The sequence below is a fragment of the Styela clava genome, chromosome 7 (assembly GCF_964204865.1).
Source record: "Styela clava chromosome 7, kaStyClav1.hap1.2, whole genome shotgun sequence".
Classification (NCBI taxonomy): domain Eukaryota; kingdom Metazoa; phylum Chordata; class Ascidiacea; order Stolidobranchia; family Styelidae; genus Styela; species Styela clava.
The window spans coordinates 18,533,039-18,677,217 of NC_135256.1; the positions used below are offsets into that span (position 1 = coordinate 18,533,039).

General features: G+C 34.5%; 6 protein-coding genes and 2 long non-coding RNA genes across 9 annotated transcripts; 5 read left to right on the plus strand and 3 right to left on the minus strand.

The window, feature by feature from the left end:
- Window positions 1-1,973: 1,973 nt before the first annotated feature.
- LOC120328361 (arylalkylamine N-acetyltransferase-like 2) lies at window positions 1,974-5,187 on the minus strand. The gene is made up of 3 exons (XM_039394824.2): window positions 4,806-5,187; window positions 4,203-4,343; window positions 1,974-3,042 (listed from the first exon to the last, which is right to left on the minus strand). The coding sequence occupies exons 1-3, from the start codon at window positions 5,151-5,153 to the stop codon at window positions 2,662-2,664; spliced, it is 870 nt and encodes a 289-aa protein (XP_039250758.2). The 5' UTR covers window positions 5,154-5,187; the 3' UTR covers window positions 1,974-2,661.
- Window positions 5,188-13,815: 8,628 nt separating this feature from the next.
- Window positions 13,816-15,440, plus strand: LOC120328213 (uncharacterized). Its single transcript, XR_005567621.2, has 4 exons — window positions 13,816-13,973; window positions 14,217-14,314; window positions 14,851-14,927; window positions 15,017-15,440. It is a non-coding gene; the product is annotated as an uncharacterized LOC120328213 (long non-coding RNA).
- A 2,782-nt stretch (window positions 15,441-18,222) lies between these two features.
- LOC120331210 (uncharacterized) lies at window positions 18,223-21,128 on the plus strand. Its single transcript, XM_039398293.2, has 5 exons — window positions 18,223-18,738; window positions 19,267-19,369; window positions 19,478-19,562; window positions 20,131-20,353; window positions 20,861-21,128. Exons 1-4 carry the CDS (start codon window positions 18,632-18,634, stop codon window positions 20,316-20,318), a joined length of 483 nt encoding a protein of 160 aa, XP_039254227.1. The 5' UTR covers window positions 18,223-18,631; the 3' UTR covers window positions 20,319-20,353; window positions 20,861-21,128.
- Window positions 21,129-29,525: 8,397 nt separating this feature from the next.
- LOC120328271 (migration and invasion enhancer 1-like) lies at window positions 29,526-31,018 on the plus strand. The gene is made up of 4 exons (XM_078114685.1): window positions 29,526-29,550; window positions 29,969-30,055; window positions 30,537-30,613; window positions 30,717-31,018. The coding sequence occupies exons 1-4, from the start codon at window positions 29,526-29,528 to the stop codon at window positions 30,798-30,800; spliced, it is 273 nt and encodes a 90-aa protein (XP_077970811.1). The 3' UTR covers window positions 30,801-31,018.
- A 944-nt stretch (window positions 31,019-31,962) lies between these two features.
- On the minus strand, window positions 31,963-77,457 carry LOC120328902 (uncharacterized). 2 transcript variants are annotated; one of them, XM_039395468.2, is made up of 28 exons: window positions 77,219-77,457; window positions 75,915-76,086; window positions 74,992-75,062; window positions 74,398-74,503; window positions 70,887-70,992; window positions 70,067-70,171; window positions 69,884-69,965; window positions 67,081-67,205; window positions 66,737-66,836; window positions 66,339-66,437; window positions 50,838-50,918; window positions 46,923-47,058; window positions 46,420-46,512; window positions 45,562-45,689; window positions 44,990-45,133; window positions 44,186-44,284; window positions 42,379-42,440; window positions 41,689-42,127; window positions 40,493-41,079; window positions 40,028-40,163; window positions 39,532-39,641; window positions 38,826-39,084; window positions 37,693-37,850; window positions 37,096-37,264; window positions 36,371-36,575; window positions 35,674-35,812; window positions 34,969-35,231; window positions 31,963-33,017 (listed from the first exon to the last, which is right to left on the minus strand). In XM_039395468.2, exons 1-28 carry the CDS (start codon window positions 77,303-77,305, stop codon window positions 32,719-32,721), a joined length of 4,560 nt encoding a protein of 1,519 aa, XP_039251402.2. In that variant the 5' UTR covers window positions 77,306-77,457; the 3' UTR covers window positions 31,963-32,718. The 2 variants fall into 2 exon arrangements, with proteins under 2 accessions (XP_039251402.2, XP_039251401.2); XM_039395467.2 differs by having other exon boundaries at window positions 39,532-39,644.
- Window positions 77,458-80,257: 2,800 nt separating this feature from the next.
- LOC120328811 (uronyl 2-sulfotransferase-like) lies at window positions 80,258-84,982 on the plus strand. The gene is made up of 2 exons (XM_039395352.2): window positions 80,258-82,717; window positions 82,795-84,982. The coding sequence occupies exon 2, from the start codon at window positions 82,817-82,819 to the stop codon at window positions 83,807-83,809; it is 993 nt and encodes a 330-aa protein (XP_039251286.2). The 5' UTR covers window positions 80,258-82,717; window positions 82,795-82,816; the 3' UTR covers window positions 83,810-84,982.
- A 4,701-nt stretch (window positions 84,983-89,683) lies between these two features.
- LOC120328292 (uncharacterized) lies at window positions 89,684-96,126 on the minus strand. Its single transcript, XM_039394736.2, has 4 exons — window positions 95,652-96,126; window positions 92,980-93,211; window positions 91,377-91,528; window positions 89,684-90,698 (listed from the first exon to the last, which is right to left on the minus strand). The coding sequence occupies exons 1-4, from the start codon at window positions 95,750-95,752 to the stop codon at window positions 90,152-90,154; spliced, it is 1,032 nt and encodes a 343-aa protein (XP_039250670.2). The 5' UTR covers window positions 95,753-96,126; the 3' UTR covers window positions 89,684-90,151.
- Window positions 96,127-129,924: 33,798 nt separating this feature from the next.
- On the plus strand, window positions 129,925-131,919 carry LOC120342358 (uncharacterized). Its single transcript, XR_013477200.1, has 3 exons — window positions 129,925-129,984; window positions 130,605-130,666; window positions 131,839-131,919. It is a non-coding gene; the product is annotated as an uncharacterized LOC120342358 (long non-coding RNA).
- The last annotated feature ends 12,260 nt before the right edge of the window (window positions 131,920-144,179 follow it).

The following is a 144,179-nucleotide window of genomic DNA, read 5'->3' on the forward strand; positions in this document are numbered from 1 at the left end:
TATTGCGACTTATTTAATCATAATTTGAACTCAAAATAGCATTCAGGATTCACGCAATAACTTTGCATGGTTTTTATTCACTATTCAATACGAAAATAAAACAGCCACAATAAAAAGTAAAATCAAGAAGGTCAGCTATCGTCTTCCTAAATATCCACATTCCGGCGTCAGAATTGATAATATTTTTAGCTTAAAATTGGGACAGTTAATTTACAAACGGTGACAAGAAAGATCAAAGCCGACCCAAAAGTTAAAAATCGGAATAGTTTATGAGTAGAAAATGTTCGTGTTTTATGATAGTTGTGCCGCGAATATTTAAAGATCTAAATTGTGTGCCGCAATATAAAAAAGGTTGGGAACCACAGTCCTAGATGCTCTAATATTTATGCGTCTATATTACATGAAATAAATACGTGATTTTATTGTCATTCCATTTGTTTCAATCTTTTATTTAATCCCGAAAAATCCCGGGATTATACGGCTCAATCCCGGGATATCCCTATACCGGGATTTCAAAAACTTGCTCCGAAATCCCAACCCCAATTCTACATCACTCCGGAGTCTCTCTAGCATTAGATGAGCTGAGGTCTACTAAATTTTAAAATTCGAAAAAAAACGCAGTCTCATACTATTTGATTTTTTTTAATGTATTCTATTGAACCAATAACAGTGGTTGAACAAACTAAAATCGGCCACCCTAAAAAGATAACAAGCTCATTTTTCAAATTTCCCCTGCTATAGGACCCGGTATTTTACCAAAAAATAGTGCACGGACCTTGTCAAAAAATTTGGTTCTCTCAGGCCTTTCTGTGCCGGAAGTAGGAGGGTAGACGATAAACTTATTAGACCACAACAAATCGTTGGGTTTGGGTGTATTGTTGTTACTATTTCATTGCCTGAGTGCCTTATTTCAAACAATTAATTGTGTGTTTCAAACTAGTTATGCAATTGCCAGTTTCGTGTATGATTGTGGACTGTAGAATATTTGAAAAAAAAGATTTTTTATGTAACTATCTATTAACATTTTATAATATATATATATATATATATATATATTTAAGGTGACCGAACATTTTAACCCACGCACATTTGAACCCATGTGTATATCCGCGGGTTCAATCTATATGTGGGTGCTAAAACCCATGGGTTAGGGTTAGTATGGGTTCAAATATTCGTGAAACAAACAAAAAATGTCCATAGATGCAATAGTATGCAGGTGCAATTCTCGTGGGTTCAAATGTACGTGGGTTCAAATGTAATGGAACCATATTTAATGGCAGGAAGGCAGGGCAAGTGCATTTATATTTTTCAATTATCACTATTTCCTGCGGGATAGATTGTTGATTTCATATCGGAGTTAATTTTTGTGTACTTTTCTACTTAATTTATCAATTGTCTAAGGACAATTTCGATGATCCCGATAGACCTCAGTCATAGCAATTTTACGTGGAAAAATGAAATTGGCATAAACGAAACTACATCAAAATTAGATTTTGTAGGGGTTGTAGCCTAATCGCCAGAACACAAATTATTGTTTTTTTTACACTTTTTTATGTTATTATTCATTGGGAATTTTCATTTGTTGGCACTTTTTCATATTTTTAACATGACAAGCGTGGTCAAGTTTTTCGATAAACGAATATTGAAACTTCAATGTGCGTTGTGTTTAAGAGTGAGTCTGACTCCCTAAGGACTAGAACACATTGACATTATGCCAACTAGAGTGGTCTGTGAAAGCAGTGCCACATACTCTCACTGTCATATTTATATATAATACATGTACTGTAGGTTTAAGATTCGAAAGAGATTCGAAAGTAACATACAACCAGTAGTCAATCTTTGTGGATTATCACATTTTTTGGTATACAATGATTTCATCAAACATAACTTCATGATATTCTGATATTTATCATCTCTTGAATAGGAGCCGAGACCTTGCGCTCACTTCGCATACTATGCATCTAAAGAACATGTCTTTAAGTTATATTTTATTTTGCATAAAAGTTTAAATAAATATAAAAATGATAAATACTATAAATATTCATAACCAAATAGTAAGAAAATCACCAACAAATAAACGAATACTGTTGCACGCAAAGGCATTGTTTTGGCGGAAACAATTATTTCAAGAATAAAATGTCCACCAACAACTATTCCAGGTCAAGAGTCTTCCGGTGACTCGTAATCTGAAATGTTTTCGGTTAGCGTGACGTGGACTTGCTTTCGAAAACGCAAATTGACATTTTATAAACCACGATTTAGGATGATAAAATCGGGTTTGAAAACAAATCAAAACAAAATTATTCACGTAGTAAAACAAGAAATATTGAATCCACTGTTCAGGTTTTGCTGAAAACAAAATTGGCATTTTCAATTTTTATCGTATAAGATGCAAATGAAAATAAAAATCGACATTTTAAATGAACGATTTCATAAAAGTGAGTGTTAAAATAAATATATGACTGAGCAATCTGAACAATGAGGTATATATATTGAAACTACAGCAACAATTTATTATATATATATATAAATAAAAATATGTATAATAAATTAGACAAAACAATAAAACGAGCTTCACATATAATCAAATTGCAAGATTTTGCATACTAACATATATATATATATGTATAATATACAATGTGCGTGAAAGATAAAAATAAATTATAAAACGTTTTTTATAAGTAGTTTTGCAGAATAATGTTGCGGAGCTACTGAAACGAAAGGCTTGAAACTTGCTGGTTTCACTAAGCAGTCATCCGGAAAGCAGGAGAAATACATATCAGAGTCTGAATATTTTTCATACAGCACTTGTCGAACAACTCTGAATCCCATTTTCAATGCAAGTTTTGTGGCAACCTGACCGGAACATGTTGCTACCATATAGCGTAAGCCGTGGTCCCGTGCATAGTCAACAGATTTCTGCATCATCATAGTTCCGACGCCACTTCGAACGATGTCAGGATTCACGCAAATAGCGATGTGTCTCATGAATCGTGGCGTTTGCAAACGCTCAGTGATGTTGCCCTCCACATGCTCCAGAAACTAAAATAAAATGACAGAAGTTAAATAAAGGATATATATATAAATTAAAAATATCCATTGCATTTGCAATATCATCTCCGTACCTCTCCGACATTTTTATGATTGTTTCGTTTTGAACCGAAACCGAAATCATGTTTTATGAAACCACCGGCGTGCGTGCATTTTTGACATATTATATATTTTAGCCGTTGGCATATTGAGCGTCTCATAAATGAATAATCTCAGACATGCTACACGACATCGGTTTAAATATTTATTTACTCACTTATATATACAAGATGTAGACGTGCAGATTCACATTTATAAAGTTCGAAACCTCAATTACGTGGACTTAAGCTACTTTTTGTACGGTTATAGAGTGTGTCGCATAAGAGAATAGACTTCCATGCGTCACCAAATAAAAGTGAAACTTGAGTATATAATTTTATATTTTGAGGTTATTATAAATAGTGTTTAACACAGTACATCAGTTGAATTTTATATTCGTTCATGCATACTTATCCAAGATTATGCGATTTCGACACACATGCACGTAGCGTGTGTAACTACCGTGATCAGGGATGACGAATTGAATGATGAAATCTAATTACAACATAACTATTCATAGGTAACAAATTTGAAATATGTTCGAGTTATTATTATTAAATTTCATAATTGTATTACAAGCACTACTCGTTGCTATTGATAGTAACATGCACTCCAACCACTCGAGTGGGTACGGAGTGTTTCTGACCATATTTGACAACCAGTATATGTTTCGAATGCGCTCAAAACATACGAAACGGCAATGTTACGCAACTAGTATATATAGCAATAAACAAGCACGGAGTTCCATGCAATTGCTTGTTCTAGCGTTTCTAAATGCAAGATATACTATAGGTTGCCAATGGCGATACCGATGACTACAAACAGAAATATTGTGATGCAACACACAGAGAGTACTGAAGTGTCAATATCGCCATTCATTGAGATTTATACTACATGAATCATTGCTACTTTGGGCCACTGCAGTACATAGAGTTTAGAGTATTCACGACGATCCTCTTCACAAACAAAAAAGATCAATTTTAACGATTTTCATGTCATAACTCCACCTTTTTGTCTGTGAATCATTGAAGAATTTTCGGGAATAATTATTCATATTAGAATTATAAAATTACCTTCTCTAAAATATTCATTTTGACTCCGAAGTCTTTTGGTTTGTCTTCCTCAGTCGCTGGCCCAACAGCATTGAGACGAATTCCACAAATTGATCCCATTTCATCCACGGCAACAAATGAAGCATTATTCTTTAGTGCATCCTGGTTTAAAAAAAATCTAGAGATTTATTGTTCATTCTATAGCTTATGCAGATTCACATATTCGTTCTTAAATTTTCGTTTTATATTAGTTTAGAACTTGAGTTTGATGGGCTAAAAAAATATTTATATTGAAAAAACTTGCGATGGGAGGTCAAACGCAATTCAATGTATAAATTCACTCTTTTGTGGTTATTGTACAAACACGGTATATACGCGTTCATTTATGACGCAATATGAGAAAGTATGGTCTGATTGAGTGAAAATTCCCTCCAGTTAACTGTAGATTTTGAATCCGCTTTGAGAAGTTTGCAACTTCGGCTTAACTGCACGGTGGTTCTAGTTTCTATGCTGACTTTTAGTATTATACGTCAAAATACAATCCAAAATATAAATAAATAGATCATAATGTTAAAAGACTCAGAATGATGTGACATTTCGCTAAGTATTAAAATTAACATTTACCTTTACATGATATTCCACAAATGGCCGAGCATCTGCTTCCGTCGCCCTTAAAGCACTCATGAGAGGTTCCCGAGACAAAAACATTTTGCACAAAAAGTCGATTATTTCCTTCTTGTCACTGATAGTTGCAGTCCTGCAACCAATTTTCGGCGATGATGAAGTGAACATAAAACTTGGAAATGTAATTTCCGTTGTTGTTATTTGCGCCGATTGGTGCATTTGATGACAGAATGTTGTAAGTTTCGTTTTCTGACATTTGTTCGTCAATGCTGAGCATATCGGAGTATTGGCACCACGCCATGCGGCCAAAATTGAACGTCCGATGGGTATGCTTTTCGTAACAGACATCTGTATTTTCAATTTGATTCGAGCTGTCAAGCAAGCGATATTCAAACTAGAATGAGAAGAAGTAGATGGGACGAACGTTTATATAGGCGAGAATGGTCTGAGGGAAAAAGGCATTTACGCCTGTCAATAGGGATAGAATATTTTATCTGATTCATTTTATAAGGGGGAAATTGCCAAGCGATGTGAAAAAAGAAGAACAGTTGGGTCAATCTTGTCAAAACGATTATTACTGTACAATATTATTCAATTTCTGAATGTTTCTACATTTTGTATTAAATTTGAGCGGATACACATGAAAATTACAACCACGTAGATTTAGTATAATTATCATAATTTTGCACATTCCACTATTCTGTTACAAGATTATCATTTTGGCGTAAACTTATCGGGATCGCTTTGATAGATAATTGAACAATATTAAAAATACACATATAGAATACAAACTGCCAATACAATATATTATATATCCAAACTGGTGACCGTACATTTGAACCCACGTACATTTGAACCCATGTCTATATCCGCGGGTTCAAACAATATGCGGGTGCTGAAACCCATGGGTTAGGGTTAGTATGGGTTCAACTATCCGTACGACAAAAAAATTTCCATAGGTGCAATAGTATGCAGGTGCAATTGTCATGGGTTCAAATGTACGTGGGTTCAAATGTAATGAAACCATTCAAACTATATTGTAACAATATATTATACAGTATTGCTTTTGTTGTTAAACTTTGCTAAAATATACAGCAGGATGTCCATACAGGTTCCAATTTGAAAAGTTATCATTTGTGTATGTAATGATTTTTTTAAATCTTTGTAGAGACCCTATGAACAGCGTGTATTATAATTAGTTTTACGGACGGCACATTAAAGGGGGAATAACAAAAGTAATGTAACTACGACATAAAAGGTGTTATAATAACAAAATAGTTCTACTTACACCGATTGCTCTTTTTAATGAAATTTTTATGTATTTACTGGGATTTCTGGTAAAATTGCGTCTCTGCAGTAATATAGCTGGTTATTCGTTTTTTTTTGAACTGCATGGGATAAATAGCGCCAAACGACTCTGCGAAACCTAGAGACTATATCTATCACAGCTTCAATTTTATAATTTCATTTAAGCTGGGTACTATGAACATTTTATTGATATTGAAAAATTCTATAAATAAAAGTAAATGCACTAAATTGTTACGATATTCTTCAACAAAAATATAATTGTAAAATAGAAATTTCCGAATGCATTCCAAAACTATTTCAGTAAAACCAAACATTTATTTCCGGATGTAATTTGATACTATATAAATAAATGTGATTTATGATGCATTTGTTCATTATCGATCAATCAAATCTTGGAAAGGGTATATTGGGAGTTCAAAATGAACATGCCACAATGTGGTAAATAGACTTATTCTAAGGCACAAGTAATTGGTTTGACTTGCTTGTGGCAGTTTTAAGGAGGGACTTTATGGGCAACTCGAACTCCTATAAGAGTAAATATTATTACTTAAACATGTTCAAGGTACTAATATCCGAATTCTTAGAGAGATTATTAAATTTTAGTTATTAAAATACGAGCACTATATAACCTGTACGTGTTGAAACGCACGTGTCTTCAATCGTAGACATACCGGTATATCGATTTTCTCATCTGCTCCTTCAAATTTGGGAAGATAATTCCACCGGTTCAAAAGATGAAAAAAATAGAGGTATGTCCGGGTTCAACAAATGCAATGCCGTGTTATTAAATATTTAATTACACGAGGTACAATGCTACAATCGTTTCTCGTTTATGTCTGCAGATACCAAGAATTTTATGTTTTTAAATTGTTTATGTTTTGGAGTTAGATAAGTACAATAGATTTTACTCATGTAATATGAGCGTTGCGCTATATTTGACATTGTACAAAAATAACTGGAAAATTCTGGTTATTTTATTACTGCTATCTTATTACCCGCGAAAACCCAACAACTCATGTTCCTGATCCGCGGTCCAGGTATCATACTTTCCGTTATGCCTTGATGTATTAAATAACAGCAATAAATGCTAAGCATTATATTTGTTTGTTTGTATTACTATAAAGAAAAGTAAAATGAAATCGTCCTCTAATTTTCTGACGGGGAGGAGGTTCCGAAACTAAAATTATTCTAAATTATCATTACTCAACATGGTGAGTCTCGAGATTTAGACTTGAAGATATAGTTTCGATTTTGTTTAATTCTCTGTACACTCCACAGGTAGGGGAGGCTTTCATGATTGTGCATGAATATATACCTGAGAATACAACCAGACAATGCCAGTTATTTTATTGCGAAAATAATAGCAAATATATAGAAAACGCTCAGGTCACTTTGACGGTGAAAAACACTGAATTTATTCGTGTTGAAGTAGGTAGGGCTGGGTCATTTTGAATACCTCATGATTTCTGAATAGAATCGAACATATTTATGCTTGAACAAGGTCGAAAACATAAAAAATTAAAATTCAATTTTCACAGTTGGGCAAAGCAAATACCACACGAGCAGCTTTAAGCGATATGCATACAACATTGTAACACACATCCTATTTATATATATAAACCGTTGGATATTTTCAAGGTAGTTCATCTGACATATTTATAACGTAAAAGATTTTGAAATAGAGTAGGATTTTCAATACGTGAATAGTAAAAACACCCGAAGTTGATGATATAATTTATCTATGTGTTTTCAACGAAAATTAATGCGTGTTAGGCTAATAAACCAATTTAGTTCCTATGTTCCATCCAATGTATGTTGGGCTTCAATGTAATTTTGTTACGTATTGTATTGGTGAAATGAACTAACTTGACTTGATTGTACACAGTCAAATGGGACTTAAATGGAAAGGAGGTGAATTAAACTTAATCCTTCGCTATCTGTTTTACATAAAATTATAACAGGGGTCTTCATACAGAGAATCTTATAGGAAAATGTTGCAATATTTTTCTTGGCCCATATATCTGTGCGTATGAGTGACTTCCTGGTCATATTTTTTTGTAGAAAAAGTACAACGGATAAAACAATATTGCAAACTACACAGTATGCACGTTTCGCATTGATAGCCCCACCTCAAGTACGGCGCCAGAATTAAATCGAAAATGCCATAATTGCGTTCATATCCAATACACCATGCGTTGAGTCATTAACCTGTTCGCTGGGTTTTCGTAAAATCCATGAATAAGAGAGACCGAACGTGCGAAATGAAGCGATTGTCTGTGGTCTAAAATACCTGTCGTTTTGCTGGTTTTATTGATTGGGCAAACATCCGATTTCATAATATAAATGAGTGCGTGTGAGTGGTTTAACAGTGGTATATATAAATGATAGTATTCAGTTGACATTTTGATGATGTCATAAGTGTCGCCCCTTACAAATCCGGTTGCCTACGTGCGACTTTCGGGGACGTCACATTATACGTCATCAATCATGGCCTTGAAAAAATATGATAAAGATTATTCTCGTGTGGGCGAGTCGCTTTAAGCAAACTCCATGTCAAACTTTGTGCTATTCACCGAATGTGTTTTGTTGCTTCCGCATTGAGGTCAAATTAGGTTGATTCTTTCAAGTTGCCAAGTTATGTAGAAACAGGAAAACATGCAACCGATTACCTGTGTATATCAGCACGTTGTCCATGTCTGTGACTAAAATGAATTGATATTCTTGCAAAATTTTATATGTTTTCTATTTAAATTTGACGCATATAAGTGCGTCTACCTCAAACTCAGTCATTCGATTCACTTTAAATAAAACATGAAGTGAGTAACAGTCTGATTATTTAAATTCATTCAATAAGTATAGGCTAGCGGCTTAGCCAACTATCATCAAACATTTTTCTGTTTCAGGTAATATATATTACGTTATTTGGAAGCGTGATCTAGGACACAGTGGCGCGCGATACTAAAATTTTCTAAGAAATAAAAAGTCAACTGCTGTAATTTTGTACGTGACGTAACTGGCGGACGTACCTCAAATTCGTATAATTGTAGACGAAGAGGGGGAAACTGTCGGTGAAACGGTTCCCGCACTGTAAAGTACCTTCTATGTATCAAAGGTTGGCACGTAGAGAGATCAGTAAATAATTTTGAAGGCTAATACCTCGAGTGGATAAATCACTCTGGTAAAAATTAAATAAACGCATTTTAAAGTACTATCATTTATACGCGGATCTCTGGAATATGGCAACCATTATTCCCACAACAATGAAACTGAATTTGAAACCAAATCTATTTCACACTATTGCGGTGATAAAGCCAGGATAAAGATACGTGACAATTCTCACAGAAATCACGACTGCCTTTTACACATATGGATGATGTTATAATATAGTAATAAATAAAATACATTAAATATTTCATTTTATGTAATTAAGGAGGGGGTATCTATTTGGCAATAAAGAAAGAATGACATTTTATCCAATATTCAGCATTTCACTTGTATTCAACTGTAATTCAAACAATCATATTCATGATGAGAAAAATCTAATCTCTTGTTATACCATGTTTAGCAACAGATTTAAAGATATAGTCTTTCTATTTATATTTCCAATATTTACAGTGTTACAAAAGCGAAAGTGGAGAACAATAAGTCTTGTGCCAAAACTAAATTTAATCGCAATGTCAACAAATTCTTTGAGCTATTTTTTAGATAACACATCAAAAATTTGGTTTCAGTTTGGTTGCGGCAGCATCAGGCGAGCCAGATTGAATTACCAAACGAGCCGGATTTGACCCGCAGGCAGTAATTTGCCCATGTCAGGTATAGCGTCTTTCGGCAATCGACGATTCCGTCAAATGTATATTCCATGCAAGAAGATGTAAATGTTCATCGCATCGAAAATACGTGGAATGAGAAAGTTTTGATGGCAGTTACTTGCAACGAAATATAATTTAACATCATCGGAAGTAAGTATGAATCACTGGTTTTGAAAATTTGTCTTTTGTATGAATTAGTATTTTCCGATCAGCTGCTATTTTGCGACAAATCAGGAACTTATGATATTATACGTAACCACAGATTGACTGAAAACGATAAATTTTATTTTCATGTCTTATGAAACAATATGAATCATAGCCAAAAAGGAGAAATTGACATAAAAGAATAATAAAGTAGCAATAAAGAAAAATATGACTATGCTCATAAAGATAATATTGGGACAAAAAGAAAGAAACATAAATTGTTAAAGACGAAGACAAATTTAAAATTTTGACGATTCCAAATTTTAATTCGAGGGTCGAACCATTTTATAGGTGTGGTAACTTTTGCCCTGTTTGTATAATTTACAGGGAGGTTATAATCAAGGCTAAAATGGAATAAACACAGTTTTGCAATCAATACGAATGCGTTTGAAAGCCCCATGTAGTTAAAAAGCCCCAAAATTTAAAACTAAAGAATAAAGAATGCAAAAGTATGTATCCGTCTTCAAATCCGTTCAGATTTGCAAAAAAAATCAAAATGTTTTGTTTTGCTTTAGTTTAGATCTGCACGAGAACGATCGGAAATAATTTGAAGCAATGATACTTTCTATACGAGCAATTTACAACTCATAAACACTTGTTTGAGAGACCACGGTTATTTATAGGTTCGGAACAGGACACTGATCTTTTAAGTCGTTTCAAATATTGCCAAACTTACTTGTTCAATGTTAGAAGAGAAAAGAAACGCGGAAAACGTAAACGGAACTGTTTTGAAGCACCGGTGTAAAATTAGGCGATGATTCATCCCCCCCACCCCTCGTTTACTAATTAGTTTGAATTGTATTGAATTCTCATTTACATGTTCCCAGCTCGTATGTTTAAATAGGTATATAGAATCATGTAAGTTTAAATCTTCAGAATTTTTACGATGTACAGAATCTATGAAGATAGAGATAAAGAAAATTTCTTGAACTGCCACTTCAATAATTGAATGACAGATACCTTTCGTGAGGCTGATTTTCACGCGAAGTGTTTGTATTCCCTTCTTCTAACAGAGATACAACCGTCATTGTTTACGAAAGTACTGTGGCCCTCTGAACCGAACAATAATCGACGTCGGTACTCAAGACATTCAGTATGTGGTACCAATTTAAAATGAAAATCTTGTCGATAACGATTCGCCCGGCAGTACTTTCATATTTCACGTGTTATAAATTCAGTTGTCTGAAACATGTTTTTTTTACAATATCTTAGATTTGAGGTAAAATTTGTAAGATCTATTCAAATAAATCAAATATTTGCAACCTGTAGTCTCTAACGACATGGTTATTTATGAAAGGGGTGTGAAACAAGCGACCCGCGGCCATAACCCGGCCCGTTAAGCCGTTCAGTGTGGCCCTTGCAACAATCCGATTTACCCCCATCAAGCATAAAATCCTAATCCGACAGTTTATGTTTAAAAGGCGCTCACATGGCTAAAAATCATCATAATGTTTTTTTCTCTTGTCTGCATCAAATCTTTCGCCGTTTTACCCACTGCCTGTATTACTGTAAGGCCAACTGATAGCCACACTGCGCATTTTTGTGTGGCCCAGCTAGATGTCTGAAGTTGGTTATATAGTCCACCGACAAAAAATGTTGCACACCACTGATTTATGGCATTGCTGCAATATAAATATCACTTTTGTGTTGAAAACTCATTTTAGATCATCTACGATTCTACATCAATGCCATTGCTATAGTGATCCAATCTCACTCCAGCGAGCTATGATGGAATGCTGCAGGATAAGATGTGTGACATAACAAACACGTTAATGCGCGATTGAATACACTAGATTGATTTTTCTCATTGCTAAACTACATTATGACTACAAATTCGTGTTTACTATATATTTCAAAAGTATGTTCAATTTCAAGTTTGCTTCATTCGGAAGATAAATGGCTAATATTAACGTTCAGAATTTTTTATATTCATGTTTTTGTTTTGTGTCTAGTAGCATTAATCGGGATTTAACTCAAACATGTTTTTTTTCAACAATATTTAGATTGTCAAAATCAGTTTTCTTGAATATCATAAAATATGGTATCACAATAAATTTTCATATCCTATAAATATTTTCTATGAAACGGCAGATAAGATATTAAAACGAGTAATTTTGGATAACAAGCAAACAAATAATGATGAACATTCCGGAAGTTAAGAGAAAGTAATGAAAAATTTTAATAAGTATAAACAAAATTGTTGTATTGATTATTGCGTGGTAGCCAGAAGGTCATCTGATTGGGTCAAAAAATTAACAAACAATCGAGTAACACGATAACATTGATTAATTTCTGAGATTATTTGAAAGAATTAAAGCAACAACGCCCCGACATAAATAAATATTGTTCATAGTTCTTTCTTGGAAATATTTATCATAAATTTTAAACTTCAAATAAAATTTAAGTTGCAAATATTGGAATGAAAATTAGCGTTTGAAAATTGAAAGAGCACGTGAATAGATGACCTTTACGTCATTGGGTAAATATTTTCATCTCAACTTTGCGTAAGAGTACGACGTAGATTGCGTGACGCACATTTTTATGACTGTGTTTAGTATTTATGGAGAAAATTCATTTTAAGACTCAAAATCAATATTTATCTGCAGACAACATTAGCGAAGACTTTCCTTCATAAACTGCGTTTCGTTTTCGAATAAATCAAGCGCTTCAATAAATTGCTAGAAAATCCTGTATTCGAAAATGATCCTTTAAAACTGTTATTTGTGTTACGTCAATATTTTTTGTTCGTGCTTGCTTTTATTTGAATTCGGACTGAAAAAGATATTTTTGGAAATGATAAATGTTATGAAGTGTAATATGCGTGACAATGACAAATGGCCAACACCGAATGAGAAAAGTATTGAATCTTAAAGTTACTTTAACAGCTTCTATTTATTGCAATATATAAATGGTGTTCACTGATCGAACTAAAACCTGTGGTGTTAATAGTGAGTAAAACATAAAAGACCAATGGGATTTTTGAAGTATAGTTAGGCTCCGTTCCAGTTATTCATTAGAATTCAACTTTAAAGAAAGAGGGGAAGGCATAGAATATTTTAGCCATGCTTCTTTCGCAATGCTTTAAATTTTATATTTCACCAAAGATATATTTTCCGGCCAAAAAAAAATACGTGATATCGTGAGCACACTAATAAATGATGAATAGATGTTTTTCGGTTGTGCAAACTGAATATATTCGCCATCAATGCCGAAGGCCAAACTCTCTGAAGATCGCTTTTTAGGGCTCTTTTGGGTTGTAAATATGCATTCCCATTCTCCCGCCAGAACGAACAACATTACACACGATCAATACACAATATATTTACGCGACCTTCACTGCATCTTAATAAATTAATGCGGTCCCGTATTACTGCTTTATATTTTTAAAGCCCATTCCGGTACGTTTTTGTCACACACCCTTAACATTCAATAGAACCAACAAAACAAGATAAAATTAGCTTACTGTTATTTCATGTATTTATTGAAATACCAAATTCTTTCTGTGGTCGTCGTGCTTGAGTTAACATATTGGCGTGCAAAACAAATGTATTGATTTAACAAATCTTTTAGACGCTATATAGTCTACTCTATACCATGCGTCAATGGAGCTGTAAAGGCACAACTAAAACAGTGTCCAAGTATGATAACGGTGGCTCAATTCGATGCTGACAAAGAATGACGAAGCAAAATATTTTCACGCAGTTAGTAACATCAGATAACTGTATGTTCAACTTTTAGTGGCAGTGTGCGGAGGAGACAGACGGTAACGATAATTCGGTACAAAGTTGTTCGCAAAGCCGTTGCAAGCTATGGGAAATCCGATCAAATTAGCTGTAGAGTACTGGTAGGTTGATTTAGTTTCAATTTTCTGTTGAATTTTAAGAGTAGAAAATGGAATATATATGTACTATAAAACATGTGCTAAATGCATCAGATTAGTGATATTCGAGGCGAGTTCAGTGGATCAGTTGCTTATATATATATATATAGGCTCAACTTACAATTGCTTTATGCTGTAATACCTATCAAACATGCTTGTTTTTTGGAATATGAACTACGACTGAGCGGGAATATTTTTTTGTTTAAGTGGTAGCTGAGGTTACTATGGACGCTTCAGAGAACTTCAGGCCAAAATACAGAATAAATATCCGGAAGTAGAAGTATCCGGATATCAAGGTCGCCGCAGTAAGTTATAGCATGAGCCATTTTCGACGGGCAATTAAAGCGCTGTTTAAAACTCTTTACTTAAATCGGTGCTATGCAGCCAATGAAGCCCTATTGCTACACTGGGTCAGAGTTCTAAAAATTTTTCACTTCATCCCCAAACCTCTACTCCGTATTCCTATTCTGACTTCGAGAAATTCGAAATGCCCAAACTATAAATATATACAAACGTAAACCTACTGTTGACTAAACAAAATGATCTTTGCTGGCAAACCTGAAAAGTATTTGATTATATTTAAACAATATTTATATAGACACTCGGGTTTTGATGTAAACTTGCGAAGCCCTGGTTCTGGCGGAACCCTAGGGTGCTGCGGGACCCCGGTTGAGAACTACTGTTCTAGATACATGTACCAACAAAACAGTTGTTCTCGAACAAAACTACTCTATCCCAAATGACAATGTTTTTCTAGTGAACCAAATCAAAGTGAAGTGAATATATTCTGGCAATATGAAAATAAACAATACTTCAATGTATTATTATATTTACTTTTCAGGTTCTTTCGAAGTGTCCATAAACGGAACTCATGTTTTTTCTAAACTGAAGCAAGGTGGATTCCCATATGAAAAAGACGTGAGTATCATACAAGAAAGTTGACTCAGCTATCATGGATTAATTCATATATATCAATAGGTTTCAATAAGATTCATTTCGTTTCACAGATCATGCAAGCCATTGCAAAAGCTCAAGAAGGGCAATATATTGAACCTGTTACAAAAAGCAAATCTTCTTGTCTCGTCATGTAAAGAATTCCATTAGTTGCATTATTCAATTGAACTTTTCCCCATATAGGCTACTGCCTACTACCCGATCATATATTCTTGTGCCTAAATTTTCTAGCCCGATTGTGGATCTACTACTTTGCTACGCAAACTGTTGTGGTGATTAATAGTGTAATTTTTCACATATGATGACATTTTTGTTAGAAATCAGCGTATTCTGACTAACAAAGATTGACGCGGTACAACGCTATGTGATTTATTATACTACTGACTATTCATACATCTGCTTGTATATATATGTCTATATCGTATATCTGCTTGAATTCTTGTATATATGGCACATTTAGCGCAATAAAACTTTTTTGATATTGCCATCTACTTTCGTACGAATTAAGGGTAGGACCGTAGGAAGTAACGCTTTTGCAATATAAATAATTCGACGAGGCGAGGGGACTTGGCTCTATCTGCGCGTCCACACACCCGTGTTATTGGACACACGTTAACAGAGTGTAACTCCGCTCTGAACTCCTCAGAAGTCAATAAGTACACAATGTATTGTAATGCCAAATGTCCGTATATTGTAAAGATACACAATCGAATTGATACTGAGCGAGGTAAAAATAACATAAAGGAAATGAATTGGAGCAAATACTTGTTTCAGGCAAATAACATGCACTATTAGCAATACGTGGTGTAGAATATTGAAACACACAGTAACTATCCTTATGTACTCGCTACAAGACATTGGTCAATAAAGAATACTAGCACTATTTTTGGAAATATGATCAAGAAGCGATGAACGATTGCACCTGTTATATACGCCAACATTTTGATATGATACGAACAATATATATATCATAGTATACGCCCGTTTACAATATATATACCACCAACAATCTTTTGAATGAAGTTTTGGGGAAGGGAATTTTTCAAAACAATTATTTTTCCCTCGTGAAGGGTATAAAACATGGGAAATTTCATTTCATTGAAGAAAATGTATAAATAGTTCAACGCTCAGTCAGTGCTGGACAGGGAAAAAGTTAACAAGTTATTCGTTCCAGGCGGGGAAAGTTGTAGAGGGCCATTTACCTGGACCTCCCTGCGACGCGTATATATAGCAAACAATCCTCTCATGTATTGATATTGAACACAAATGGTACATATGTATCGTTTTGGTGAATTTTGTTTTTATCATTCTTGATGTTGTTGAGATTTATCTTGTTGCTATTGCTTGTTGAGTAAAATATTGCTTTCTCCGCAACTACCAATCTATCCAAATTCTCGGTGTTTAAAGATGGAAGACGATGCTAGAAGGCCATTACTTTTATTTTCATTTAAATTTCCTTCTATGAGACTCGATATCAATGAGACTCTATGTTACCAAAATGTTGCTGTTTTATTCTAACATTCCGAAGTGCACGACCACTTTTGTATTGCTCCGTATCTTTTAGCAAAATCGGTGCTTTGAGGCTTCCACCGTACAGTTACCGGTGCTCCGTCGTCGGATTATAAACTGGGACCCACCATGATCGCAGTGTGTTTTGTTTCGCCTACACTATTGTTGTTGTTTTTTATTAGTTTTTTGAATTGCTTTAAAAGTATTGCCAGAGTTCAAATCATGTTGACTCTTTTGTGTGCTTGCATTATTTGCGGGCGCGTACTTATATATGTTTTCAGCCTTTGTCTAAGTTATGCTCGCCTTCCAGGTACCTTTGGATTCTGTTTACTTCTTGTGTTGTTTTGTCAAAGAGTCGAGTTCAACATAACCGCTGGTCGGTTACGGCTTCATCCTCCATCATGTCCATGCATCTGAAATGAATAACTGGCTAACTAATCCCATACCTGACATGGACTGTTAACCGGACGAGAGGTCGTGGTTCGCCATATGATCAAGCCGTCTTAGCGGCTTTTTTCTTACCCGGGTTAAATATGTAAATCCTTCTATCTAGAGCAGTGGTTCTCAATCGCCGGTCCGCGGCAACCTTGCTGCCGGTCCGCCAAATATATTCCAATATAAATATCGTCACGCTAATAACCGATATGCGTAAGTCATTTTTAGCAGTTTGGAGAAAAACGTAAAAAACTTTCTAATGATACTGTTATGCCATTGAGAGTCAATAATTTGCCATGTTCCAATTTTTCGATTGTAACCGGATTTAAGTTAATTTGTATGACGCCGTTATGTGAAGTCATAATGGCGCTCTGTGACTTGGACAGAAATGTGTCGATGACTTGGCGAAATACGCAATTTTGCAACTTGACTATATGCACCAGTCCTGAAAACCAAACATTTCAAAAACGAATGTAATTCTCAGTATCTACGATGTCTGATCCCCAAAATAGCTAATCTGTTTCAAATATTTTTTATGTTTAAAAATATATATTTCATCAATATAACACGCTCTGCACACCCACCGAAATTAGACTAAGATTAAATATAAAAAATAAAACAGCAATGCACCCAACATGAAAGCCAACCAAGGTGAATTGGACTCGGGCAGTAAATATCACAAGTACACGCCCTCCTACACTGTAGTATAAATTCAAATTTATAAGCGCTAAGCTAGAATCTGATATGCAACAAGAGAGCAATGCTCAAATATATGGACACGAAAACTATTTGCAATAATTGCATCACGCTGTTAAACCGGCAAATATTTTTTGCATTGATGAAACCGCGACCACCATATTTCATAACATGTTGAACACTATTGGAAAGATTGTAATGCTTCTTTATTAGCATATTGATGTTGTTTACCGCAGAACTGTAATGAAAAAAGGCTAAAAGATGAGCATAAACATTGCAGCTGTGCAAGCCAAGAGGCTGTGGTTCGCAATATGGTTAAGTCGTTCTATAGGCTTGCCTCTCCATCGGGATAATTATGTAAATCTTATCCTTTTTGTAAAGTCTCTTCCTCTGCATATTTCTGTATTTACTGATTTATGTACACTAACCTGCTGCACATGTTGAAATTTTTGTGAAGTTTCTTCCTCTGCATACGGTACCATACGTATTTATGCAAATGTTGTTTCCAAAAAAATGTAACGAAACAGTGAAAAATTAGAAAGGCATAGCAGCTGTGCAGGCATGCTGGCTCATTACAAAAACCTAATTTCAATGCAGGCACACACTCTAAACCAGTAATCAGTAGTTTATTTTTTCACCACACATGAAATACACTAAATGCATACGGAATGTAAAAGGAAGCAAAAACGGATAATTCGAGGTGAAAGGAGTCGCGAAAACCAAAATTGGTTATCGAGCGGCGACACCTGAGCTAAAGTCTAATAAATGAATCATAAAACAATGAAAAAAGTCAAACAATAAATAAAAGAATATAAAGAAGTGAAAAATCGAGACGACCTGAATCCAAGAGACGCTCGAGACACAGAAAAGCAAAACCAAAAACGACTCCAAGCACATATGTGCGAGTAACTATGGGAACGGCAGCAGGAATGCAGTACAGTGCGATGACAGGATACCGAACCGATATCGCAGCGTTATGGAATTGATAGTTATTTAACAGATTTTAAATATATCCCGGTAGGGATATTATGCCGATAACACGGCGTAATCATAGTTATAAATGTTTGCCAAGAGTTCGAATAAGATTGCATGAAGATTGCAAGTGCTGGGGTGCAAGAAGATTGCAAGTGCTGGGGTAAGTCGAATCGTCATTAATACATTAAAGATAAAAATTATTCTAATCTGTGAAAAACAGGTTAACTCAACAAAGTAGATGGGGGTAACAATAAATAGCGTTGTAAATTAGTAAGCATACCGCTTGGAATCGTTGAGAATATAGAATGAACACAATATGTGTATGAACAGATGGATGAAATACCCACTGCAGCACTGAGTATCAACAGTGCTATATATATACAAATTTCGAAAATGCAACAAAGCACAATAATACTAAAGTGGTAAATATGATAGCTTTTTACAAAAATATATACGAGATAGTTATTAAATTGTATTTGGTGAGAGACCAATATCAAGGATCATGAGTGTAGAACTGTTGAAAGATACTGCTAACACTATACGATTAGGCTATGAGCAAAATTGAATTACCATTGTATGACAAATGGCCATACAGTATAATATAGTGCAGAGCATGCACTATGGAAGTAGATGATAATAAAGAAGCAACTTAAAATTTACATGAAACATTCAGATTCACTTATTACAGGTACTGTCGACTCTGGGAGGTTGTGGACCTAGTCAAGTATTCTGCTGGCAGTGCCGAGGGAAAGTCAGTAAGCACATCAAACAGATGTGCTGGAGAAAGACAGGTAGGATGAAAGCATGAATTTTTTATATTTTATTTTGAAAGTAGCATATGTGGAGTCACGTAAACTTTGGGGAATGTTATTCCAAATTATTACGCCTTTGTATTTCAGGGAATTTTGAGATTTGCTCAGCGAAAAGCGAGGTACAAAAAGATTGGATTTGGTCGAAGAGCGTGTGTTGTGTTCATGCACAGAGGTAAGCGAAACAAAATAATTGTCGAACGCTGTGGGCAAGTAATTATTCTGAAATTGGTGCATAACTTTGGCAATCTCTAGAGTATAAATGTCGGATAGTTTCAACACCCTGGTTTTATGGTAAAGGGTGTTTAAGTTTGTACGAATAGACGCTCTGGAGAGAGTTCTAACAGCTTTATTCTGTAAGACCTCCAATTTGTGAATGTTGGTTTGTGTTGCAGAGCCCCATGCAGTTATAGCATATTGGATGTGGGATTGAAAAAGAGCAAAATAAATGGTTCGCAGGGTAGCATCCTGCACATAATGCCTAAGTTTTCCCAAAATCCCAACAGACCTTGACAATTTCTTGTGCATCTCGGTAATATGAGTGTTCCATTTTAAGTTACTATCTATATAGAGCCCGAGATATTTAAAGGATTGAACAACTTCCAAAGCAACCCCCCTGATTTTGATTAACATGTTGGGATGTTTTTTAATTGATTTAGGACTGAATAGCATGACTTTAGATTTTTTTACGTTCACAGTGAGTTTGTTGCATAACATCCACTCAATTATTTTATCTATTTCAGTGTTCATAGTATTTTGGAGCGTGGTTGAATCTTTGGCACTGGCAAGCAAGCAAGCGTCATCGGCGAAGAGTTTTGTTAAAAGATTCGAACAGTTCGACAAATCATTTATGAAAAGTAAGAAAGCCAATGGTCCAATGACCGAACCTTGGACAATTCCACAGTGGATGGGCAACATCGGAGACCTATGACATCCTACTTCAACAAACTGTGATCGACCACTCAGGTAATTACATAATAGTTTGCATGCGTTACCTCTAAAACCACAGTGTATCAACTTTTGGACAAGAATTTGATGATCAACTGTGTCAAAGGCCTTCTTTAAATCCAGGAATGCACAACAGACAGACTCCCCTTTATCAATTTTTTCATAGATAAATGAAATAAGATCTAGGATGGCATGGGAAGTCGAGTGATTGGATTGAAATCCGAATTGGCATTTGTCGATCAGATTGAATTTGTTACAGAAGTTGAGCATTCTTTTATAGACTAATTTTTCCAGGACGATGCCGATACAGGGTAGAATTGAAATTGGCCTATAATTTGAAGGATTATTTTTGTTGCCACTTTTGAAGATGGGTATTACCCTAGCAATCTTCAGAGCGGAGGGAAAAATTCCTAAACTAAATGATAGATTAAAGAAATGACTCAAAGCTGGGGATATGCTGTCTGCGACTAATTTTAAGAAAAAAGAAGGAATATTATCATGCCCAACTGCTTTGCCTTTTTTCAGGTTCATTATTACTTGGTGAACTTCTAATGGTGTTGATGGCTCCAGAAAAAACGAATTCTGTGTAGGAGCACCCAAAAAGGCTTTGAAAGATTTCGTACTGTGTGGGACATTATCGGCAAGTCTCTTTCCTACGGATGAAAAAAATTTATTAAATTCAACGGATATCGCGACAGGGTCTGAGACTATGGTACCATTTTCAAGCTTCAGTTCCGAGATAGTGGTTTCATCATTGGACCTTACTTTGATGATGTCATTTATAGTTTTCCAAGTGTGTTTAACATCGCCTCTGTTGTTCTCTAGGATGTTATGGTAATACATTTGTTTTGATCTCCTCTGCAAATGTGTCAAAATGTTTTTATATTTTTTAAAGTGGAGACGCTGGGATAAATTTCCCTTCAGGAACTTACTTTTGAACATTTTGTTCTTATGTTTAATGGAATTACGAATTCCTTTAGTAATCCAAGGTTTGGAATAAAATTTGTTTTCTCTACGCGAAAATGGTCTTAATGGGGCATGCTTATTGATTAACCACTTGAAGTGACTAAGAAAAGTATCAAATGAGCTATTGAAGTTTACTTCAGATAATATAACACTAGTATAATTATTACACATTGACTCAACTTCTAGCCTGAACGAGTCAGCACAAAATTTAGTCATGTCCCGTTTCATGCGAGTGTTTGTTTTAACGTTACTATTAGTTGCTGGTATTGTGCACATTATGGGAAAGTGGTCGGTGAGATCACTGAGCAAAATAAATGACGAAGTGCGGGAATCTATGATATTAGTATAGATATGGTCAATTAATGTGTGGGAGGTTGAGGTCACTCTGGTTGGTTTGGTGATAAGTGGACATATGAAATTGGACATTAGCATATCCAGATACTTGGTAGTAGGATTGTCACAAGAATTAAAAAGATTTATATTGAAGTCGCCTAATATAATAAATTGCTTTTTAGCCATCGCCAGCTTCTCAAATAAACAAGACATTGCTGTGGTGAATGATGGGATATTATTTTTTGGATGTCTATATATTACACCGACAACAAGATTTTGAATTTTTGAGGTTGGTTGGAAATATTTGAGTTCGATCCACAAGTCCTCACAGTTTGGGAGGCAAAGGCTGAAGTCAGTGCATAAATGAAAGCTTAGATTGTCCCTAATATAAAAACCAACACCGCCTGCGCGAGTAGAGGAGGGAGCATGAATGAAGGTGTAACCAGAGATATCAATATTGACAACAGCAGTTTCACTCATGATCCTAGTCTCGCTTAGAGCAATAATTTGAGGTGGAATACAAAAATTTGAAATTAGCTCAACTAGATTATCGGCATATTTTGCCAAAGATCTGATGTTATGGTGCAATATAATAAAGTCTGTTGCTAGAAAACTTGAAGTTACTCTATTGATATTGGATATTTCAAGGTATCGACTTGCAATAGAAGGAATTTCGGGATGAAAATTGGTTGATTCCCAGGTAGGATAAGGATCACTCATAGATGAGGAATGCTAATGGGTTCGAATTAGATAACATTAGGTTGGTTGAGGCGAGGGGGGCAAAGTCATTAGATGGGCTATTCCAATGGGGACTGAAGTTATTTAAACCAATAACATGATAGAATAATTTACTAGGATATTGCAGTAAAAAATTAAATAGACTCATCTTATTTTATCAAGATCTTCATCTTCAGTTATGGATAAAGTGTTAGTGTCTTTGTTCTTTTTTATCAGCACTTTGCCATTTGATGTCCATAGGAAGGCGTAACCACATTGTCTTTTGAGAATTTTCGCTTTGTAAAATAAGTTCTTGTTTTTGTCGGTCAAATTCTCAACAACAAATGCTTTGGATAGGTTCCTTATGGATGTTGGATTGGTAGCGGTTTTGATCAAGTGACGATTATTGAGAATTTTAGCTCTGATTTTGCGATTGGTAAATTTTGCGACAATCGGTTTATGGATGTTGGAATTTCGCGTTGGACAACGATGTGTTACAGAGATGTCAGATGGTTTGATGTCCACGTGGATGATCTTTCCAATTTCTGTTATCAATTTGTCGGTGTCCTCATTTTCATTAGGTGCGATGCCATGAAATTCTAGATTATCCAATCTAGATCGGCGCTCTTGTTCCTCAATTTTTTCTGTGGCATAGTATAATTCGTCCTCCAAGTCATAGATCAACTCTTCTAGATCTCTTATTTTTTTGCCATAGAGCATAAGTTTGTCATCTGTTATTTTTTGCTTGGCAATAATTTCATCATATTTTGTTGATTGAAAACTTTGAGATTCTTTAATAGAAGCTAGATCTTGTTTTATTTCTTTTAGAGACACCATTTGGTCCTCCATACATTCTTTTAGCCCAGGACTCATAGGCAGGTATTCAGAGGTGAAGTTCGCGGAGTTGAAGTTTTCGGCAAGGCATTTGGCAATTAAAGATGGTAATTGGTCTACTATATTTCTTTGTATCGCTTCCTGGAGATTCATCTGGAAGTTAGCTTGCCCCTCCTGTTGTTGCGTTAAGGGGCCAATTGGTGAAAGGCCAGGATCCGGGAGACTCCTGGTCAGGGATTGCTTGGGCTGCGAAGCCATGTTGTTATAGATGATTGACTTATATGCTGGAATTGATGTTGAAGTACACAGTGATGATTCAGTTAGACTATTCTGCTAGTTTTAGGTTAGTTTTTAAAACCTTAATCAAATAGCGAATAATCAGTGGTTCCCAACCAGTGGTTCCCAAACTTTTTCAAAAATATTGTCTGACGGACCCCTTGCAATTTTGTTTTTGTTTCGCGGCGCTGTGCACTAATTGACTAAAATAAAACATTATCAAAGAAAGACAGAAAGATATCACAAGATCACAACAAAAATAAATGCTCCACACGGTGTAGTGCAAAACATATCTTCACCTGCGTTTATCACGATAAAATTACATACGATTATCTCAATTTTAATTTTAGAAGACATTTTGAAATTGATAATACAGAGTTGAAAACGTAAAAATATATGCCTACCGTTACCATGTGTCAAAGACTAAATTTGACATCTGAAAACTAAAACGTAGTGCCTTTCTGACTGCGCTATATTTAACGCTATCCACCTTTCAAAACAAAAGCGTAAATCAGCATTTAGAAACGGAGTGGCATACTTTATCAACTACCTACTGTAATTCTCTCCTATAACAACAAGCATGCAAAAAGACAGCGCCATCTACACCTCCAAGTGCAGCTTTAAGTATTTTGCGGGATTTCCAAGCATATGTAGCAAGATGTCGCACGACCTGAACCCTAACCGGTACACAATACCCTGTTCAGGTTGTGCGCCATCTTGGTGCACATAGATTACTTCTGGAGCTCCGGTTAAACCACGGCGACTGACTTTTTAGCTGCCCCAAACCGGTACCACGGCAGCAAATTAAAAAATCATGCCGGGTAAAATTTTGATGCCGTAACCAAGGCATGTCGGATGTATTGGCAGGGCTGCCCCTGTTGGTGACAAACAATGAGTAGGTTGGTACTTTTTTGGTATATTAAACAAAAATACGGCGCATGACTTTGTTAATATGCCGATAATACTGATTACTAAATTATAGCGCCATTAAATCATGGCATGAGACGCCGCGGTTTGTTCGTGGCAGGAGCTGCCATAGCTTTGTGACGTCACAATCGGGAAAACCTAATCGAAACAGAAAATGAAGAATCAGTGTCCTCAGCAGCAGGGTTGCCAGATTGGCTTTTTTAACGCCAAATCTGCCATTTTTGGCTTTTTTCAAACACGTTTGGCGTCAGAATTTCCGTTTGGCTTTTTGGCGTTTTTTTGGCTTTTTTCAAGTCCAGTCTAGTGTCTATTATTAAAATCATATGAAATACAATATTTAATGTGTAACATTAGCCTATTACCGGTACTGGTACGGTACTTAACATTAGGCTTTCCCCGAGCGTCGATTTCCCAGTTTATTGCCTTAACGCTTAACCATACCTACCCAATAAGAGTTACTTGCAGTTTCTGCTGCCGCTCAGACAGATGTTCAAGCAGGGTTGTAAACATTGCCTCGTTTTTATAGTTTTGCGTGTTGTTTGTCAGTTTTAAGTTCCGTTTCCAAAAATGGTTATATAACTTAATTTCCATTATGCCCGATGTGGAGCTTTAGGTAAATTGCAGTAGGCTAATCAAAATTTTGTCTCACGAACGATGTGATTAACTACAGTAAAAATTACTGAATTAGCCATTAGTAGTCCACCTGTAAGCGGTACGTGGTTAGATAATTTTTAATAAAGTTGATGGTTTATAAATTCTAAAATTTCGAAAATGTAGGTATATACACATACTGAAACGGTACCCTGTATTGTATATATTGAATGGTAAAATAATGCTGTTCGCTTTAATTTTTATTTGGTTTTTTGATTTTTTTAAATTGTTTCATATAGATGTCAGCTTGATTGTGTTGTGTTGAACGTCGATTCTGGTTCTTTCGTTCAATTAATCCTTTTTACTTATAAACCCTTCATCCCGCTGAAGTAGAAATCGCCATGATAGCAACCGCAAAAACACCTTTCAATGGGAAAAGACAATTGTGTGGCGCACTGAATGAACTGATGGCTCTACATCATCATCAGTATTGTTCCAAGAGCTTAAAATCTGACAAATTATGGGGTTTTTGTACTTAGTAAAATTTTTGGCTTTTTCTGGCTTTTTTTATATCCTGATTTGGCTTTTTTTCATCGCTGGGATCTGGCAACCCTGCTCAGCAGAGATTGTAAAGCATCATAATGCGATAAATGTGTCTTTCCAAATTTAAGCAGTTAATTTTTGCATTATCAAACTTTGAGCCATCTAACAGATTTCTTTCGCGGACCCTCGGAAAGTACTTCACGGACCCCAAAAGGTCCGCGGACCCTAGTTTGGGAACCACTGCTCTAAACAAATATAATTAATGCAACTAGTACAGTAATACTGTACTAGTCTACCGATATCGTACCTGTACGTACCGTAACGGACTATGGTACCGGTATCGGTAAGACGGTACGTAAACCTGTAAACGGTACCGGTACGTGCCGTACAGGCCACAGGGACTGTCATAGCTTTCCCAGCTATCGTACCGGTACCGGTATCACTTTCGCTTAACACGGGAACCACAGTCTACAAATACTGAAATATATGGAAAGTGAACATTGATTGATTGATTGAACACCGAGCGAAACAGTACCGGTAGTTTAACTTAACCTCAAAAACCTTTCGAGTTTATTGAGAAATAATTTGAAATACCAACTGATAACAGCGGCGGCGGTGTGGCTCAACGGGCTAAGCGTTAGGAATACGCTCGCCACCGCACCTCTAATTACTCTGCGTGGGTTCGCAGGTTCGAATCCCATGCAGGGATGGTTATGTGCGAGAGGATTGCTGGACTCCTCGCCGTCGTTGGGTGGTTCACGTAACCGCTGGTCGGTTACGGCTTCCTCCACCACCAAGTCCATGCTTCCGAAAAACAAACAATACAGTAAAAACTAATCCCATACCCGATTTGGAATGGTAACCGGACGAGAGGCCGTGGTTCGCCATATGGATAAGCCGTCTTATCGGCTTTCCTCTCCCCCGGGATAAATATGTAAATCCTATCCTATCCTAACAGTAAAACGGTAACAATGATAATTCAATATGATGAACTTAGCAAATTGCAAATGACAAGGTATTGACAGCATGTCCATTCATTTTATGATTTTTCAACTCTCATTAATTCACAGTACCGGTATTCGCCTAACAACCAAACTTGGTGAAAGGTTCTCTGTCCATTTTAGGCCCGACTGGATGTTTGTTAAGTCTATGACCTCATAACGGCGGCTAACGTCATAATGAAAGAGTTTGAAAGCACATAGTACTAGGGTCGGCATTTCGGAACCAGTTTTTGAAATTTCGGTATTGAGCCGTATAATCCCAGGATTTTTCGGGAATAAGTAAATGATTGAAACAACTTGCATGACAATAAAATCACGTATTTATTTCATGTAATATCGACACAGAAATATTAGAGCATCTAGGGCAGTGGTTCGTAACCTTTTTTTTAATCGCGGCCACTATTTAGTTCTTTAAATATTCGCGCCACACCCATCACAAAACACGAACATTTTTATTCATAAAGAGTGCGATAGTCGAACGCGAACAAATGGTTAATAGTTACCGATATTACAACTGTTTTCTTACATTAATGTGAACGAGAACGTCCTCGGAGCACCTCACATTATTGTATACGTTGCGCGGCCGCACGGGTAATACGTGACTTTCAAACGCGCCGCCGATCACGTACTTCGGTTTTCCTCGCCGTTCCACATTACGTCAACTTTTTACAACTTAATTCATTTTTATTACAATTCAATATGTTTCTCCCATTTCTAAAATCATCAGAAACTATCCGAAAAGATAACCGTTTTCGCGTTCGAGATATGAAATATTCGTCAATTCCACCACGCTTTCGTGAAGTAGGGCAATTCACTAAATTTATGAAGGTTTTATTGAGTTTCATTGCATCACTGTTTGGACTACCACGCGTTTTGTCAGATTGCTGGCGTGATTACAGATCGGGTGGGCAAAATGGTATATTTCCATCGAATCGAATAATTTTAACAAATTGTCGAATACCGGGTTGAATTCGGGATTTTATTCCGATGTGTATATTTTTAGGTCGGCTTTGATCTTTTTGTCACCGTTTATAAATTAACTGTCTTAAATTTAAGCTAAAAATATTATCATTTCTGACGCGGAATGCGGATATTTTTGAAGACGATTTGACCTTCTTGATTTTACTTTTTCATTGTGGTTGTTTTATTTTCGTATTAAATGGTGAATAAAAACCCTGCAAAGTCATTGCGTAAATCATGAATGAGAAATTCGAGATCGGGATTTCCAGGGGTCCCAAACCCTACATAGAACGGTACCTGATTGAAAAATTCTCAGTTGGCACGTTCCGTAATTTGACAGTATTGGCCTATAATTCAGCGAGGTTTGATAGTAAAATGGAGGCAAACAAACAGCAAAATATTATTCAGTTCAAACAGCTCTACTTCGCCTTGCAGAAACTCCATTAGAACAGCGTCCAACACGTTTAATATAAAAAGGACAGCAGCAAATTTCTCATTAAATTGGATTGTCCTTTTCTGCACGCCTACTTTTGTCCTAATTGCATTCTTTTAATTATGTTTTGTGTTCATGACATTTTTTGTTAATTTTGAAGGTCTGCCGGTCTGCCGGTCTCCAAAAATTAAGCTATAATGTGATATATCATATCACCCATTTCATACCATCCAATTGTGGTTCATACTACAATGGCTTGAAACTAGACTGCCCTGGGTCATAATTTTAGTTTATATTATAATGTAGTTGTGTACATTATGTTCTTCTGATTGTGACATACAATAGTTTGACTATCCCTTCCCTTAGTTTGCCATATATGTATAACTAATAACCCAAAATTGCTCATCTTAATTGCAATTTAGATACAAAGGATAAGAGGGCCTTGATCTAATATATATATTTATGTAGTATTATACTGTGTATTGAATTTAATGTGATCAATATTCTTTTAATTAATGTGCAATAGTATACTATAAAACGAAATATATTCTGGGCTATCGTGATTTAATTTGACCCAGCCTTGTCAAAATTTATTTAATATCACATATCTATTTCAACTCATAGTCATATTTGTCTATTTCTGAATTATTTGTGAAGGGTTGCAATACCAATCTGATTGTTTCCCATCTTAAACCTGTTCTGCGTAGTAATGTGTAAATCTCGCAGAAGTTCCATATGCATCCTGCTTTTTTTCTCCACCCTAATGAATTGAAAATATAAAATTGTACTACTGTTATGCCTATAATTCATATCTCAATCTATGGTTTTCTTCACACAACACATTATTGTCACTCATAGAACCTTCAATTTCCCTGTAATCTTATCCCTCATATTTTATCATGTGTAAGCACAAAAGAAGATTCAGAACAGATTGAAAGTGTAAATTAATATAATAAATAATTATAAATTTGGTATGGAATTCTTATTTTTTGCTCCTCTCTATTTAAAATTTATTTAATAACTTCCTAATTCCGATTAGAAATTTTTCTCATCTCTAATTAGATATCATTTTTTTTACATAGTGTATATAGTTTTTTTTTCCATATGTATATCCTGAGAGTGTACTATTACAGAACCTGTGTTATTAATTTATTTATTCATGTGCTTGCTTTGGGTGGTAACCGACTCAGATGAATGTTAATGGTCGTATCGTTACCACCCTGTCATCTACCGAAATCTAATTTTTCTCATTTTGCTATCATATATATATTGTATGTGTTTTCTGGTTTGACGAAACAATAAAAATTCTCTCTCTCTCTCTCTCTTGTAATTTACAATTGCAGAATGTTTGTTGTTATTTGCAACTGCAAATAATTAAGCGCCAACTCGCGGAAGCACTCTCAAAACAACAGTACACTATGGGGGAATGGGCCTATGGGCCGGGAATTGTGACTCGCCATCTTTTACGCTGAGTCATTACATAACAATATCTTGAAATTGCAATCTGTATCTTGTGCGCCTAATCGTTATGTTATTGGCGTAAGCTTTTTCCACCGTTCAGCTGTAGCCTACAAGTGCTTTGTTTTGGTGGGTTTTTATATTGAGTCTAATGGTATATGGGCCTACTGACGTGTGTAACGGAAGGAGTCTTACCTTAAGGCAGTGAACTATATTTTGTATTTCACTGATCTCGTCTTTACGTATTTTTCAGTGCTTTTGTTGTTTATTCCTAAATTTCAATCAGACTAGCTCAGGCATTTTTGTTCACTTGATCAATATGGATAAGAAAGTTCCTGTTTCAGTTGAATACTGGTAAGTCAGTAACTACGATAATACACTGAGTGTAGTATGCAATTTTATTTAACGTTAAAAGAGTCATACAGCTTCTTGGCCTCCGGTTTCTCAAATAATATTTGAACATATGGTGAACTTTATTATTTTTAACAAGTTGATTAGACTATATCTTTGTGCCCATGAAGTTTATAAAATGTATTTGATTTCCATCAAGTTTGTTTATGCTTTTTTTCTGTTTTCTTTTCAGTGCTAGCTGAGGGTATGATGCACGCTTCGAAGAACTCAAATCTGAAATTCAAAGCAGCTGTTCTGGTCTTGACATATCCGGATTTGAGGGCCGAGAAGGTAATATAATAAAAATGACTTGACTTTAGTACTTTAAGTCTTGCTCTATCACCAGTGGGAAATATAAGACACATAAGTTGTAACACATTCTTGGTAGGGATTATTCATGTTTCAACAGGTTTTCATTGCTGAATTTTGCCTTGCAAATTTCTTCTTTGAATTTTTCAATTTATAAGCAGAAATACAATGGTCGAATAATGAAGAGCTTCCCCCCTGGGGTCCTAAGCTAGAGGCAGAAGCGAAGCAGTGCTGACCGCTAACCCAAGGTTGTAAGGGAAGCTAGCGTAAGGGGTAGGATCCACATATGATCCCAAACGTCTTTTAAAGTCATGTAATGTCGATTATGAAATATAAAGTACTGGTAGTAATTGTTTATTTCACATTTACCCAAAACGGATAGTGGATACATAATACAGGAACATATTCAGGATTGATCAATTGAAACTGTGTTGGTAACAGGTCACCATATTTTTAAATTTAGGTTCTTTCGAAGTGTCTGTCAATGAAGAACTCGTGTTTTCTAAACTTAAAACATATGGGTTCCCTTACAGTAAAGATGTGAGTAATAAACACTTGTTATTTTTTTTCACTATACAATTAGTCAGATTTTTTTAGGAAAAATTTATACTTCCAGACAACTAACTATCTATGTTTCTTACAGATTATAGAAGCTGTCAAAAAAGCTCAAATGGGTGAAAAAGTATCGGAAGTAACAAATAGTCAAAGTCCGTGCAATATATTATAACAATCTTCATCCAAGATGTTTTTTAGAAATTATTTACATATCCTATTTCATTTGAAAGCTTGTGCATTTTATGATGGCATTATCAGAAAGTAATGTACTGGTAATGCCTGACAAAGCCTTCAGCTATGCATTTTGCTTTCAATTTGAATCTGATATTATTGTTTCCTGTCCCTCTGCTAAAATTGTAGTATTTCTGTTATAAACTCACTGTCTACATTAAGCATTTGTTACTTTGAAGCCAGAGTAGTATGAAGTTAAGCAGAGGGCCGAGCCGAAGTCAAGAATAACAGATGTTTTAGAATTTATCCCAGGAAGAAGTCCAACAATCTGAATATGTGAGGCCAAATAGGGCAATCGGTGAGCTAAAGGCGCAAAGTAGGGAGCAATGAATAGAGCAGGGTGTGACAGCTATTTGCCAAAATGAACATTGTAACATTTTTGGCAGGCCACGCAGAACGACTACCCAAATGTAAAATAAAATAATATTTGTTACGAACTATTCCTATCCATGGTAGTGCGCAGATGACCTTGTAATGTTATTGAGAATGTGACCTTTTTGAAGCCGATGTTTTTTTTTGTTCAAGCATTGAAGGAAGGGAATTTGTATCCATTAAAATTTACACAAGAAATGATTGCAATTGTATACATTTGTTTCCACAAACATTGCACCTACATACATTCGCATCTACGGATGTTTACATTGATATTAATAGATCAAACGTGCATGATATGAGTATCATACTATATTTGCCTTAGTGGGTCACAGGTTGTCGACCCCTGGAATGGAGTAACGCACACTTGACCACCACTCGAACATACATTGGATTAGCATTACTCCTGTTCCTATGCGCAGAAATGATATCAGTAAATGAAATGCGTCTTCTGCTTCTCACATGGATTGATAAGCCTTGCATATATAGAAATTTGCTGATGTCAACTACTGAAAAGAGAATTGGGGCAAAAGAAATATTGTTCTTGAACCCCCACTGGATAATTTAAAAAAGGTACTTTTATGTTATCATGTTCAAAAAAGGGTACTCTATCATGTTTTTCGCAAAATCAAAAGATGTATTTTCACATATACACAATCAAACAAAGTGTGACAACTAACAGTCAAATTTCTAGCCAGGATGTACCAATGCATTTTGAAAACACACAAAAATTTTCCTTGCTCATTTATTTACAAACACAAATTATTACAAGACAAGATGAACAATGAAACTAATTTCATTTCAGGAGCAGCAGATATAGAAGTTTGCTAAATCGAGCAGAAAAAAAGAAAAACAATACATTCTATTAAAACAAGTAAAAATATATTGAACTAGACTGAATTTCAGTCATCAATTAAATAATTAAAAATCGTTAAGCCATAGAATTAATGGAGTTGATCAAAATGTAGAATTGTAACTGAGCAATTTTTTCAGCTTTAAAGCTTGAGCTAAGTTATCCCATACTTATTGCTTATGTGGATCAATTTTATTCAAATGGGTTGGATTCACTCTAATCCGCAAAACCTTGGAATGTCATGATAATAGGGAATACCGTTACTATTTTTTATCTTTTAGTCATTAGATGATTGCAGCAAATGGGTAACATGCGCTGTAGCTGACAGCTAGAGTTATATTTGGCTTTTCAAAATTAATGTAATAGATTTATCTACAGAACCCGTTATTAATAAGTTCGATATAAAAAAGAACCTGTTTTGAAAATTTTGAAGAATTACTGGTTATCAATGAACACCGACCAAATCAACTGTCAGATGCATTTTAATTTGTAGAAAAAATAAATCTACCCATGAACAATACAAATCGGCATTATTATCCTTCTCGATGACTACTCCTAAGAAATTTTTACTCAGTCAAGTTACTCTTCGAGTAAATAAAAATTTAAAATTCATGATTTTGGTTGCTACATCTTATCATGGTTTATGGCCTGCTAATCTTGCCATGTATTGTCGCTCTTGAAAAGCTTGTAGGGCTCTAGCATGCTGCTGTGTGCTCTCTAGCATATGCTGTTCGTTAACTGCTTGTAAATGCTGAGAAGCAGAGAGTACATGTGGTTGACCGGCCTGTTCTCTCCCTACAACTGCGGCATGTAAATGTGCGGCAGCAGCCACGCCTGGCATTCCTTGCTGAATGAGAGACGCTTGTGCCGCTGCGACAGCAGCTTGTTGTGTTTGTGCTGCTTGCAAAGCAGGATTCAGAAGCATAGGGTTACCTGTAATAATAAAAAAGAATGATTGAAAAAAATTATTTTAATAAACCTTAATTTCCCAAGACAAGTGAAAAAGGAAATAGCTGGATACTCGGTAGGAGGTCATAGTTATGAAAAATGGCGTCATATTGATTCTTAACTTAACTTCTGAACATAAACCTGTTGATTAGAATATTTTTTTTCAGAATAATTTTTACGCTCTGGCTTATTTTATTCCAATTATTCGAAATTGGTCCATAATGTAGCGAATTCCCAACTCCCGGTATTTACAAAATCATGATTTTTAGGTGATAAATTCTATTTTCATTGGAAAACAGCAAATTATTCTATTTCATAAAATAGTGGGACCACAAGCCTTTACTTGGTACCATTTTTCTAGAAACAGCCAACTTCTGTAGATTTTGACTCTCATATAATTTGAGAATTATCTGTATTTATTAGCTAGATTACAAATGTTCAATGGTGCATTGGAACTCGCAGAAGTATTTACAATTACAGCCACATCATTAGAGCAAAATCATCACGCTTGATCAGGTAAAAGGTTATACCCAATCATGTTTGGTTTTAATATAATTGGACCATGTACTGTGCTTGACTAATCATACTCTTACAACAAAGTGGATGATAAGAGTACTTGAAAGTAACGTTTGTGTGAATCATTCCAATAACACAGATGAATAAACACTTGAGGCAAAATAATCTGCTGAGTGTATAAGACTAAAATATTTATACAAAAACTAAAAGCTTGGTAACTGCAAATTTACTCGACAATCAATTCTTTGTTTCCAATATGAGAAAGTTGAACTAGCACACTGAATATTAAGTAGTGAGTCTTGCTATCAAGCTTTATTGCTCTGTATCAAACATAAGTACCTAGTTTGCAATGCCATAGCTAGCTTTATCAAAAGGTAAGATAAAGTGACTTTGCATTATGGTATAGGTCACTTAGTAATTCGGGTAAATATATAAAAAAAAAAATTAGAAAATCAAAATCATGGTTGCCTCAATATTTATTTATATTCTCTTTTCAAAAATTGCAATGATATACAAAAAAAATCCCTAGGCAGAATAACCAGAGCAAGGTAGGAGGTATTGAAATATTTTAACAGCCCACAGACACAACATATATAGCCAACTTGAAATCTAAACGAAGCATTACAAGTTTGTCATCATCTCATATAGTGCTTTTTCTATTAATGATTTGCGACTGAATCATAAGGATGTTTGATAAAGATAAACTTAAAAACAACAAAACAGCATACAGAGCAGTCGTTTTCAACCTATATTCAACATTTCAAATGTTCGAGAAGAAAGACCCTGTGCAATGAATAGTTTAGTTGTCTGCTTTGTTTATAAATAGTAATTTTTAACTAGTGTTCCATGAAAGACCTTCAGGTGTTCTGTGACAAGTTGTTGTTCCCTGAATTTTTGTTTTGTATTTTGACATATTTTATGATATCATAAAAAAATCAAAGTCACCAAACACATAATTGGTTTTAGGAAGATTTTGTTGTGTTTGATGGACAATACCCCAGGAATAGGCTTCCTATTTTATTTTTGTAGCAATCAGAAATTCTAACCACCGTTGCGGTATTTTACTGCTACCATGGAAACAAAACATCAATCCTGACTTTGGGTGAAACGCATAATACTAAGATGACTGGGTAACCCCATGAAAAATTTCATCCAGATCTGTCCAGCCGCTTGGACCCTACAGCTTGGCACACAGAACGACTGTATGGGTCTACTAGAGCCGAGATTCAAGGACGGCAAACCTAATACGCATATATTGACTCTCAGACTTGGATACTGCAGAACCCATTAACTGTTCTGGCACAATCCGGTTGAAAAATCGCTGATATAGAGCAACAAAAGAGATGAATCGTGCTTCATATGACAAAGTTTTGCTCTAATAAAATTTTCACTAGATAAAACATATATTTTAAATAATTACCTGAGCCAGCCGCAAATGGATGCATTGATTGCATTGCCACAGCAGCAGCCTGGGCATATGGATTGTTCATGAGTTGTTCAACTGGTATACCGTGGGGTTGAGGTGGTAAACCACCCAGTGGTAGTGGGGTACCTGGTGGAGGTGGGCCACCTGGCTGCCCCGGTTGATGCAAATGTAGGTGTGAATGTACGTGTTGGTGCTGATGATGGTGTAGTAAGTCCAGTTCATATTGTTGAACTGCGGCTAATCTTTCTGCTTGTAATCTGTGATGAAATGTTAAGATAATACAATTGCATAAGTTTGTAAAGGAATTCACATAAAGTGAAAATTACATAAAGTGGAATTATCCAATTCCAAATGCAAAACAAAAAATTTAATGAAAATCACCTTGTAAAAGACAAAATTTTGGATTTCAAAATGCACTTTGAATTTTTCTTCTTCTCAAAAATCAATCTTAAGAGCCTGTGCGCCTAAGATGTATCGGGCAGTGCTTCATTGCCTACACTAAAAACCAGTAGCGATACTATCGTTTTATAAACATACCGCCATTTACTCCTTGAAAACTGTCGGGTGCACCTAATGTATGGACAAAACCCCAATCTGAGAAATTTATTGACGGTGCACCACATACCCTGGTGGTCCGTAAAATGTGATGATTGCTATTTGCTACTCACTGACAACTTTAATAAAACATATTCAAATTACCTCTCCGCAGATAATCTTTCAGCAGTATAAGCCTCTGGATTAAAATGATGAGCTATTGCACCAGGTGGAAGTCCTGCTGCGGCAGCAACTGCTAACTGATGAGGATTCGGTCCTTGAGGCAATGAATTCAGTAATTGCGCTGAAATAAAAACAATGGTTACAAATCAAAAGGAATGAACAATATAAGGAGATGAATGGATACTATTGTATAGGTACTCCTGTGGTATGTGTAACAGGTTAGGGTTAGATCATAATTTTATTTCGGGGACTGTCTGTGTTAGCCGAGTGAATATACCCCCTGCCCATAGGCGTCAGTCTCTTTACACAACTTGATGTAAAGTAGGCGAACAAAATTAGTTACCTCCATATTGGTACACATACTTCTGGAGCGAAGGATTTTATATGTATCCCAGGAGTGAAAGGACAATTAGATGACTTAATCATATTCCACAATAGATTGCGATTGATACATTCCAGATAAAATGAACATGCTCACCTTACCCAAGTTTGTGAGAGTGCAATAAAGAGTAATAGTGCAAAGAAGTATTTAAATGTAAGAAAAATGTAGGCTAGTTTAAGAGAAATACAAATGAATTCAAAAACTCATCCAGACAGTAATGAAAACTGTGTTATGTGACAAGGAGAACAATGTCTACCAAACTGTTATATTAGATACCATATTCAGTATCATATTTACCTTGATATTGCCTCAGTTGTAATTGCTGTTCTACTGATACCAGATGTTGTCCTGCTAACGATACAGGAATTCCTCCAACATGCAGTCCAGGAATAGCAGACAGTGGTATCTGATGCATGTTAGGATTATGTGGGTCCATCATCATTTCAGGTTTAACATCAAGTTTTGCCAATCTTTCTCTTTCCCTCATATCATTTTCTGCCCCCTAATGATTAAAAGACAAACTGTTCAGATAAAATATTAAATAGTTAAATGTTTTGAAATCTATCATGAGAAACTATGAAAAATACTTTAAAATATCATAAAAATATTTTCCGATGGCTGTCACATCTCACCCAATAAGTAATAATTCAAAAAGCATAAAAATCTGAAACATCATTCAAAGATGGGAAAAATCATAGTCCATAGTTGATATTTTGGAAAAAACACATTATGAATTATTCCTAAATGCAAGAATTTAAAATGTTGAATATATTTTATTTCGTATCGATTCATTTAAACATCTCTGCTTTTATCATTTCTTTTTTCATAATTTTCAACCAAAGCGAGATCACAATGAATAACTTAAAAGTTAAACAAAACTCCCTTATGAGTAGAGGTACATGAGTGGTCATGAATGTGAAGAAACTACAGTAACATTCACCAATATTCAATAAACCCCTACCAGATATTTATTAGTTTGGGTTCTGTAATATATATTGAAAAAAAAAATTAAGTTAACTTACAGCTGCCGCCAGTGACGAATAGTAAGGATGTAAATGATGCATGGAACTCATTGCTTCAGCAGCCTGTCTTCTCATTCCAATCTGTTGTAGATTATTACTATATTGTTGAAGTTGACGTAATGCTGGAGTGTCAGCTCCTAATGGCGACATGAATGGGGCAGGTGGAGGTCTAAAAATATATTTTAGGTTTGAGAAACATTTCAAATTGCCATGTTTTGGTTGAGTGGTAAATAATTAAAAACGTATTTCACTAAAAAATTTCCAGTAAAATTTATCTACAATTTAGCTAGTCCTGAATACAATTAAAAAAAATTGTACTACTCAATTTAAAGTTGAAAAAAGTCAAGTTGGCCAAAACTTTGCAGACGCAGTTGACCACCAACTACATTGATTATTTACCTACGCTATTAATTATATATTGAAAGAGATGGTGTGCATGCTGTTCAAAACAAGATTTTAAAACCCGTGTCTCCCGTCACCATGCCAACACTCAAAATCAGATAATGATTGCCAATACACAAAGTACTTAATTTCTTAAACAATAACAGATTACAGAAGTCCTATATCTAGAAACAACAGCAAAGTTCATGTGTATACCTGTGATGTTGTTCATACGATGCAGACGTCGGAGTTCTTGTTGGAGTTGATCGTGGCACATTACTGTGGCTCGGAGTTGACCTGTGAGCTTGTGGTGGTAAAGATGACGAAGACAGTGGTCCTGGCCCTTCACGACGTGAACGATCTAATGATTCGTTCTAGAATAAACAATAAAAAGCTTTTGCATTTCACTCTACTAATATACAAAGTTCAAAAGCTGCGTTCAGAATTGAAAGTTGTTGCACATAGTTTATATTATCAATACCAGTTTTTTTACTTCTGAAGTATTCCTAACAAAGATGGCGGGGAGTCGGGGACACCGGAACATAGTATATGTACCAGGTTAGGGTAAGGCCATAATTTTAGGCATAAATACTAAGGGAGTCACTTGGCTAGTCTCCGAATTCCTAATAGAATTAAAATAAGAAAAATTGGAATGGAATTAGGGCCTAACCCTAACCTGGTACACATATACATTCCGGTGTCCGCCATCTTGGTACGCATACTTCAGGAGCACTCCAGATTTTACCATATATTTTTTAGCTTATTGGTTTTGAATTAGGTAAAAGCCATAAATCTTATTTACGAAATTGACACAAAGTGAAGATATAATTTCTTTAAAATACGTTCATCGGTCTTCTTAGAAAATGTGGTTAATTCGAACAACTTAAGAATTCTGCCTGATAGTTTATATCGATTTCTCTGAATCATATTCCTATTCAATGTAAACCAAAAGGTGAGCCGCAAACAAAAAAGAACCCAAAATTTCACAATAACTTCTACAAAAGTAAAGAAACTTCTGATTATGTATGATTGTACCCAAATGTTTCAGTAATCTAGGATGCTTTGTACAAAAGTTATGTTCACACTAGAACAGTGGTTCTCAAACGGTGGGGTGCGCCCCACAAGGAGTAGACAATTTTTTGATGAGGCGTGAAGCTATTTGAAAATAAAAAATTTGTCAGATTTAATCTTGCCCACCTTATTTTTCATAAAAAGTTTGATAACCACTACTTATGTTCCGAATGATCTGGATTCTGCTTTTCTGCGTCACCCTGTACTAACTCCTAATAACCCTAAAAATAAGGTACAGTAACTATACCCGGTTGACTTCATAAGTAAAGAAAACATACCTTCTCCTCTCTCTTTCTGTCATGGTCACTGTGTGGATGACTATGAGGTGGAGTACGAGGTCGTTTATGGGGTGGATGTCTCATGGGATCATGGGGTTGAGGAGGTGGAGCAGATTGTTGTTGTTGCTGTTGGGATTGTTCTTTCTTCCGGAATTCAAGTTGACCTTGCCTCTGTTTTTCCATTGAAATTTTGTCAGGATTAAAAATGTAATCAGTGCGAAAGCATGAGTTTGGTCCTCTGTTCCATATTTTGCAAAATCTGTAAAACAGATGTAATTATTACTAAAGATATAATCAATGTTTCATTGAGTCATTGCACTAAGTTTTGGTAGCACACTCGGCATTGTACGGATACAGTTAGGCAAATTTGAAAAAGAATTGCTTAGTTCAAAAAACACATTTATTTGTTGTATTGAGCGCTGCAGAAAAGGCAAGAGAAGAGAATATCGCTTAGCCTTATAGCAATAAAGGCACCGGATAAAACGGCAAAGGATTTGACTCAGCAAACAGCAAAAAACATTATGTAGTTTTACCCATGTGAGTGCATTTTTAAACATAAACTGTCGGGTTAGGATCCCATGCTTGATGGGGAAAATCTGAGTGTTGATAAATGGCTTGGCGGGCCAGGCCAGCCTGTTGCACACCCTTGGTCTAGTGATTTACAACTAGGCCATCATGCCTCAAATTTATGAACGATGTTGCATACCTGGCACTGCTCCCATGATGAATGATTTCTTCAACACGAACAGGTGGAGGTGACTTTATTCTCTGCTCACCAATCAGTTCCACATCTGAATCGTCTTGCGGCTGTGATCCCTGCTGTAATAAATTCGTTATTTTAACCAAATATTATAAAGCTGTCTGATATACTGAACCATGAGCGAACTGCGGGCCAAATCAAGCCCGCTGGGTGATTCACTTGATGGCCCACTTGATTCTGCAACAACCAAACTAAAACCAAATTTTGATGTTTAATAAGCTAAAAATTAGCTCAAGGAATTTGTTGAGATTGCGATTCAATTTAGTTTTGGCACGAGGCTTATTGCTTTCACTTCTGCTTTTATGACACTGTAAATATTGTTCATAAAATGTAACTTTATACGCCACACTTGCACAGCCTGTCAGTCTAGGTGGGCAAAATGTTTGGCCCCCTGGTCCAAAAACCGTGCCCACCCCTGCATATACCGATCCCTGTATCTTACCGCTGAATGATGTTGTCCAGGGTATGATGTTGTCCTTGGTCTTGGTGAAATTGCTGCTTGTGGTCGACTGGCACCGTGGTGGTGAGATAGAGATGGATGACCTGGGTGTCGTGGGACTGATAACGGGGGTCGTGATCTGTTAGTGTAAATGAATAGTATAGTAAGAAATGGCCAGAACCAAATAATAGACTATTTTTAATTAATTCCAACTCAATATCTTTAATATTATATAATATGATGGATCATTTAACAAAGAACTCAATCATAGGAGTCAATATACAAAGTGTAGATAAAATCATCAATTAAATTAGGTAAAAAAAGTATATCTAATGATATGTAAGGGGCTACATGAGATGAGTATTGTTTACTTCAATTGTGTGTGCTTAACCTTGCTTTGAGCAAATCTCTTGAAAAAAAGACAGTGCATTAATTTATAGACTTCCAAGTTGAAATGATAAAACTCACCCATGGGGAACAGCACCCTGGATTGGTGGTGGTCCTGGATGTCGAGTTTGTGGGTAGATTGCACCAGGTTTATGATGTACTTGCTGGGGATGATCAGATATAGTATGATGTGGTTCTTGTTTTATATGCTGAGGGATGGGAGATGCTCTAGTAGGAACTGCATGATGTGGTACTGATAATTGATGACTCTGCGAACTGGACGGCGAAACAGTTCTTGTTGGTTCTTCTTTTATCGCCATTCGAGGCATGTTTGCATTTGAAATAATTTGGTCCGTCACATAAGGATCGAATGGAAATCTGGATTTCTTCATTGGGGCTGGATGTCTTGGTACATAGTACGCCAAATTGCTTTTATCATCTACTGGTCGAGATGGTGGTGAGATTCTTCCACTGTGACTTGGGTAGTCCGATGACCTATGGGGGGCCTGCATTCGTGGCCGAGACGATGACTCCAACCCTCCAACTGTTGTTGTATTTTCAGGTGGACGTGGAACATTGTTAGGTTCTGAGTTCCTAGGATGATCAACTGTGGGACTTGATCGAACAGTGCTAGTCATTGTCACAGTGGTTGTAGCAGATAATGAATACTGAAAATACAAAAAAGGTTATTTGTAATGTAAGAATATCAATGAGAATAACGATAATTCTTTGAGTAATAAGGTTTTATCTTGATTCGTAACTTTTTTTGTGGAAAACTATGATCCGATGAAAGCAAATATAACTGCCTTTTTGCGGAAAGAGATTGTGTAAAAAAGTGTATTCTTGGAATGGCATATGATCTGTCAGATCCTCCTTTTTTCAAGCGACAAAATTGGTAAAATCTCGCAACCCAAGAATACTAAATGACATGTAGAATTTTTATGGCAACAAAATGACCAAAATGAAACAATTATTTTTGTATCACATTTCTTTTCCAAAAATAACCTCAAAGTAAGAAAGCAGCTATTTTCTGCTATCAGCGAGTATTTGAAACTTTGGTTTTCGTAGCAAAAACAAGCTACCCAAGAAACTTTTTAGGGCCAACCAGTTTTGTGAAACACTGTTTCAAAGTATGAAGTTCAGACTAGTTTTTCTTCGGCTACGCATCAGTTTCAAATTTTGTCTTGAGGCACACACACCACACTGTGACACATGATGGTTTCAAATTGAAAACTCTTGCTTCAAATAATGACTACCGGTATATAAATAGTACTTACGGCGGATGCTGGAGCTGCACTTGTTGGCACTTGGGTCTGTGTGATTGGTGGGGTTCCAGCTCCCATATATCCAACAGTTGGGTATATATTCCTTGATATTGCTCCCGTATTCAACGCCATTTTAGACATATTTTCTATTTCTGTAGATTTGCCTGATATGAGAGCTTGACTTTGCGCAGTAGAAACAAATGGCGACAACCCAGCTGATGATGACGATAATTTATAAAGGTGAGGTGGACCACTTGGTAACGATGATGATAATTCGGTCTGGCCTGGAATAATGGATTTTCCTATTGAATGTGAAGCGGATACACTCACAAACGATGGATGAATTTTCTTTCCTGGAATGATACTTGGTGGTAAGGAACATGTATGTGGTGGTGAAAAAGGTTTGCAATCGATGAATGCTGGACTTCCTTTGACGTTACCTCCACTAGATCTGAATACGAAAAAAAAACATCATTTTAATCTCCTTGTTAGATTTATCTATTTGGTCAAAAGAATAAGCTCATAAAATCATTTTACAGTGGCTTAGTGAATAGCGAATTATAATGACGCGTGCAGTTTAAAATGAAGTACTATAAGTATAATCTTGTATAGGTAGCCTTAAAAATATTGTTAGTATGTTTCGTAGTTCAAAAATTCAAACGATACAAGTAATTGTGGTTGAAAAATAATAAAACTACTCACATGAGAGGACTAGGTGAACTTCTTGGTACATTAGATTGGTTATCTTGTGTGTCATCATCAACCTAAACAAAAAAGAATAGATGAGCTCCATAGACTGTAATTCACAGGATTTGATGATGAAAACTTGTCTAAAATGATTTTCATTCCGACATTTCAAGCCAGCATTTTAGTACAAATATTGGCCAGTTTTGGATGACCACTTTTAAAAACATAATCTGGTTCAAGAATTCTTCATTACAGATTTTAAATAAAATTTCTTCTTAGATATAGGACGAACTTTACTTGAAAAAATTTCAACATCATAATCATAATTTCACTCAAAAAATAGATTATTTTACAGAATTACAAGATTTTGCATATTTTACAGAAAATCTTGATCTTGATTAATTAAACTTTTTTTCAAATTACAATTTACAAATTTTTCAACCTGTGCTTTTCAGAACTTTTCAGAAAATCAAGTTTTCCTTTTTATTAGTAGAAATCAGTTTTGAAATCATAGTAAAAAAGGAAATAAAAACAATGATGTCCAAAACAAATAAAAATTTTTTATCAATTTAAAATTAATTCTACTACACAAGTTCAAACTTAGGAATTTAATTTAATAAGTTATTTTTTTGCAGTTGAAATCTCACAGAAAATAGAGAACTAATTAGATATTTCTCATCCTGGAATCTCAACTTTCCTGCGTTTCCAAACTCAAATTCATTGTGATTAAGCATGTGATCATTGTTAAACAAATTTGACAAACGTTGAATATATTCAAAATTCATAATGAAATAGTATTTTAAAATTTATTCAGGATAATATACTATTCGGTTTTGAGCAACTCTGCAAAAATTGTGTCGACAGGTATGACTAATTCTTTAGGATTAGAATATAAAGATCAAGACTTAAGCGAAATGCAATAAAGTTGCGTTGCCAGTTGCCACACTCAGGTGCATCAAAAAGAAGAGTTCATTGCATTAATAATGAACGAGAGGTTGCCATTTATGTTGCTCGGATGTAAGCAGAAAATCAATAGTGTCATTTTGGTGTAAGCTGCCAAGAAAAAAAATTTAATTTTCACAGTAAAATAGTAGTACCAGACAAAATGGTATTAAATTGCAAATTTTTGTCTTCGTATTTCAATTATACCAAAAGCGTAAATGAAAATTTGAGATTAAGATGTCGAAATATCCATCATTCTTTTGCAAATTGAAATTTTGTAGGTAAGACAATATATTAAATTTAAATTAAAAAAAATAAAAATGGAACTACAAAATATTGAAAATTAAAATAAGGAAAAATGTAAGATTTCAAGTTTTCACCCATCCAAATTAATGTTTGTTAATCAATCAAGTCTATATCATACTTGGCTAATAGATATTTCTACTACTTCTTTATATTACAGTAAATGGCTAGGAATCTGAAATCATGCATAATTTATCAACAAAATTGTAAGATTAAAAGACGTCAATCATTGCACAAATAAATAATTATTACTCCACATCCACTCTACTTAATGGCCTGGATGTCCAAAACTTTTTGTTAATTTATACCCTATCCAAGTTCGAATCATCTATGGATCCACAGCACATTTAAAACCCAATTTGTAAAGTTCTTTTATCAATGTCCGAGCGATAAGACACTCTTGAGACCGATTAAGCGATTTTTATTTCGATTTCAGATTTCAAAATCATATGTGAACACGTCCTTTGTCATTAGGAATATGTGAGGACCATGCATGAATCGATTTGAAATATGATAGAAAAAATAATATTTGAAATAGTGTTAATATAATTACAAAAATGCCTCAAAAGCGACCTACCTGGTCTGGTTCTGTTTTTGGGCGTTTTAAATCAGTAGAAACATCTTCATGTTTCACTTTTGTTTCTTCTGAATCAGACCACTGTCGTTTGCTCGGATTCTAAACAAAAGGAATAATTAGTGAAGCAACCCAAGATTTGAAACAAATAAAAATTTGACATTCTAGAATTCTATTTTGTTATTAATCCTTATTTCATTCCATCCATGCAATTAAATTTTTTTTTACGTGAAAGCAATTTAAAACCTCGGACTCAAGTCTCATACCAATCTGTAAAAGAGAGGTTTCAGTCTTTACAAAGACCTTTTAATTACCAGTGTGAGTGGAAATCTCTAAATTCAGAGTCAAGTTGGGTCACAGGCTATCCTACTTTCAAGTCGTAACCGAGTCCGTAGTCAAGTCAATAGTTGAGTCTTACTGAGAATTAGTTGAGTCTGACACATTCCGTTTCATGATTTGAGTATTTTGCTTTGATAGATTGTGACTGGATGACTCCACCCTCCCCAACACTGGTTAATTACATTTAATTGTAAATGCATCCAAGGACAGTGGCGAAACCAGGAATTTACAAAGGGGGGGGGGGGGGGGGGGTTCTGAAATTTGAAATTACCAAGTTAAACCGTAACAGCTAGCGGAGTAGGCTGTAAATGTTGGTTTTCAAGAGTATTGCGAGTCTAGCATTTCAAGCTACGAAAAATTGCTGTGTATAATACAGAATAATATTCAGTATCATATAATATTCAGGGTATTCCAAACAGAATTAACTTGAACATGATGTCATACTTTTTGTCATCCTCATCACATTACCTTAGATTCAGCTGTAGAGTTGACTTTTGCCAAACTTTTTGCTGGTTTTCTTGGAATCAAGTTATTCAGTTTTTCTTCTTTAATTGGTTTATACAGGAAAGGTGGAAGTTGGCTTTTAGCTGCAGGAGGAGTATCAATATCAGTCTGAAAAAGATAAATAAACTATCAAACACTATTCAATATATGTAGATTTGAATTATAGAAGTTCAGTAAGAAAAAATATTTAGCAGATCCATTATGGAATACTTTCTCAAAGTTTGCAAAGGCTTTAAAGTTTAAGCATACTCGATAATTTTGTGCAATGAAAATTATTTTTGTAGTGTAAAATAAAATATAAGTAAACGTTACGATGAAAAAAACATATAATTGTGGTAGCATAAATTATTTAAACAGTCGAATGCAATTGTAAATCTGCATCTTGATTTAGAGTAGCAACGTGTTATGAAGACTTTTTTAAATTAAGAAGAAAATTTTTGCACTCAAAGCGTAAATCTATGGATAATCTTGCATTGTTGAGAAAAATGGCTTACTGGCCGAATTGAAAACAAGATAAAAGGAAAGATGTAACAAACCTCATTAGCAGAATCAATATCTTCAACTTTAATCACGGGTCGATTTTCACCGTACTTTTTATAGAAAATTCTGCAATCAGTACATAACATCAAACCGTCTTTACCTCCAAGTTTCCAGTCTTTTGAATCTAAAATCAAAAAAAAGAAGCTGGTTAAGACTCTTTCGAATGGCAAGATTTCAAGAAATCCATCTACTAGATGGTTAGAAATATGCTAGCTATTGCACCACCTCTGATTACTAAATGTGAATTTGGAGGTATTACTTATGGGGAATAGTAAGCCAGTCGGTTTACCGATTCCTCCGTCATCATGTCTATGAGACAAATGATCATTTCTATATCCCCAACCCCAACATGCACTGGAAAATAGTGGAGAAGCGATGGATCGTCATATGATTAGTCCTCTTTAGCTAAAACCAACCCTAGAATAAATATGGAATTCCTATCTTCTTTTGTGTATTGTTTTCATATTAAACTGTAAACCATGCAGATGGTGCGGAACAGCATACGAAAAGCAGGATCTCACAAGCAATACTGCTGTTGCTTTACAATGTAATATAAAGCAGTGGTTCTCGACTGCAGAATTGCTAAGAGACACAAATCCATCAACACCATCTGACCGTGAGTGAAAAAACTGATAGAAATAGAGAGTGGATTTTGAACATTTCAACTCGATGCAATAAAGGTCACTGTATCTGTGTGATGGCTAAACTACATTTTGATTTTGTTTAAAAGATCTCTCAGATAAGAAGAGTTCTATCTTGAAAGTCTATTCAGTGAGCAATTAGACTTTTCTGCGTTATGAATGACAAAATGATTTAGAATAACATACAGCGATATATAATGAATGATAACATACTTGAAGTGAGACAATGTTTGCATTTATAATTATTTGTTTCTTTTTCACTTTCTTCACTTTCCTCTGTTTCTTCTTCTGTGGAAGTTTGATCACCTGAGTAATAAAAGAGTAATATTGATCGTTGGTGTGAAAGAAAAAAGCAAACAGTCAAATTTTCAGAAACTTTTCAATTTGAGTATTTTGAGTAAATTTTTCACAATTTTTGAATGGCTCAACAAGTTTTCTATGTACACTTTTCAATATGAATTCAATTTCATTGATAAATATTCCAAAGATCAATTTCCACTATGAAAATATGTACAATAAAATTTTTCTGGTAAAGAGTAAATATAAGAATATGCTGATAATATTAACAGCATGCTAGAAAAGTTCATCAATGAAAAAGGAATATTCCAAACAAAATTTAATACCAATTCGAACTGCTATTGAGGGGAATTTTCGGACCATCCAGATCTTATTTTATGAAGATTCAAAACTGAATGTCATTGATTATATTTCCCCACCTGAACCAGTAGTTCCATTCTTTGGTTTTCCAGATTTTTTCAAGGCAGCTTGCCTCCTGTGTTTTCTATGATGTGGTCGGATCATCAAACTGTCCTGAGTTTTCTTCCACAGATAATAAAATTCAACCAGTTCGCCCTAAAGAAATATGTTAAATCAAATTTAAAATTTCTTGAGATTTTAAAATGTTGTTGTAATGAATGTTATAAAACCACACTGATTAATGGCCAATTAGAAACATTCGAAATGAATTATGTTCGCTTAAATGAATTCTGGGTTACATGAAGGCAGGTTCAATTATTTAATGGTGAATGTAGAAAAAATACAATAATTATTCATTTTTCTTAGTCGAGACTTAAAGTTTAATTTCCATACATATTCAACAATTGGTGTGTTTTCTGTAGAATATAGTTAACAAAACAAGTTGAAATGGAATTTATTTGAACTGGAATTTAAGTTTTTTGATGATTGGCAATTTTCGAAACTGCTCTACAGAATTGAATTGCTAATTGAGATTACGATATTATCTCCAACAGTTATTTTTTATATGTAAAACAGCCTATTAACAACATGATTGTTTCAGCTTGAATTGATATTTAACTATTTATTCATGGTTGAAAAGTATAATAACATTTTCATTTAGGGGAAAGATCCAATAAGCAGGTAAATATAATAAGTATGTAAACTTTGACCCCTGTATTTGCGAAGCTGTAAATGATATAAGATTAAGTACCAGGAATTCAATTTAATACAAATTTATGATGCTAGGACTATTGAAGATGGACAAGGCAATAAAATTTACAGGGAAAATTATTAAATTTTAATATGACTTTTTATTGATATATGTTTAATTTGTTTGCAAACTATGTATGCTTCACCAATACATAAAACGCTTTGTCACGAATAATTTTAATTAAATATATCACTATGTATGAATTGTGTGTATTGTGTCAATAACATCTTAAAAACCAAATTGCCCATGAAGTCTTTATTCAAATGCAAATACCGTCCTTCAATTTAAATCAAGATATTCTGTTTATACAATGTACATTCTATAACGGGGCACAATTGAACAACATAAAATCTTTAGCTTATATTCCATTATTCATCAACAAAAGGACTATGATTTAAAGTACTAACTCTTGCAATTAAAGTTTCAAAAAAGCAGAAAAAGAGATCCAATCTGTTATCGTGAAGTATAAGTTTGACGCGGCGTGATGGCAAACGCAGAAGTGTGCAAAATTTTTTTGTCTTCGGGCCATATGACCAACTCCAGACATCTAGCTTGGCCACACAAAAATTTAACTTCATCCATGTACATAACCAATAAAATTCTCACAATGCGTAAAGTTTTTATTGAATTAACGTTTGAGAGAAAAACTTGATTTTTGCGTTCCTGAATACTTTGTTAACATCAGCTTTGACAGATTTTACGCTTGATGGGTAAACATCTAGAGTGTTGACAAGGGCCACACTAAATGACTTGGCAGCCGGGTTGTGGCCAGCAGGCCGCCTTCTGCGCACCCCAGGACGAGCAGTTAATAAGGTGCTAGACTTAACTGTGTTGGCATCGCAGATTACACATGCCCACCACCTCACCCAGGGCGTATTAAATTGGGCACATAATGTCGAAGCACTCCTTCCAAACTAAGTAGCCCCTTACTTAGCAGTAGCTGCTTTTATAGGGCCTTATCCAGTGCAAAAGGAATATGAATAAGCAGAATTAAAAAAACCTTAATCATGTTTAAATTAGTCTGTCATCTAATTAGATTCTTACAGACAAGTTGAAGTTTAATTAACAAGGAAGATGACAAGCAATAGAATTCCATAGAGACTTAGTTCTGATAGAAAAGCAATTAGACACAATTTGTGGTAGGATTGAAGAGACACCCTATTTCATCAGATATATTGATGGGGGCATTTCATCTCTCATCAACATTGTATTAAAGGTATAATGCGTAAGATATCAGATCAAGAATTTGGATATTTCAACTGCAAGTTTTTATTTAGAATACTGGTAAAATGAGAGGTGGAAATGTAAAACGTAGGTTGTATAGGCCATAATTGGTAACTGGAAGATGAAATATGAGTAGGGGTTTTACCAAACATGATAATACGATAATTATTGGCTCATACACAATAAGTAGATTTTTAATCTCAAGAATACATGTCTTTAATGGACATAGGGGATAATATATCATTGGGCCATGCTTGTAAAACATATATCATCAGAATCAGAATTGAATCAGATATTGAATAAAAATCAAACTTGATCGTGTATATCCGAAAATTAAAACCACCTTTCCAATTTGCAGCTGCCTGTTTCCAATGTTAGTTGTTAAAGATTAAAAAGATTAACAGGAGCAAATGGTAAGTGTCAGACAAGACCGATAATTATGTTTCTTATTTTCGAAAACAAGGGTGTGGTAGGTCTGATCTCATTATGATGGTATATACAGATAGTGTTATTTATTGTTTGTTGTGCTTGCTTTTTATTGAATGTTTGATTAGAAGAGCTAGAAATACATTGATGTACATCTTTATAGGGAATTATATATCTATTAGTTCTATTTGATGGAAATTTGAAATATATGAAAATGTTGTTTAATTTGCTGATTGTTTTTTATAATATCGAGAAAGGTTATTTCAAAGGAAATAAGCATGGCTTATACATTTTTTAATGACAAAAATTTCTTTATTTCGAAATAGACTTTTGTTCCATTGTAACATGTATATTGCTCTACAGTCTTCAAATGGAAAAATAAGATGGAAAGTACTGCTTTTTCATACAATTAAAATCAACAATTTTATAAAATGACTATTCCCCAATACATTTTTATATCTTATTTTTATATATGATTGTAATCAATAGTATGCCAAAATATTCAAATATTTATAATACAGGATTGATTACATAATTACCTCTTAGAAAATGAAGAAAATTTATTTGACACTTGAACTCTTGTTTGTGTATAATTGTACTAAAGAAAATTTCATTAATCTAGGATACTTTGCGAAAAGTTATGTTTTTCCTAGAATATGTTACAAAGAATCTGGATTTTTTTTGTTGAAGGTCACCTTGTATTCCGCCAAGGTCGACACAAATTAGGAAAATATATCACAAACAGGTTGACACCAAAAACCATCTAAAAGGTCATTTGTCTACATTAACATATCCCATTGCAAAACAAATTTTGAATAAAGATCACAATGGGTATAATTTCATGTTAAAATGCTTTCTAAATTTCAAACAAATCAAAACTGTGACTTTGTATATTTTTTTAAAAACAATTGATTATTTTCGGTTACGGATGGTGTTGATAACAGCTTATCAAAAGATGTTAAAACATCCCACAATCTACTTTTAAAATTGTAATCTTGTGATAAGAGGCGATTAATGTCAAATATTGCATTTTATAATACTGTCGAACCTTGTTTACCTATTTAATATCGATTATATTGTTTATTTTGAATATAAATAAAAGGACTCAAACAATAATGAAATTCATAAACAACACACCTTACAGAAATTAAGTACTAAAGAGTAAAATTCCATAAAAAGATTTTGACATTATAATGATGTCATGGACTCATAATGGATAATAACAAATCAAATAACGAATTAATTACATGCAAATCAGAATGACGGGATACTAAGAGAAAATAAAGCCATTTTTAATGAGAAACTTTAATTATATACATATATGCAAGGCAACAAATGATGGGTATATGGAAGTAAAAAGAGATCTGCTATCGATAAATTTTGAATTTTATAACTGTATTTGAATATCAAACATAATTTGAGCCGATGAAAATCTAAAATGTTGAGTTACATACAGCCTAGCATGTCTTCAATTGAAAGTTTATTGCAAATGCACAACCCAAAGACAAATACTGTTAACAATTCAAAAAGTTACCGTTTCTTTCATAGGAAGTAGCTCTTTCTTAATTCTGAAAAAATTCTTTCCATGTAATCTCAGTCCTCTCTGAAAGCGTTTCTGAAAAAAAAACATCAAAAATTGAGAAAGATCTATTTGTGATAGTAAAATTTTAACAACAAATTTATTATGATCAATAAAAGTTGAGACAAATATTAATAAAAAGGCCATTCATTTGCTAGATTTGAAATGATGATCAGATGAATATACAAAATAAAACACTAAACCATTCAAAATGAAAATATTTCAATATTATATAATGCATTACATTATATTAAGACCAAAAGAGTTTCACATAATAGCATTCAGCCCCTTCACATGTATCCCATTTCCTTTCGATACCTTTTTTACAATATATGGGAGTTAATATAGCAGAGGGCAGTGGAAAGTACAGAACAGCCAAGTCGTCTTTACATTTGGGAGAATATGCATGATCTATGATTTTTATATCTACTAGTTGGATTAAACAATTGATAGAAAAGCAGTTTTATTCCAACCAATTGCCAAATGTCTATTTGTAACCATATAAATTATTGTCCCACACAATACCAGATATTTAATTTCATTATGAAGAGTGAAGATGACGCCGGTATATTGTAACTGGACAAAAAGTAGTGGGTCTGCCACATGATAAGACAATCTTATTTCTTTCCTGTACCTACGAATCGATATGAAAACCCTAATACATGCTTAGGTAATATTAGGTGTAAATTACTGACTGCACGTGAAATCAATTTTTAATTTGAATAATTATTAAAAATTTCATTTCAGCAAATTTTATTTTATCAATCCTTAAATGCAATTCAAATTCTGTTGGTTTCTTCAATTTCTAATAGCAAGAATTATCTTATAGTCTTCATCCGCTGTTATGCCACCAAATTAGTGGATTTTGATAAGGTTCACTGAATTTGGTTACAGAAGGTCAATTATTTTAGCAATGGAAAAACAAATCGAGTGCCAGATCACAACCTTTAAGTAGGGTCGGTTACATTAAGGCACGCACAAACAACAAGTTGTAACTCAAGTGAGGTGAACCTACTGAAAACATACACTTGTAAAATACCTATCACCTGCTTGAAATCTGTATTAACTACAAATTTGTGAATGCTTGCCTCTCATAAGTAACAATGTTGGATACTTCAGCATTGTATTATCAATAAAATATGGCAAAGTGGGGTGGCCGGTGGAGCCTAAGCTAACTGTATTAGTGAGATTTGATTTCTGTTTATTTCAATGACAAATCAAAGTCCATTTACAAACCAAAGTTGTAACAAAATAAAAGACAGATGGCGCTCCAGAAGTATGTGTACCAATATGTAGGTAACTAATTTTGTCGCAATATTACAAATGCGCCTGCCTTTATGAAGCTGTTTTATTTTGTAAAATTTGTGATAAATATAAAACATAAATTGGCTATAAAATATGTCTATTTTTGAAAAATTACACTAACAAAGCTAATGCAGAAACTTCAAATGTGGTAAGTTAAATGTTTCTTGCCTAAATTATTTGATTCAGCAAACAAAAGCTCTATTTTCTCCTCATACACTTCTTAAATCATTACCGTACATTAAAGACCTCAATTTTGTATTTACGCATTTGAATAATTGTGTTTTACATGAGTGTATAATTAACACTTGAAGTAAGCGTCAGAACATTTCCTTTATTCGAAAATAGATGTAATTTTAAAATGATACTGGCAATTAGGCCATTGGTATGGTTTTATTACCATCTCATTTAATGGCAATACACTTGAACTAAAATACCTTTTTAGACCAGTTTACAAGAAACAATGAGTCAATAAGATGGATATCATTTTCGAATACACGAAACAAGTGACTTGAAAATTTTATGATTTTGAGATGTGCCATTTTGAAATTTTACCTTTGTACAAAAAGTTATATATATATATGTAAATATTTCATTTGGAAATTCCCGAAAACATTTGAAATTGGATATATATTCGATAAGGTAAATTAGGAATAATTTGGAATACTTTAATTTAAAAACTTGTTATTTTGTGCATTTATTATCAGATGCTTTGGACAAGAATTCATTCAGTATAGTAAGTTATTTGGTTTTGACCATCCCTGATTTTATATTTTTGACAGTTCAGCTTCAATTCTATAGTAAGAATTCAACATTGAGTTGCTGTATATTTATAACCAATGACAGAAGGTTACATGCATTTGATGGGGAAAATCCAATTAAAAGTAGACAATTTCCGGTAAATGTCATGATATATCTTGCAAGGTTCAAGTATGTGAATAGTTCGCAATAAATCTACATACATATCAAAAATTTTGTTAAAATAAGAAGTGAAATCGCATAGTGAGGTTCTAGTATATATATCAAGGTATTTAAACATGGGCATACTGATATTGCTTTATCATAATCGACTTCAAACGGAAAAGCTTATAATAAACAACTTATTCTAAAATCATGTAGAAATAAAACCGTATTTGCTACATGGAACATAAATTGAAATTTATAATTTTTAAAATGTTGGGCATATCACTGTATTGGACACGAAGTACAAAGTTATATATGAGACATAGTGTTAGTTCATACATGTGTTACTGCGTGTATAAATTGTACAGTCAATCAGTGGATGAAAATCAAGTGTTAAAAAAAGGATTTTTTTTCATACAGAAATGATATGTTGACATCTTCTATTGTTTATCATTCGCTTCAATCAAGTGACATTAATTTAACTCCACTAAGAGTGTATTGAGTAGCGTTCACCTAATATCCACCAATATTATTAGTATTAAAGTCGTGAGTAATTAGTCAGCGGTAAAGTGTTCTAACAAATTAAAATTTGTAATGTTTACATGTACGATACCAATAGAAATCTCTTACAGGAAACCATAAACAAGTAAATGCTGAAGTAAAATGAATCACGTAAACTTTTGAGTGTTTACCCACACCTTTCAACACAATGGATTACGTTAAGAAAAGAATGACGATCTTTAATGCTTTTGTAGCCAAAATAGTACGATGATTGAATTCACAAAATAAGCACCTACCTATTGACAAAGCTTAGTATTATAGCAACGTAATTACAGTACTGAATTCCAATCATGATAGATTATTTTAATAATATATCACGATTAACTTGAGTAAAACCAAAACTAATTGAACAGAAACAGAAGTGGATAAAGTGGCAAAAAAGGCTTATTAAAGAATTTGAAAATCCTATTCAATCAATCACATTGAAGGAATCAAACACATAAAACTTTTGTAAGGTATAAATATTGAGCTTCCTAATAAATAATTCACAACATATATGATTTTTCATAACCTTGAATATCTATACGTGACCATTCAATGTCTAAGTGTTGTCTCTTTTATTGATAAGTTTTCCAGTTTCAGCTGAAGGCTTGTAAACTTTTTTTGATCAGTGCATAGCGAAGAATATTACACCATAGTGCGTGATTAGAGATTTATTATCTACTCTATACAATTTAAAATTAATTTAAATTTGCTTTCTATTAAATCCCCATTCTTAAGTAATTAAGAATGTTAAATTTAGCAGTGTCAATTTAACATGCCAATGTTCATTATCGTCATGATATCAATTAATTATTTAGAATATTAAATTTTAGAGGAATCGCACTACGTAACCTGCTCGAGGTTTAGTTGAACGCCGGAAAATTCTGAAAAGTTTAGCGGGATAAATGTTTCCTGCTCACCGCAAAGATATGTGAATATCCCGATCTCTCTCTACATATTTGAAACTATTGATTAATAGGTGCCAAAATAAAAATAAAGTGACAAGTATGATTCACACAATATGATATCACAAAAGTAAAATTTTAGATTACTATCGGAAAGATGATAAAAACTTTGTGACGCATTTGAAGAACTTGATATGATCGTATTTCGTCATTTGATTCCGTCGCAAAAATGCGTCTTACCTACTATGGTTGTTGGACGTCTTCGTAAAAACGTTTTAACAACGCACGAGCGACATAGTCCTAATATTTCTTATTTGACGAAAACTGATGTCACTAATCTGCTATCGCTTAAATGTGTTCCGGAAAATAAAATTAACTCCGATTTATTTTAATTTTCGCAAAATATTTTATTGTGGAAAGTAGGATCAAAATTGTTACGCCGTAAAATAATATAGGATACCCATATCATGAAATCTACCAAAAATTAATGGCACCTACGTGTTGCTGGAATTCAATTCTATGGTTTTTGATTTAAGCACGAGTTGTTGTTCAAAGGTTGTGCTGGGTGAATTCGGTCAAAAAGTCTACACGCACCATCAGAAACTGGCGCTCTACCACGCGCTCCACGCATGATACATATTATCAGTGTGAATAACGAATAAGTACAAAGTATACCTATAAATTACCGTAGATAACATCAAAGGCCCGTTATATATATCATTATCTGGCTTTTGGTAAGCCGTTCATATGTTTCGAAGAAATGTTTGCAGCAGCGCTAGTCTGTTTCAAGCAAATTTTCCTAAGGTAAGGTGTGTCTTGCGGGCAGCTACGCAATTCTTGTAATCCACAATTAGGCTATTTTTATGTAGCTTGCAAGTTTCCATTGGGCAGAAATGCCGTAAAATGTTAATATACCACAAAACATAATAAATTTTATAGTTTCAGATCAATTTCGTAGCGTCACGACGAAAATTGAAACAGACGTGTATATTAATTTTCAACCACAAAAATTTCCTTCATTGAAATGGATATATATGCTTGGTATTTAGCACCATTACTAAGGCATTAAGGGTAGATTAGCGCTGAATTACCCAGATGAATGGACGTCATGGTTATTTATTTACTCCACCGCTTATGTTGTTCTAATTACAAACGGCCAAGTATTAACAACTAATAAAATTAGACATAAACGAGCGCATCGATTCCCAATACTGATCAGAAAATCCGGGGGTGGGGATAATTGAATTATCTTGCATCGCAAGTGGCGTGGCGTCAAAAAATCGACGGCGTGGAACAAGCGATTTGGAAAAGAGATCAAAACTAAAACTTTTCAAATAATCCTAATATGATTGATTATCCGTTACGAACGATTGCTATTAGTTTAAAAAATTGAAGTGTTCCGCAACATACACCACTCGTGTGGCACTTGTAGGCGGACTCCTCTTCATTTTTAAATCAAGATTTCCGATGCAACACATGAGCATCCGCCTATTTGCAGAGGAAACAGTTACTATTTATAATTTTATATTGCAATTCATTCATACCATAAAATAACAAATTAACAGCGCTATGTAATTATCAGTTTCGAAAAAATAAGAAGCACAAAAATCGTGGGCTATATGTCCCAAAAATCTGTGATCACACAAGGATTGCGAGTTTAAATTCATTCACTTCTGATAACGAGTTCCCGTTTGTCGGAAGGATTTTACTGTTTAGACTTTTCCCGTTAGATACAATTCAATTCCACTTTGCTGTTTCCACAGCAGAAATTCACTATTTATTGTTTCAAGTTCCGCGTCAATGGATATAAATGATAATTCAGCATCCACAATAAACTACATTTAGAACTCGGTGTAACAGAGATCGATTCTTACATTATATTGAAATTGGGGACTTGAGACCTTGATTTAATAAGCAAACTTGTAAAAATAGAATGCCTTATCGCCGTCTCCCGAAAGCCAAGAAATTTTGATAATCTTCACTTTTATAGTTGGGGGAATTTCGTATCATATTATCATTGAATAGTTACTACTAGTAATACAGTTGTTTACATCCTGTATGTGGTGTCCGGTCTGATGAGTGACGAAAATTTAATAACCCGATTGAACTTTTGCCCGTTGGAGTTGTTTACGTATTCTGACAGAAACGTCAAGACGAAAAAAGAACGCAGATGCAAACAATAATATTCCGCTAATCATCGATTGTCGAAGTGTTAAAAAAGATAATACTTGTCACGCATTGAGACATAATGGGCATTTATAAGGTGACCCAAATAAACAGAACCCAGGTAATTAGGATCATATTCTAAAGCAGATAATTTTGTGCAAAGCGCACTAGCTTGCTAAAACTTTCGAGTACAATCATATACAAGTTCAAACGTTAAATGGATTATTCATTTTCGTATACGTAATTGGGAAATTTACGGTTTCAGTTTATGGCGTCCCTTTGTATTTCACAAGAATGATCGCCCTGAACACGACTAGCAACTTTTCACGAAGGAAATAACATCTAAACATCATGGCAGATGTCATCAAACGCATTAGCAATTATTTTGTCCGATGACTTGTCTAATGACATTTCACGTTCTACCGATTTACAAACAAATCCGAAAATAGAATATTTATGATTTCTTAGTTTATACAATAAATAATGCTGTCTGATTTTCATTTTACATTATAAGATATTGCACCGGTCACATTGAGTTTACAGCATTGATAAAAATCTAATTTGCATGGTATTATAAAGCAAATTTCAGAAATTGGCATTATCATACAGTTTGTTATCGTTGACCTAAGGTTTCGGTTTATTGAAGCCGTGATCAGTCCCCTATTAATCGAGAGCATAAAAATTGGCAGTATGATTAATTGCTAATTATATGCCTTGCTCAAAAGTAAACTGGGATAAACTGGGTGAGAAATTATTACTAAGAATACAAAAATAATTTTTCATCATAAAGTAAGCGACACACGTCCCAGATACTCTATATAGAATTTGAACTTGATTCATTTTATTTCAATTTTTAGATTTTAGATTTTAGACTCTAAACTAAATTATGGCGACCATTTACTTCGGTGCAGTTTTAGACAACTGTTGGTGTGTAAATGCGTGATTTGCCCTTGGAATCAATTCTTTTAAATCAGTTTTGAACGCGACCTGAATGTATGTTAACAGATCGGGTGAAACAAAGTTGAAACTTTAAAGCGAAGCCAAAGCACGTTCGACGCCTCTGAATCAATACTAACCAATCCCATCACAGAAATCTGCTAAATCTCCGGGATAAAATGACTCCAATCGATCACAATAATATTGTGCACTTTCGACTGAAGCATTATGTGGATATTTGAATTGGGTTTGTTTGTGCTGTATTTTTGAAATGGCGAAGTAACAATTTACATACAATTAAAAAATATATATATCGAAAAATATGAGCAAAAAAACGGCCTTCAATATATGTTGGGTATTATGGAAAATAATTTAAAAACGCAAGAGCGTAGGATCATATGTATGATCATTCAGCAGACACCTATATCACCAACTGCAATAACACAATACATTGAAAAGTTTTAATTCGCAAATGACTTTCATCTGGAATTATTTAAATCAGATTTATTTTGAAGCAAATCAATAAACATGCCAAATTTTGCTCCGTAAAATTTGTCATAAATCATAAATTCAGCAAAAACTAGCGAAGCTTGTGTGTGTCGCTGTGTGATTAAAATATTTTCGTTTAGTGCACGCTATTCATCATACTTATGTATGCTTATAGTTTGAATTAGAATACTTTATCTCGGAATTACTAATCTAGTTAAGTAGGTGTTTAACGTCTTACATGTTGTTGTTTTTCTACAGTAAAAAATGCGTTTTAGTAGAATCATTTAAACATTTTTCAATACACGCAGTATATTTGAGCGCGAAGACGCTTTTACAACTAAGTACAAACAACCTTTGATACCCAGAAGAGCTACCGATATAATAAAACTTGTGTGGGTGTTGAGAATGGAGCTTCAAGTCTTCAACCATATTTCTTTGGTCAACGCAGGTAATCCAACACTAGAATTGACAGACAATCATGTACGAAATATACTTATTTTTGGAAATTGAATTCTATTCCTAGAACTGTGACTATTCGAATTGTAAAAGCAAGTACATTCTTAAAGAATTATTCGAAATCAAAACCTAAAAAAGATTCATCACTTTTCATTTTCTATCCTCGAGCGCAATTAAGAGTAAATCACTCGCGCCATAAAAATGTTCTCGCGACCTCGAGTCGCTTACAAAATTAAGATGGGGGTCGCGGGTGACAGAGACATAAATAATTGACGATAATCGGCAGAAGGCAGACTGGAAGATTATGATAAGCTGTCACGGTGATTAAATTCAATTTATTTTCAGTATTTTTTGAAGTAATAATACAAGTAAAGTCCATTTTTAATCATTTATGTAACGGTAAAGTGTATTCGCCCAAATTTGAATATGATAAATATTGCAAAAGCATAAACTACGATTGTATTGTCTAGAATTACCTATTGTGATAAAACTTAAAGTACCGGTATAGGGTTTATCAATTTCATTAAAATCGGATAATATTACGAATAAGAAGGAGGCATTTCCAAACTGATGTCCCATGTGAAGCGCAAATGTTGAATTCCAATAAAATAAATAATTTGGAATTGGATGAAGCATGGAAATTTAATCAAGAACACCCTTGCTAGAAACAAATACAACATTGAACAATAAAATGGAGAATTTTTTATCTGAAAAATAGGCAGATTAATTAGGAAAAATTAAGACGGGTGCTGAAGATTAGTATAAAGTTAGTTGCACGCGAGATATACGAGCAATAACAATTTGGTTTCATTCAAAATTCGCGAGTTTGGAAAAACTGCGATGGAGAAGTATAAACCATTGTCCTATCCAAAAATTCACGTCGATCACGAAAAAATATTTTAATTTATATTAAATTGTATAAAAATAACATATGTATGGTCTATGGTGCACTTGCACTCCTAAGATTTAACAACATTCGAAAAATAAAAATGCCAATCAAAAAAGGATTCTTGGGACATTTGAAATACTAAAATTGAATAGAAAACACGCATCCGTAATTGGCTAATCAAATTAGACGAAAAGTATTCTATATTTACAGTTGGCCACAATCCAATAAACGGTAAAAGCACAAGAAATAAATTGAGGCGGTGCCGTTACTATTGTGATCTTACAGCACGCGATTGAAATGAGGTGTTTCTGTAATTACCCTTTGCAATATTAATGTAGCGGTTAGAAAATTACATAAACATCAGAACAACGGGGCCATGTTTCTTGGGGAATGATCTGCTTAATAGGATAATGGAAATCTGGCATCCATAATGCAATAAGATACACACTCCAATACAAATTCAAATTATAGATGGAAGGTGGGTATGAATAACAAAGGTTGCTAAAATAATATAATTGGTTTTTGTTTTTGAGATTTTCAAATAGTAATTATCTTTAACAATGGATAGAAATGCCAGTTCGGCGGTATGTTGTTAAATCCCTCAACCAGAGATGAAAAGGCTTGGGATAAGAAGTAAGGGGTCGGGATTAAATTGGAAGCGGAAGATATTGTTAAATTTATAATTGAAAGATCATAGATTACAATTCCCAACGAAGCCGGAAAACGAAATTTTATGGTGACCATACATTTGAACCCATGTACATTTGAACCCATGTGTATATCCGCGGGTTCAATCTATATGCGGGTGCTAAACCCCATGGGTTAGTGTTAGTATGGGTTCGAATATCCGTAAAACAAAAAAATTTCCATAGGTGCAATAGTATGCATGTGCAGTTGTCGTGGGTTCAAATGTATTGGAACCGAATTTTATATGACGTACCCGCTCCGAGCAAGTCTCTACATAAGCATTCACTGATATGTAGACCGGAAATCTTTCTGGTCCGGAATTGCCAACTCAGTTTATTCCACCCTGGGTAAGATGGTGGGCATGGGATTTGAAACCCGAGATTTCAACCCGCGATGCCATCATAGTGAATTCCCAGTACCGCGACCGCGCACGCATCCTTACAGCGTTTGGGCCTGCTTCAGTGCTTCAGATAAATTCAATTCTTGGTTCAAGAGGGGTCTTGTGTGCATAAAATGCATTCAAAATTATGTTATTCGATCCCATACATATTTCCATGGCATATATTGTTGACAATTCAAAAATTCCCATGAAGTGTCTAAAGTACCCTGACATCCATATTTTTATCGTTTTGCCTCAGTAATAATTTTTCCGCTGTAATAGGACCCAAATCAGCACCGGTTGCTTTCCGTGTGTGCATCTGGAACAGGTGTGTGAAAGAAATATAATAACTGCTTGGATACATGAATCCGCAAAGGCAAAAGTCTAAGCGACAACTTAAGGATTATTTGTTTGGTCAAAGCCACGAGCGAGGTGAACCACGACGCGCATAGGAATAACAATAACCTATTTTGTTTTCACAGATTATACCTCCTACAGGGATAATGCTATTCAATCTATGGAGTAACGCGGACCGAATGATAAATAGTATATTGCGTAGTCATCGCGTTATTTATAAGCGTGGAACGATCATAAAGTGTTAAATTAGCCTAATTAATTAATGGCTCCTACAAAAATACTTAATTACGATGACCTACTGAAAGACGTATGAATGAATTGAAAATTAAAAGATTATATTATTAATTGTCCAGCATAGTCACCTATGCGATCACCAATCTCTTCTGACTTTAATCATTCGGGAATCAATCGGACCGAATAGTCCACCAAATAAGCTGTAAAACGAAAGGAGAAATTTCCGACCCTTCATATATCTTGGTCGGATATAAAATTCAAGTTGTTCTCAGAAATACGAGACTCGTCACTAGTGATATTGATTTTCAACTGAGACATTGCATCCTATTTTGCTGTCGCTAGCACAGATAAATGCGCTATTAATTAATAATGCCGAATCTGTCGATAAAGCGGGAGCATGAAAGTCAATGAGCGATTATCGACACGCCAGTTGTATAAAATAAATTTACTTGAGTCAAACACTCCATCACGAACAGAGCTCTGTGTAAGAAGAAGAACCCATTAATATAGAAAAAGTAATATTTTCGGAAAAGCCGGAATTTTGCGGCTTCGACGTTGCCACTGCGGGGTCACATTCATAATAAAAATTGCTATTGTATTGATAGATTCAGTTTCATTTGCGTCATTGTAGTTAAATTTTGATTGTAGCGGCAATGAATACTTATGCTGTTTTTGCTATTGCGGAGTAATTTTTATACTATTAGTAAAGCGAAAGTGTCTATCTTTTAGGACATCTTTTCTTTTTTGCTTTTCTTGTAGTTTTCCCCTTGTTTAAAAAAGTTTAAAAAAAAGGCACAGAGTTTTTTGTGCAATGAAAATGGGCCGAGAAGGAAAAAGGTTGAGAACCTCTAGTCTATCCGCTAGGTTTCAAGCTTCTGGTGTTATGGAGCCCGTGAGGAGGTTAACTATAATTTATGAAGTTCAACATCAAATTTATAAAAATAAAAACAAAAAACACATTGTTACTCACTGATAGATGTTCCTGAATAAACTGAAATTACCTCATTTCATGATCCGGATGTATTTGCTGCTTTGTATTTAATAAAATATTTTATTAATGCCGTTATTGCTTCTTTGGACAGTTACAGTATTTCAATAAGTAAACAAATTGCTCGCGAGCGCTCCGTTTTTTCTTACGCAGCCCTGGGATTCTGTATGGAGCACTTTCAGAACTTATGCGCTAGGGCTAGGCTATCACAAAGTAAAAGTAATCCTTTTTAAATCTATATTTGGTTGTTCGACTAGTTCAATAAGAAAACAGGTGTATAACAATTTTATTTCAGCCATACGCTACGAATTTTGTTGCTGAAATGATTCAAAATGATAAACAATTACCCGTTTTATTAGGTCTGGTATTTGATAGCGGGCATTTAATGGAATTAAACCATAAAACGCTACGTCTGTGATTTGTCAAGGTGGATTAGCTTAAAAGCGTAACATAATCTCAGGATATATCAGAACGATTAGTCGATTAGTGTAAATTTCTGATGGGAGATACTAATGCCCAATGACGAAAAGGCTATTGTTGAGTGTTATGCGGAGGAAGCATGTGAAATATACACCATCGAATTTTAAATCGGTATAATGGACAATAAATACGAGATAAGTCGCGGATGTAGCAGTTCTACGAAGCAGATCACCACGGGAATCATAAAACAATAGTAATTACTTAAAAGATACTGAGAATGTAAGATTGATCATCGCGTATGCCAATAACTTAATATTGTCGAATTCAACTGATAAACGGTAATCAACCAATCCAATCAGCATAGTTATTACTCCAATCTAAACTTGCTACTTTTGGCATTTGAGTGGTCGCAAAAAAGATTACTCAGATACGAGTCTTCTATACTTCCAAACCTTGCTTTAAGCAAATCTCTTTAAAAGTTGTATGTGTTATTCGATACATTTTGGGGATCAACATTTGTAAAATTACAAAAATACCTAGGTCTTATTTTAATAGAAAATAATCAAAAATGTACTTTTTTTCTCTACAAATTTTAACAATTTTTCTACTATGTTGAATTTTATTATTTTGTTTGCAAAATTTTGATACCAAATAAATACATAGTATCCATTCAAGAATGTTAAACTATTCAATATAAATCCCTACTCCATGAAACGAGCAAACAAGTGGTAATTTTGTTTCAATTTCGGCACGGCAACTTGAAAGCATGAGTATTCGATACTGTTATTTTTTCCGCCAAGTCCAAAAATGGGCATTGAAGTCGTATTGTGTTACATTGGGTGGGGCCAAACTAGCGTTTCAAGTGTTATCATAGGTAAAACAAAAAGTTAAATAGTTTTGACATATAAATTGGGTCTGTGTATGTGCAGACATAGTGGGCAAACAATTCGGAATTTGTATACAAGTATTTTGTCTCATAATTCCCAAATACACACTTTCAGAAATAGTCGTTAAAATGAATATGCAATTAAATTGTGTAGTTCATATTTTATATAGAATTTTGCTGCCTCGGTTTGGGAAATGCACTGCGCTTACGGTTGATTCCATTTTCTAAAAAAATCGTCTCGTGTTTGACTGCAATCTTAGGAATATGCAACCATGAAAAGCGCGTAATTTTACTCCGTTTTCACCAACGCTGTTGTGAGTTAATTTTTCAGTGGTTGGGTCGGCCTTTTCTGCGATAGAAAACATGACCCCCGGCGTCGCTCTTTAATCCGTATCTATCATATTGCCAGTTTTGTTATCACTCTACACAAGCGCAAAGCCTCGCGGTCGCCTTCGAGTATTTACAGATCAACGGACCGTTTTTCAACGAGTTGTTTAAGTGCGACCCCGACCACGACCCCGCGCGTAAAATAAGATTAAGGTTTCCCCGTAAGCAATTAGCGTTGCTCCCTTCAACTACTGACGAGATTTAAAGGATTTGCATAGCTACTTGAAAATAAGAGATGCCAAAAGTCGTCAGTCAACAACAAAAAAATGATGTAAGGTTGCAAGACTAAATTCCTGCTATTTTTGCCAAGAGAAATTGACTTTGGTGCACATAAATAATAGAGGTACACTTTGGACAAAATTGAATGACGAGTTAAAAAAGCGACACATTCCAACAGAGCTGGCGGAAACTAGTTTTTGCATTCGGCTTGAATACATCATATTAAAATGATCAAATTATTTGAATAAAAGTCATGCCACGCCTGACATGCCGTATAATACTCCATGAGGTTAACTTAGGGTCTATTTCTACTCCAGGTGTCAAATGTGTGTTGGACACTTCTATGGGTCCGTATGGCTATCTGTGAAACGTTCATTATTTCGTGTAGCCTATCTATATAAATTGAAAATAAAAACTGCATATATATCGATTTTCAGGTCCCAGAGGGAAATCGAACAATCTTAATCAGTCAATCTCAATGCCAACTGCCAGTTATATGAAACAACTTTTAATCGTAATTTATGAAGTCGCTGGTTAGTATACCAGCGCCATATCTTTAGCGGTTTTACAGATGGTTTAGTTTACAGATGGAATCCAAAAGCGTTAGAAACGTAGTGTGCATATTACGAAAAAAGTTGAAGAATTGTAAACTCAATACCGTAACTAACAATAAGTAATCGAGCTGCCAAAATTCCGCGTAAATGCAGCGAACGAACGGTAAACGCTGAAACGGCTTCTTTGAAATGATATGGAAAAACTAAATTCCAGGCCATTTTGTGATATATTTACCTATTGATTTCTAAATAATTTTGTTTGATAAATTGATGTTGAGTTCTGTTGATAGCGCGCCAGGCACAAGTAACATATAGAAATAAAACTTAGCGACAGATTATCCATAAACTACCAAAATTTTCAGGGGTGAATTTTCAACAACATACCTTCATATACAATCAAGCAAGCAGAAAAACACATGAAGCAATTGTTATTCCCAGCATTATGAATTATTTCAAAAATATAAGACCGGACCAAGTATGTACAAGCAAAAAAAAACTTACAAAAATAATATGATTCATTAGGTGAAAATTGTGTGGCAACCAATCCCGCGATTAAGTCGCCTATTCCAAACGATGACAGACAATAGAAAACTCGGGAGAGACATTAGCCAGGATTATATCCAAAGAAAGAAGAAATAAAGTAAATGAGACACTCGCTAAAAGACAGGTGGGTGCTGTTAAACTATACAGCCATCTGGCTTCATGAATACAAAGGGGCATCATGAGGGATAAATAAAAACTTACTAACAAAGAGAAATATTTACTGAGAAGTGAGAGGTGCCTGAAATGTCAACAAAAATAGGAAATTAAACTAAAATGACAAAATCAATGAAAATTTTCTACTATTAGCTTTAAAACTAACTTGGCAATGACCAGATTTGGTCCAAAAATGGGTAATCTAACTATAATTTAATAATAACTATAATTAACTATAATAAACAAATACACCATGACTATTGCTATTTATAAGAATAACAAATTACAATCGACAATAATATTAATGGTGCCGGTACTTATTATTCCAAAATTATTTAATTTCGATAATTGAATAACCAAATTCTGTAAATAATGTCAGGCTGTCAGCCCTTATTGATGGTTGTTGAAAAATATTCTAAACCATATTATTCTCCACAGGGATTTCTGACTAAACCAATGATTCGCTAGCACAAATAAACGTGGGTGGTCTGATGGTCTCTATCCCAACATGTAATTGAGAAACCTCAAATTAAGTATAACATATTATTATGATGTCATAAGCAATAAGTTGATAAAATCTCAATAAAGTGCAAATGCTACAAAAATATGTGTGGCTCATTCCACTATATTCAAAAAGCATGAAAATCAACATTTAGTCCAGCTGCACTAATCTATCATCATGGGGTGGTTGGAACTTTGCAGTTTGATATAACTTTACATCAACTAAAACATGAACTAAAAGATTGGCAACAGGGATGTTTAATTGAGTATTCAAATACACTCAAAAATTGGTTATTTTCGATACAGTAAATTTTTGATTTCAGAAGTAGTTAAAATATTTTCAATTGAAATTGTGTCATTCGGAGCATTCCATCTGAAATCAAGGCAAAAACTAGACTTCACCTTCACTTCGGACTGAGTAAAAATACAAAACTTTTCAAATGTGGACCACAAGTCACAATGAAGATTAACCCAAGTGAAACACCTTATACACAGGATGCAAGCAATATAAAAAATCCTATTGAAAGCAACAGCAAAAGGGTTAAAAACAGTCACTTACAACTTGTTCTTCGGTCCATTTGCTCTCAATCGTTATTGGAACTGGATTTTTCACAAGAGCGTCGATCGCTTTTCTGGGATTTCCATTGTTTTCATACAGCTGTGATAAAACAATTATGAGTCAGTGAAAATGATAGACAAAGAATACAATTCTTTATTATTTCTTAATTAAGATGTTTACCCAACAAACGAAACATGACAAAAGATAATATAATAAGTTTACAAATTTATAAACCAATAAACCGGGTCAATATTAGAGGGCGTTTAGTGACAAGTCTTGATCCATTAGCAATGAATAGATACAAAAATGTTTAAAATTAAAATATAGGAAGTATCAGAATTTTAAAAAGATTTTCTTCTCAAATTGTCATTGATAATTTTATAATAAAAGCCACTCACCACACGTAATGCATTGATCGTGGTATCATCTCTTGATGCAACTATACATCCTTCCTCTGGTGAAACACCATCACAAACTCCAGCAAAAGCAGCTAAACTCCTAAAGGTATGAATATTTTACACTACCGTAATAACTGAATTACACTAATACCGGTAACTGAAAATTTTGCTATTTTGTCATTTATTCGTTTAGCTATCACCACCTTTGAGATGCATTTGCAGCTTGTACAAAGCCATGTTTTGAGCGAAAATTTGTATATAAGATGCAAATGGAACAGTGTAATTCATCATAATAAAGATATAAAGTGCTGAACACAAGTGCTGCAATCTACTAGATATCCTACCTAGCGGCACGTAGACACATAATCAAGTCACATTTATTGACTTTTGGTTCCCAAGTCATTTCTTCATAAACTCGATGTTTTTCGTATCCACGTTCCGAAAGTGGCATCACATCAGGTAATTCCGCCTAAAATTGAAAAATACTTTTTGTTAAGATAAATTTTCATGAAAAAATATCAAAGCTACAATTGAATGTGAAAATCAAGTACTGAATAAAAAAAGTTCAGTTTGAATCAAATTTGTATTTAATGCCATGCAATCAGTCAAAATTGGGATGAAAACACGTTTGCCATTTTTACGCAGCCTAAATTTAGACATATAATCTGATTTTGTGGGAAAATATCCATCAGAATATTTCAAATCAAAATTAATTACAAAGCAGAATCCACCAATAGATTGCATATATTAAAATCTCATCTCAAATGTATAACATCAATATATCTAATGTCCGTTGGGCTACACAACTACAATATGAGTTGCATATAATCGCAAATAATGATATGCATAAAAAATGGCAAAGAGGTCTCTGGCAAATGAGAGAACAATAAATATAATCTTGTCCTGATTATTGTGGACATGTAAAAAAATTAATTTACATTTAGATAAAAATAAATTAAAAAAAAAAAAAAAAGCACACAGGAGCACCACTGGCATATGATCATTAATAAGATATGATGATTTCGTGACACTTATAATAAAATAATTTATCTATAAACGACATATTTCGTTTTTGGTAAAAAGCAAAATTTGTTTTAATAAAAGCCTAATGTATTATATATATCAGTATGATACTAAACATCCCTCAATTTAATAACAGTATAACGAATACGATGCAACATTAAATTTTATTTCATTTTCAACAATGTGCAGTAAATTATTATGAATGGGATAATAAAAGATAAAATAAATCATTTACCACCCTACTCCAAGCAGACAGCTATATTCAAATCAAAATAGCAGTTGAGGGAAAGATCAGCCTTATAGTCACATTTTGAATCATGCAATATTGATTGGATTATTTCCTATGTAATACATAGTTGTACACTACTTAAAGAGGTTTATTGTTTAAAATTCTGTTCAAACTTTTTGTTCAGCATTCATAATGTTGTCATTATAGACAAAAACACATCAATTCTTGCTGGTTTGTCTATTAAATTTGAGTTATTGCTCTCATCATACCAAGACTAGACTACGATAAAATTAATTCCACATAGCTCATATTTTTAAACAAAATTTAAGAGGTAGGGGAATCCAAATAAAACTGTTCAAAATAAAAGTTTTCGGGATATTTCAGACTTTCGGCATAGACATTTCTGGGCGCTCCAGAAGTGTATGTACCAATATGGAGGTAACTAATTTTGTTCGCCTACTTTACATCAAGTTGTGTAAAGGGACTGAAACCTATGGGCAGGGGGTATATTCACAAGGCTAACACAGACAGTCCCCGAACTCGTAATAGAACTAAAATAAGGAAAATCGAAATAAAATTATTGCTTATTAACACTAACCTGGTATATATACTACGGAAGTAACCATTTTTGTCACTAGGGTACACTGACAGTAAATGGAGAAAAATAAAATATTAAGAGTTATCCAATTAATCATAATGCAAAGTGAATTAATGAAACAAGTTGATCAAAGTAATAGCTTGAACTTTCTATAATATTTACTAAAATCAATAGGATTTTAGACTAAAGTTGGAATTGATGAAATCACAGTTTTTCACCATATCTATTATTCTACAAATAGAGTATAAACTGAGTATAAGGTGATGAATAAAATATGACAGTCAATGCGAATTCATCAAATATTTTTGAGATTTTTCCTGTTTATTAAGTAGAATATTCGAAGTAATGATATTACAGGGCGTGCAGAACAAATTTACACAAGAGACAGCTTGTGTGCATTGGGAAAACATACTCTAGATAAGAACATGAATTATAAACGACCAGAACGTGACACTTGAAAGAGAAATCAAATTTACTCAATCGTCTATGGCACAATTTACTATGATATAAAATAATGAGATTCAGAGGTCAGAAGAGATCACTTGACACGCTTTATGACAATATCAGAAAGACGAAAAAGAAAAAATTTTACAGTGATTCATCAGTAATTGTAATTGATCAAATACCAAAATGGAAAATCAGCTGTCGATAAATGTGGAGTAATCTTGATGTTTTAGTGTTCAAAAAGTTGCTTAGCAGTAGATAGCAGAAAAATCAGTTTAATATACTTAACAAAAAGAAAAAAGGCAAAGCCTCTGTACAGCATCATAGACATCATGTAAAAAGAATAATAAGTTAACGAAGAACGAAATGTACCCTAATAAACAAAATGCATTCATGCCAGTGCGATCTGTGTCCAATCATACTTTACACTAAAAAGGATTTGCTCCAGCAGTTCTTTATTCTTAGAAAATAAATCAGTAAGCTACTGCTACTATCAATACACTACACCTATCAAATCTATCAGATTTTAAATAATTCTACTCGTCAACTGCAAAGCTCTCATTCACTACTGTATTTTGATTCAAGTTACATAAACTGATCTTTGTCGGTAGGCCATTGTTTTGTCATTGTGACAGTTAATTTGCTGTTATTACACTATGAATGCGCATAGCAATCAACAAGGTTCTGATATAATTTCTAGCAAATCAATCATTCGAATCGACTAATTGAAGTGCCCGGTGTAAGAACCTCTAACCCTAAAATAAAAATAGGGACGTTTCTTAGAAATAAGGCATTATGACAGCCCTCATACAACGGCATCCTTAGAAAATTAAACTACATGAAAAAAACATACTTTTTGAAATATCCCTCTCATACTAGCATTCCACTGATGGCTAGGTCCAACTGTGGTCTCCCCTGAGGCACTTGCCAATCGTCTGCACAAAACAAAACAAAAAAACAGATTAGATCAAAGATAATAATAGGAAAGGTAAATCCTCTACGAAAATGGCTGAAATTTGTTAAATAATGAGATTACCTGGTCTCTGGATTGTAGCTCAGAATAAAGAAGAAATGATCTGGTCTTAGTTCGAAATTCTTGATCTCTGAAATGCTTCCATATTGACTAATTTCACATTTACCTCTAAAAATGCGAAAATTGTTTTCAGGCAAATATATGTGAGTAAGAAGCTAAGTAATACATTTTCGATGTTTCAAAACAAAGTTTTAAAAAATTAAAAATTAAAACCAGTTTTTAATAATGTAAATTTTTAACTAAAAAACTCAGCATATTGCTATGAAACAGTGATTATGTTAAAACAAAGGACTAGGGTTAACAAATAAGGGGAATTTAACCCAAAAGGAAGAAAATTGCTGACTGAGAAAAAGTTGAAAACAAATTTATTTCAATTTTTGAATACTTTGGTAAATATCGCTTCAAACTACGATTAGGTAGAAGCTTAACAAATAAGGGCATCATGCTTTGTCATTATTAGTCGAGCAGAATTTTCGAATGTCAAACTACCGGTATTTGAAAATCAATATCTCTTAGAAGGGACAATCTAAACTCATCACACCAACCAGTGAATCATACAAACAACAAAGTTAAACCAAATAAGACCTTATTAAGTCTATACACCTGTTGTTGTCTGGATCTATACAATATACAAAATACTTGAATTAGCACTTGAACAAACTTCAGCATTTATTTTTCAGAAATATTGCTATCATTCATTTCATTGCAAATAATTAATAACAGTTAGTCAAGTGTGATTACATGGTAAATCAAGTCAAAATATTCAAATTTTCATAGGAACTAGTCTGGTAGAATTTAAAATATATCAGGAAAAACTTTTCACCTGAGGCATGAGATAGGATATGTATCTGTTGTCTCGAGATCCGAGATAAAAAGTTCTCGATTTGCCACATCTGGTTTCATAATGAGTTCTTTGACCTTTAAATCATCTGAAAATAATATTCAATTTGTTTTTAAACAAGATAAAATATGTTAGCTGTCAGAATCAGTAATATATCAACTTTCCGCGGAAAAAAATATGGTAGTTTAAAATTTGGAAACAGCAATTATGGTAAAATGATTTCAATGCATAGCCATTCAATGCATAGTTATTAAAGGAAAGTTCGTTTTAACAATTTTTCATTTATCAGCAGTACATACGGTAGGTCACATGAACAATTGTGCCAAAATCAGGAGTGCCATTTATGAATCCAACAAAAATGAAAACACCAGTACTCTTGTCACAAAGAATATAAAAAAAATCGAATCACATTTATATTTATAGTCAATAAACTCAATAATTTTTCAGTATGTTTCCATATACATGGAAATCTACCAACCCAATATGTGAAATTTGAAAATATTTGACAGTTTATAGTATGACCTATGCGCAAGACAACCATAAATACCACAAGTTATGCTTGAATATTATAAATTAGTAATTTTATTTATTAACAAGTAGGCTATGAATTGTTTCCAATTACCATGACAAATTGACTATCCCACAAGGTAATATTTCTGCTCACATGCATTGATATAATATACTAACATGTGTTAATTATAGGTATTGATGTTGGTTGGCTATAAGAAATGCAAGCTCTTACATACAACATAAAAGATAAGTACCGTAATAGATTTGATAGTGATCAGCACATTGGGAAGTGACCGGAAATTGTCAAATTATTCTAAAAATAGATTCAAATTTGGAATATCATATATTTTTTAAATTAGAAAAGACAGACCATCGCATAATCATATCTAGATTGAATTTTGAGAATGTAGAAAAACGTATTGTTTTATTTAATTTTGTTTTGAGAACTTAGATGAAGACTATTATTGATTTTGAATGTATTTCAACATTTGATTCGTTGGATATCCCCGCAACTCCATATTTATATTTGTTACAGATAATTATTAAGTCACCATTCACCAACTAATCTGAAAAAACTTGAGTCTTGGCAAAAAATTGGCAACAGAATAAATGTAACTTATTTATGCCAAGTTTTCGATACAGTGAATAATAAAATTGACATCAAGATTTGGAGTGAAATAAATGATCATGATTGTGTAGTCATGAAAAATGATAAATATCATTGGAATAATATAGTGACTAATGACTATGTTTTAATAATCAATCATTACTGGATAGTTTCCAATAATCCAATTTTCCAATAAAATAAAATTTGATAAGCTCAAAAATGTCATCAAGGAGTCTATTTAGAATACCGTTAATAAGAAAAAATACAATAAAATAATAACTTGATCATATGCATTCATTGAGTTTAATTAGGTAAAGAGCAACATCATAACGGTGTATATCTTTCACATGAATGGAATTTAAATAAAGTTAATTAACACCTAATCCCTAGAGAAGATTAGGTAGTCCGATACTATAATGCACAAATTATTGTTTACGAAACAACATAATTATAGCTTAAACATAATGAGGAACAAAGTAAGCTGAACTAAAATGGATTACTTTTTAGAAAGTAGTTGAAGTATTTTTCTAAGAATGGTAATTGAAATATAGCAATTGAAGAGATACATTCAACAGATGTAAAATAAGTGTTTAATGATTTTGTTAAAAAGGTGCTGATACCAACATACAACAATTTAAATAACAGTGTAATACATGGAAATCATGCATAATCAGATTCTATTTCAAGGGTATGAAAATATTGTTTACGAGTATAATTGATCCACCAATGCCTGACAAAATATAACATTTAGGTTATGATAAGGCAGCAAAAAATATCATCATCGGGATTTTGCAGAGAAAGATTTAAAAAACATAAATACCAAAATATCATTTTATGTAGAATTTAAATAAAAACTAGAAATCTAATTTACTTTCAGAAAATTTTAGAACAGAACCAAAAACTAGTTGAAATTCCATTTAAATTCCATTGCAGACAAAAACTAATGTACAACAATTATTTAATAAATGTAATCCAACTGATTATTCCATTTATCAAATTTCACTCCATGATTATAATCGTGATTCATAATTCGAACTTAAAATCGGGCCTCGAAATAGGCTTATAAGCGATACTCTTAAAATATTTTAATTTTACATTTTCATTTTTTTTTCATTTATAAGAATTTAAAATGGCATGTACTAGCAGTTACTCCAAGAGTAATAAATAATATTGATTTCCTATAACATTGACTATTTGATTTGAAGAAGGATATTAGTATTAGTGTTGATCCTATAATCAATCACGATGAGAAACCCACAATAAGTACAGTATTAGACCTAAATTTATAAAACCGTTTGTAATATCTGTATCTAACAAATGACAAACAGGGTAACACTGTGAAAGCAAATGTCTATTGAATTGCTGTCATAAATTAGTGAGACTCAATTTGGTATGGTACAATTCAAATGATGATTGAAGACATATAACCATCCCTTTTCCTAACTAATAAATAAATCAGTCAAGGCCATTGGAAACCACACACTCAATTTCCCATTCACTTCAATAGAAATGATTTCCGCAAAAATATGTTGACACAGTGAACAATATTATTACAATGTCCTGTTCTTACAGACTTGAATCCTGAATCGTTTATATCACAGGTAAATAGAGGCGAATGGGTGAAACAAGATACTACCTAAACATGGAGGTGTCTGGTTTTATTTGTTACTTGTGCTTTTATCGCCTAACACAGAAAAAAGACTTATTGTTCAGTACTTAACCATGTTTTTCAAACAATCTATAACATTTGTATCTATATATTTAAACAATAACAAATGAGAATAATACAATTAAGATTATTTAACACGAATGTTCATATAATATCACCACCGGTACTTTGGTATATAATCGACAAGGAAATTTGTAATCAATTAACGTAAATAGACTCAATTACAATTGCAGATAACGAATTTCCTTATTGGTCTAAAACTTAAGGAAATTTTAAGATTAGGATATGTACCGGTACCACATATTATAATTAGAATTAATGACTAGAAATTAACATAAAACTTTGTGTGAGACATTGATGAAAGCTGACTGTTAAAAATATAATGTTCATGTATGGCAGGGCAAGGATTAAAAAGATTTTTAATCTTTTTTATTGGGGTTTTGACAACATCGGTCAACAATTTCTACTTAGTGGGTGATTAAGGCTAAAAGATTAATAGCTTGATCTTACAAATTATGAAACCATAATAGATAAAGAGGTCCATTCCCATCAAAATCTACTTAACGAGAATTTTGAGCCCAATTAGACAACTCGTTGAGTTGAAAAAGTGCTTGAGGAACTGCCCTGTGTATTGATTTAGTGGCAGGCAACACTCGACTCCACAAACAGAAATTAGAAATAAGTTTCTAGCATGGATGAGTACCTACCAACTTGGTTATAGCGATCCTTGACCAGCATCTGATAGACTAAGTCAGGCACTTCTGTAGGTCTGTAGTACCACTTGACTGCTACAATAGCGTTGTCCCGTTTGCTCTGGGAAGAAAATTTGGTCCAACAATAAACATATGATGAAATGAAGTGTTTCAAGAGTGAGCATTGGGAATTGTTATAAAAGCAAAACGATTATAAATGCTTTCTCAATACCAAAAATCAATAAATAGAAATTAAGTCAACAAGGGTTAATAAACGGCTGAACAGGAGTCACTAAATTGTTCAAAAATTAGAAATATTCGTAAGTCAGCCCTTTCCATTTGAATAGAATTAAAATTTACGTACAAGAATATTTCATAGGATAATTATTCAGTATTTCATAGTTTCTTATCATTTTTCAACTAAACAAAATATGGAACTAAAATAGCCAAAAGAACATTAGCATTGGGCATATATTATGCTCCAATTTTCGAAAATACGATTAAGTACCCGAAATTTTACACAAAATTATTCTCTCTAAACCTGATTTAAAATCTAATCAACTGAAGTTTGTGAATGAGCAGCATAATTGAAGAATTAAAGATACTTACCACCTTAATTTCTTGTATGGTACAGATGAAATATGGGTTATCTGGTCTTTCAGTTGCCAAATAAGCGGAATCTAAAAAAATAGGAATACAAAAAGAATAAAATTCATCTGTTTTACAGAGTCACTATAATTGAAATCTTAGCATTTGTAGTACATACATATGAAAATATTTTTATAAGATTTTAAAACATTTCAAATAAGTTAAAATAACAGAAACGAAAATTGTTAATTAAAAGATTTCATTTTATGTTCAATTTATATAAAATTGTTAGGAAAATCCTAGAAGGAAGCAATATATGTAAAGCATGATGTATTAACATTAGCAGATTGAACAGATATGGATGGATCAATTTGATTACTTTACAGTGCAAAAAGTCAGAAAGTTAAACAGAACAAAAACAAGAGTACTCTGGTAGTGTGTGTACCAGATTAGGTCTAGTTCATAATTTTATTCCAATTTTCCTTATTTTGATTATACTACGAGTTCGGGGACTGTCTGTGTCTGTGTTAGCCTACAGCGCTCCAGAAGCGAGTGTACCAATATGGAGGTAACTAATTTTGTTCGCCTACTTTGCATCAAGTTGTGTAAAGGGACTGAAACCTATAGGCAGGAGGTATGTTCACTTGGCTTACACAGACAGTCCCCGAACTCGTAATAGAAATAAAATGAGGAAAATAAATCGGAATGAATTTATGGCCCAACCCAAACCTGGTACCCACATTACAGGAGTACCAAATTATCTACTGAGAATTTATGTATTTTTATCACAATTTGGGTTATCCCGAGAAAATTATAGCTTTAAACATTCCGCTAGTCTTATCAGTGATATTGAAAGATTCATAATATGGCCAATGAATTTTAAAGTATGGCATATAATTTACCCATAGTAGCCAATGAATTTTAAAGTATGGCATATAATTTACCCATAGGTCTGTAGGTGACATCATCCTCTGTTGTGTATTCTAAAACATCTCCATTTGCAGCTCTAATCACTCTTTCACTTTGTCTTTTCTTTGATGTATCACTTGTTCCCGTTTCACAATCCTTATTTGCATTGCCAGAAGATGATTGATTTTTGCCATTGTCTGCATTTTCCTGTTAAATGTTTATCACTATGAGCAATATACAGAAATTATTAGGCTACATTTTTTGGATACCTGGTAATTAAAATCATTATCCATTGGTTACTCGGGATGTCCAAAATTATCGATATGAACAAAATTTCTGAGAATCTCAATAATCAAAATTAATATTTTTTTCCCGCTTTTATCATTTTTCCAGCAAATCATGTTGCTTTATTAATTAAGTGATTTAATGGTATTGCTACACAATAACACAAATATATTACTCGAACATTTAATCTGACCAAAGTCATACATCCTCAGTCAAACATAACTCAACTATGAATTGCTGTGACTTGCTACCGCATCCTTCACATGTAATTCTTGCTTCACATGTATACGGATCCACTAAGTAGTTGGTCCTATAGTAACCCAATTGATAGCATATAAAATTATGATATGTCAAATTCATGAAGTGAAAACATTTGAATAAGTGAAATGAATTCAATTCGAATATTTGGTGTCAGAAAGAATTTTGGAATATCACACAATTGAGAATCAGACAACCTCAGTTGTTTTAGATATTGTAATAATATGATTTACATATAACACAACATGAGAATACAACGCCTCAAATTAGTTTGGATTTAGGACAATTCATCTTCAAAAAAACTACACATAGCAGAACCAAAACTCTTTAAGATTTCTATTGCAGTCGGTAATTTCAAATATCCAATGGTTGCAATATGATGAAGCATGGGAGTATATTTATCACAATGCCAAATATGATAACTCAATAATCAATATTCCTATACTCCTTCCTTGTAAAAACATGTAATGTTTATGAAGCAGGTACACATCAGGTAGAAATTACAGAATTATGTATTTTTGTAAAATTGTATACAATCACTGCATGCTGGATAGAGTGTGAAACTATCATGTTAGGTGCAGATATAATAGTTATTAAAAGTCAATATTAAAAAAAATACACTACCCTTGAAATTAATGATTTTCATGCATCGTGCAATTTTTAGAGAGATTCAAATTTTACAGCAACAGCAGCAGTAATATCGAATGACCAAACTAATTACAACTTTATGATCACAACATAGTAAGGTTAGGTATTGCATAAATTCTGAAATCACACATTAACTGTAAAATTTTACCTTCTCTCTATCCTGGTTTGAAGTACTCCTTGTATTTCTTCTTGTACCATGATCTGATGACCCTTGTTTTCCTGATGTAATATCCATGCCACTGATTATTATTTATCCAAAAGCAGGCTGTATACGACTATCTGACTCTACCGTATCAGTATACAGGGAACAGTACCAGCACATTACTCACCAAATGCTATAAGAGTATAACATGTATTTCAACCTCTAGGCTTTGTTTAGCAGTTACATACACTGTCAAAATACAAAAAGTGAACGAATTTAATTAATTTAAAGTCTGAAAGTGTAGGCACATATCTCCCACCAGCATAGATACGGTCTGACTGTCTGACAGTACTGTCCAGTGTCCTCGGTATGGTAATTAAACCCTGAAAAAATTAATTATTACAGTACGCCTAATAGACTAGCCTACTATCAGACTATTGAGAAATTATAATTTAACATGAAAATTGGGGTCTGGTATAGTATAGTACCGTACCACATGCACTTCTAGTTGGCTTAGCTCAACAATTTTTGCATATAGGCTAGACCCAAAATTTGCTGACCTGAAATCTCGAAAAAGGCATAGCAGTACAGCAGTAAAAATACCACTGCTACATAGACTACAGTGCTGATATCAGCAGCGGTAACGGTAACCAAGTAATCACAAGACACATGGCAGTATGACAGAGTACAGGGGGACGGTACCGATGCCCTACCAGTTCATCTCAAAAATCAGCCAGTTATCGACAAATAACTCAATGATGAAAGTGCAAAACGCAATACAACGAGAATCTAAACGCTTGTTGAGTTGTCCGTCAGCCGTTAGCAGCATAGAAAGAAAGATAACCTCGCAGGCAGACCGCTCCGAGTGAATTAAAATGTTATTAAGTTTGTTTGTTTTGTTCGTCTACTATCTATGAACTCCAACGCCGCACCAGCGCCCTCGTCTGGAATGATATGCAAATAATATCATGGTTAACTGAATATTTAGTTAACCATGATAATATCTTGTAAACATTTCATCCCTCATTCAGTTTGCGATGTTTACAAGACAGTAACGGTATGGATGTTTCCCCGACCCTTATAAAAATTCTTCCCATACTTCAGTGTGACAAAAAACGTATGCTTATTTTAAAACGAAAACGAGACAATGTTTAAAACCATCTTGAATATCTGTCTGAGCAAAACAAGTGTCTGAGCGGTCGCATAAATTTCAATTGTTACCACATTGTTGAGTTATTGCTGATTGGCCATTGTTACGTAAATAAACACGGAGATCAATGCTCGGGGAAACATCCAATTAGATCTTAGCTATACTCGCAAACAATTAACTAAAAGTGATACACATTGCTATGCTTCTGGTTTGTCTATTGATTAAACCGTAAATATATGATTAAACTTTAGTCTTCGGTAGACTGGTCCTCTTTCACTGGTCACTGAGAGATGATTGATCAGAATCATTCCATCATAATGTAGAAGTACCAATGCTTTGTTTTTCCAGTTTTCTGTTTGTTGATTAGATAATTAAAAGAGCTGATGCACATTCATTTCTTTTTAATTGATAAAGTTGTCGCTCATTACAGCAAAAAAAACATTAACGTACTTTTTCAGATGACGACTGTAATTTTAAAACTTGCATTTGTAAATATTCGGATTCTCATTATCTCCACAGTGGTTCAGCTGAAAGGGATTATGGGGGTCGCTTTTCCTTAGCTTGTAATAAAGAAAAAATGCCAAAAAATGGATATTTTTACTTATCTATATCAATAGAGTAACGGAATAAAAATTTCCGCTCCAATAAGCTGGAAGTATAGATGAGGATATATATATTAGGTTTGCTAATGTACAATCGTACTTATCAATGAATTTTCAATTTGATGATGTCAGCTTAATGACAATGAATACTTGTTATATATTCATATCTTGCCATGGAAAATTGCCCTATTAAATTATATATCCCGATCTTGACATAAAATCTTGCCAAAAGAATATAACCTTATTTACATCATTTAAAAAGGGAGTAATCGCTATTCACACTGCAATAATCATGATACCTTTTTTCACTTTCCAGGGGCATATTTTCCCAGTACAAAGTTTCCGACAATAAAATCGATACAGATTGCACCAAGATTTATAAAAAGAGGAACGCTGAGACAGTAATTCAGAACTAAATGCACACGCTCATTGGCAAGTGCAGTTTTAGGTATTTTGCGACGTCTGAAACTGCCGCAAAGCCATGGCGGGATTTCCAAAACATGGCCGCTATGGTCAAATCATGGCGGCTAACTTTTTAGCTGTCACAAACGTGAGGCGGGGTACCACGGCAGCAACTGAAACTGCCGCAAAGCCATGGCGGGATTTCCAAAACATGGCCGCTATGGTCAAATCATGGCGGCTAACTTTTTAGCTGTCACAAACGTGAGGCGGGGTACCACGGCAGCAAATGGAAAACCATGGTGGGTAAAATTGTGCTGCTACAAACCAAGGCATGTAGGCTGTAAGGGCAGGATTTTCTCCTGATGGTGTCAAACTTTGGGTAAGTTGGAACGTTTTCGGTTAGGTTTCAGGTTTAGGTAAATATAATTTCGCATGATAAACTAAAATCTGGTACATGACTTTGTGAATATACTGGTAATAGCGCTATAAAACCATGGCAAGAGACGCCGCGGTTCATTCGTGACATGAACCGTCATGAAGTGGTAAGAACTGCGCCTCCTCGGCAGACGCTTAACAGGCTGATTTGAGATAATATGCCCTGGGGGCAAACAAGCTTGCTTTGCATGATCGAGAAGATAATACTAGTCCAGCTGAGTTTGTTTGGCATTCGTGTAATGGGCTACTTTGTAAAAGACGAATAACTAGAAAACTTTAGATACTCAGTCTACCTGTAAAAGTTATAAGAAGAATATTCAATGTGGCCGCTTTGTTAAGATCGCGAGGCATCTTCATGCACGAGTCCAAAAAACCACAAGACCGAAACTGATCGTTATATTTGGAGCTTGAAAATAACCCAATCACAATCAGCTATAGCCTATAGAACTAATCAACTTGTACTACTTTGTCTAAAAGACTTGACGAACTGACGAATATTTTTTATCAATTCAAAGTCGAGTCCTAATTAAGATATCAATCAATATTGTTATTTATTTTAATTTAGACGTCTTTTGAGTGTTATAAAAATGATCTCGAGAAGAGATCAAAGAAAGCTAGTTGGATGGTTTTTTCTCGTAATGCTATTTCTATGTGCGAATTATTTTTTCAAAGAAAAGATACTGTCCATCCAAGTGTTTAACAAACAAACTTCAGGTGATTTCAAAAACGCTGCCAATAAGAGATTTGTGCAGAATGATGTTATAGCAAACTTTGCCAAATCCCCGTTGGTGAAAAATGCGAGATCAAGCATCGTCGTATACAACCGCGCACCTAAATGTGGAAGTAGGTCCATGATGTATGTGATATCAGAACTTGCGATAAGGAACAACTTCACCGACTACCAATCAAAGAATTATTCTGCAAGAAAACTCGGAGGCGAAGAGTTACAGCATCAAGTTGATAAAATAGCTTCTTTGCGGCCTCCCGTCATATACAATAGACATCTAAATTTCATTGATTTTCGAAAATATGGCTATAAACAGCCCATATATATTAATTTAATTAGAGATCCACTAAGTAGATTCGTTTCTCATTATAATTACATGAAATATGGCGATGAAGTGGTAGAAAGAAAAATGCCAGAAAAGTTGAAAGAGGATATAAACGAATGTGTGATGTTGGATCACTTTATTTGTCGCGTAAATCTCGCGCTCTACGAATGGATTTTTTTCTGCGGGATGGAAAGTACATGTAATGGTAATACCAAAGATCGCGAGAGGAGATTTGAGATTATAAAGGAACACATCGAGAAGGAATATCTCATCATTGGCATAAGCGAAGAGTTCGAAAACAGTTTGAAACTTTTTGAGATAATATTGCCTGAGTATTTTACTGGGGCTTCAGATATCTGGAAAAGGCGCAATGAAACGCGAAGTAAAACAGCTACAAAAAAGCACGATATACTAACCGAGGAAGCAGAAAACAAAATGCGAAACGTTAATCTTGTTGACTCATACAGACTTTATAACATTGTGAAGAAAAAGTTCGATCAACTAAAAGAAAAGTATGGAATAAAATAAAGTTTAATATTATATATTGCATTACCATGACCTAGAGCAGGGATCACCAAACTACGGCCCGCGGGGCAGATCCGGCTCGTGGCGTCCTTTCATCTGGCACGCAATAACACTAAAAAATAGGGAATTTTTTTCCAAGGAATGTTTCCCCGAGCATCGACTCCCGTGTTCAATTCGTAACATTGGCCAATCAGCAAGGTGTAAAAAGTGACGTCACAATAGACCCTTTCGCATCCGCTCAGACACTTATGTCACAAGGACATATTTTCAGTCGTGGTTTCCAACAATACCTCGTTTTCGCGATTTTCAATGCTATTTGTTAGTTTTTAGTCGTGATTCAGAGATTTAAGTATAAGTCAATCATCCTTTTTAGGAGTTGTAGTTTAATAGCAGTAATCAAAAATTGTCAAGGAATAGCTGTGATAAAATAGGCTAAAATTCTCTACCGGTACGCAGCGTTTTCTGCGAAGGATGCTCTCGTTGCGTGTGCTTTTGGCGAAACTGCTGCTGTGTATGTTTCTCGTGCTAAAATAAACGTCGAACGAGTATTCTGCGCTAATAGTACAAGTTTCGTTAACTTTTGTACTGCTTACTTGCGGATATTCATGACAGCAATTGTTTTACTAACAGCTAACCTCAGGATAGTTGTCGAGAAATCTTGTATATATATTTGTTTTGCTATGATGTTCTTGATCAAAATGCTGCGATATAGAATTTAATATTCAAGGCTTCAGAAATGTAAAATTGATATTGTTGAATAAATTGAATGGATTTCCCAACTTTTGAGAATTTATTTTATTGCATTGACAAAAATATTTTTCCGGCCCGTTTCAACACAGTTTGAGTCATACCCGGCACGCGGTCAAAAAAGTTTGGTGACCCCTGACCTAGAGTAATACATTTTTGGGCGCTCCAGAAATATGTGTACCCGCCGTATTAATGCGGATTCAGTAACTCATAACTAAATATACACGCTCGATGGCGGCTGAATACGTCGATTTGCGATAATATGCCCTGGGGGCTAACAAGGTTGCTTTGCATGATCAAGAAGACATGCGATACTAGTCTAGCTGAGATTGTTTCGCATACGTGTAATGAGCTACATCTTTGTATAAGACGAATAACTAGAGAACTTTAGATACTCAGGGCAGGCTACCTGTAAAAGTTATAGGCAGGATATTCAAAGGGGCCGCTTTGTTAAGATCGCAAGGCATCTTTATGCACGAGCCCAACGAACCACAAGGCCGAAACTGATCGTTATATTTGGGGCTCGAAAGTACCCAATCAATTATATAGAAATGATGAACTTGAACTACTTCGTCTAAAAGACTCTAAATAGGTGACGGATTTTTTTATCATTTTAAAGTCAAGCCCTAATTAGGATATCAATCAATATTTTTATTTATTTTTATTTAGACGTCTTTCAAGTGTTATAAAAATGATTTCAAGGAGAAATCAAAGAAGACTAGTTGGATGGTTTTTACTCGTAATGATATTTCTATGTGCGAATTATTTCTTCAAAGAAAAGATACTGTCCATCCAAGTGTTTAACAAACAAACTCCAGGTGATTTCGAAAACGTCGCTAATAAAAGAAATGCGCAGAATGATGATGTGGCAAACTTTGCCAAATCTCCGCTGGTGAAAAATGCGAGATCAAGCATCGTCGTATACAACCGCGCACCTAAATGTGGAAGTAGGTCCATGATGTATGTGATATCAGAACTTGCGGTAAGGAACAATTTTACCGACTACGAATCAAAGAATTATTCTGCAAGAAAACTCGAAGGCGAAGAGTTACAGCATCAAGTTGATAAAATAGCTTCTTTGCGGCCTCCCGTCATATACAATAGACATTTAAATTTCATTGATTTTCGAAAATATGGCTATAAACAACCCATATATATTAATTTGATTAGAGATCCACTAAGTAGATTCGTTTCTCATTATAATTACATGAAATATGGCGATGAAGTAGTAGAAAGAAAAATGCCAGAAGGGTTGAAAGAGAATATAAACGATTGTGTGATGTTAAATCACTATATTTGTCGCGTACATCTCGCGATTTACGAATGGATTTTTTTCTGCGGGATGGAAAATACATGTAACGTTAATACCGTATATCGCGAGAAGAGATTCGAGATTATAAAGGAACACATCGAGAAAGAATATCTTATCATTGGCATAAGCGAAGAGTTCGAAAACAGTTTGAAACTTTTCGAAATATTATTGCCTGAGTATTTTACTGGGGCTTCAGATATATGGAAAAGGCACAATGAAACGCGAAGCAAAACAGCTACAAAAAAGCACGATATACTAACCGAGGAAGCAGAAAACAAAATGCGAAACGTTAATCTTGTTGACTCATACAGACTTTATAATATTGTGAAGAAAAAATTCAATCAACTAAAAGAAAAGTATGGGATAAAATAAAGTTTACTATTATATATTTCATGACCTAGGTCAGGGGCGGGCAGCCCCTGGCACGCGTGCCAAATTTGGCACGCGAGCCCATTTATTCGGCACGCGAGCGAGGCCTCGGAAACGAGATCATTCTCCTTCAGATAAAAAGATTCAAGACTCTGAATTATCTGATGAAACTCGGTGTTCATTAATTCATTATTGTTTGTTAACAATCCGTTATTTAAACTCTTTTTGTACTTTCATGACATATGGCAAATATATTATAGCGTAACAAACGTAATAAATTTTGTCGAGAAGAGCACAGCATTCATTTGGATACATTCTAACGTAATATAGTTCGTCTGTGCAACCCTTTTTCTTCAATTCTGCTTGATTTATGAAGTTGTACACTCATGTAGGCTACAGCTCATGTTGGTTAGTGGTAATTGCTATCTTACTGTTATAAATTGATTTCGAAAGAAATATAAGCGATCAGGGAAGGGAATACAAGAGAAACGTGCAGAAAACTAACTATTGCTTGATTGAGATGCCATTCCAGAAAATTCTTCGTGTCCTAAAAACTTTGCAACTGCATTACTTTCCTTGTTTTTATCTACATATGCTTGTTAATCTGTTTTCAGTTATGAACATTATTAAGTCTCGTATTAGGAGTAGCCCGAAAGATGAAACCAGTAGTTCGGTAAATTTAGCCGATTTTGGCACACGAGCCGAAAAAGGTTGCCCACCCCTGACCTAGGTCATGGTGGTCCAAACCCAGGCCCGCGGGCCACATGTGACTAGGGCTCCCAACCGTCCTTTATTTCAAAGGACAATACTTTAATTAAGCTTTTCGGTCCTTGTCCTTTTTATCATTTAGAAAAGATGCTATTGTCCTTTATTCTTTCCAACGTCGTTTTGCCCGATAGTTATAGCACTGTGCTTAATATTGTTCCGTTCTTAAAAAATTGCCTCCGTTCATGTATTTGCAAGCTGGTAATTATTCTTTTCAATTTTGCTTTGGTCCGGCTCAAATAGCCAAAGAAATAACAATTTTATTAACATTGTTTGGGTCAATGTTGAATAAACATTAAATGAAAACACATGACGATTGTTTTAATGTATCCTTTTAGCTTGTAAATAATTTTCATTTCATTGTTTCATATTGTTCTTTCCTGTAATTTACAAAATAAATGATGACGGTAATCTGTGTCCTTTATTGAAACTTTTCATAGTTGGCAGCCCTGCATGTGGCCCGCCGCTTCATTATCTGTGGCCCGCGTCGGATTCATGCGAGAGTAAACAAAAATTGCATTTGGTGTTGTTTCGTCATAAAAATAACCATAAAAGTTATTTGACATATTGTTACATCACTAATGTTGGCTAGCTTAGGCAACTAGCGAGGTTGAATAATGTGCTTGGCTAGTCTAAATTCTTATCTGGCTTTGTATTTTTTGTCGGGAATGCTAACAAACTAGGCTTCATAGAAAACTAAAAATCGAATGAGGAATCCATTAGTCTGGGTTGGCTATGCCTGATAACTGAATATAAATGTTGTTGCCGAATAATATAATTTCTGCCAATATAATTTCTGCCGTGTGTTTTTTGCAACCAGCCTAAACAGTATAGCAAAAAATGCTGTCCATATGTCAGAAAATTTAGTAATTACCCTCCTGTATCTCGAATTTGATAAAATTCTGTAATCAAATCAATCTGCAAATATTTGAAAGTTGTTTTGTAAACATGAATTTTGTAAAAAAGACAGCTGACCAATTCAAACAGATTTTTGACCGAATATGAAAGGGAAAATATCACAATGCTTGCTTAATATGTCTGCAAATTGTGTCGGTGACCATCTACAACGGCATTTTCTCCATATGACAATTTTTTCGTTATGAAGAGTTTGAAATCTCACTCTAATTTTGTTCGACTACTGTACATCAAGTTGTGTATAGGGACTGATTACTATGGACAGGTGGGTGTATTCACTTGGCTAACACAGACAGTCCCCGAACTAATAATAGAACTAAAATAAAGAAAATCTGAAGAAAATTATGGCCCAACCCATAGCTGGTACACATACTACGGGAGTACCCATTTTTGAACCAATTAATTTCCACAATCTCCTGAATCCAAAAGTTTCTTGATCATTTTTGGACACGTTTAGTGGCCATAACGATCGTTTCAAAATTTTGTTGTTATTGTTATTTGTCTCCGTTTCCATTTTTAAAAAATCGCTTTTCTCTTCGAGTACTGGACCAATTGCTTTGATATTTTCAGTGGTTAAAGATAAAATTTTTCTCCAGAAGGCTATTACTTTTTTTCGCTATGACGTCATCAAAATTATTGCCACTGGGTGGCGCTACGTGTTCATATATTTGAGCATAGCTCTCTTGTTTTCTAAAGTGAAAGCAGAAATCTTGCTTACCATCTGTCTGTTTATTTTATGAACATATTGAATGTCTGTAAAAAATATTGAACAACAAAATATGTCATGTATATTAGTAACGTAAAATATTCCCCGGGCAACACTTAATATCTATCCAGCAGCATTGTTTGCGTATTGAATTTTTTTATTTTCTATTCGAATAAAATAAATTGTTTTCAGCGTTAGAGAATGTTTACATATACTCATCTTTCTGGTTAAAGAGCGACATAGGTAATTACAGATTGGGCAATATTGTTTTTAAGGCTTATCAACCCACGATATTGGAATTATAAGCTTGCGTCAGGTTTTACAAAATGCAGAATTAGGAAGCAATCTTTTTTGTTGGTATGCATTGTAACACAATGACTTGGCTGTACATTCGCGTTTTCTGACATGTGAGTGACTTACAACTATAGCTCGTCATCTCACTTTCATGTTTTCAATAAATTTATCTTGTTGCAAAATAGTTCATATTTTTATAAATGGTGCGTTGTTCAGTGCTTTGTAAATCTTTACCACTTTTTATATGAATGGTGTTTATGAGGTCCTTGATAATTTTTCATACCAAATAGTGGAATTAAATTCAAAGCAATCCTCACGAAATATATATATATATATATATACTCGAACAAAAAAAGATAACCATTAGTTTGAAACGATGTTTTCAATAACTAATATATTTCAAATGTTCAGTACTTCAAGATGAAAGTATTCGCCAGAAGACTATTACTTATTTTATATATAGTTTCTATAAAGTTCTTCTACAAAATTTCTATGAGTGCTATGAGATCCCATATTTTACAAAAAATTCGGCTAATGCCTTTTAATTCGTAAAATACTGTTTTCAATTCTTAAAGCGTCACCACTTTCGTCATTCGTTTCGTTTTGCTAAGTGGGTGCTCGCCTCACCGGTACCAATTAGCATGTGGCAATTCATGTCTATCAGCCTCAGTTATTCAACTTCCCAAAATTTTAGCAGGCCAACTTTTTCACTAGAAGCTGCATATTTCACTTATCTCAATATCCATGGCAAGCACAAAATACTGTTGGGATATATTTTACTGATGGGACTAAGATGCCCAACTTCTGGCCACGACGGGTTATAAAGAAAATCCAATAAAATTGCTTTGTGTAGTTCTATTCATATAACAATGCTTTCAGGACAAAAATCATGTTTCAAATCGATTTGGTTTCTAAAATGAATCCTCAATAAACGGGTTGAGTCACTTTTCTTGTTAATTGATAATTTATCCAAAACAAATGACCAAGTTTTGTCGGCGAACTAATTTACTTTATATCGAGATTGAAATACTTAATAATGGATTATCACTGGCCAACAAAAAAATTTTTTTTTTATGGTGCCTAAGATGTTTTAAACGTTTTTAGCACATTTGAGGGCGCTGATTTCAGAAATGCTGTTACTTTTTCTCTATCAGGTCTAGTTTTTCCTCTATGGTATATCGCTCTTTGCAGGATGCCGATAGCCACAATAAAGATAGGCAAATTGAAGAAACAACATTTTTCTGTAATTTAATTGAACATATCCATGGAATCTCACCAAAATATTCACAATTAAAGCTGGAAGTTGTAATAAATGCTATCTAATAGATGTCATCAGCTATAAATTGACGTTTTACTGATTTTCTAGAATGAGAGGCCTCGGCATCATCGCGCTTGATAGACCAACAGTAGTCTGCAAGCATGGTGGAATCCCAACGACCTTGATAGCGAACTTCCATATCGCTGATATCTTGATGGAAGCGCTCCCCTTGCTCATCGCTCACATCACCTAGATTTTCTGGAAAACGGGCAAGATGGCTGTGCAAAAAATGTAACTTGATGCTCATATTTGCACCCAGTTGACGGAGACTTGTAAGTAGTGTTTCAACAAGCTCTTTGTAGTTGGGCGCCTTCGTTTTTCCCAAAAAGAATTTTACTACATTTGTAAACGCCGTCCAAGCCCTCAATTCTGTTGGATTCATAAAATTACAGAAAGTCACATCATTCATTAACTTTCGAATCTGGGGTCCATCAAAAATTCCAGCTCTTAATTTTCCTGTGGTTAGACCTGGAAATTTCCTGCAAATATATTTGAAACAGTCGCCATCTTTCTCAAGAGCCTTCACAAACTGTTTCATGATGCCAAGCTTTATGTGAAGAGGAGGAAACACAATTTTTGAACGGTCGACCAAAGTAGGAGCCAAAACATTGAGAAAGCCAGGAATCAACTCACTGCGCACAGGCCAATCTTTTTTTATCCAAAGCTCTGTTCTTGCCCTGCTGTCCCACAAACACAAGAAGCAAGGAAATTTCGTGTATCCACCTTGTAGCCCAAGGAGAAATCCAACCATTTTCAAATCGACACATATGATCCATTGGTGCTGTCTGTATGAAATTTTTTCCAGTGCAAATTTGATTTCATCGTATTTTTCTTTGAGGGTTGTTGAATGACCTAGAGGAACTGATCCAAATAAGTTTCCATTGTGAAGAAGAACACATTTTAAACTTCTTTTGGAACTGTCCATAAAAAGGCGCCAATCTTGAGGATCATATTGTTGGACACCAAGCTGCCGCAGCAGGCCGGCAACGTTGTTACAATATACTATGTCTTTTTCCTGAGTGAAATATGACAAGAATTCAATATGGCGTTTTCTATAGAATGTTATGAGAGTTCCCGGCTGAAGTAGATTTTTTTCATTGAGTCTTGAAGCTAGAAGTTCAGAAGATTCTTTGGAAAGGTTGAGATCTCTAGTCAGATCATTAAGTTCTTCTTGAGAAAAAAGCTGTGGCAGTGAAGAAGGAAACCAGATATCTGAATCAGTGCCCTCACTACTTTTAGTGGACAAAACGGAGGTTTGATATTCTTCAGAGCAAGGCAATTCCAATTCGGGCAAGCCTTCAAACACTGGAACAGGAATTTCATTGCAGTGTGGAATTGGCCTAATTGCAGACTCGAGGTTTGGATAAACCAACGATTTTCTGTTCTTCCTATTGATTCCCTTAGTGTTTACTGCACAGAAGTAGCAGTCATCAAAATGATTTTTCGGTTCGCGCCAGACCATTGGAATACCAAAGCGGAGTGACTTTCTATCCTTTTTTGTCCACTGTCGAAGATGTTCAACACATTGCTTGCATACAGTATGGGGTGCCCATACCTTATCTTGATCACCCAGCATTACTTTGAAGTAGGCAAGATAAGCACACCTCACAAATTTACTGATCCCTTTCCTGTTGGATTGCAATGTGTATTTTCCGCAAATATAGCAAAATACATTTGGATTGTTTGAACAATGTCGCCTAAGAGAAGATGTAGCCATATTTAATTTTTGCTCTAAAAATCTGCAACTCAACCAAAACAATGCAGCCTATTTATTTCATGTCTGACTTCTATATATATAAAATTTGACTTCTATAAGGCGTGTGATGTCATAATCGTTTGGCATACATCACAATAAAAACTTAAACATTTAATATAACGCTAGAAATACCCCTAATTTTAAGGAAAAAAGGTATAAAATGGCAAATATTTCAAAAATTTGACCTGATGAGAAAAAACGAGTATGATTTTTGGACTCAGCACCCCCAAATTAATCTAAATCAGCTTAGAAACCTTGGGCACCAAAAAATGTGTTGGCCAGTGTTATCTTTAAGCCACGGCTGATAAAATGAAAGACTAATTTGAGGATTACCTCATGAACATGCATTTATTTTTAATACAAGCCATCATATCTTTCTAATGAGTGAAATTCCTCCACTTGTTCTGTTAGTATGAATTAAGTAATAATCTTGTAAAATCGTCACATATAAGCCATTCTGGGATTTGCGTTCATATATTCAATCATGAAATCATTGTCTTATGGTAGATCGCTCTGTATATATAGTATAACAACAAACTTCGTATGAATATATTGTTGTTGTAAATAATTCTAGAATTGAAATGTTCACAATTAAGAACTAAAACTTTTTCGAATATCACTAGATAACCCTGTTCTAAAGGGGTCAAATAGCATGACATAAACTTCAAACGGCACTTTTGAATAAGCTTTATCAATATTATACGTAAGTTTTGTAATCAGTTCCATTCTATTATTTGCGTGGAACCTTGCTGCACGGTGACAATGACTGATACCAAGAATTAGAAATGGGTTTCTAATTGAATTTCCGTGTCGTGGAATGAGTGATTCTGTCTCTTCTATTTTATCGTGTGTTTTACTTATAACTGGTGATCTGTCAGAATTATTATAACTGCATAACCGTGTAATTCCAGAAGGTAAATTGCTCTCGTGTGTCTCCGACACTTTGTATGGAATCATTTCTTCAACTTCATATTGTTTTTGGCATTTGTATAGGTCTGGCACTCCGATATCAAATCCTCGTTTTCCTGACCCATTACACGCTTCCTTAGGAGTTATGCCGTAAAACATTGCATCCCACATAGGTATTCCAGTAGACTGAATTTTCTGTAAGATTTCTGTCGATTCCCAGGATTCGTATCTGAAAATTGGTTTGTGACATTTAATTCACAACTCACTAATTTAGCACTAGATAGACGTACGCCGTTATAGCCTGCCTTTCAGAAACTTAATATAGAGAAAATAGGGTATGGGTAAATTACCTTTTGAAATAACATAAGTGATAAATAACGAATTTTCGTGAACGTTGATTATCTGATAGGTAATGGCGTAATAAAGAGGCATTTCTAGGCTACCAGCTACGTCGATCTATAAGCGTTTCAAGTGAACAGAACACACCATTTCATAATATACTCAGTAATCAGGAAGTAACCAAATACAGAAAACTAATATTCTTAAAGTTCATTAGTTTTTAAGAGCGTGGTCGAAATCAACCAGGGAATCTGTAGATTGTCTGATACCAGCAAGTTCCGGTTTCGCAAACGTAACGTCAGTGGTCATACAAAAGACTATTCGCGAACAAGTTGATGCAAGAAAAACAACCCACGTCATTAAATAAGTCATGAATCTCAATGAGTCGTATTTAAGTTGCAGAAAAATATTTTGCTGAATAGAATTGAGTTAAGTTGAGTCAATTTGAATTTTTTTTCAGCTTCCCAACCCCGATAACAACCATATATATAAATAGCGAACAGATGTATTTGTACCTATTCGAAAGCACTGCGCGCGTTACACTCGTTTATTTTATACATCGGCTTGCCTTTTGAGTTTATCAAATGCATCATTGTCAATTTCTTTCAAATTGAAATGTTCATATTCCTTTGCAAAATCCTCATCTCTGCAACTTTTCCAACCACCTTCGTCAAAACAAGGACGATGTAGCAAAGATCCGCCGATAATCACTTCTGAGTTCTGCAGAGAAGAAATAATCGTAGTAATAACTCAAATCAATAAATTTCATTCCTGCCTGAACGTTGCTATTTTATGTTGAATTATCCTAAATTACCAGAGAAACATACAAATACAAAAGCTGTGGAAAATCTATCATCTAGTATTTCCGCCTTATGAAAAATGACAATTAGTTGTGCCGTACGTGTTTTATTTTCGACTCAAGAATAATACAGGGTGTCTCAAAAATAAGTATATACTTTTAATTTTCTTCTAAGTTACTCATCATAGAGCGTTCATTTCTTCAGAAAACATAGTATGGATAAGTAGCAAAATGTAAGTATTGTTTGCATTTTTCAAACACTCTATGATGAGTACCTGAGAAGCAAATCAAGATTGAAAGTGTATACTTACATTTGAGACACCCTGTATACTCTTTATAAGTTATTCTCAAAAGTTTGCACACAATAGCGATCATAAATATTTTTGTTATCGTTTTTCATATCCTCCATGAGAAGTTACATTTAAGACATAGGATACTTCGCTATTTTTATTCATATATTTCAACAGTATTGAAAGTATTGTTACTTATCGATCTTAAGATCGGTAAGTATGTTGATAGGTATTTGTCTGTTTGACTGTCTGTTTGTTTGTCTGTTAGATGAACGCGATATCTCACGAAAGCGAATCTGCTCCAAATTTTGCATGTGCATTCATCATATCTCGGATCAGAAGCCTATTGATTTTGGATGAATTATGTCGTATAATTAGCGAGTTATTAATTTATTAGTGATGGGACACGTGGTGTATATATAGTGTCATGAATCGAAACCGCAGTTTCGATCGATAAGTCTTCGGTCTCTGACCGATATTCTCGTTTTATCGATTGCATATTTATGTCTTAGTTTAGCTCAGTGGGTCTCAAACTTTATGTGCCTATGCTTCGTTGAAGTATCCGCGGACCCCCCAAATATGTCGTATTTTGGCCGTTTAGGCATTTTTCTGCTAATGAATGCGTAACTTTACAGTAGGCGGTAGTATCGGTAGTCTGACGAGATCGATGAAATGCGCTCATGGAATCACGACACAGAGACGTCATCACACAGAAATTTAAAGTGAAAAACGGATTCCATAGAGCAATTTTTCGAAATGAGTAAATGTAATAGCCTTCTAGCGACAAAAACAATCTTTAACCACATGTCGAAACATTTGATTCTGTAGTTAAACAGAAGAGCGATTATTTTACAACAAGAAGAAGAAAATGCAAAATAACAACGTCAACCTAACAACTTTAGAACCACTGGTTTAGCTTGTCACGTTAGAACGAAATCGTTTATTTGGTGATCATAGAACTCTACCTCGAACAATATACTATTTTAATTCTAGGGAACGCTTGAGAAAATCTGCATTATATTGATATACGGGAAAAACATTAGACAAAAATCGATATATATATCATAATATTTAAATCATACCGACGTCGTTGTGGTTTCGGTAGCCGACTTGCTAAAGCAAACGAGCACAGAGTTGTTTTTACGGGTAGTGACATAATACACAGAATCCAAATACTGCTTTAGAAATTCTGAGCGTTTGCTTTCATCGGACGCCAAATATTTGTACAGTGGGTAGTGATGGAATGCCTTTATAAAGATATCTCGCACAGAAATCCAATCTTCTTCTCTGCGTGAAATCGATGAGCTAACTTTTCTGAAAGTAGTGAAGTTTCAAAAGTAAATTTGATTTGATGTCTTCACTTCCATAAAAAATGAAAGAATACATCAAATCCAGCGTGATATAGCTATATGTGTCTCATAAGTACTTTAGGGTTCATGGTATACTATAGAGCAGGGGTGGCCAAATCGTCGATCGCGTTCTGACCGGTCGATCTCCACGTCTCGAGTAGTCGATCGTGTCTGATGTTGAGTAAATTCAATAACATAGCCGATAACATTGCCTTGAACCAGTTTCACACTGCGATTATTGTGTGTTTTAAAGCAGGAAGAATATAGTTCTGTACAAGCAAAATACGATATACACATGCAGTAATTGGGTATGTACTAGAGATGTACCGATGTATCGGGTATCGGCAATATCGGCCATTTTTTCGGTATCGGTCATATATCGGTATCGGCTAAAATAATACCGATATTTTCGATATATTCATTTACCTTTTTAATATGATCCAGAATGTTTTGAAAGATAAGTTAAAATATTACTTTTTTCATGCTTATAGGAGATTAATATCGTTTAAAAAAATTGAGGAAGTTCTCGTCAATCATTTACTTTCTTTTCAAACAGCGCAACGCAAATTCGACACTAAATATATCATGAGGTATTCTGATTATAATCAAAGCACTTATTATATTACCGAAAACTGACATATCAGACGTAGAAATGCATTGAAATATAGCGATTCATGGACATAAAAAACGTTGACTTTTTCCCTCGAAAATTTGCAAGATTTACGCTTTATCACGTTGTTTGTAACTCCAAGAGTCGGAATCGCAGACTTTCAATGACGATAAAATGACTCAAAACTTCCCACTGAATCTCTAAAAAAAATTATTTTACCGTTTGTTTACCAGTTTTATATATAGGGCCCTTTTTACGCCGTTCGCTCTGAACTAGGCTTTGTATGAGCTACCACTGATATCTAACGACATGCAAAGAACTACAATTATTCGGAAATACCGAAATTTTTAACGGTAAAATAATTTTTTTTTGAGATTTAGTAGGAAGTTTTGAGTCATTTATCGTCATTGAAAGTCTGCGATTACGACTCTTGGAGTTACGAATCACGTGACAAAGAGTAAACCTCACAAATTTTCAAAGGATAAAAATTCAACGTGTTTTATGGCCATGAATCGCGATATTTCAATGCATTTCTACGTCTGATATGTCAGTTTTTAGAAATATAATCAGAATACCTTATGATATATTTAGTGTTGAATTTGCGTAGCGCTGTTTGAACAGAAAGTAAATGATTGACGAGAACTTCCGCAATTTTTTTAAACGATATTAATCTCCTAAAAGCATTAATGTGTTTTGGAAATACGATACTTTGAAATCATGGTGTCACCTATGAACAATAAAACGGAAATTTATTTCAACGACAGCTGGAATTGCACAGAAAGTTTTGATAATACTGTGTGGTTCTCAGCGCCATATGCTATACTAGCGGTTTCCAACCCTTTCAACCTGGCGGACCGGTAAAATTGGATAAAATGTACTCGCGAATCGACAAAAAATTGAAGTGGATGGAACATAATATAATAACATATATTTTCGTAATAAATACAATGGCGGGCACTCATCATACTCCTAGGTAAAAAGGCACACAGAAAACATTTTAAATGAAGAAAAACTATCAAATAATGTGCCGGCCAAAAATTGAAATTGGTGGAACATAAAATACTACCATAATATATTTGCGTAATAAAATGCAGTGCTGGGCACCTGTTATGCGTAATAACGCCACACAGAAAACATCTCACATGAAAAAACATGTAGCTACATGCCAAATTATGTACAAACACAATTAACATTAGTGAGAATTTTGCTGCTGTTTTGTTTCCAATATAAGATGCAAACGAGGCATCAAAGAAGTTTCTGCAAACGTAGCTCTGCATCGGCGTCCAGTCATTTCTTTGCTTCGTTTTGATTAAAACGAGGGATGAAGTTTTTACAATTATATAATCAAATTAACAAATTGAATAGAGTATAAAAATGTGTGAGGTTATCTGCGTATTCACTATTGATACATTTTTGTTTATGACCTTTTACCGATCAGTCGATCGCGAGCTATTTTGAAGATTTTAGTCGAAAACAGGTTGGCCACCCCTGCTATAGAATATTACTTTTTAACTAGAATTATTTTTACCATAATATGCCATGTTTACCGTGGAAAGTGGGTGATAAAAAATTTATGGCGCAAAATCATCAGTTATTTTTATTGGGCAAAGTGGCTTCTACATGATTTCCATTGCTTCGGATATGACAAATTATTATTACTTCAAAAAACTTGTCATCTCAAGCATTGATTATGAGAAGAGATGAATGAGTATGGAACTAATATCCAACAAGAGGTGACAGATGGACTCGATTCAGTAACATTAATGTAATATAATAGTATCGAGAAAATACTTACCCCGAGGAAGAAGCGGAACGTGTGTGGTATTGGGAGAACCTCCGTTGCAGGCCTACCTCGTTCGGAATCAATTTCCACATCAAACGTTTAGGAAGATTCATATTTATTGCATATCTATCCTATCTCGTATTCCAAAAAAAAAGATTATTTAAGTAATACCCACGCTGAGGGTTAATCTACACTGAAAGTCGCTTATAATAAATTCTAAAATAAATATCGCTGCTAGTCGAGCTACAGGCGCATCATCGGTTTTCATTCGCATCAAAATGACACGCTGAGCCAATATCATTATATATACTCAAGTGCTTTATTGTAGCTCACGGCCAGTTTAAACCAGTTATTTACGACTTTCTATTTTATTGCTTACCACATTGCATTTGTTGCTCATTGTGATCGAATATCAAGCACGCTAGCCTATAATACTTTCCTATTACAAGATATGCTTGGCATTGAATATAGATTTAAAGAGCTGAAATTTGATGAGATCGTAGGCCAACACTCAGTAACGGGCGAATGGCGTTGGAAGCACCAATTGCGAGCTCGTGAGTGACAAAGAATATTCTGACTTGATCTGACATTTACGATTCGCTTGATTTGGCAAGAATGGTAACTTGGCCGTCAAAGCAACCACCTTTCTGACCTCACACAAGGAATTCTCCGACTAAACGTTTTGAGAAATGATTCGCACGCGATTTCACACAGAATTGTCGCATTATTTTCGAATCAATATATAAATCAGAGCGAAGTCAGCTAGTGACCCAAACTTGCATATCGTCACGCTAATAACCGAATTGCGTAAGTCATTTTTAGCAGTTTTGAGAAAAACGTAAAAAACTTCCTCATGATATTGCTATGCCATTGAGAGTCAATAATTTGCCATAGTTCAATTTTCCGATCGTAGCCGGAATTAAGTTAATTTGTATGACGCAATCATATGACGTCATAATGGCGCACTGTGACTTAGGCAGAAACGTGTCTATGACTTGGGGACATACGCAGTTTTGCAACTTTACTATATGCACCAGTCCTGAAAACCAAACAATCCAAAAACGAATGTAATTCTTAGTATCTACGATGTCTGATCCCCAAAATAGCTAATCTGTTTCAATTACATTAGTTTTTAGGTTTAAAAATATATATTTCATCACTATAACACGCTCTGCACACCCACCGAAATAAGACTAAGATTAAATATAAAGAATAAAACAGCAATGTACCCTTATATAGTAGCCAACCAAGGTGAATTGGACTCAGACAGTGAATATCACAAGTGCACGCCTTCCTATACTGTAGTATAAATTCAAATTTATAAGCGCTAAGCTAGAATCTGAGATGCAAAAACTCGAAAATCCTTCGCCGAGGGCATTTTGCCTTTGTGACGTCACAATAGTTCTGCGTTAACAATGATAATTCATTATGACGAAACAATTGAACAAATTTGCATGTCATACAAAATCTCAATTTTTATGGGTTTTGGAATTCTTAAAATAAAATCTGAGTTAACAGACAGGTGCGCAGCATTACATAAATACCTATTCTATAAAAAACTCAAAACCGCCAAAAATGACTTACGCAATTCGGTTATTAGCCTGACGATATTATACCTTTGTTGATATGCTCGATTTGATATGGATTTTTTTGTTAGAGAGTAATGTTACAACTTTTCTACATATATTAAGCTTTATAAAATATCCCTTCTCTAACCAAAGATCAGGGATCTTTCCGTAGGTTTTGAAAATATGGCAGAACGAAGTAGGTAGCAAATTTATTCCGGCAGAAGGAAAAACTATTAACCCAGCTCGTTTGAATTTACAAAGCTCACTGAACTCTTTGAATAGAAATTCGAGACTTTGGCAAAATATGTTGCAAGGTTTTCGAAGTTTTTCTTTTACCGCTTCGATATTATTTCATCGACCTACTGACCTGTAGTGAGAGAAACTTGCAAACCTTTGTTTTCAGGACGCTCTTGAGCAAACATAAGCTTTTTGACGGTCTGGAATACCAATAATGTTAGTCAACGGCAGAGAATAGCGAGACACAATCAATTCCATTGTCAAATAGTCTTCGGGAAATAATGCTGGACAATAGCGAGAAAAACTAAGGGATAGCAGGTACATATTGATTAAGGATGGGTTTATCATGGAAACATTTTGTTTTATGAATTTCATTCTATATATATATTTTTAGAATTTTTGTCGCCTACTATTTACATATGGTCGATCTAGTTTTCCACTACTACGAAAATCACTTGCAGTTCTGAAACGGCCTTTGATGACATAGCAACTCGTTCCAGAACTTGCAGACATCGCACATTTGCGAGTAAGGTGTTTATCCTCTGTTGTTGGCATTTGATTCTAGTTCCTCATCGCCTAGTTTCATGAAGATTTCATGAAAATAATAATGTAATGTTAATGCTGTGACTGTCAAGATCAAGCAATAACGTTTTATTTAATGAACAAATCGGTACTGATAGTCCGGCAATAGCAGGGGTCGGCAACCTAGGGGCCCGCGCACCTTATCCTGCTTACGGGGTAAAATATCCCATCTCGAATTTAGCGACGAAACGAAACGAAATTTTAACCATAATTTAATTGTATAAACTACGCTCGAGGAGCAAATTGTTGGACATGGAGAGGACTTATGGATCGTTTTGTTATTATGCCGTTGTTGTTCTCGTTCCCGCTTTGCTGACTTTCGTTTTCTTGAAAACGAATTCAGGGTGCTCAGTACTCCATTTGATGTCAACGTGGATACGGTTGCAGAAAATATTCGAATGGGGCTTCTTGAGAGAATAAAATCCATTTTCTGTTCGAGAGATGTGTCACTGCTTGATTTTTATAAAAATTATCTTCTTGAAGGAAATCAAATCTCTATCCAAATTTGACAAAACATGCGAAAAAATTCGAATCGATGTTTGGAAGTACATGCGTGCGAACAATTATCTTCGAAAATGAACATTACAAAGAACAAGCGGGAACTAGGATTGGTGATGCTCATTTAGAAAATGTTCTGATATTGGCTTCATACAGTGTGTCACCTGATGTCGGAAAGCTATAAAGCTCAATGCAACAACAAGTTTCACATTAAAAGTCATTTGTAATTTTTTTCCCCAGTAAGACGACTTGAGTTCACGAGTCGTCGCAATGTTTGCTCGCTATTGAATATCTGAAATTTCTGATGTGTGTAAAAAATGTGATTCATCAGCCATCCGTTCAGTTTTTAACTTTCCTGAAAAAATATGTGCGTCCCGCCAAGATTTGCAACCCTTAATTTTGGCCCGCGAGCGACAAAAGCTTGCCGACCCCTGGGCAATAGACTTTGAACCTGATTCTAGAGCAGTGGTTCTCAACCTGTGGAAGATGTTCGAGTGGTACGCGATCAGCTTTGAATTATTGCAACACTTAATTTTTGAGTTGGCTAAAATATATAGACAACGCTTTATTTTCCATATATATGTATTCGCTGAACGGCCTTAATCAATGTTTCCCCGGGCATCAATTTCCTTGTTTATTTCCGTAACCATTACTAATCAGCAAAAAGTCAACAATGAAGTAACAATTGCAATTTTTGCAGCCGCTCAGACACTTCTGTCGCTCAGACAGATATTCAAGTATGGTTGTAAAGTAAACATTGCCTCGTTTTTGTAGTTTTGCGTGTTATTTGTCAGTTTTCAGTTGTGTTTCAAAAAAATGGTTGTGAATTAAATGTCATTATGTCTTCAAGGGAGCTTCAATTTAGTTGCTGAAATTAAAAACGAGTCTCGCAAATGCTGCGATAGACTAGTCTAAACTAAGCTATCAGTGCCTGTAAGCGGCACATGGTTGATTTATTTTATTAAAAATGAGGGTTTCAAACACGAAAACTAGCCTATAAGCGCCAACACTCTCAAAATAAGTATAAACAATTTAGCTATAATAAAGTGTAGGAAGAATCTTTCTGGGGTCAAGGGCAGGAGAAACCTATGGGCTAGTCCAGTCTTTTGAGATCGCCCTCGCCTGCTATTGTCCACGAATGAATCGAGATGGCCGAGTTTTCGTCCGTCTTGTGAATTAGGTCACGAAGGTTGTAGTGCCACATTATAAAATACTCCCATAACTCGTGCCTTGTGCCATCGTTCCCCACGACAGAAGGGGGCTTTTTCGGTGGTACGCGGCCAGAGTGAAAAAAAAAAAGTAAAGTGGTACGCAGTCAGTAAAGGGTTGAGAACCACTGTTCTAGAGTAAGCTTTTACAAATTTATTTTGTTTTTTGTCCATTTGATATAATATTCAATCAAAGTATGATGCTATCAAGTCACACTGTTATATGAACCAACTTTGGATTTTCATGTTTTCATCAGCCATAGAATCACGTGCCGTTAAATAGTTGAATTCTGGAGTGTAGGGTATGAATGAGTATCTGCAAATATGAAAGTAGTAACGAGGATAACCAGATGTTATGGAACATGGCAGCCCACATGGTATAAGCTGCAACTCGAGCGACCAGACAGTACAAACTTCGAAGTGATCATTTGTTGAACGAGGTTGGAGTATGATTAGGGAGAAAATAAGATTCGCAGTTTAATCCTGTGTAATTTTCACGATAAGAGAAACGTTTGCGTCCATCCAGAAATAAAGTTGGCCCTCGCATATCAGTGGATATACTCATACAGAATCTTGTTTGGAGTGAAATGACAAAGCCGACTTTTTAAGGTCAGTGTGATATTTTTAACACGAGATACAAATTAATGGAGATTCGTGACGAAATATTTATTGACATGAATGAATTACATATGATGAAAACTTGTAATCACTTAGTGAATTTTCATAAGCCAGCAAATGATAAAAATTAATAAAAACTTGATTTGATTATCTGCGTCAGATATTATTGTTTTGGGCTGTGAGGCAGTAGTTTGCATGGACTTCAACATAATTTTTAGGCTGAAATGGTCCTCCAAATTATAGGTCTTCTTTTAGTTACGTGGAGACCTCAGAGCAGGTTAGTTGAAATTTTTTTTTCTTGTTTCATGGTTTGGGATAGATCCATCACCGTGATTTCTACAGTGACCACCAACACATCGGCTAGTCATTGAAATACAACGGCACATATATGCTGATTTCAATTTTTTTACTCAAAATGTATATAGACCGACAATATAACAAAAGGACTGGTTACAGAATCAGAAAAGCAGACAAAACCCACACAGAGTATAAAATCTGGTTAATTTGAGCCAAAACAAAAACAATGTATGCTTTATTTCACTTGAAAATATTATACGGAATGAGGTCCGACAAAGAGATTGAGTAAATTCCAACCTCGATTTGGTATCTTTACTGTCATTTCTAATAATGCAACAATAATATTTGAAGATATTGGTATGTATATTTAAACGATTGCAGTGTTTGCCAAATGCAACCCCCATTAGAACTAGCATATACGTTATAAATTAAGAACACTGAACGCTGTAATTGCCTTCAACCGGATGTAAAGTTCCGAGTTCTCAGTACTAAGTCGTCCACGGACCCCAAAAACCTTCAAAAATTATAAAGAATCAGATTTGTAAAAAAAAGATTCCCACTATAACCCATTTTTAACAGTGCAATATAATAAATTCCATGTACTGATGACTTTCACTTGGTAATGTTAATCACATATATATAATGAAACGTACAATACCTCAATTCGACTTTTAAAAGAGCAAAAACATGATAATTCACTAATCCATATATAAATGTAGCATCCATATTGAAAAACCGGTCTGATATTAAGTTCTAATCATTTACAAAACTCCCGGCGTACTTATAAATTATTATTAAAATTAAAATTTCACCACGAAATGAAAGTTTTCAATGTGCCTGTTATCTTGTCGCAATAAATGATTTTTTTTTACAATTTATCTCCACATTATGTGTAGAAGGGAATGTATTGACACAGCTATTTTTTATGAACCAGTGGGGTGATTTAAGTTTGGTTAATAAAATTGGTAGTCTTGGAAAATTGGAACTGCAAGTAAAAATAGGAATAGAAAATAAATAATGAAGTAAAAGAAGATGAATGAATGAATTTTGAGTAACATATTGTCGATACAATGCCATTTATTTTCAATACATTATAACAACATAGTATAAAATATAAGCAATTAAATGAGCATTCATGCGTAAATTCATTTTTTCCTGGTTTGGTTTGATTAATGAAAGCAGAGCGAAGTTTCAACCCATTCCACAAAGACCACTGGCTTATTTGATGGAATATTCTTGACAAACAGACCTAATGATACCTTCGCGGGAATAGCGCTAAAGTCATAATATCATAATTTTTTCCCCGTAGAAATCACAGTTGAAGGCAGTCTCAGAAACAACCAATATTTTATGTACAGTATTTATCCGAGGATAGTAGTATGATGATAAGAATGACAGTGAGATCTATATATTCGGCGAGGTATCTCCTTGCAAGTTAGTTTTCAAACTGATGAAACGCTGCTGTGAAACATTCTGTAGTTTCAATTCAATTGTGCTCAATTGCCAAGAACAGCGATATATATGTAAACTCAAAAGTCAGTTACATTTTTCAATAGACCCATCAACTTACATGAACATTGTTTTATCAGAAAGCGCTTTTTGAATAATGCAAGAAAGATTGACACCACCATTGATAGGAACCATGGGAATGAATTCTTGGAATATGATCGAAAGAAGGTTTTTTTCGGTTCGTTTTCAAAAAGTGATGAAATGAATGTCATTCGTGGGTCACTGTTACTTAACATTCGTTTAGCAAAAATGTGATGAAACGCTGCTGTGAAACATTCTGGAGTTTCAGTTCAATTGTGCTCAATTGCCAAGAACAACGATATATATATTATGTAATCTCGAATATCAGTTACATTTTTCAATAGACCCAACGACTCACATGAACATTGTGTTATCAGGAAGCGCTTTTTGAATTGTGCAAGAAAGATTGACACCGCTATTGATATGAACCATGGGAATGAATTCTTGGGATATGAAGTGATATGATTCAAAAAGTGATGAAATGAATGTCATTCGTGGGTCACTGTTACTTAACATTTGTTTAACAAAAACTTGCGAATTTTACTTTACTTTAAAATACGAATAATATCTATATATTTGACGTTCCCCAATAACCCTATACAAGAATCAGCTTTGAGACTTAAATAACATAGATATTCTTTCAAAAACCTAGCATGATAGAAGTTTAAGACATTGGCAAGGTAGATTGCAATGTTTGTACCACACCGATACAATGCTCAATTGACTTGCTGACAGGTAGCTAAAAAATCTTGCACATATTTATTTTTTGTCACTATTGATGAAATAAAAACTGTTTCATCAAGGAACGAAAATTGGTTTTTCAAAAGGTAGTGTCGATCGAACAAAACTGAAGTATAGGCCACTAATATGCGATACCAACACCCGTAAAGTATTGTCAATGTTCTGATAATTTTTCTTGGCTACTTAAAACGCATCATAAAGTCAATATGACTTCAACAAATAATATAAACCAAATAAGTTAATTAATTTCATTATATATACATTCCTATTGACATTTTCGATTAGGTTCTAATCATTTACAAAAACCTAACGAACTTGAGCATGAATGAATTATTGTCATTATTATTGATGAAAACCCAAATTCTTCAGTGATAGAAGTCTCCATTGTGTCGTCTGTTTGGTTCATTCTTTTATTGTAGAAATCACGGTGAATTGGGTCTCAGATATGAAAAATATTTATCGTAGTCATCCGAAAATAGTAGTATTATGATAAGAATGACTGTGAGGTCTATCTGTGATTGTAGCTTGAACTAATGTTACGTGCCTAGCAAATGGAAACAGCCTCAGTTTCCAATCAGCAATAGAAGCTATGACACAGATGGTTGCAATTAGGATTACAAATTCCATTACAAGCGTATCGGCAATTTTCAACAGCAGGTACAGCTGGGAAATTAAAGGGCCGAGGAGCATGGAAAGTATAATAATTGCTGTAGCAATCAAAGACCGTTTAATTCGTTTCATCTGGCATGCGCATTAAAATTGTTTCTCAATTTCCATAAAGGATAAACAAAAAGAAAAACTAGTGCTAATTCAGTAAGTGCCAAAAGTATATACGCAAAAACTGTTTGCAATCGCATAATAGATTCTGGAAGATATGCTTGAAATGCGCAAACTGTTAATGTATTGCTATACTTGCCTCGAGAGAGGCTCATGAGTAAACCCGTAAGCACACCAATGATCATAAATGCTAAGACAAGCCAACTCAATACTCGCATAGATTTGTTGCATAGTGGCTTTAGTAAATCCGACTTGTAAAATAGTCTCTGACGCATCCAGTAAATCAAAAACGGTATGAAGAGACAAATTGCGACTAAAACAGGCTTCACATATCGCAGATTTCTACATAGAACCACTGGTTCCATTACATTTGAACCCACGTACATTTGAACCCATGACAATTGCACCTGTATGCTATTGCACCTATGGAATTTTTTTTTGTTTCACGGATAGTTAAACCCGTACTAACCCTAACCCATGGGTTTTAGCACACGCATATAGATTGAACCCGTGGATATACACATGGGTTCAAATGTACATGGGTTCAAATGTACGGTCACCAGATTCACTTCATCGTCATAAGAATTTTCGTTACTTTGTAGAAACCACATATTGTAGAAACTCAGAAAACGTCTAAGCAAACTAATTGTTTTTAATATATACCCTTTGAAAACAAAATTAGGGTAAAAATAGTGCAGCGCCATTTCTCACAAAATGGCTTTTATTTTTATGTATTTATTTGGTTATATTTGTCGAGTGAAATTTCTTATTCCATTCCAATGTTCCTTAATTTACTCTTATGTTTTCAAGTGCATGTTTATACTTGATACATCATCTAAAACTCCTGAACTAAATTCTGTAAAATCTTTGAAATAGCTTACGACAAGAATAAAAAGGCAACTTGCGTACAGACTCATTCCCCTACACGAGTTTTACAAATATTCTTATAAACAATTTCGGCCCTGTCCAATTTAGCGAAAAATTACAGACCATATTCCACACCCATTCCTCAACAGCAAGATATCACTAGTTCATTGCAGATTATCATTATTGATTCTAAACGCTTGAAAATATACAAAACTATTAGTTCACCAGGGAGCGTGGAGATTCTTCAGAAAATGTTTTTTTGATGTCTAGTCAGTCTCTAACTGCTGAAAAGTTGAAATCGATTTGTATCATATATTGTTAAAGAAAGGGCTATTTTTTCGCTATGCCTAAATTTGGTATAGATTGTTTGGGTATTTCCTCAAAGCACTGACACCAAGTTTCAAGTGAGTAAAGCGTTGGTGCAGCGTTTAATTCTCCGTTTGTTAAAGCAAACTGCCAGATCAGTGAATTTTTTCAATAAATCCTTTGGCTCACCTAACACTGTGTCACAATCAGGAAACGTCATGGAGCAACATGCAAAAGAAGCTCTCTCAGCGAATGATCAAGCACAAATTCTTCCTGGCCGTAATAAAAAGATAGAACAGTGGTTCTTTGTGGCTAAGCGTAATGTATCAGTTGCATACAAAATCTTGGAAATGTTACTTCAATAAAATAGAAAGCAATCAGGAAATATACGAACACTGAAATCAAGGGATTAACCGCAGTGGAGTGGTAGCCTAGGCAACCCATGTATGAAACCGATCATTCAATCCTTTGAATCAAATATGCATGAACGTAGAAACCTAAACCGCTACTGCTCCTTAGCTGATCACCGGATTTGGCGGAAAATGCGAATTAGCATGACGCGATTCCACGTGGTGGCGCAATATACGCAAAATATGGGTGAACTATCGATTTAGTATCTTTCATAAGATTCAGATAAAATTCGGAAAATAAATAAAATAAAAGTATTAGCTTTCTAGCGCTCTCTCCCATCTTTACGTACTAAAATTTAAAGTCGATTGGTTCATAAGGTATGAAGAAAAGTCATTCCTTAACTACAACACCAGCATGGACAACCACAGCAGTTTTATAATTAATCCATAGGTGCAATGTTTTAAAAAATTTGAGTTAGTGGCGCCTTTGTCTTTTTTCGATAACCCTACACAAGATTCAAACTTGCGATCTAATATTTACAGTCTTCCATACATCTACATTCTTTATTGCTTATATCAAAATAAAATAATACGAGGTCCTTTTGTCTCTTAAATAAATAAAAATATATGAATTGAAAAATTATTCAACTGCGAGTACTTATATGACAATGTCAGTAATGAGCGTGGCTCAGCCCAGAGTTATATGTACGCTTTGACTCCGAATACAGACATCCGTTTTTTTTGCTTCAAGCAGGTGCTCGACCGCGCTAACACACTTGAGGTTTATGAAAACAGGGAGCATCAAATGTGACATAACAATAGAAAACTTCATAAGCGACGTTATTAAAATATGGGATCACAATGGTAATTTAAATTGCGAGTGCTTTTAAGTACGACAGTGCTGGACGTCTCATTATTAAAGAAAGATTCTCAATTTTGATTTCACGCTAAAAAATTGGAAAGCTAAAAAACAAATTTGACATTGCAACAGCATTTAACGTTCTTTTAAGTTAGTGTTTGTTCATAGTGACTCACAGTATTATTTACAATCCCTCAAGTAATGAAGAAAATTGATATTCACGAACAGGTTTAAACTTTTCAATTTTTTTCATTTTTGTTCTGTTCTTTGCTGATAAAAGTTCACTTCTCATATACACTAAATCTTGAAAACCAAACAACGCCGATCTGGCTCCTGCCCCGTATGTAGAATCAAACGTTCTTAATTCGTCTTCACGATATTCTAATAAAACTTTCGGGTCTTTCAGTAAACTTTTCTGTGGGTGAATGTGAAGAGCATAATTCTCTGATATATCATATGAAGAGTGAGAAATGCAAATTCGTCCATCTATCCAAGGGTTGGGCCGTTGCAGAGAAGTTTCTTCTACGTGTGACATAAGGTCTGGTCTCATTGAGTGTAAGCGAAACGGTAATTTGACGGAAAAATGAGCATGGTGGATGCCGCGGATTTTACGCTAAATTGAAAAATTCAATGTGGATATATTGTAACAGGGAAAAAATATATCAGGGTCAAATGGCTAGCGCAATGTGAATTCACAATAATTCTGCCAGATGTCGTATGGAAGTGTTTACTAATATGTCATACAACTGTGTTTTAATGATTTATTAAGATTTTCAGTAAATTATCACTCCATATAAAAAAAATGAAAACATAAAACTAATAGCCCTCCGGAGACTTCTTTCATTCATTTGTACTGCAAAAGTGAATAAATTGCGGAGAAAAGCGATTATTACAACAACAAATAATTTGTAAAAATGATCCATAACTAACCTGTAGTCCCACTAGACTAGACTGCGAGATAACCTTTGCTATCGTATTATAGACGCAAAAATCCACTTGTAAATTCCTAATGCCCAAAATACGAAAATGGAACGGCGGTTACTTTAGCTTTACCAAATTAAATCAAGATGACGCAGAATGTACTCGATGGTTACATTGCTCGTATGTAATGAGCAATGCATCATTACGTCCATCTAAACGCCAAAACCATCGTGAAAAAAATCATCCCCCGGTGAAAGACGTTGACATCGGTTTCTTAGCTGCCAAGCGAGTTATATTGACAATAAAGCAACATTGTCCAAGTTTGGGTCGAAGTTAAAGCCCGCTTTTAAATGCAGCTGTGAAGTAGTATATCAGATTCTCACCCACTACTCAGTAAGAAAGCTTCACTGCTAGTTCATTTGTCGCAACTTATTTGTAATTCGTCAGACAGTCCCGAGCGATTCTCATTGATTGTATACTAGAAAGCTCTTACTATCTTGTCTGTGGTTTGCTTCCAACACGTTTAGTTTTTTGGAATGGCGAACAGGGGGGCCACGAGTGCAAAAAGGCGCCGGAAGGGGGCCACGAGTCAAAAAAGTTTGAGAACCACTGCACTATACAGTATTACTTTCAAGTTCAGGTTACTTCAACCATGATTTGCCATGTTTACCGAGGAAAGTTAGGTGATAAAAGATTTACGGCGCAAAATCTTAGCCATATTTGTTGGACAAGGTGACCACTACATGATTTCCATTGCTTCAGATATGAAAAATTATTTTAACTCCAAAAAATTGTTTGTTCCACGAACTAACTTATTACATTAAGCAATGATTTCGAGAAGAGATGGTTAAGTATGAAACTAATATCCAACAAGAGGTGGCCTCGATTCAATTACACTGATGTAATATCATAATATATATCGAGAAAATACTTACCCTCGAGAAGAAACGGAACGTGTGTGGTATCGGGGGAACATTCGTTGCAAGCATACCTCGTCCAGAATTAATTTCCACATCAAACGTTTGGGAAGATTCATATTTTTACTTCATATCTATCCTATCTCGTATTTCAACAAAAAAGAATATTCAAGTAATAATCATACTGAGGGTTACTCTACGCAAAAGTCGCTTATAATGAATTCTCAAATAAATATCGCTGCTAGTCTTGGTACAGGCGCATCATGGCATTCTTTCATCAAGTAATGTATTGAATATAGATTTAAAGAGCTTTATGTAAGAAATTTGATGAGATCGCAGGCTAACATTCAGTAACGGGCTAATGGCGTTGAAATAACCAATTGCGATATCACGAGTGACAAAGAATTTGCCTGACTTAATCTGACATTTACGATTCGCTTGATTTGAAAAGCTTGGTAACTTGGCCGTTGAAGCAACAACCTTTTTGACGTCATACTAGGAATTCTTCGACTAAACGTTTTGAAAAATGAACCTCATGCGATTTCACAAAGAATTGACGCATTATTTTTGGATCAAGAGATGAGGCAGAGCGAAGTCAGCTAGTGACACATTGAAAATAGTTATGAATCTTTAATCTAGATACCGTGTTTCCCCGAAAAGAAGACCCACCCTGAAAATAAGACCCAGCCTGAATTTTGAAAATGGTTGCAATATAATCCCTCCCCCCAAAATAAGATTTCGTCAATAACGCGACCTAGTCGATAGCAAGAAATCTCTCCTACACATTTTTAAATGAATGATTGATAATCTATGTTTTGCAGTTATTTTAATAAAAACATGTTATTTATAAGTAAATGGATATCGGTTTTCATATTTTGTATATCTGAAAATCTTGTAATTTTGTTTTCGGTAAATGAAAATGTAAGACATCTACCGAGAATAAGCTCTAGCGTTATTTTTCCGAATTATATTGAAATAAGACTCTTGTATATATATGTTATATATATGAATATATATATGTTCTTAAATATATTCATTCACTTCTCTCACCAACGTGATATGCCCTATGCTCTAACCAAACTTGCATATTATACTTTTAATGTTATGCTTGATTTGCTATAGAATTGGTCGTTAGAGAGTAATGTTACAGCTTTTCTACATATCTTAAGGTACGATTAAATATCCCTTCTCTGACCAAAGATCAGGGATCTTCCTGTGGCAGGTTTCGAAAATATGGCAGAACGAAGTAGATTGCAAATTCCTTTCGGCATATGAAAAAACTATTATCCCAGCTCATTTGACGTTACAAAGCTCACTGAACCATCTGAATAGAAATTAGAAACTTTGGCAAATAGGCTTCAATGTTTTCAAAGTTTTTCACTTGCCGCTTCGATACTTCATCGACTTACTGACCTGTAGTGATAAGAACTTGCAAACCTTTATTTTCGGGACGCTCTTGAGCAAACATAAGCTTTTTGACGGTCTGGAATAGCAATGATGTTAGTCAGCGGCAGAGAATAGCGAGACAAAATCAATTCCATTGTCAAATAGTCTTCGGGAAATAATGCCGGACAATAGCGAGAAAAAATAAAGTATAGAAGGGACATATTGATTAAGCGTTTTAGTAGGGTTAAAGGTGGGTTACCAGTACCACGGAAACATTTCTCTGATGAATTTTATTCTATATATTTTTTTAGAATTTTTAACGCTCACTATTTACATAAAGTCGATATAGTTTTCTACTCATACGAAAATCGATCGCAGTTCTGACTCGTTCCAGAACTTGCATACATCGCACATTCGCGAGTAAAGTGTTTAACCTCTGTTTTTGGCATTAAATTCTAGTTCCTCATCGCCTAGTTTCATGAAGATTAAATCAGTAATGACTCTGACTGTAATGAGATCAAGCAATGACGTAAGACGTTTAATTTAATGAACACACCGGGACCTAGGGACCCGCGGACCACATCCGGCCCGCGATGTTTCACTGAAATTTAACGTCAAAATTCGGCTGCGAATTCCAACCATAATTTAACATTATAATCTACGCTCGAGGAGCAGATTATTGGACACGGAGTGGACTTAAGATCGTTTTATTATTATATATGCTGTTGTTGCTCGCGTTCCCGCTTTGTTGACTTTCGTTCTCTTGAAAACGAATTTAGGCTGTTTAGTACTCCGTTCGATGTCAACGTACATACGGTTGTAGAAAAAATTCGAATGGAGTTTCTTGAGATGCGATGCAATGAGAAAAAAAAAATTTCTATTCGAGAGATGTATCACTGGTTGATTTTTATAAAAAAATATCTTCTCAGAGCTAATTAAATTTCTATCCAAATTTGACAAACCATGCAAAAAAATTCACATCGATCACATCGAGATTGGAGAATAAAATGAAAATTGGTAGTCTTGAAAAAATTAGAATTCCAAATAAAAATAAGAATAGAAAATAAATAAATCTACAAGTTGTAAATTACAATAATTTTTCTCATAAAAATCATAGTTGAAGGCAGTCTCAGAGACAAACAATACTTTATGTATAGTATTTATCCGAGGATAGTAGTATGGTGATAAGAATGACTGTGAGGTCTATCTGAGATTGTAGCTTGAACTAATGTTACGTGCCGTGCAAAGGGAAACAGCCTCAGTTTCCATTCATTAGAGGAAGCTATGACACAGATAGTTTTTACTAGGATTACGAATTCAAATATAAGCATATTAAATATTTTTAATTGCAGATACAGCTGCGAGAAAAGAGAAATTAAAGGACCGATAAACATTGCAAGGATTGTAATTGTTGTAGCAATCGAAGACCGCTTAATTCGTTTCCTTAATATCCTCGAACTTGCATTATGATTGTTTCTTAATTTGCCATAAAGGATAAACAAAAAGAAAAAGTAGTGCTAATTCAGTAAGTGCCAAAAGTATATACGCCGAAGCTGATTGCAATCGAATTATAGATACTGGAAGGTCTGTTTGAGCTTCGCAGCCTCCTAATGTATTGCTATATTTGCCACGAGTAAGTTGCTTTATGATTAAACCCTCAAGCACACAAATGATCATAAAAGCTAATACGAGCCAACTCAATACTTGCATAAATTTGTTGCATAGTGGCTTTAGTAAATCCGACTTGTAAAATTGTCTCTGACGAATCCAGTAAATCAGATATGGTATAAAGGGACAAATAGAAATTAAAATATTCTTCGCATATCGCAGGTTTCTGCATAGATTCACTTCATCGTCATAAGTAAGAATATCGTAATTCAACAGCATCAAGGCATCCGAGAACAACGAACAAAAACAGAAACGTTATGATTAAAAATCTCATAACGGCAATGGCCATATGTTTCCTCATTCTTGAATATCGAAACCACATTTTGTAGAAACTCAGAGAAAATCAATACCAACTTAAAATTTTGAGAATTTTATTTGCAAAACTACTAAAACAAAAACAATTTTATTTTTTTTCAATTCACCTTGAGTCCTATTGAATCCGATTTTCCCCAGAGTTTATGCCATTTTATTTCAATTAACAAAAAACACTCTTTCATTCCGTCACGTTTGTCCGCTAATCTTTTCATCAGTCTTAGTTTATGAAAGCTTTAGCAGTTATACTCTGGTCGACGTATAAGTGGTAAATCATGACCATCAGTGTCATTTGTCGAAGTTTCTCGAAATTATGGAGATCAGTGTGTAAAAATGCATATTAGGAGACTCAAATGCGAAATAGAAAACAAAAAAACAGTGGCACGTGAACAAGATCGCGTCATATTGCCATAAAATTAAATAATTTGAGATACTTACTAAACCTAAGAGGGATTTGTTGATTAAAATGCGGGAACGTGTCAAATACAAATGAAAAATGTTTGACTATATCAATTTAGCATTACGTGGTCTTGAAAGTTCTGTGCATTTCTTCAGAAGTAAGACCGTTTGACGTAGTCAGTGCATATATTACCTCATTGCTCTTTATTATGGACATTCTGCAAACTAAAAGTTGCTATAATGGTCAAGAGGAGTTATTTTCATATACAATCTAAGTCAGGGTGGTCCAAACTGCGGCCCCCAGAACAATTTTAGCGCACACTACTAAACCATTGGCAGATATTTGTATTTATTAGATAAATAATTTTATTTAAAACTATTCCAACTTGAAATAGTCCTCTTCTTAATCCCGATATCGGGGTTTCTTGTGAAGACTGGATCAAGCCGATGAGATGAGCTCGTGTCAAGTAACTCCTCATTGAAGAGACATTTTGTGCCTTTATTTTAGTCAGAACTCTCCTCTATTTTCAAGCGTTGGTCATGTGACAAACCACAAGGCTGACTTAGCGCCGCGCAACCTCTTTTTTTTATCTGAGTCTTAAGTCCAACTTGGACGGACTTGGTTGTTTTTTTTACTGTAGCTCTAGCTCACGATACAAGTAATAAATTCGTTCAAATATAAATAACAATTCATCATAAAATGAATGTAGAAAGGTGACCGTTGTAAACTGACAGGAATCGTATTTCCTTAGCCACAACAACGTTAAACCACAGTGTCTGGTGTGTTTTCAAATAATATCCGTCACGAAAGAATATAACTTTAAGCGACATTACAAAGCAAAACACGAGAAAAGGTATTGAAAATACCACGATATTTCTCGGGAATCAATTTCAAAATAACTACAGGCTTCGTATAGTCTCCTTGAAAACGGATTAGAACGATAACTCTCATTCTTAAATATATTTAAAGTGAGTAAACTCGCGATGTTTTGATCACTTTTGTGTTTTCTCCGACTGCGGCCCGCGAGACCTTCTCAAAAGTTTTTGCGGCCCGCCAACCTCTCATCCTTGGACCACCCTGATCTAAATCATTTGCAATTGAGATTAGCCTCTATTTTCTCTACTGTGTGAAATAGGCAAAATGTTGAATCAATTGCTGATTTCGATGAGTTTGGCTGTAATTTTGCATCAACTTTACATAAATTTGTTTGATACTTTTTGTATTTATATAAATAATGTTGGACGGAGATAAGTGCTATGACAATTCTATCTCAGATTTAAAAGAAAATATTTATAGATGTTATCTCACACACCTATAACTGCTCTGAAACGTTTCTACAAAAATTCTGTGGAATATATTAAATGTATTTTGACAAAAATCTTTTGAGTCGTTTTCGAGCTTGATATATGCTTGTCCGAGTTTCGTGAATCCTGGTTGCGCGTCACTCCTTTGCGCATATTTTCAATTCTACGAGTTTGATATATCTGTAAGTATTTGAAATCTAAGATATATACAGAGGAACATGTTATCACTTGAAAGAAAGTAATTTGCGCGAGTGAGAAATTCGAATCTCGAGAAACGGCTGGTATGAAGCGACGAAATCCCGCTTTCCGATGAAATAAAAAGTGAAGGTTCTCGCGCGTTTGAACAAAAAGTTATGACATTTTTTAGGAGGGGTATACAAAATTCTCCAGGCAGATGGCGGCTACATAGGGTGCAGGCCATCATATCTTTCTATAAGAGTAAAATGCTTTCACTTGTTCTTTTAGTGCGAATTGGGTAATAGTCTTGTAAAATCGTCACACATAAGCCATTCTGCCACTTTCGTTCATATATTCAATCATGAAACCCTTGTCCTATGTTCGCTCTGTATATTTAATAGAACAATAAATTTTTTATGAATGTATTGTTATATATAATTCAAGTATTTAACTCATCACAATCAAGAACTAAAACATTTTCGAATATCACAAGATGACCCTGTATTAAAGGGGTCAAATAACATGACAAAAACTTCGAACGGCGCTTTTGAATATACTTCATCAATTTCATACGAAATTTTTGTAATCAGTTCCATTCCATTATTTGCGTGGAATTTTGCTGCACGGTGACAATGACTAATACCAAGAATTAGAAATGGGTTTCCAATTGTATTTCCGTGTCGCGGAAAAAGTGATTCTGTCTCTTTTATTTTCTCGTTTGTTTTACTTATAACTGATGATATGTCAGAATTATCATAACTGCATAATCGTGTACTTCCAACAAGTAATTCGCTCTCGTGTGTCTCAGACATTGTGTATGGAATCATTTCCTTAGATTCATATTGTTTTTGGCATTTGTATAGGTCTGGCATTCCGATATCAAATCCTCGTTTTCTTGACCCATTACAAGCTTTCTTAGGAGTTATGCCGTAAAACATTGCATCCCACATAGGTATTCCTGTTGACTGAATTTTCTGTAGAATTTCTGTTGATTCCCAGGATTCGTATCTGAAAATTGGTTTATGACATTTAATTCACAACTCACTAATTCAACACTGGGTTGACGGAAGCAGTGATAGCCTGCGCTTCAGAAACTTAATACCTAGAGATAGGGTATGAGTAAATTACTGTTATAAATAACATATAAGTGACAAACAGCGAATTTCAGCGAACGTTCAAGTCAGAAGTTACCTGATAGTGGTAGGGAAATAGGCATTTTTAAGCATCGTCGATCTCAAAAGCGTTTCAACTGAACAGAATTCAAATACTAAGTAATCATAACTCCAGGAGGTGCCTAAATACAAAAATCTAATATTCTTGAAGTTCACTAGTTTTAAGAGCGGGATAAAAATCAACCAGGAAAGCAATAAGTTGTCTCGTATATACTCCAAGTGCCAGTTTCGCAAACGAAACGTCACTGACCATACAAAAGACCATTCGCGAACAAGTTAATGCAAGAAAAACAGCTCACATCAGTAAAAAAGCCATAAATCTCAATAAGTCGTAACTCAGTCGTATTAAAGTTACAGAGGAATATTTTGCTGAATAGAATTGAGTTAAGTTGAGTCATTTTGATTTTTTTGCAGCTTTTCCAGCCCCGCTAACAACCATATCAAACAGCTTTATTTGTCCCTATACTACACGCGCTACAAACAATCGTTTTGTAAAAACATCTTGCCTTTGGAGTTTATCAAATGCGTCAGAGTCAATTTCTTTCAAATTGAAATGTTCATATTCTTTTTCAAAATCTTCATCTCTGCAACTTTTCAACCACCTTCTTCAAAACAAGACGAGATCCGCCAATAATTACTTCTGAGTTCATCAGAGTAGAAAGAATCGTAGTAATTCCTTAAATTGGCATTTTGAGTTGAATTATCCTAACATACCAGACAAATAGGCAAATAAAAAAAACTGGTGAAAAATCTATCATCAAGTATTTCCGCCTCATGAAAAACATCAATTAGATGTATCCTGCGTGTTTTATTTTTGACGAAAAAAATATATATATATATATATCGACAGAGTAAAGTATTTTTTTTCACTGCTCATTTCCATTGTATATATATGAACTACAGCGAGAGTGTTAGCAGATACATTAACGATTGTCTTAATTCATTGATTTATCAATATTCATAAACGAGTTCCCGGAAGATCCGAAAGCTTGCTTCTAATTAATTACCGACCCTCCATTAGCGTTGCTCTGAACGTCTTCATATGGTATGACGCAAGAATGTCCTCCTAACAAATTCATTCCAATTTCTGTTGATATTTTAGTGCGTGTGCTGGTTTTCTCAAAGATCATTCCAGGTGATTTTCCTTCCAGCTTGCAGAATCTATTCGAATGCAGTAGGATAAAACAAACAATTGATCTTAACCTAAAAGGATCATTAACATCAACTTATCGGCGCAATGATCATTAGAAGGATATTTAAATTTGATGGTACGTCTCCATCATTACACCAAAGCTTACAAACTGATTTAAAACAATTTCCTCAACTATTTTGAAGCGTAACTTATGAATTAACAGACAAATTGTATTATTAATGGCGATTTATTGCACTTTGAATAAATTTAGCGTATACCAAATTGAATAGATTTATAAAAACCATGCATAAATTGTGGCCCCGCTATTTATAACATTTATAAAGGCGATGTCGATGCTTAAGTGTACTTATGAAAGTTTTCCTGGATCACGTAACAGCTGGTCGGTTATTGCTTCCTTCATCATCTAGATTCTAGAACTATATGCTACAATGAAATCGACCTAGAGTATGATCGAGAGGGATTCAAAAAAGCTTCATTCAAAGAGTTCATCATATATATATATGACTGAGCTGTCTTATCATCTTTTCGATTCCCAGGATAAACACAGAAACCCTACCCTATTCCTACCCTTCTCAATCTTCCACGACAATGGAAGACATTGGGAAAAATTTGTAATACCTTTTGTTCAGTTGCTTCATCCTTAACTTTAGGTCAGCAGCACTGCTCAATAAATGAAGAAGATCTTCTCTAGTATAGTCTGCTAGTGAAAGCAAACTTCTTCCTTTCATCGAGATGTCCTGCTGTCGACATATCTGAGCATGATTTGTAGATGCAACACTGTGGGCGTGAAAAGGTAAACAATAAACTAAGTCTGTTTTTTATTTGTAAAAAAAAGTAGTTTGGGTTGATTTAAATATGTATTTCCTACCTTTTTGTTGATGTAGAATGTTTTCGAATATGAGTAACACATCTGAGTGTATTACATCGAGGCAGTGTTCGATGAATCCACATTCTATGTAGTATGTTTTTACCAAGTTTCTCATATATATGAATATTATTTCTGTACTTTATCCAATTGCGTAAGGAATGAGAAAGTTATATTTGTATATATATATATATATATATATAAATACTAATATAGACAGTATTTCTACATTTTATAAGCCGATAATAAAGGACGTAACCATTCAACGGTAGGTGCATCGTGTGCACTCACTTTTCTCACACCTTTCTCTTCAAACTAATCGTTTACTTCTTCCGATAACACTCACATATTTTGCTATCTCATATCCGGGCCTACGTTGCCAAAGCTACAAGATTGTTTAGCGTATTTTAAGTATGGTGAAGAAATAATGAACTACTGGGCAGTTCACCGCATTGACGTAAATTACTTAAAAATGTTGTTTCAATTACAAATGAATTAAAAGTTAGTCATTCGTGGTAAATGCCTAAAATTGTCGCTTTCAACAGAAATGACAATTCATATTCAAACAATGTTTACTCATTTTAATATTGAGATTCTCAAAGGATAGGCTTATATAAATTTCGTTACAAATTTAAATGACAATTTCTGCCATATCTTTCCGGTTTCGGCATTAATGGATAACTATACCACACTCCAAGTTTGAAGCAAAATCGATAGCAAACCTGATGGAAAACAGGTGCGACAACCAAACTGATTGCGACTTCCTGGCATACTGCTTTTAGGAAGCAATGTTTTTAAAAACATGTGCGGAGGCACTTTCTCAGTTATGAAGAGTTTGGAATCTTACACTAAATGTAGGTATAGAGAAAGACTTTGGCACGTTTTAGTGAGTTTTTTTTTTGTTGTGATTTTCGCATGTTTTAGCTTGATAAATGAGTCAAATGACAAATATTGATCACTGTGTTTGCACACTAGAAGTGTTTGTTCTGTATTGCGCTGTTTATCTATTCTTGGCACTATTGTGGTCCCCGAAGAATGCAAAAATAATTTTGTGGCCCCGGAAGCGGACAACTTTGGACCACCCTGCTCGAGAAAATTCAATTAAAAGCGTGCTTCTAATTAATTACCGACCCTGCTTTATTGCTGCCCTGAACGTCTTCATAACGTTATAACGCAAGAATGTCCTCCTAACAAGTGCGTTCCAATTTCTGTTGATACTTTATTGCGTGTGCTGTTTTTCTCAAAGATCATTCCAAGTGATTTTCCTTCCAGCTTGCGGAATCTATTCGAATGCAGTAGAATAAAACTAACAATTGATCATTTAAAAATCTACACATAAGAAAGAATAAAATAACAGTCTTCCTAGCACCGTTGCAATAATTTAGTACAAAAAACCTTGGTGAAGACATAAAACATAAATTTTGCAATAAAAGGCAGACCTTTATCACGCTTCAGTGATGAATATATATATATACCATAAAAGTAGTGAGAGACGTAATTCACAGCGGACACTATGCCTTCAGAGAACCGCGACGTATTATGCATATATACACATGTTTCACGCACTGTCCAGTTCGTCATTTTAAGAGCTGGAAATATCTTGTGATAATATACTTATCGTGGCGTAGGCTACTTTGTGTGCTTTTGGAGAATTTCATTCAGGTGTACAACTGGTTAACTATTGACCAGACTTCACAAATATATATAATTCACAAATACAATTGATGACGCCCTGTTATGTAGTATATATATATATATATATACATCTATTTGCTGCATTTCGGTCACATGTTATTTTTTGCTGCAGTTGGGCTACTCGTTTTCTGTGGCATATGGTGAGCCACTCACAGCGTTATTTTTAGCGGTATTCAATAAAAAATGGTATGACAATTTCACGCAAGTAATACAGTTCGTTTTAAATATAGTGGAGTTGGTGCCCAATCGTCGTCGCCCAATTCCGAGGGACTACGTTATTTAGCCTATTTGCGGGAATGAGGAACATCATTGGATATGGTCGACACCGCGAGCTGGCTATTTAATCATAGTCCATCATTAAAAACGTTCACGCTTCCCCTAAATGCTTTGCTTGTAAGCCACTGCCCACCCCGTTGAATATATTTGTGAAAATATAGTCTGCAAAACGCTCTGCCCGGAAACAGAGCTCAATGGCCTGTAAACATTGAAATCACTCGAGTGTGACTAGATTGACGGGTACTCGCATCCGAGACCCAAAAAAACCGATTTTGCAAAAAATAAACCTCTTCCTTTGGCCTGATCACTTTTGTGGGTTTTGTAGACATCGTGACAGACCTTCTTGCCAAGTTTGGCACGGATTAGTTCCCTGTAAAATGTTCGTTTGTTCCCGAAACCCCGAATATACTTTCGTATCAAGTTTCGTCGTGCGTAACGACATCTGACTCCGACTGCGCTTTCGAACTGAAGTGCTCTCGGTTGCCTAATCACAAATGAGTTTCTCGTGTAACAGACGATATTAGACATTGCACATGAAAATATGAGACTACTCATTTAATTATTTTTATACTCGTAATAGATGACACACATGGAAAAATAATAAATTGACAGTATACATACTGAAAAGTATTGTTCAGAACTAAAATCTCATCGTCTACAAAATTATATTTTGCGAAGTAATTGCAATTTCAAAAATAGAATAGACTATTTTATTGAGGTCAAAGTGTAACCTGAAAAGAGATCTAATAGCGATATTTTGATAGTTGTTCATAGTAGAGTTTTGAATACCACATGACAAAATTTCCATAATTTCATAAATTGGATTATCTGTTAAATGACTTATTGCTGAAAGTTACGAAGTCGTGAGTTAAACTTCAAACACATATAAATGAGCAAATTTTCAGTCAAACTTAATTTTTTTTTTGCATTAGTCGATGTGAGAATTTTATAATTATATCTTAAGGGAGTGGTTTCAATTACCTATATGACCTCGGAGCCCAAAATGGAAAATTTGTTCTAGTGCATTTGGATTAAAATTTTTAGTATATTCGGATATATTTCAACATAAGAAAGCTAAAAATGTTATCATCAATAAAATTCGAAAAAATTGGATTTTAAATTTATTTTTTTATCGTTTTTTTCGGCCATCACTTTTGATATATTTGATGAAAACCAATGATGTCAATACCAATCACTTGGTATTTCAGAGATGCATTGAATTCGCAAATAAATGGGGTTAGAAAACTGATTATCGCATATCGAAGTTACTATAGGGTTTCATCGATTATCTCAATTTTGTGCGTTCGATGTCGTTTTTTGTTGTATTCAAATGTATTTGTCTATAATAAGTGCATTACACGTGCTTTACATCACTTTTAGGCAAAAGAACTAGAAAATATCGATTCATGATGTTGAGGGTCTTGAAATCGCCATAATTATTAAGTTGTTTTGCGATAATTTATTGTATTAACAATTGAAAGTATTTATATGAGCAACTTAAAACTACACGTTGTATTTTGGTACCTCCCATCATTAAATCGAACCATCACCTGAATAATTACCCGTTCTTTGAAATAAAATATATTCTTTCAAATATAGTTACCATTACCAGAAACTTTTCCTAATAAATGCAATATTTCGTGTTCTGATGACCGTAAGTTGCATAATTATATATTTAAAACGGGAGAACAGAGGGAATGGGGGTGGAAAACGAAATAACTCGGCATCGTCAGGAGCAATTCAGACTTTCCGTACATAGACGTGTCCTAATTCCTGCGTTGCCACAAGTCTCAGCAACAAATTGTACCCCATTTGTTTAATTAGGAATGCTGTCGCTAAAAGAATAACATGAGCTTTTAAATATGCCAGAGTTCCAGTTCGTTAGAAAAATTTCAAGAGCTAAGTAGATCTTTTTAATCTGAATTTCAATTTCAGGCAATATATATATCTGAGTGGGATGCGTCCAAATTAGTCCACAGTGTATAGGCCATTAACTGATTTGCTTATTTAATAGTCGGAAAATAGTTACGCCAGTTAATGTAATTAATATTATGTGTTTACAACAATGCGGAAAAATCCTAGTAAAAGTACACAGTAATCAAGAATAAATATCACGATGACCGCTATATATCACGCACCACACTTTTTCTAGTATTTCGTTGTCAGCGATTCAAAGTCCAGAAACGTTATGAAGGTATTTCGATCAATTTTTACAAAATGAATAAAAATAACCTATATTCATTTGCCAAAATGGGCATGGTTTCAGAATCCAGTTTCATTTTTGAGATAAGGGAAAATCAATATGTAGATCAAAAATTGGTGCGCGTGTTTCGTGCCGAAATTTAAAAAAATTTAAAAACCAATTGAAAGATGCATTATCAGAAACTTAGAAAAGAGGGGCGATATTACATATTAGAAAATAACCTCAGTATCTTTAAGAGAGAATGTAAGAGTAAATTTATTTCTCATTTACTTTTAGTTTCACACCAATCGCTTATTCACTTCCTCATAAAGCATAAGGTACATGTATAGGTACATAAATTTTGAGTTTGAGAATTAGATACAGATGTTAAAAAAAGACATTCCTTGTCGATCACCAACATATTTTACCAGGCTCGCACCGATTTCGATTGTAGTTTTGTTGGCATACTCAGAATCAACACTCACTTAGAGGCCAGCTTACAATGCTATATCACTTATATTCGTGAATGGTAATAGATAAACTTTTATAGTGCACAAGAGGGGTTTGGCTGATAAATAACTTTTCAATCATACCAACGGTTTGTGGATATTTGGCCAATATGTCTTTTTTTCCGATATTTGCTGAACAACTTCTTTTTTCAGCTCAACCATATGATTTTTCTTGCGATATTTACTAGTTTTATCCTCACCGAATTCTTCATTCTCCAAATACCATCTTTCCTTCCACATGTTTTTGAATGACTCCGAATTATCTTATATACTGTACAATGAAGCACATATTTCTTCAATCATTTATTGAACCGCTTTAACGTCTTTCATTTATTAAACCCTCAAAATGGAAGCAAAGCGCTTTATTTTTTGTCTGTTTTCTTGTTAGCATCGTAATTCACCACATCTGCGATTAGGAAAACCACGCTAACGTTATTTGATCTAAAATGCATCTTCAGCAAAAAAATGATTTTGTTGATTTGGTTTGGGAAAATATAATAATGTACCGGTATGAATGTTTGGCGCTCCAGAAATATGTGAACCAAGATGGCGGACACCGGTACGTAGTATGTGTACCAGGTTAGGATTAGGCCATAATTGTATTCTAATTTTCCTTAGTTCTATTACAAGGTCGGGGAATACCCAAGTGAGTCCCGTAGTATTTGTTCCTGAAATTATGGCCTAACCCTAACGTTGTACACATAGAATGTTCCGGTGTCCGCCATCTTGGTTCACATACTTCTGGAGTACTGAATGTTTCATGTTCATTTATCGATATAGATAGGTACCAGTTTATGGGACGACGTCGCCGCTTTTTTGTTAGCTTTCAAGCAAAATATAAATAAAGTCGGCAATAGTCAAGCATGTTGTTAAGAATATGGAATATGTTGCCAAATCAAAAATTGTTATCATATGTAATATGTATTATTAGTTAATTTTCTGATTGAGCAATGCTAGAATGTACAGAATTGATTGGTTTGAAAAACTTAATCTTTAATGCTCAAAACAAAAACTAATCGGGTGTCTATGAAACTAATGAATATTTGACATTATGATAGTTGTTCAATAAATTATATTCACCTTCAAGTAACGAATTGAACTTCATTCACAAGTTGTGGCAAACAGTGATTCATATCCAGGAGTTCAAATAAAACTATTAATATGCAACTTACTAAATATTAGCTGGCAGAACAAAACAACATAATAAAGTTTTTATATATGGTCCATTTAATTGATATATCAGCAAAACTCTGAAAAGAAACTCTATAAACACTCCTAATAATATCACGAAAAGACTCTATTCTGTCACTCTGGAGAGGATTATTATGTTTGCTCCATATATTCTCATGGCTGCCATAATTAGATAGTGAGATACTTTGCACACTTGAAGTGATATCCCCACCAATTCGATTAATTATGGGAAATCCTTACCAAGTACGGTAAGGCGAGCCAGATCCGACTGAATTTATCCTTTATTTGAATCGATAACTAAAACCGACTTCTCATCGCTCCTGACTAAGCAGATACATACTATATATATATGACGTAATAGGTCCAGTCTGCAAGTTTGCACATTTAGGGTGAAATTTACCATAACAGTACTCCAAGTTCCAGATATGTTTCCAGCGAATTATTGGAATACAATACGGTAGAGAAAAAAATTTCCTGTTAATCCTCAAAATCTTGTCAAAAGATAACCGGGTCTAAAAAGAGAAATCATGATATATATTTGTAGCCCCAACTTAGCAAAAACAACTACAAGATAGATAGCTGGGCCTAGAAACTGTCGACAAGAACCAGAATCACAAACAGTTTCACACTTTTTGCTCCTAAAGAAAATAAAGTCCAAACTATTTGTGCGACAGCAAAATGTGGCCCAAATATTACCGTCGCCCAAGTACAGCGAAAATAACCCCGTGTTGTCGATCAAATCGATAAAATAGGAATACATATATATAAATTGCATATTTGCTATTTTACAACCGACCCTTATGAATATTTTCGATGGGTGCATTGGTTTCAACATAATTTTGGTAATTTAGAATACTGAGTCACCACGTGCTATTTTTGTCGGGTTTTGGCGTGCTCGTTTCAAACTAATTCCATAAGAGGAGAAGACTGAAGTATTAATCGCAGTGCATGTTATGGATTTTCCTCAAAATCGCAATAATATATGTAAAGTTCGACTGGTTTCTATTATAGTAGCACAAGATACTATTTACCTCTGGAAATAGGAAATCTGATAACAATGATTAGCGTATTGCAAACCATGTCGAGTCAATCAGTACATTTGTGATCACGACCATTCCAATAAATTGTATTCGAAATTCAAGTAATGTGAAAAATGTGGTAAAGTGTACGAATTATATCAAAAAAGGCTAAAACATCATCAATTTACAACTTTACTCGAAGAATATAAATCAGTACATAGCCATATTTTTTTTTATTCAGTTGTTAATCTTGGGGATAATACAGGGCTTGGCATTCAGTTCCCGAGATAAATATAGCGAAGAGTTAATTTACGTCTGCTACTCGTGTATGATGATTAGGGTGCTCGCCGCACATGAAGTTTGTGCATTCCTTCTATATGCAATCAGAGCAAAGTGTGTGTGTTTGTATAAGCAAATTTACTGAAAGCAAAGTTACGCGCATCACTCAAAAATATAGAACAATGATCTCTGAGCAAAGTTACAAGAGACAAATGAAGTTGAGCGAACTTCTGATACATTTTTGCACTTTTTAGCAAGGTTTCTAGTGCTTTTTGACGGTTTTTTATTGTTTTTACACGTTTTAACAAGATAATCACGGCGTAGAAATAAGAATTGTAATTGGTTAGGACTGCAACACGAAATAAAAACTTCGTCACAAAACTTAGATTTTGAAATGTTTGTTTGTCGAATTCAAAATTTACCGCAATTGTAAAATTTGAATTATTCGTTTGCTGAATATGAAAATCTTATAAAACTTCGAATTCTAAACCTTTGTTTACCGAATATGAGATATAATCTTCACAGCTGTTTGCAAGTTCACTAAATGTTTCGTTTCTGCACCTGTTTCAGTCCTATACATCATTCAAGAGAATATGAGACAAAATAAGCATAGGGTTTGCCTTGAAGTGGTGGGAGTGACGGTGTCGTAGCAATTGTGTTCATTAGACAGTGGGTAAAAATTTATAATTGAGTACGCTGTGAACAATCAAATGGCGATAAACAAGAGAGTTATGCTCAAATTTATAGTTATGCTCTATTATGATAGTGGCAAAATTGTGATGACGTCATATCACACGAAGAAACTAATCCCATACAGCACACCGGGATACTTGCAATAAATAAAAGTAATAGCGTTCTAGCGAAAAGTTTAGTTTCAATTTGATTAGTCCAGTAATCAAAGAGTTTTTTTCTGCTACAAAGAACAAGTACAACAACAACATAATAACAAAACGATCGTTATGTCCACTAACGTGTCCAATAACGCAGAATGCAGCCAGCCTTGCACAATGGATATGACGGCAAAATAAATGACATGAAAGAGGAAACACTTAAAAGTTAGATATCAACCTAGCGGTCTAGATTCACGTTGGATGGATCGTTTACAACGTAACGATTTGTATATGTGACGAATGAGAATGTAGTTATGATAAGTCTCCGCGGTCATTTTCTCACGGTGTTTCGTATTTCCACTCAGAACGAGGCTTCACGGAAACTGTAACTCTTACGTAAAAATCTGAAACTTGCGGCTTGGTAGGAATATACTGCTAGACCAAGCAGGTTTCGAACCTAAAATACTTAATTCACAACCGCCGTGTATAGAGGCAGGGTGTGTGGTAACTACATATGCGTGTTATTTGGGTTTTTAAAAAACTTCGAAGTCTTCTCAAGATCCACTGCATATTTTAATCTGTCTCCTGTTCATTTTAATCGGTTCATATATTACTCGATTCCACACTTTTACGCTTTAAATTGAGCAACTTGACATTTGAAATGTCTATCTTCATTATCTCCACGTTTTAGCAACGGATAAAATTACTTATCTAGAATTAAAAAAAAGTCGGTGATTTGACAACTATTTTCATTTATAAGTTTACCGCAATACTTCCCACTGAAGTTAAACTTTAATTACTTATTGTATTTGAGATGTTTTTAACAACTGATTAATTTCAGCATTTCAACCCATTTTTCTTAAATGTGTGATAATTATGATAAAAATACATTTGGTTATTATCGATTGTTCGAGCAAATATTCATTTCATCTTAAAAGTATTTCGAGATATTAGGAGGAAGTAATAATCTACCACGAAGGGTTAATTTATACTTTAAAAAGGATACCTAAGTTCATAATATGCACCATTTCTTACGGCGATGAACGAGATCCGTCAAAGATTTTAGGCTAGAGCGAAATGTTAACAGGAAAACATGTTTCTCACTTTGGAAGGACCGTTTGCAAACGCGATGACCACTACACTACGCAAAGACAGCAGGGTCGGTTTCAAGCCGATTTCACGAACCACGGGTGTATATGTTTCCCTACATAGAAGTCTCCCAAGAGTATTGTTCATTTTAATATGACCCACCGGCGTATGCGTTTCTGTAGTGTAGTGGTCATCACGTTCGCTTTACACGCAAACGGTCCGCATCGTTTAAAAATTGGTATTTGTCTAGTTAGTGTTAGGAATGATTTGAAAATTGGAATTTCTTGCGCAATCTTTTTTTTTTTTTTTTCAATTTTCAGTGGTAGCGAGTGTGTTTATTTTTTGCCCTAAGATCCGAAATTTTGAAACAAACGATTTCATGGCATTTAAAGTTAGACACAAAGTGGTAAGAACGTCTTTTTCAATACTATTTTGCTCTATTCTAGAGCTATTCACTGATATTTGGCCGTTTTGGGGCTTACTATCAGTTCATCCTCCAAAGACTTACGCTCAGCAGCACCTAGTCGCTACCCCTGCGCTACGGTGACTGACGAGGACACCGCCGTCAAAATATTACTTATAGGCAGATTTTCCTCGAGGCAAATTCGGTGATTAACATGCTGCGTTTGTTCGTGCGGTTATATATGTTTATTGTATATTATTACTAAAAGTTTGTAAGAAAGGGATAGGATTTACATATTGGTCCGGTGTATGTATGTATGTTTATTCGTCTCGTAAAAGCAATATAAAAGAATTAGTAATTAAAAATACTGAATACGGTATGTATGCACAAGATCATACTGGCCTAAAACACGAATATGCGTCATACACCCTTTTGATATGCATAAATTATATTACGGTACATCAAATACGTATAATATGGTCCTTTATACAGACAGTTGTGCAAAGAGGGTGGCTGGGTTTGGTAACAGAGGTAAGGGTGGAGTATCCAAAACTGTGTGTACAAAGGAGTTTGTATAACAAAACAACATCTACATATATAAATACGGACACAACACAACATGAAACACACTGCATGTAAATATAGTAATAAGATTAAGAATTTGGATGTAAGTACAATACCATTGAGTGATGATACCACATATATACTATAAAACGGGGAAATGGTCAAGTTTAAAGGGTGTGTACATATATGGTATGCACCACACAAGGGTGATAGTGTTGTGAGTGGTCTATGGCCGTTCTGGCAAAAATGTGACCCTACAAGTTTTGGTGCAATGTGATAATGTTATGTATCAAATTACTCACTCTTCTAAGGTATTTTCGATTTTTGGATTCTGCCAAAAGCGATGAAGTTTCAAAAAAAAGAAATTTAATAAGAAGCATTTCCACACACAATCCGGTGGGGGTGATGAAAGCCGAAATGACTGCGTAATCAAACCCGAGTACCACGCCCTTTTGCCAGGTTACCAGTCCGTGTGGGTTATGCGATTAAAAATCGGTTATGCTGTCCAGTTAGTCAAGTTATCAAACATGGAATCATTTATTGATGCAACCCAGTGGTTTTGAATTTTTTTTTTGGTGAAGCATAATTCCAGTGGAACATTTAAGGGGCCCCGAGGAATCCAATAGTGCGATAGTTCAGTTGTTTGAATAGTAGGCTACATATAGAAAATCTAATACTGGAGACACAAAATTATATTTATGCAAGTGTCGTAAGTTTTATAATATTGGCGAATCTAAATGGATTACGAGTTGGATTGCGCGAGACCAGCTTACTGTACTTCCAACATGTGGTCGACTATGTCGAGTATATCATGTCTTTTTATAGTCTTTCTTGGCAGTTTAGTGTGTTGGCCTGTAACTTTGCTCAGATATCGGTCTCCTGTATTTCTGAGTGAGTGCGCGTGATGTTACCAAGTTAGGCTTTTTCAGCTCATCCTCTCATTGGACACGGAGTGTACAAATGGATCTTTACAAGTCATTGTATTAAATATACATTACCCAACTGGAGATCCAGAGTTCAGACCTCAGTCCAGTCGCGCTTATATGAAGATCCTACCCAAAGCGAAACCCATAAAGGCACAAGTAAGCTTTCCTCACTGCTTCAACTTGTAATGGGCCGGAATCGATTCTCTAGCGTTCTTCCTTAGCTTGGAAAGTTAGGAGAGAGCCTTCAAATGATCAATGAAATTGTGCAAGAGGATTATTAATGAAATCCATCAGTCGATGTTATGGTTGACACGAATCATCCAACTGAGCGAAGTCGGGCCAATTTTGCCAACCAGTTAAATTTAGGCTAGCCCTACTCGCGGCCAAAGTTAAGAAGTTGAGCCCTAGTTTCGTGGAGCTGATGACTTTATGTAAATGTTTAATCTATGGCTGCAAAAATTATACATAATGAGATTTTTTCCTCCGGTAGTGGGAAAGCCTACAAGAAAACATCTTTTTTATATCGCGTTCGCTTAGGGCTAAATTGGTCGCCATGTCAATCACGTCATCGTAAAGTTGTCGCTCAACTAACGACTGTTGAATATCGCGTCACCGTCGGCCTAAAGCTGACAAACTTTTTGCGGGTGGTGGCATTTTCGTTAACCGTCGGCCTAGCTTTTTGATTGTCAAGTTCAATATCAAGTTCAATATCAAGTTTACAGCTTTTGGTTTTGCTGTAGGTAAACATGTATGCCTAAAGGATAATGGCAAAAGGTCAACTTTTCTTCCTCCACCTCTGCCTGGTTACACTTTAAAATGCGGAAAAAATTACTTATGTTTGCTAAACTCGATTCAGTGGATAAATAATAATAGATTGAGCAGATAAATAAAAGTACTTCATTGTTACGTAACATTAAAGGCACACACTACGTAATGAAAAGTAATCGACATAGAAAGGTGAAAATAATTTATTAATCCATATACCCAGCATTTAAATTGAAAAACAAAACAAAAATATCCAATCATATTTTAGGTATTCGCGGAGCATTTAGCAACTCGCTGCATTGCATCATTTTTCTTTATCAATTTCATTTTTGGTGTTCCGCGAAGCGACCTAAAAAGTGCAAGTGTTCTGTGGCTTGGGGTAGGGGTGGCGGGAGGAAGCCGCCAGCAATCCTCTGGTACTAAATTATCCCCTACGGGATTTGAACCTGCGAATCTAAGCGGGGTAGTCTTAGGTTAGAAATCAAGCGCATTCCTAGGGCTTAGCACGATGCGCCACTCAACGCAAACGTAGTCAGCTGCAGTGCACTGGCTGACATAGATACTAAATACATTAAAATACGTGTATACCCTTCCCCTGGGTGTTGACATCTCAGGAATGTTCTTTACGGCTTTACATACCTGTATCATGATCGTTCTTTACCAAGAGGTCTAATCTAGAGACAGACTCAAAGTGCTTCAAACGGACCTAAGGTCTCCGCGATCTATTCGTCTACTCAAAATGGCATTTATAAAATTTAAGCAGCAGCAAATACATCTGAGGTATTAAATAGAGTAATTTCAATTCACCCATCAATATTGATCGCTAAGTAACAATTTGTTTTTGTTACGTCATTATTGTGGGGCTACGTCAATAACAATCCACTTCTTCACGAGCTCCATAACACCAAATATTTGAATGGTCTCGAATAGTTGATCTATATATCATCAGTTGTTGTCGTCGGTATGCTCTTGTCTTGAGCAGTCAATTATTTACTTCACATAGAACCGTGATTAATCTCGTTACTGATGTTATGTCTCCGCCGTTTGGTTTGGGCGAAGAAATTACTATATAGTAGGCATCGAAACAACGTCACAATATGACCTCTCTTTTAACGACATCGCCCGCACGTTATAGTAAGAAAACTTAAAAGTATTCTTGGTTATGCGCCAGTTAATGAGCTAAGATTTGTACGCCAATGCAGAGAATGCATTGATATAACGCTGAACCTGTACACGCCGTTATTCTTTAATTGAGTTGTAGGACGGTTACATTTTTGATGGCATTCACGTGTGCGTTTACTCGACAAATGTAAACAGACAAATATAATGGAATTGCTGGATTCTTTGTACTAAGCTCCCGTCACTGATGCAAAAATGTGTGATCTGAGCTAAACACCCCTGTCAAGTTTTAAAATAAAAAATGAGTAATTATGCAGTTAGGGTTTTGGGTTAGAACGATTCGAAAATTTGAATTTCCGGCTGAATCTGCATCCATCACCTTAACTGAATAAGTACTATTTTTATTTAATTCGAGCGTTGGCGGGGTGATGTTTTGGGGCGGGGCTTGTTACAAAAGATCCTGAGAATATTACTGTGAACTAGGTATTATACTATGAATAAAGCAAATCCAACCGCCATTTGCATTCTGCAACTTTGAGATCACGCGTCAGAAGCGTGATCCTCGCGTAACGACAACCTGGAGTAATTAAAGTAATCAGGTAAAAACATTTGATTACCAACAATCAGATAGCTTTTTTCGTCAGATATTTTTGCGCGGGAAGCCACAAGCGACATCGCTTTCAGTCAGTCACAAATGTTCGTGATAGGATAAGATTTGATTTTTTGTAGGATGTATGGATAGGCTGCCTGTTGGGTTAGGACAGCGAGTTCGAAACAATATTCAGGTGAGTTAAATGTTCTTTATACCCATTGTTTTCATTGCTATTATATTGCTTTCATTTTACTATTGTATAAGTGGTAAATTAGAGGTTTTCGGGCCTATACGACTTGGACTTATTAACTAATACAGAAGTCTAGATTGATGGATGATTCTATTTCGCACCCAACTCACTAACAGCGGGTTCTATCGTTTTCTCACAAATAGGCCAAACTTAAAACCTATATGACAATACATAAGCTTATCATGAAGAAACCTAAACGTAATACACTTACTTTCAAAACTTTCGCAAATGTAGCGCAAAATCCATGGTTTAATAGAGATTCGCCATAGCCTTTTTACTTTAATATATTATTGTGTATGGATTGGATCTTTGTACAAAGACCCTACCAACGTTCAAAATAAGAGAATTAGTAATTATCCAGTTTAAGTTAGGAATGCAGATTGCACTGGAAATTCAAATTTTTAAATCATTCCTAACCCCAAATGGATAATTACTGATATGTGATTTTAAAACGTGGCGGGAGCTTTGTGCAAAAGATCCGATAAATTCAGTCCCACTGTCCATTGATTATGCTAGCTACAGTTCTGCGACAATTTATTTATCAATATTTTAACTTTTTTCAGATGAAGAAATATTGAAGGTTAAAGATTCAAAGACACGAACTAACGAACGAGGAATATTACAAGTAAATATTATTTGAACATTTTATTTGACGCCTATTGATTCCTGTATACCACTGTTTTTGTTTAAAATGCTAAAAAATTCGATGCGAGCGCACCGCGTCTCTGGTCTTGCGATCAGAGTCAGCATTGTTTTGCCACTTATCTGATCATGTGTTTTCTCTCGAAATTGTAAGATTTATATAAAAAAGTCAGACCCACGTTCACGTTTAAAATGCTAAATAGTTCGATGCAAGCCAACATTGGGTGCTCCTGATGTATGCGCACCAAAATGTCGCATAACCTGAATCCTGACCAGGTACACAACCCGAGTTCAGGTTGTGCGCCATCTTGGTGCGCATACTTCAGGAGGTCCGAACATTGTTATGCCGCTTTTTTGATCCTGTGCATTCTATCGAAATTGTAAGATTTAGATTTTGCACAAGCTTTAATAATTGTGTTTCAAAGCAGAAGTCCAAAAAAGTACTATAAATATAGTATCTTGTATCAAATTGATGTACTCTTTGCGACCCCTAAAATTCGTTGCGCGCTTCCCTGCTGGATAGCGATCCCCAGTTTGCGATCTCTACCGTGAACAATGTGATAATGCTACAAATTACTGATCAGAGGTAATTAATTAGTCATATACTCCATGAAAGAGTTAAATAAATTCATTTGAGTATTTTATTGTTATTGTAATATTTGCAATTTGTGCAGTTTGAAGACTACACCTGATATGTTATAGAGTTTATATTTGAAATTTAATGTCAATCTCTGAATAAATTTTATTCGTCTATTCGTCTAAACTTTCTAAATTTTAAATTTTATGAAATTAAATATCGAAATTTACCCGTTACGTATTTTATTAAAACTGACGTATATTTTTAGAAGAAAATATTCAGAAAAGAGTCTCACTTTAACAATACAAAATGAGGTACAATATGATACACTAACATATCATTTTAACTAAAGGATGTAAATTTGGGGAAATCAGCGACATAGTTGAAAATGACCTCAATTGAATTACATAGTTGGTTTTTTGTATCTTTAGCATAAGCATAGCTTTGTAGTGTCTCTGTCAAATAACATTTGTGTGAATTAACTACCTGAAAATGGCATAGTTGGCTCCATGAAATTTAGTTTAATTCAAATTTAGAATTGACTTACACAAAATCACGATCTATATATTGATTTTCAGCGTTTTAAAACACTGCTTGAAAGTCGACAGAACAATTTATCATTGCACCAAAAGAAATTCGTCAAGTGTCAGATTTTCATCACTGAGTGAGATGGAGGCCTATCAAGTCTGAAGAGAAAGTATGTAATCATATCATTTGAAATCTTTCAATTTACATGTCTATAAATAAATAATATGTTGAATTATTTTTCGGGAAATTATTACTTTTAATATTTTGAGTATAATCGCGAAATTAACTATTCTGTACTACAAATTAACTGTAGCAATATCCGGTGAATAATGGCGTTTTTGCCACAAATGATAATGGTAATCAGACTAATGTCTTAAATTTAACTGTAGCTCATAGTGGTAGTAAACGCTCTGGTAGTAAACAGTTGATAACCATGTCATTGATGTTCCCAACTATACTTCAAACTGAAATCGCCCCAAATTTCCAATAATGATATTATAAGAGTGAGTCATACTAAGTGTATTAAGATAGCCGTTAATCTTACACCTTAAAGAACTCGTGTCCCAACTAAAATTTTCAAAAACAATACTGTGTAAATTATATTCAACCAAGTGTAAACTTTTTTTGGTTCATATCCCCTTGGTAAAAGTGCTAAGTATTCATATGTTCATGACTGTTTCAATTTAGAGACATGGAAATATATGTCATGTTTTCCCTATTGTTGGTGCAGGTCACGTCGTGTTATGCCTAATCACGTGTGAAGAGCTTAATTCATATAAACTCTCGTTTATAATCTCTACTGAATGGTGTTAGTTGAATCGTTTATACGGCACACACCGTCAATATAAGATATAGTAGTTTCAAATCTCTGGAATTCTTACTATTTTAACTAGATATTAGAAACTTGGGTGTCGCTGCTCGATAACCAGTTTAAAGATCACTATATACATGAGAACCCACCAAATTGTAAATCTACTATAGTCAGCCTATATATCCGTTGCTAGTAGTCTCAGTAATCATACCGTCCCATGTTCATAAGTTTTCGAATCTGGAAATATAATTCTTATTTCCTTATCGTTTATTCCGTAGTAATAATCTGTCCTGTTCTTATTTATATATATACATAAATATATGTCTACAATGTCTGTGGCTGAAGTTATTTATTGACCTATATTTTCAGGAAGTTGCTGAGAGGGAAAGACTATAGAGAACTTGAAGGTAAAATATAACACACTGATAAACTATTAACTATTTAAGATTTAGATAATGAGATACAACATCGCACACTGACAGATCCTTCAAAATAAGTAATATTTATAATATTGAAAATCTGCAAATAATATAGAATGAATGTAAATGGATATCAGTATGCTACAAGTTGTCGTCTTTGTATCTTTAGAATAAGCATAGCTTATCACAAGGGCGTGGACAATTTATTGAGGGGCGTAAAGCAAAAAAATTGTTAGATTTTATCTTTCCCACCTTATTTTCGATATTTTCCTTTCTTGAATATGTAGCCGTATTTTCAACGTGCTCTTCATGAATATAAATATATTTTATATGATGTGATGCAATATTATACGCTGACAAATCATTCCAAAGTAATATTTGTAATTTAGGGGGAAATCTGTGAATATTTTGTCAATGAACTGACAATTAATATTTTCATTTTTATGTATCTAAACTCTAAAGTATAAGCATAGTTTCTCTGTGCTCCTGTCAAATTACATTTTCTGTAACTTATAAACCTCAAACTTAATAATGACGTAGTTCGAACATCTATATATAATTCAAATCAATATCATACAAAATTTACCTACATTTCATTATCTCATATAAATTTCAGCTTTCTGAAACACTTCTTGAAAGAGGGAAAGACAATTCATCATTATATCTAAAGACATGCGGGGTTATTCGTTCGATTATGCATCACTGAGAGAGGTGGCTGCCTCGAGTCTAAAAAGCAAGTATGTTATTAAAATCTTTTTAATCTTTCTAATTTACATTCATCTCCACTATTCACGGATCCCCACAATCAATTTTAAAATTGGTATCTATTACTATTCCTAAATAAGTTAAAATTACTTTACTTAATTTAAATGCTAAACATTTTAATAGGCTTAATACCAGGTGAATTTGCAACCCAATTTCTTAATTGAAAACCGGCATTATGAAATATTAAAACTAAAATCTAAAACGGAAGATATCACCATAAGTTTTGTTCTAGCAGTCTCACAGCAGATTGAAAACGCTTTTCAGACATTGTAAATTTGTGTTATGTTAGGATTTCTTCAAAATGTATACCATATAGGAACTGAAATGGAAACACAGTAAATTGTTCGCGCGATGTAACTTTTGTCTATTTTGAAACTACCGATGGAGCCCAATACGACTTTTTCTTTGTATGTGACGATATATAAGATAATTAATGCAAAATATATCGAACATTTTTTTTTGCAATATTTTAAATTACAATCGTTCGTATTTTGTCGATATCTTTAAAATAAATTTGAGTGCCGAAAAAACAAATCAAATTTGATTAACTTCAAAATACGATTCCGGTCTACTTATAGTTGGCAGTTTGGAACGTATTTCGTGCAATTTTCAAATAGTGATTTTTCATTTATTAAATAATCGTAAAAGTTTTCCCGACTAAAATTCGAGTAACGAAGAACACAAATAAATTACTATGACAAGATATTTTGAATGCTCGCACCGGCTATGAATTGAATATTTTATTCGAGAGACAACTTTTTATCCTCTGCGATCTTACTTATATATAATGTCACATTTGAATTTGCGCTCGTTGCCATATTTCGACACTACTGATGTCAAATTTTATTAGTGTTATTTCTTTTTGGACAGTCACAAAATTGGACAAGTCAGTATTTTATTAAGTAATCGGAGCGCCTAAGTTTCTCCCACGGAGCACTTTGAGAACATATGCCTTAATAGACCAGGGAAGAAATTTTCGTAAAAGTGTTTGAAGTATCGTTGTACATGTTTAATAGCTGAGTTTTAGGCGGAATATTGTACAATTTTAGCATCTCTTTGAAAATTAGCTGTTTGCATCTAATAATTAAATATTCACTCCAGCTCACCATATTAAGATTTTGTGTCAACGCTTCCGAGTGGCCAAAAACTTAATATGGATACGCATTATCGCAAAGTTACCTTATGTCCAGGCTTGTCCATGGGAAACCTGCCATGAGATGGGATGGGATAACACACCTTTGTATTTCCCATGGGACGCGTGGGACACGAAAACCATATGATTTTCACGGAAATGATGGTAAAAATTTTCGTTATGGATTTCGTGTCCATATATTTGAGCATAGCTCTCTTGTTAGTTATAAAGAGCAAAACATATTCAGCATTAACAATATACTTCGTGAAAGGGCTGATGGACACATATATAATAGTTATGAATAAAAAGTTAACTAAGTCCGTTTTTTCGGGAAACCTGCTGACAAAGTATTATTTTTATTATATTGAGTATAAGCTCAGCTTCGGTTTGTCTGTCAAATGGAATTTTTTTTGGTAAACCCCCCAAATACTTTATAATATCATGATTCGGACAACTATCGTTTTTTGTGGCTAATGAGCGAATAAGACAAGAATGAATTTTAGCAATAAAAAACCGTGTTTTTGTTATATTACCGCCTAATATTCGGAATAAAACTTGCATTACTTTGTTCCAAATTTTGTCAAATTTTCGTCTTTGTTGAGAAGGAACTTTTCCCCTTGTGTTTGCAGTAATACTGTTAGTTTAGGCACCAATGCGCGCTAATAATTTTATATGGCAAAGTCTTTAGAACCGGACCAGTGTTCATTTCTCAGTATCGTTGGCATGAAATTTAATAGTATCAGCAATTATTCACTGGGGCAATGGTTTTCAAAGAGTGGGGCGCGCTTTGCAAAAGGGGCGTAGACAATTTTTGAGGGGGCATGTAGCTAATTAAATCTATTTTTTGTTTGTTGGACTTAATAGTGCATTTTTTGGATATTTACATTCCATCCCCGTCCATCCCCGTATTTTCAAGGTATTTTTGAATGAAACATAATATTTGTTATATGTAGCTTATTGCTAGCTAGTTATTTTTGAGTTGTTGCGAGCATTTTCATAACAAGAGTTACATTGTAATCACCACAATTCGTAAATATATTTTCATAGCTATACTATACTTATGAAAAAAATTATACTCAAGATATAAGTACCAGTACTTCTTTATCGATTTCTCCTTGAATCCTCCCTTGAAAACGTCTACCTAACTGCTAGAACAGCATTGTATCAATAATAATATAGAGAGGAAATCATTAATTCTAAAACATTGAAACTCATTTTTATGTATAATGAATTAAATTGAGTACACACTGAGTTTTGCGGATACAAGGATGTCTATAGATCCTGTGTCATATTTATCTGTATATTGCCTTCTTTTATTGATAGCATAGTCATTATTTTCTTGCATAGAATTTATTGATTTAATTTTCTGGGCCAATCTGGCTAATCTTATATATGTAATTTGAAAGTAGCATCGTCTAGGACCATGGTAGTAACCAGTTAACCGTGTCATTCGTGTTCCAAGCTAGAATTACATTAGCTTTCCAATAACGATGTGATATAAGTAATTCCAACCGAGTGTATCAATGTGAATTCTATACCATTTGGCACTGGTTAACTACGCCATGCAAGCCCCGAACTAAAATATCGTTTCAAGTGGCGATACTGTAACGCAGTGGTTCTCAAACTTCTTCGTATTGTGACACCCTCCAAAAAATATGCTCAAGTTGCGACTTTTCGTGGAAACCGTATTAAACCGTACCTTCCAATAAAGGACCTTTTTTGCAATGAGTTTTATTTAAACGATCAAAGAAAACTAAACCAAAGTCAGTGAAATTGCATTTAATGGGATGGGAATACTTGCGTCTTTTTACACCTGTTACTAAACCTTGGTAAGATTTGTGAGCGCCGCACGCATTTCTCTCTCAACATTTACTCGAGATCGATATTTTGTTCGTATTACGACCATGGTCGCAAATCTTGCTTCGCATGAATACGAAATCGCAAAAGGGATCAGAGTGCGCAACGCTTTTTTTTACCAATGAAGGATGATCCTTATTGAAGAAAATCCAAATTTCTTTTTACATCGATTTCGTTTAAAAACGACGAAGAAAAGCAGCAATGTATTGTTGAAGCAAGATTTTGGCCAGTGAAACATGTCATCTAATAAGCCCAAACGGCATTTAGTATAATCGCATCCCCAGTTGCAACAAAAATCACGGAATTTTACTACTTGAACGATCCAAAGTCAATGTAGCCTACGTCGTACTTGAGTTTTTAGCCTTTTCTTGTTTAGTATCATTTTCACGCTTGTATTATTACTTTTTCTACGTGCCGCAAAAGAGATTCCGCAAAAAAAAAAAATTTACGACGCCCACTTTGAAAACCACTGCTGTAACATATCAATATAGCCGTAAATCCTATTGGTAATAGTTCGTTCATGTTCATAACTGTCTGAATCTAGAAATATATTTCCTATTGGTAATAGTTCGTTCATGTTCATAACTTTTTGAATCTAGAAATACATTTCCTATTGCTATATCGTTGATTGCAGGTACTAATATGTTAGGTTATTATGTGTATACATCTATATAAATGGTCCAATAGAATAAATACACGGATTTGTCTATATTTCTTATGTTTTATTTATATGGGTATTACTTTATTGATAACATGGTTCTTAATATTCTGTGTAGAATTCACTTGTTTTTTTCCACAAAATAGTATCATACTATAAAAAAGAACCCGACTAAGCGCAGAAATGTATCTGTAAATTATCATGGTCTATATCAGTGGTTCCTAAACTTTTTATTCGCAGTAATATATACCCACCCAGTTTACAAAAACATTTGAGGTCAGAAACGAATATAATACAGAACAAATAAACAAGGTAAATCATAGTTTATAGTGTTTTTTTCAATGAGATATATAAGCTTATTGGTCTTCCAGAGAGTATTTTTTTTTTAATTTTCGGTGACATTTTCGTCAGCCACAATCTCAACTCACCCCGTTTACTAATTGAATGGCGAGGTTTTTGTTTTGATAGCACTTGTTTCATTATTACAAACCCCTTCTCTACCACAAACGAGGTCGTAAATGAAAGAATCCAGGTTTCTGCCTTCTGTCTTTTTTGCATGGTTTGTCAAATTATGAGAGATTTTCATTAAAAAGATACAACTTTATAAAAATCACGTATCGATGCATTTCTCAAATATAACATATGGATTTTATTTCCTCATTTCATTGCATTTCAAGGAGCTCCATTTAAATTAAATATTTTCTGCGCTATTGAACCCCTGCCCATTGCAGCGTGTTCTCATTCGTCGTATTATATTTAAATTGTAGGCTCGTTAAACGATTAACTCTTCACTAAATTATCAGGTTATAATATAATTATAACCGCCCACTTCGGGAATCCCTGGTTTATACTACCTGGTAGTAAACAGTTAATAACTATGCCATTCATGTTCCAATCCAGAATCGCAATAAATTTTCAATACTGGTAATATTGGAGTGAGGTTAATCAAGTACAATAATATAACCGTAAATCTTACTACCTCCGATACTGGTTAAACATGTAATTTGTGTCCCAAACTGAAATTTTCAATAAGGATAATATATAAATTAGGCCATTTGTACACCCGACTTATACTTCCCTTGGTAGTTCTAGTAACCAATAACCATACAATTCATATTGATAAGTGTTCGAAGCTGGCAATCGATGGTAGTCCAAGAAACCATACGATTCATATTGATAAGTGTTCGAGGCTGGCATTCCTTGGTAGTTCAAGTAACCATACGGTTCATATTGATAAGTGTTCGAAGCCGGCAATCCTTGGTAGTCCAAGTAACCATACGATTTATATTTATGAATGTTCGAAGTAGGTTGATAAGTGTTCGAAGCTGGCAATATTCCTAATGCGCTGTTATTAACAGTAAATATAGATAAGTCTAAAATCATGGTATTCAGCCCAAACTCTCGCATCAAATACCCAAAACTCTCAGTTGAAATTAAGGGTAACAAATTAGAAGTAGTCGATTCTTTTAAATATCTTGGACTCAATATTGACCACCAATTAAAGTGGAACACGCACACCTATGAATTGCATAAGAAACTATCAAGGACTGTAGGGATTCTGGGTAAGCTCAGATATTATTTACAGGATTCTACTCTGAGGACCATCTACTTAGCGCTTTTCCAGTCCCACATTCAGTATGCTATTGCTGCATGGGGTTCTACATCTCGAAAAAATTTGCGCAACTTAGAAATTCTGCAAAATAGGGCTATTAGAATTCTTTCTCGGGCATCTTTACGTTCTAACTTAAACATTCTATACCACAATCATAGAGTGTTAAAATTACTTGATATCCATAAGCTAGAAATTGCTAAGATTATGCATCAATTCCAAAACAATCAATTACCAGCAGCTTTTGAGCACTACTTTGTGACACTTAGCTCAGTACATGACCACAACACTCGTTCCTCGACAAAGAGTAATTTATTTGTACCTCGCTTTTCACTTACCAAATCCCAAAACTCTTTAAAATACAAAGGCGTTTTAATTTGGAATAACCTACCCCAAGACCTACATGACTCATCCTATGTGACCTTCAAATTTAAATATAAAAATCTTCTGATCTCTTCTTACCAGGCCTCTTGAACTTGTCAAGTCACACTTTTACCCTTCCTTCGTGTTTATCAAGATAATACCTGACTTGATCCACAGCCCTCAAATCGACATCACCTGGAATTAAAAGCTTGAATTATTTTGTTATACCTTATTATAGTATATCGCACAGTGAATTAATTATTCATCCTTATTTCTGTTTATAGATTATATGTTGTACAGTGAAATTAATAAGTTGTGTTCTTTTTATTGAATTTGTGAACTACTTCTTAAAATTGCTCGATTGTTACCTTGTGGTATCTGGTCAACACTCAAATGCACAAGTTCTGTGTTTCAACTTTCATAGTATGATATCCTACTGGTTCTACCATTCTTTATAATGTGCATCTTTTGTATCATGTAATGTTTTACGCTAACAACGTTTCGGTCTAACAACCACTTAGCATACATCAGAATAATGTTTAACTTACCTCTTATTTATTTTTTTTCCCATTTCTAACTCTTCTTCTTGTTATGGTATATATATTATTTACCCCCAACACACAGCCTCTGCATAGCCCCACGAGTGTGAATTTAAAACATTGCTTAGCTTGTAAATTAATTAAAACTATCCTGTTATGTCCCTCTCAAATGCGATACCGGTACAAAAGTCTTTAGCGCAGCCACAGAATAACCACCGGCAGTCCGGCTCTCTTGGTTGGTTGTTCAATGATATGCGGTCACCATGGCGACCGCGGCCTGTCGTGTCTGGAGTTGCTTTCTTTCGTTATTATCCGGGTTAACGGGTCGCTTAATGGCGTCCCAAGTCCGGCTTTTGTTAGTATTTTATGTTTGACTTCTTTCTCATTATGATTTAATATTAGACTTACTGCCTCAAAGGTGACGCTGCTCGACAACCTTCTCTGGTTTATCGCGTCTCCCTTCACACTGAAATGTAATTTTTCATTTTTTTCAATTTTGTTCGTCAATGTTTACATTCGGTTTGTGATAAAATAAACTACTGACTGACTGACTTAAGTGCGAGTATTCATATCTTATATTCATGCGTGTATGCAATATGTATGACGCTTTATTATTGCAAATATTACGACTCTAAAATCGTTTATCATGAGGTACCAAAGCTAACATGTCCTTATCATTCTGCATATCATATACCATTTTTTTTTATCTTGAAACCCGTTTTCACCAGAGGGTATTAATGTAGTTGTTAATCCCCTCTCCCAAAATTCGTGTCCTAAAATGAAATTTCCTATGATATACTATAGCCGCAAATACCTTATAACCAGTATAGACCTTCATTGGTAGTGTTCCTAGAACCCATGCCCCTCATGTCCATAAGTTTTCAAATTTAGAAATATATTCCCTATTTTTCATAGTTTATTTCGAGTATTAATATGTTATGTTCTTATAATGAATGTAGAATGTCTACAATTCCTGTGGCTAATTTAGAGGACCTCAATATTAGGTAAATATAACGCACAATGCCTGTGGTACACAAACATTTTAAACCGTTCAAGTTTGGAATATCTCGCGTCTCGTGTAAATTACTTGTATATCTATCAATAAATAATATCTGCAATTTGTTCGGGAAACCTGCTGACAAAGTATTATTTTTATTATATTGAGTATAAGCTCAGCTTTGGTTTGTCTGTCAAATGGAATTTATTTTGGAAAATCCTCTAGTCTAAATACTGTATAATATCATGATTCGGACAACTATCGTTTTTTTCTGGCTAATAAGTAATTCCAACCGAGTGTATCAATGTGAATTCTATACGATTTGGCATTGGTTAACTACGCCATGCAAGCCCCGAAATAAAATATCGTTTCCAGTGGCGATACTGTAACGCAGCAAATCAGCAAATAATTTTATTTAAACGAAAAATTAATATTTTTATTTTTTTTAACTTCTAGTATAAGCTTAGCTACTCTGTGTCCATGTTAATTACAGCTCCAAAGATTGATAAGGACATAGTTTAAAAGACTATGGATGATCCTTATTGAAGAAAATCCAAATTTCTTTTTACATCGATTTCGTTTAAAAACGACGAAGAAAAGCAGCAATGTATTGTTGAAGCAAGATTTTGGCCAGTGAAACATGTCATCTAATAAGCCCAAACGGCATTTAGTATAATCGCATCCCCAGTTGCAACAAAAATCACGGAATTTTACTACTTGAACGATCCAAAGTCAATGTAGCCTACGTCGTACTTGAGTTTTTAGCCTTTTCTTGTTTAGTATCATTTTCACGCTTGTATTATTACTTTTTCTACGTGCCGCAAAAGAGATTCCGCAAAAAAAAAAAAATTACGACGCCCACTTTGAAAACCACTGCTGTAACGTATCAATATAGCCGTAAATCCTATTGGTAATAGTTCGTTCATGTTCATAACTGTCTGAATCTAGAAATATATTTCCTATTGGTAATAGTTCGTTCATGTTCATAACTTTTTGAATCTAGAAATATATTTCCTATTGATATATCGTTGATTGCAGGTACTAATATGTTAGGTTATTATGTGTATACATCTATATAAATGGTCCAATAGAATAAATACACGGATTTGTCTATATTTCTTATGTTTTATTTATATGGGTATTACTTTATTGATAACATGGTTCTTAATATTCTGTGTAGAATTCACTTGTTTTTTTCCACAAAATAGTATCATACTATAAAAAAGAACCCGACTAAGCGCAGAAATGTATCTGTAAATTATCATGGTCTATATCTAGAGCTCGACCGATATATCGGCCAACCGATATATCGGGCCGATATTGCGTGTTTGCCGATATATCATATCGGCCCAATTGGCCGATATATCTGGCCGATATATATCAGCGTTAGTCGCTTTTCCACGTTCTAAAAAAAGAGTATTTTTCCCCGGGAAATATCTGCGGCCGAGCGTTTTCCTTTTTTACGCTTCTCTCATTTTGCCTTTCAATGAACAGAGAGTTCTCTTCTATATTTCTCTCTTCGTGCGGCGCAAAATCCTCGCCTTCGAATATCTTGCGTCACCAAAATTACGGAAAAATTGATTACGTAATGACCCCGTAATTGCGGTATTTTTTCACACGTTTAAACCTATCATAAAAACCATTCGAATCCACTTCTTTTCCGAATGGGACATCGAAGTTTGGTTTTCATATTACCGACAGTACTACACGCCGGCGACAGATGTTAAAGACAAATACCAAGGAGTGAATTCAAATTAAATTTATTCTGATTTTTATCTTGTTTAATTGTGTTGACTTTGACTTTTCCTTTATCACGTTCGCAAATTAACCGTCCCAATTTCATGCGATCAATTTTATCATTACCGATAATGGTATACGGATATTTATGAAACGATAGTTGCCTTTTTTAAAATCGACTTTCGTATTGAATAAAAATTTCGGGTTCCTAAGTTATTAATCAACAACAAGCGTATTTTCTCGTTTGATTACACCTGCGCTTGCCTCACGACGAAGACTTGTTATTGCTCCGTTTTTTTTACATTATCCGACTTTGCTGCCTAGTTAGCATTTTATAATAATTATTGATGCTGAATTATTAAAGATATTCCGATTACCAAGCTCCATTTTATATCAAATCATTTCGCGGCCTAAATGTTATAACATTATTTGCGATAAATTTAAATCAAATAATAATTATTTAGCCGGCGATAAATTCTTACCCGTAACTTGTTGTAAATTAATGCTAATAAATTCTATTTTGTTTTTTAATGCGCTGTGATTTGTATTAATAAAAGTGATTGAGTCGGGAAAAGAAAGTAGCCTAGCCTCCTCTCCTTTTGAGCGCTTATAGCGGCGGTAAAATTCGTTTCATGTCTGTTTCACGGAGAGAAAGAAAAATACGCCTTCCGGAATTACAATCAACTATCACACATTCTTATTTATCATTATCAGCGCCGAATAAAAAAGATACCAAATCGTGAAGACAAAAAAGGCTGTCGGTGCTAATTGCGTTACGGTGATAACGCTTATAATAATATCGTTTTGACCGTGAAACCAAACGCTCAAACGGGGTGGCAACGCGTCATGCCGGCTCAAAACGGCGGCGAATACCGGAACTCTAACTTCTTCTACTTGTTTGATTTTTTGATTTGACTTTGAGTTTTTACAATCGACGGAATTGACTGCTCGGAAGGAGCACGTTCCAAACGCGAAAGCGCTCGACCAATAATTACGACTTTACGTAATTTGTAACTTCCCTTCCGTAACTCCAAACAATTCCGTAAATCCTTAAATTACGTGCAAGCCTACTCCCACCTACTACTGTATGTTTTTCTCTTGTGCATTAATGTGTGTTCTTATTATTTGCTGCGAAACTTTTATTAATGATGCAAGCACTGTGTAGGACTGTTTTATTTTTCAACATAAACTTTTGATTGACTGAAACTGAATGTTTCTTTCTATTTGTATTTACTGCGGGTTCGAGTTGTAGATATCGGTATGTCAATATCGGTTATCGGTCACTAGTTGGCCGATATATCGGTATCGGTATCGGTGCCAAAAAGTGATATCGGTCGAGCTCTATCTATATCAGTGGTTCCTAAACTTTTTATTCGCAGTAATATATACCCACCCAGTTTACAAAAACATTTGAGGTCAGAAACGAATATAATACAGAACAAATAAACAAGGTAAATCATAGTTTATAGTGTTTTTTTCAATGAGATATATAAGCTTATTGGTC

Bases quoted from the DNA above. Each gene is read 5' to 3' on its own strand.
- LOC120328902 (XM_039395467.2), bottom strand. From the start codon at position 77,305: ATGGATATTACATCAGGAAAACAAGGGTCATCAGATCATGGTACAAGA. The intron at 69,966-70,066 runs GTAATCTCATTA...TGTTTTGTGCAG, and splicing joins AGCTACAATCCAGAGACCAG to ACGATTGGCAAGTGCCTCAG. The intron at 66,438-66,736 runs GTGAGTGGCTTT...GTTTTATCACAG, and splicing joins CGATCAATGCATTACGTGTG to CTGTATGAAAACAATGGAAA.
- LOC120328292 (XM_039394736.2), bottom strand. From the start codon at position 95,752: ATGAATCTTCCTAAACGTTTGATGTGGAAATTGATTCCGAACGAGGTA. The intron at 91,529-92,979 runs GTATGATTTAAA...TCTTCTCTGCAG, and splicing joins CCGAAACCACAACGACGTCG to AACTCAGAAGTGATTATCGG. The intron at 90,699-91,376 runs GCAAGCCGATGT...ACCAATTTTCAG, and splicing joins GCATTTGATAAACTCAAAAG to ATACGAATCCTGGGAATCGA.
- LOC120328361 (XM_039394824.2), bottom strand. From the start codon at position 5,153: ATGTCTGTTACGAAAAGCATACCCATCGGACGTTCAATTTTGGCCGCA. The intron at 4,344-4,805 runs GTAAATGTTAAT...TTTTTAAACCAG, and splicing joins TTGTGGAATATCATGTAAAG to GATGCACTAAAGAATAATGC. The intron at 3,043-4,202 runs GTAATTTTATAA...ATTTTATTTTAG, and splicing joins AAATGAATATTTTAGAGAAG to TTTCTGGAGCATGTGGAGGG.
- LOC120328271 (XM_078114685.1), top strand. From the start codon at position 29,526: ATGGTATATGGGCCTACTGACGTGT. The intron at 29,551-29,968 runs GTAACGGAAGGA...GTGCTAGCTGAG, and splicing joins ATATGGGCCTACTGACGTGT to GGTATGATGCACGCTTCGAA. The intron at 30,614-30,716 runs GTGAGTAATAAA...TGTTTCTTACAG, and splicing joins GGTTCCCTTACAGTAAAGAT to ATTATAGAAGCTGTCAAAAA.
- LOC120328811 (XM_039395352.2), top strand. From the start codon at position 82,817: ATGATTTCAAGGAGAAATCAAAGAAGACTAGTTGGATGGTTTTTACTC.
- LOC120331210 (XM_039398293.2), top strand. From the start codon at position 18,632: ATGCCGATAACACGGCGTAATCATAGTTATAAATGTTTGCCAAGAGTT. The intron at 19,370-19,477 runs GTAGGATGAAAG...TTTGTATTTCAG, and splicing joins GATGTGCTGGAGAAAGACAG to GGAATTTTGAGATTTGCTCA. The intron at 19,563-20,130 runs GTAAGCGAAACA...TATCTATTTCAG, and splicing joins TGTTGTGTTCATGCACAGAG to TGTTCATAGTATTTTGGAGC.